The sequence below is a fragment of the Heterocephalus glaber genome, unplaced genomic scaffold (assembly GCF_053883595.1).
Source record: "Heterocephalus glaber isolate CG9 unplaced genomic scaffold, H.glaber_assembly_v1.0 deba00001733, whole genome shotgun sequence".
Taxonomy (NCBI): domain Eukaryota; kingdom Metazoa; phylum Chordata; class Mammalia; order Rodentia; family Bathyergidae; genus Heterocephalus; species Heterocephalus glaber.
The window spans coordinates 1,034,846-1,179,024 of record NW_028258444.1 but is presented as its reverse complement, the minus strand read 5'-3'; the positions used below and the strand labels follow the sequence as shown (position 1 = coordinate 1,179,024).

The 144,179-nt window shown below is 39.3% G+C and overlaps 2 protein-coding genes and 4 pseudogenes across 4 annotated transcripts; 4 read left to right on the top strand and 2 right to left on the bottom strand.

Annotated features, from left to right (window-relative positions):
* Positions 1-54,820: 54,820 nt before the first annotated feature.
* Positions 54,821-122,915, bottom strand: Klhl42 (kelch like family member 42). 2 transcript variants are annotated; one of them, XM_004874679.4, is made up of 3 exons: positions 121,678-122,915; positions 75,855-76,048; positions 54,821-60,698 (listed from the first exon to the last, which is right to left on the bottom strand). In XM_004874679.4, the coding sequence occupies exons 1-3, from the start codon at positions 122,511-122,513 to the stop codon at positions 60,247-60,249; spliced, it is 1,482 nt and encodes a 493-aa protein (XP_004874736.1). In that variant the 5' UTR covers positions 122,514-122,915; the 3' UTR covers positions 54,821-60,246. The 2 variants fall into 2 exon arrangements, with proteins under 2 accessions (XP_004874736.1, XP_087056385.1); XM_087200259.1 differs by lacking the exon at positions 75,855-76,048 and having other exon boundaries at positions 121,678-122,627.
* LOC147821457 (signal recognition particle subunit SRP54 pseudogene) lies at positions 88,366-89,438 on the top strand (annotated as a pseudogene).
* On the bottom strand, positions 88,731-94,832 carry LOC147821456 (rRNA-processing protein FCF1 homolog pseudogene; annotated as a pseudogene). Its single transcript, XR_015446974.1, has one exon. The product of XR_015446974.1 is annotated as an rRNA-processing protein FCF1 homolog pseudogene (transcript).
* LOC147821455 (signal recognition particle subunit SRP54 pseudogene) lies at positions 94,620-96,229 on the top strand (annotated as a pseudogene).
* Positions 103,738-104,652, top strand: LOC106008629 (putative rRNA-processing protein EBP2 pseudogene; annotated as a pseudogene).
* Positions 122,916-136,679: 13,764 nt separating the features above from the next.
* On the top strand, positions 136,680-143,910 carry Mansc4 (MANSC domain containing 4). Its single transcript, XM_004874680.4, is given in 3 exon segments — positions 136,680-137,128; positions 140,499-140,633; positions 142,410-143,910. Coding segments are annotated over 3 exon segments (1,017 nt in total). The 5' UTR covers positions 136,680-136,899; the 3' UTR covers positions 143,063-143,910.
* The last annotated feature ends 269 nt before the right edge of the window (positions 143,911-144,179 follow it).

Below are 144,179 nucleotides of genomic sequence, written 5' to 3'. Positions count from 1 at the left end.
TATAGAAAAGCTTCTTTAAAGTGTTGCATTAACATGGTTAAAAATAACAAATGTCATATGTAGTGAAAAGCATATAGTCAGGTGCAGTTTAACAAGCAGGACACATTCTGAGAAATATGTTGCAGGAAGGTTCTGTCTTCATAGGAACATCACAAATTATACTTACAAAAACAAAGGTGGCTATGACATCACCAGCAGGTATAAATCCTATGGGACCACCATCACCACAATTTATTATTTATTACCTAAAGATGAATGTTACTAACAGTTATAAAGTATGATAATTAAGACCTGATTGCTACATATCACTTATATGGTGTATGTAAAGGACACCAATATACATACAATGTTTTCCAGACCAAGGTACCGTCCCTCTCTGTGTTTTAAAAATGAAATGTTCTCCAAAGACTCATGTGTTGAGGGCTTCATCCCCGATGCACCATCATTCAGAGGCATGACCTTGAGAAGAGATTGGGTCATGAGGGCTTTAACTTACTCCACAGATTAATCCACTGATGGAGTCGTAACTTGATGGCATTGTAGGGAAGCAACAGAAATGAGAGGTGGGGGCTAACGGAAGGGCCTGGATAATGGGGTCACATCTGTTCGCAGGCCCTCCCTATCTGTCTCTTTCCCTCTGTCTGCTTCCTGGCTGACATGAGATGAACATCTTTCACCCTTATTCCAAGCTGTTTCTGCCTTGGAGCCAGCAGACCATGGACTGCCACATCTGAAACCATGAGCCAAAATAAATCTTTTCTCCTGTAGGCTGTTTTTCTCAGATTTTGGTTGTAGTAATGAAAAGCCAACTCCTCCTTGGAGAAAGAAGCATTGTATCTGTAACCTACTAGTCTTTGAAGAAATAAAATTATTTTGCTGTATTTCCAAATAACATCTTATTGATATACTTTTATTGCTAGAACAGCTCTGTGATTGAGGGGGGGAAGGGGGTGTTTATTTAGTGTACTCCCCACCCAGGCACTAAGGTGAGGACTGAATTTTAATCCATTAAAAGAGCATAAAAAGACTTAGTAAATAAAAAACAGAAAATGGGCATTAAAGTTAACATAGCTCAAATACTGGATCCTCAACTTGGAGAAAGGTCTGGGAATATAGCTCAGTGGTAGTAAGCTTGCTTAGCAAGCACAACTCCCTGGATTCAACCCCCACTACCACAAAGAGAGGGGGGAATGGAAAGGGATTTTCAAATCCGGTATGACAGTCAGGGTGGAGCTTAGGAGAGAAGAGACAGGGGCTAGAAGAGGCTAAAAAGTTTCCATTATATTGAGGATAATGGAGGCATCTCCTTGGCATCTAACTGTGACAAAACAAGCTGGAAATGACTATCTAAATAAGGCAACAGGAAAGGGAGGACATTCTTGTCAGCAATCCTCAGTTTCAGTGGGATGTTTTGACTACAGAGTTGAGTAGCAGTCACCACTGAGAATCTACAAGAACTAGTCTTCATAGTCAAAACACACTTCTTTGGGTTCCTTTTTAATTTCAGAAAACTCCACCTCCTGCTTCATCTGACCACATTAGAACCTGGGATTGTGGGACCAAGTTTGTTTTTGACCCTGTCCCTGGAACAGATGAGATGTCTTTCTTTCTCATTACTCTTTCTCTCTTTCTTTTTCATGTGCATTTGGAGCCAGTGAGTGGAGCCAGATGGAAACTAAAGCCCTCTGTTTGTGACTGATCAGGTACACCACAAACAGCAGTGTAAATGTTCCACCCCACTGCCTCCCACACACCCAGACTGCCCCAGACCCCACCTGGAAGGACCAGCTTCTCTTGGGAGGGGTGAAGTCTCCATTGCTATGTTCATTGAGCCTGGTAATATTTGCTTAAGAACAACATTCGAATAGAGGCCCCTCAGAAAACTCACATTTCCATATTTACTGGGGGATTTCTGTTTATTATAAATGATGTTGAGAAACTATTCTGTATACTTGCTGAGTAAAAATAGGCAGGCTGCTAAAGAGAAGGGCAGTGATCATATTAATAATCATTTTTTAGCATCTGCTACACATCAGGACCAATATGGACAGGTATATGAGATGAGTACTAGAATCCCTATCTTTCAGATGAGAGAATGAGGGGCAAAGAGATGAAATAACCAAGCCTACTCAAGATGGCCACCTCTGGGGAGCAGGGCAGAGGTACAGTGGAAGGCATCTTGTGCTCTCTCCTACTGCTAGGAAATTCTTTTTGCCATATGCTTATATAATGAGATGTTTTGGACAAAATGAAGCAAGAAAATGATTTTTAAAGGCATTTTGTTAAAGTCACAGAGATAATGAATAACCTAGCCAACCCACAGAGCCCCATTTACTGGGCTGTCCTATATAGGATCCTCATCTGTCCACCTGGACCCTATTGTTGGAGAGAGGAAGCTACAGCCTTTGATCAACATGTGCATGGCAGCTACCTCTGCTGTGGAAGGGACACTGCAATATTAGAGTGACCATATAAGCTATAATCCAAACTGGGACACATTTGAGAATAAAATAGGTGTTAATTGTCCTCTGACTGTCCTAGGTATGCTAAAATGTATGTCTTAACTTTAAGTGGCTATTCTCATCATGCTAAACAGGCTGTCTTTTGTATCCACAGGTTCCATGGCCACTGATTAAACCAACCACATATCAAAAATATCTGGAAAAAAATTTCATGTGTACCAAACATGTACAGAATTTTTCTTGTCATTATTCCCTTAAAAGATAGCATGACAACTATTACCATAGCATTTATATTTTGTTAAGAATTAAAATTGGACTGGGAACTGAAAGTGTAAATAAGGACTAAAAGGTATAATAGATAATGTGAAATAGGAAGAAAAGGGGCAAAGGGGAAGGAAGTGGGAGGGGTGGGGGAAAGAAAAGAAGGGAATGGAATTAATATGAGAAAATGGAAAAAAGGAAACAAAGTCTTTGTAAATAGGGAGGGATGGAGGGGTTGAAGGGAGGGCAGGGGAAGGGGGAAAAATAAGAACGGAGCGAGTATGTAAAGGTGCAAATTTCCAATGATGAATGTCATATTGTACACCTAAAATGTACCAATAAAAAGATATACACAAAAAACTGGACTGGGGATTTGGCTCAGTGGTTCCACCACCTGCCTTGCAAAAAAGAAAAAAGAAAGAAAGAAAAAGAAATAAATTAACCTAGAGATGATTTAAAGTATGCAGGAGGGTACACACAGGCTATATGAAATTATTATGCCATTTGATATAAGGAACTTGGGCCCCTTCAGATTTCTGTGTTCATGGGGGGAGGTCATTGGAACCAATCTCCCTCAAGTACCAAGGGATGACTGCATGTATCAGATATTCCACCTTGAGTATGTAACACTTTAATAAGTCCATGGAGAGCATTGTGCATCAAAGAAAAGCATTTTTCTTAAAGAAAGAAGCTTTCAGTTTTAACTCATGGATCTGTATTCTTGTCATCCAAATCATAAATCAAATTTTACATAATTCAAATACTTTTCCACCACAATTATATATAACTGACAGCCATAAATGTGGCAATCATGATTAAAATGATTATCTTGAGTGAAAGTGTTTGGAAACCACTCCAGAGTTACTCCTGGCCAGTGGCAGAGGAGCAACCTTGGAGCCACAGCATTTGCTGAACAGGTGGCAAACCCAGGCATCACAGAATCCCTCCCCAAAGGGTCCCCTGCCACAAGTTGGCTTCTGCTCCACCTACTGCAATTGCCAGTGTTCCTTCAAGTGCAAAGACAGTTTCCAGTTCTCATCACTATGCATAACTTTCTCTGAAAAAATAAAAGCCAGCTTTGGAAGACAATTTGTGTTCCCTTGGCCATGTCGTGTACCAACACACAAACACCAAGCACATCTAGACAAGACTGTCGGTAAATACTAAAACTCAACGCAAAACAGAAAACGAACGCTTGTCAGGGGCAGCAGCCTCATCTGCACCAGTTCAGATGACTAAGGAGCCTCAGGAAGTGGGACCGTGAATCAGACGGGACCTCCTTTCCTCTGACTCAAGGCTGAGCTCATGTGCCAGGTGGCAGTGGAAAGGCCTGATTCTGGAGGTGATGAGTTCTTCACACACCCACAGAAACTAACAAAAAACTTAGCCCTTCATCTCTGCTCCACAAAGCTGGCTCTGTGACCAAGCCCTACTAATTGCTTTAAATGTTATTTAATCTCATAATAGTACATGTTCCAAAATATTAGCCCATTTTAAAGGTAAAGAAATTGAGGCACAGAGAGACTACTAAAGTCTCACAGCCAAGTGTGTGCATTACCAGTACTTCCTATGATGTTACACTCTCTCCCAGTAAGGAGCTTTAAACCAGAATTTAAATGGCATAAAATATACCATTAATTTTTTATTCTCTGGAATTTTTACCATAGACTTTTGTCACTGCATCTTAGATAATCTCTATCAGTAATAGAGCATTTAATTCCTGATTTTCTTTATTCTATTTACAAGCTTGAAGACATGTCTACTGCATGATTTGGAATACAGTGAGGATAATTAGAGTGCCCTCTCTTTTTCTGGCATATAAAGTCCCAAAAAGGGACTGAGCAGGGCACTTTTCAGGAGGTGTATTAACTCCAGCTTCCAAGGCAGGGCCTGCACAGCCCATGTTTCTTGGGGTCGGCTAAATCTCCACAGGAATAATAGAGCCAGGGGTTCCACAATGGCCCCTCGAGTTGCTAACTCCTCAAAAGCAGTTTGAAGCATTTTCTCCAAGTCTGTGAAGTATGCTGCTGGAATTTCAATTGGGATTGAGTTGAATCTATATAGAAGTTTTGAAACAAGAAGAGACCTAGAACAGCAAAAGCAAGACTAGATAATAAAGACAAAGTACGGGTTATGACAATCCTCAACTTGAAACTATACTACACAGCTACTGTGATAAAAACAGCAAGTTACTGGCAAAGAAACAGACCTGAGGATGAGTGGAACAAATTAGAAGATGCAGAAACAATGCCAGACACACTCAGCCACCTCATCTTTGACAAAGGAGCCAAACACCCTCACTGGAGGAAAGATAGCCTCTTTAATAAATGGTGCTGGAAAAATTGGGTTTCAACTTGCCAAAGACTAAAACTAGACCTCTATCTCTCACCATGCACTAAACTAAAATTGAAATGGATTAAAGATCTAAATATTAAAATAGAAAAGCTGAACCAGCTAGAACAGAGGTTAGGTAGAACTCTTGAAGACATTGGTGTAGGAAAAGATTTTATGAACAAAACCTCTGCTGCCCATGAACTAGCACAAACAATCAACAAGTGGGATCTCTTCTTATTAAAAGGCTTCTGCACGGCAAGAGAAACCACCAAGAGTGTGAAAAAATGTGGGAAAAAATCTTCACCTGCTGTCCCTCAGACAAAGATATACTATCTCGAATCTATAAAGAACTTTAAAAAATCAGACCTCCCAAATTTAAAGACCCAATCCAAAAATGGGCTCTGAAATGAACAGACATTTCTCAGACAAAGAAGTAGAAATAGCAAATAAACATATGAAAAAATGTTCAACATTTCAACTGGTCATTCAAGAGATGCAAATAAAAATAACACTGAGATTCTACCTCACCCCAGAGAGAATGGCTACTATCATGAAATCAACCAATAACAAATGCTGGCAGGGCTGTGGGAAAAGAGGAACCCTACTCCACTGCTGGTGGGAGTGTAGACTGGTGCAACCACTGTGGAAATCAGTATGGAGATACCTCAAAGAACTAGGATTGGAAGTCCCATTTGACCCAGCTATTCCCCTGCTGGGGATCTTCCCCAAAGAATTAAAAGAATCATACCACAGTGATATATGTGCACCTGTGTTCATGGCCGCACAATTCATGATAACTAAAACTTGGAAGCAACCCAATTGCCCATCAACTGGAGACTGGATAAAGAAAATGCGGTTTTTTTTTAAAATGGAGTATTACTCAGCCATAAAGAACAAGAAACTAGAGACATTTATAGCTAAATGGATGCACATTGAAGCCATACTCCTAAGTGAAATAACTAGGACACACATGTGTAAATACCAAATAGTTTCTCTAGTGTGAGAAACTGAAAGTGTAAATAAGGACTAAAAGGTATAATAGATAATGTGAAATAGAAATAAAAAAGGCAAAGGAGAAGGGGAAGTGGGAGGAATAGGGGAAAAGAAAGAAGGAAATGGAATTAATATGAGAAAAAGAAAAAATGGAAACAAGAGTCTTTGTAGATAGGGATGTGAGGAGGGGTTGAAGGTAGGGCAGGGAAATGGGGAAAAAATAAGAACCAAGATGGATTATGTAAAGGTGCAAGTTTCCAATGATGAATGTCATTATATTGTATACCTTAATAAAATTAATTTAAAAAAAAAAAAAAAAGCAGTTTGGAGCCTCTGGACTGAGGCACAATGCTTGCAATATGGATTTCTACCACTAGGTGGATGATGATGGTTTTGCTGAATAACTATTAAGTTTTCCCCAGCAACTGATCCACTTTTAAGTCTACAAAGTCTGCTGTACTAGGTTTAAAAACTCAGCTCCACTGAAAAAGAAGACTTAGTAATCTAAATGAGTTGAGAAAACAGTAAAAAATTGTGGAAAAAAATTAGTTTATGGTACAAAATTCCACTTAATTATTTTGCAAAAAATAATTTCTTTTTAAAAGAATTAACTATTCTGATTTTGGAAAAAAATAAACCTATTTCAAACTGCAATAATTTGATGCCTTTCTCACTAAGATTTGACTGTTGATAATTATTGCTGAATCTAATTTGGGTTTTACTTTTTAAATTCCTCCCACCCCCACAAGGGATTGAGCCCAGAGCCTTCACACTGACATACTGAGGTACACCCCCCACTCTGTTTTTATTTTTTTGTTTTGAGACAGGGCCTTGGTAAGTTTCCCAGGCTGGATTCAAACATGTGATCCTTCTGCGTCAGCCTCCCATAGTACTGGAATTACAGGCATGCATTCCTATACCCAGCTTACCTTTTTTATTTTTATGTGGGAAACTTTAACACCTTTTCTCCTCTACATTCCTATTTTTGCTTTCATTTGTCAGAAGTCTCTGGCTCCAAACATGCTACACTTAAGCCATATCCTCAAACTCTGGGAAAGATCAGACTTCCTAGGCCTTCCTGACTCTGGTACAGTTTCTTTGTGATAGACAACTTCTTCAAGGAGCAAATAGGTGGCTCTTTTTTTTTTTCCTTAAATTCTTTTGTTGGTACATTTTAGGTATGCAACACATTTACATTTCTCATTGGGAACTTGTACCTTTACATGATGCATCTTGGTTCTTATTTTTTCCCCATTCCTAGCCCTCCCTTCACACCCTCCACCCTTCCCTATCTACAAAGACTTTGTTTCCATTTTTTCCATTTCTCATCATTTTTCCTTTCTCTTCTTTCCTTTCCCCTGCCCCTCCCACTACCCCTACCCCTTTGGACCTTTACTTCCTATTTTGCATTATCGATTATTCATTCTAATCATTGGTACATTTTAGGTATACAATATAATGACTTTCATCATTGGAAATTTACACCTTTACATAGTCTCTCTTGGTTCTTATTTTTCACCCTTGCCCAGCCCTCCCTTCAACCCCTCTATTCCTCCCTATTTACAAAGATTTTGTTCCTATTTTTCCATTTTCTCATATTAATCCCATTCCCTTCTATCCTTTCCCTTAGCCCTCTCACTTCCTTCCCCTTTGCCCCTTTTCTTCCTATTTCACATTACCTATTATACATTTAGTCCTTATTTCACTTTCAGTTTCTCACATGAGAGAAACTATTCGGTATTTATACATGTGTGTCCTATTTATTTCACTTAAGAGTACCGCCTCAATGTGCATCCATTTAGCTATAAATGTCTCTAATTTCTCATTTTTTATGGTTGACTAGCGCTCCATTTTATTTTTTAAAAACCACATTTTCTTTATACAGTCTCCAACTGATGGGTATTTGGGCCATTTCCAAGATTTAGCTATCACAAACTGTGCTGCTGTGAAGATGGGTGTACATATATCTCGGTGGTATGATTCTTTTACTTCTTTGGGGAAGATCCCTAGCAGTGGAATAGCAGGGTCAAATGGGACTTTCAGTCCTAATTTTTTGAGGTATCTCCATACTGATTTCCACAGTGCTTGCACCAGTCTACACTCCCACCAGCAGTGGAGCAGGGTTCTTCTTTCCCCACAGCCCCGCCAGCATTTGTTATTGGTTGATTTCATGATAGCAGCCATTCTTTCTGGAGTGAGGTGGAATCTCAGCGTTGTTTTCATTTGCATCTCTCGAATGACCAGTAATGTTGAACATTTTTTCATGTATTTATTTGCTATTTCTACTTCCTTGTCTGAGAAATGTCTGTTCATTTCAGATGCCCATTTTTGGATTGGGTCTTTAAATTTGGAAGGTCTGATCTTTTGAAGTTCTTTATAGATTCGAGATAGTAGACCTTTGTCTGAGGAAGAGCAGGTGAAGATTTTTTCCCACATTGTGAGTTGTCTCTTCACACTGCTGGTGGTTTCTCTTGCTGTGCAGAAGCCTTTTAATAAGAAGAGATCCCACTTGTTGACTGTTTGTGCTAGTTCATGGGCAACGGAGGTTTTGTTCATAAAATCTTTTCCTACACCAATGTCTTCAAGAGTTCTACCTAACCTCTGTTCCACCTGGTTCAGCTTTTCTATTTTAATATTTAGATCTTTAATCCATTTCAATTTTAGTTTAGTGCATGGTGAGAGATATAGGTCAAGTTTTAAGCTTTGGCAAGTTGAAACCCAATTTTTCCAGCACCATTTATTAAAGAGGCTATCTTTCCTCCAGTGAGGGTGTTTGGCTCCTTTATCGAAGATGAGATGGCTGAGTGTGTCTGGCATTGTTTTTGCATCTTCTAATCTGTTCCGCTCATACTCAGGTCTGTTTCCTTGGCAATAACATGCTGTTATTATCACAGTAGCTTTGTAATGTAGTTCCAAGTTGGGGATTGTGATACCATCTGCATGTCTCTGTTACCCAGAATTGCTTTTGCTACTCTGGGTCTCTTCTTGTTCCAAATGAATTTTTGGATTGTTTTCTCAAGGTCCATGAAGTATGCTGCTGGGACTCAATTGGGACTGCATTGAATCTATATAGCAGTTTTGGAAGTATGGCCATTTTTACTATATTAATCCTTCCTACCCAGGAGCAGGAGATGTCTGTCCATTTTCTGATATCATCTTCAATCTCTCTTTACAGAGTGCCATAGTTTTCAGAGAAGAGGTCTTTGATTTCTTTTGTTAGGATGATTCCTAGGTATTTCAGTTTTTTGGATGGTATTGTGAAAGGAATTATTTGCCCTATTTCTCTCTCAGTGAGTCTGTTGTCCATGTAGAGGAAAGCTATTGATTTTTGTGTGTTGATCTTGTAACCAGCTACTTGACTGAATTTGGTTATTAAGTCTAGAAGACTTTTGGTGGAGTTCTTGGGGTCCTCTATATACAGTATCATGTCATCAGCAAATAATGCCAATTTGACTTCTTCATTACCTATCTTTATTCCTTTTATTTCTTTCTCTTGTCTAACTGCCGTGGCTAATGTTTCCAAAACTATATTGAACAAAAGCGGTGATAGTGGACATCCTTGTCTTGTTCCTCATTTTAGTGTGAAGGATTTCAGTATTTGACCATTTAGTATGATATTGGCTGTTGGTTTTTCATAGATGGCTTTTATCAGATTGAGGTAGAGACCATCTATTCCAATTTTTTGTAGGATTTTTATCATAAACACATGTTGGATGTGGTCAAATGCCTTTTCTGCATCTATGGAAATAACCATATGGTTTTTGTCCTTGGTTCTATTGATGTAGTGTGTTACATTGATTGTTTTGCTTATCTTGAGCCATCCCTGCATCCCTGGGATGAATCCCACTTGGTCAGGGTGTATGGTCCTCTTGATGATCTTCTGCATTCTATTTGCCATTATCTTATTAAGGATTTTTGCATCTATGTTCATTAGTGAGTTTGGCCTATAGTTCTCCTTTTCAGTTGGGTCTTTCTCTGCTTTGGGGATCAAGGTGATGCTTGCTTCCAGGAATGAATTTGGGAGTATTGCTTCCCTTTCAATTTCATTGAAGAGTTTAAACAGTAGTGGCAGCAGTTCCTCTCTAAATGTCTTGTAAAATTCAGCAGTGAAGCCATCAGGACCCATTCTTTTCTTAGTTGATAAGTTTTTAATTACATTTTCTATTTCATTGGTTGATATTGGGTTGTTCAGAGTTTGTAGGTCTTCTTCGTTCAACTTTGGTAATTCATATGTATCTAGGAATCTGTCCATTTCTTCTCTGTTGTCCATCTTATTGGTGTATAGGTTCTGGAAGTAGGTATTGATGATCCTCTGGATTTCTGCTGGGTCTGTTGTCATTTCACCCTTTTCATTCCTAATTGCATGGATTTGGGCCTTTTCTTTCCTTTTTCTGATAAGGTTGGCTAAAGGTTTGTCAATTTTCTTGATTCAAAGAACCAACTCTTGGCTTCATTGATTTTTTTGTATTGTTCTCTTAGTCTCCATTGCATTGATTTCTCCTCTGATCTGTATAATTTCCTCCATTGTATGAGATCTGGGTTTGTCCTGTTCTTCTTTTTCTAGAAGCTTGAGGTGCAGCATCAGGTTGTTTAATTGGGCTCCTTCTGTTTTCCTAATATGCGTATTCACTGCTATGAATTTCCCTCGTAAGACGGCTTTCATTGTGTCCCATAGATTCCCATATGTTGTATTGTCATTGTCATTTAATTGTAGGAACTGTCTGATTTCTTCTTCAATTTCGCCTGTGACCCATTGGTTATTCAGAAGTGTGTTGTTCAATTTCCATGTGTTTATGACATTTTTTGAGTTTCTTTTGCTATGGATCTCCAATTTCATCGCACTATGGTCTGATAATATACAGGGGATAACTTCAGTTCCTTTCCACTTACTTAAACATGTTCTATGAGCGAGTATGTGGTCTATTTTGGAGAATAACCCATGTGTAGCTGAGAAGAATGTGTATTCTGATTTTGTGGGGTGGAACACTCTGCAAACATCTGTTAAGTTCATTTGTTCAAGAGTCTGAATGAGTTCTAATATTTCATTGCTCATTTTTAGTCTAGTTGATCTATCTATTTGTGACAGTGGGGTGTTGAGGTCCCCCACTACAATTGTATTAGTGCATATATGACTTTTCATGTCCGTTAGTATTGGTTTTATATAGTTGGGTGCACTAGTGTTTGGTGCATAGATATTTATAATTGTCATCTCTTCCTCTTGGATTCTTCCCTTTACAAGGATGTAGTGTCCTTGTTCATCTCTCTTAATCAATGTTGGTTTGAAATCTACTTGATCTGCACAGAGGATAGCTACTCCTGCTTTTTTTCAGGTACCCATCACATGGAGTATTGTTTCCCACCCTTAAATTTTCAGTCTATGAGTTTCCTTTTGAATGAAGTGTGTTTCTTGTATGCAGCATATTGTTGGATTTTGCTTCTAGACCCATTCTGCCAGGCTAATTCTTTTGATTGGTGAATTGAGACCATTAACATTGATGGTTATTACTGAAACGTATTGACTTGTCATTGCTATGACTTTTTCTTTTTGTTGGATTCTCCCCCTTTACATTGAATTTCTTGTCATGCCAGATGGGTTCATTCTGCTTTGCTTCCTGGGGTTGTGATCCTCAATGTCTGTTCCTAGGATATTGTGTAAAATTCTTTGGAGTGCTGGTTTGGTATTCACGAAGTTCCTAAGGTGCTCTTTGTCATGAAAGTATCTTATTTCTCCATCCATTTTGAAAGATAGTTTTGCAGGGTACATCACTCTGGGTTGGAGGCTGTTTTCTTTTAGGGCTTGGAATATGTCACTCCAAGCTCTTGTTGCCTTGATGGTTTGTGTTGAGAAGTCTGCTGTGATTCTGATGGGCTTTCCTTTGTATGTGATTTGTTTCTTTTCTCTAACTGCTTGTAGAACTTTGTTCTTCTGTTGAGTTTCTGGAATCTTAACAATTATATGTCTATGTGTAGATTTTTTTTTAATCAAGGCTATTTGGAGTCTATAGGCCTCACTTATCTGTATGTCAAGTTCTTGTCCCCTGCTTGGGAAGTTTTCTTCCATTACTTCTATGAAGAGTTTTTTTATGCCATCTGCATTCTCTCCTGTTTCTTCTTTGACTCCAATCAGTCTTATGTTATTCTTCTTTGCATCATCTAGCAGCTGCTGGATTGATTTCTCATGTTCCCTTTTAATTTTGAAGCAAATTTTCTTTTCCTGGTCACTAATTGCAATCTTATCTTCTATATCTGAAATTGTGTCCTCACATTGGCTCATTCTGCTGTGTAGCCTTTCAATGGAGTTTTTCATGTCTTGGAAATCTATTTGCATCTGTTTTATAGATTCCATTTGTTTCCTATGTTGGGATTCCATCATGTTCCTGAGCTCCTCTCTAGATTTATTAATCATGTCTTGCACTAGGAGCACAATCTCTCCTGTTATCTGAGAAATTATTTCTGATTTGATTTTTTCCAGATCCCCCTTTGTTGCCAGTTCAGTGGGTCCAGGTGGTTGAGTATCAGAGTGTTGCATCTTATTTCCCTTTGGGGTTGCTGTAGGTGATCTGGACGTCTGGTTTTGAGACTTAGTTATGTGTCTACTCATTTCAACTGAGGGGGTGCAGGGGTGCTGTTGGTGCCCATGCGGCTCACCTCCTCTGAGCTGGGAGAGGTGGGACAGTGGCCAGGAGCAGCAGGAGGGATGGTGGCCAGGAAGCCCTTTCCTCTGGGCCGGGAGTGGCGGACTCAATGGTGGCCCAGAAGCCCCTTCCTCTGGACCAGGAGCAGTGGGATGGCACCCTGGAAGCCCCTTCCTCTGGGTTGGGAGTGGTGGGATGAATCAGGTGGCTCTTAGATTTGTGGCAACTTCCATAATAACTCCCTTTGCCAATCATGAATAATTTTTTCCCAGAGACTCTTTTCCATTCTAACTTCTAACTTTTGAAGCCCAAAACCAGGACAAAACTGTAATTATTCTAATAAATAAAAGTGCTAAAAATATACCAAGGACTACTAAACATTTTTCATATATTTGCTCCTTTTAAGATACAAAATATATATATGAAAGACTGTAAAATAACCCTGCTAGCTTCCTACCTTCTTTTTAAAGTGCTTTTGCAGAATATCTAATGATGTTTTCATTTCTCAAAGATTTAATCCTATGTACAAAATATTGCACAATAGCAATCTACCAGTTTTCAAAGCTGCCTTTTCAAAGTTTTTCAATTATCTCCCCCTTTCAGGTTAAGTGATAACTAAAAGAGGCAGGAAATGTTCCCAAATGGTCACATATCACAAATGGCATTAATTTCTGTGAATGTCTGACATTGGTTTCCAGCCTGGTGCTTTCATTTGGAAATGTGGGATGTGAGATGGGAGTCTCAGAGACTTACCTGAGCACCTGGCTCTCACCCACAAGCCAATTCAGCAAACTCCTCTAATACTGAGATGGCTAATTAAAACCAAGGAGTCTTGCAGTGCATTCTTTAGATGCCAAAAAGCAGTGAGTGTTTCAAGACTTAGTGGCCAAGGAGATGATTTGCAAGAGGTTACAGCTGCTGCCAACCTGAGTTCTGCTGCCTGTCTCCAAGTTGCTGCTGAGCTGGGGATGACAGTTTTAACTTTGGGGAAAGGGAGAGAATTCACTGGCAATAAGAAGGTGAGAGAGAAGGACTGAAGTGCCATTGTTTATAACTCTGGCACACTGTGTACAACATCTGACAGGTCTAGAATACATTTTTCAGATTCTCTGGAATCCCTGTGTGATGCACTATTTTAAAATTAAAAGACAAATATAAGGGCTGGGGATTTAACTCAGTGGTTTCGCCGCCTGCCGTGCAAGTGCAAGGACCCAAGTTCAATCCCCGATACCAAAAAAAAAGACAAATATAAGAAACTTAATGACAAGGGCTTTCGTGTCTCTTCACTGTAGGGTACATTTTTATTTTTATTTTTTTCTCCCTTTTGCCTACTTGTACTTGGCCCAAGCTTGCTCTGCAGGGCCTGTTTTTTCCTACCTTTAATAAATGTGAAACTTTGCCACAATTCTTTGTTCGGGACAGAAAGAACCTAGAAATCACCTCTAGAAGGAGACTCCAGCACTCCAGAGCCCAGTAATATATCTGGCTTAACTAGCCAGAAGAGGAGGTTCCAGACAAGCCATGGGAAACCTCACGAATCATGCCCCACAGATACCACGGCTTCTGCCACTAGACTATATCCTTGATCCATGGACAAGGTTTGACCCTGCCAGTTTAAAAAAGGAACAACTTATCTATTATTGCAATACAGTTTGAGTTCAGTATGAACTAAGAAATGGTAAGAGATGGGCATGTGAGAGAGTTTAAATTATACTATTTTTCAATTAAATCATTCCTACTTAAAACATAGATGGTAGAATGAAATCCTTCATGTTTGGGCTTTTGTGATCCATTTATCTCATGAAAAGCCCAGAAACTATGTTATTTAGAGTGGCCCCAAGGAAGAGGGAGATATCTTTAATGCTCTTGTCTTCGGATCCCCACCTGTATCTCAGGGAATATGGGTCTCTCTCATTTGTTTAATGAAGTGATCTCCTCCTTCTAATCCTCAGGCCAGTAAATCAGTTTCATCCCCTTCAAGTGACTCAAGAACCCCACTAGAGTCTAGTGCCCCAGAGGAAGCCAGCTTTCCTCAGCCCCTCATCATGCTCCTCAGACAGCCTTAAGTCCCACTGGATGCACACAAACCTTGAACCCCTTCAAGACATGCTTGTAGTGGTGCTTCTTGCTCCTCTAACTCATAAGTCATCCTGACTCTGAGAGACATCCCAGAAACAGGGGACTACTCAAGACCAGGGCCCTTTTTTGTTGCAGATATCCAGGAATACAAAGAATGGTGAGGCTGACTTTCAGAGGATCCTAGAAAGTTTACAGATGGGTTTCAAACTTTGATCCTTGCTTTTCACTTGTCATGGTGAGATATCTAATTCACTTTGGCACTTGCTATACCCTAAATGAAAGACAAAGAATCCTACAGGTGACTAAGAACTATGCAAATGAGCAATGTGGTTTAAGAGATAAGAAAAGTACCCTGGAGAGGTTATTCTCCCTTCAACAGAACCAGGCTGGGACTATAATACTCAGCATGGACTAAAAATGATGTCTGGGTAGGGATTTAGCTCAGTGGTTCTGCCACCTGCCTCGAAAGTGCAAGGTCCCAAGTTCAATCCCTGGTACCAAAAGAATAAAAATAAAAATGATGTCTAATATGGTATCTGTGCTTACCATGGGGATGAAAAGATGTATTAAGAAATCTGTTAATTATGATAAGGTGAGCAGGGTCATAAGGGGCAAAGAGGAAAATCCAGCTATCTTCAATAGCTGATTAGTAGAAGTCTTTTTAAATATATTAACATAGGTCCATCCTCCAGAGAGGGGAAGGCACTGGTAGGACATCATTTTATTTGTCAATCAGACCCACATATTTGGCATAAATTACAAAAACTTCAGATGAGTCACAGACATCTATGGCCCAATTGCTGGACACGGCTTTTCTGGTTTCAACAATCAGGATCCAGAGGAGAGATAAAAGAGAAAGGCTAAGATTATAGCTATTGGTAATGCTTTAAACTCACCCAAATTGCTAAAAGGATAATCAAGGATGTACATGGAAAGAGTTCCTGTTTTAAATGCAAAAAGCCTGGACACTGGGCACATGACTGCACCAAGCCACCACCTGGACCCTGCTCCAAGTGTGAGGTGGCCAATTTTCCTGGCACTGAGGGGTTGACTGTCCTCACTCCCAGACAGGGCCTAGGCCATGCAGAACTCTCATTTCCTGCTCTGATAAAGGAGGCCCAAGGGAACCTGCGATGCCCCATCCATGGATATGACCATTTCCTATGAGTAACTCTGGGTAATGATAGTCATCATGGGTGAGCCAATTTGATTACTTATTGATACAAGGGAGGCTCCTTCTAGTTTGATTTCCTTCTCTGGAAATCATTTCATATTCTTCTCTGAGTGCATAGCCACTGTTGAGGTCAAAGGACCCCTAGTCATAGAGTCTTTACTCCTGCTCTGACATGTCATTTTGAAGGCCAAATGTTTACACACAAGTTTCTAATTGTCCAATTGCTAAGAAGATATTTACTAGAAAAATTGGAAGAAATTCTCAAATTCTGGCAAAAGCCAAAATGGATTGTACCTGTTGGGACTACATCAGCTTTCTCTGACCTAATTAGCCAACAGGTGGATCCTGCTGCATGATATAATAGAATATCTGGTAGGGCAAACCCAGCTATGCCAGTAGTTATAAGACTAAAAGACCTCAGCCGATTTCCTAAACAAAAGCAGTATCTAATCAAAAAAGAGGCCCATAAAGGCCTCCAGACCCTCCTAGATAGATTTCTCAAATATAGCCCTCTATGACCTTGTCAGTCCCTTTGCAGTACTATTGGTCCCCCTGTACATCTAAAGCTGTCAGGAAAAATATAGGATGGTATAAGACTTCTGCCTCCATGAGGCTGTAATTCCAATCCACACTCTGGTGGTACATCCATATACAATTCTCTCCCAAATTGCAGAGGACATAAATTGGTTCTCAGTCTTAGATCTCAAAGACGCTTTGTTTGTATTTCCCTCCATCCAGATTTCCAGTTTCTGTTTGACTTTGAATGGGAAAATCCTATTTCAAGAGAAAAACAGCAATATACTTGGACAATTCTCCTATAGAACTTTAGAGATAGCCCTCATCTTTTTGCCCAAGCACTAGAAAAAAAAACTTAAGCAATCTAGAGTTTAAATAGGGAACCATCCTACAGTATGTAGATGATATTCTAATCTGCAGCCCAATCTGGGAGTTATCTAACCGTAACACTATACAAACCCTCAATTTTCTATCTAAGAAAAGATATAAAGTCTCAAAAGAAAAGGCCAACATATATGTCCAGAAAGTTCAATATCGGGAGTACATTCTGACACCTGGGGAATGACAGCTATCTAGGCACTGGATCCAGGCTATGATCTTGGTCCCCCTGCCACCAAACAAAAGCTTTATTCCTTCCTGGGAATAGCCAGTTTCTGCTGCATCTGGACACCTAATTTTGAACTAATGACAAACCTTTATATGAGGCTGTAAAAGGTACTGAGTTTGTGTCCCTAGAATGGACAAAAGTGACTGACAACACCTCTAGAGAAAAAAATGCCTTTACTCAGTCTCCAGCACTGAGAACTCCTGACCCAAGAGAAACCTTCTTCTTCTACATATCAGAAAAGACAGAAATTTCTTTAGGTGTCTTGACTCAAAGGATAGGACAAAAACTTCCTCAGTGGCATACTTTTTGAAAAAGTTAAAATGGCTGCTGGATGGCCACATTGCCTGAGGGCAGTAGCAGCTATAGTATGTTAACAGAGGAAGTTGCAAAATTAATTTTAGGATGGAGACTAGAAGCCATGATTCCCTGTTATGGCTTATATGTCAATGTCTCCCCAGAGCCTCCTGTGGTCATAGGTGGGGAGTTTTAAAGGTGGCTGGATAGGGGGTATGGCACTAAATTGGTCCACTAAATGGAATTAGCATAGTTCTGGATGTGGATAATGGAAGCCCCACCCTGGGTGTGGGTAGCACCAATCAATGGGCTTATAGCCTGGATGTAATATAAAGGGACAGAGATGGAAGGCAAGGTTGCTGCTTACTGCTTCATTGTCTCCTGCCTCCTTGCCATGGACTATATCTCCTCTGTGATGCCCCTCTGCCATCCCACCCTGCTTTGAAGCCAGCCAATTGTGGACTAGCTCTATTAACTATGAGCTGAAATAAACCTTTCCTCCTTTAACTTGTGGGTGTTCGGTATTTTGTTCCAGCAATGAGAAAAATAACTAAGACACTTCCCATCACATCAGAGCTTTGCCAAGTAACAGGTCATGCTCTCAGACACCCCTGAGGTTATTATGAAAACTTTCACTGCTCTTATTCCTGCCTCTCTGATGGCTTCAGACCCAGAAGTTAGCCACTCTTATGAACAAGTGATCTCCCAGACCTATGTAAGCAGCCAGGACATCAGTGAACAGCCCCTCCAAGACCCTGAGGAGGTGTGGTTCACTGATGGAAGTAGCTTTGTCCAAGAAGGACATCAAAAGGCAGGTAATGTGCTGCCTTCACAACAAGTTGACTTCCAGGAATATGGCACAGCAGCAAGCAGCAGTGGATCAGGCTTTATGAGACTCAGAATCCAGACGCTGGAATATAACAACTTGGGGAAAAAAGAAGGAGAGAGCTGGATCCCTGGGACCACCCCAGGATTTGAAGTGAGAATTGGAGCCCACAGGGAAAGTGAAAAGACAGACCTCCAAACAGAAAAGGGAAGTGGCAAGCTGCACTTTCTCTCTGACTCCTGGCTTATAGTGTGGGAGAGGAGACTCGAATCTACAGAGACACAGTGAAGACAGGGGACCCCAGATGCCTCCACAGAGAAATGTGCCAGTGGAGCCAAACAGTGGATGCTGTGAGTGACTCCAGTCTAAGCACCCCTTGGAGAGGGAGTTTGGCGAGATGCCATTTTAAGGAAGGGCCAAACTGAACCCAGGACTCAGCAGCTGTGGGTTGGTTCCCTCTCAGGTCTCCCAGTGACTGGGAGAGGCACAACCATGGGAGACACCCAGGGTCAGGGAGCTGAGTTCAGGCTGGCAAGAGATATCCAGACTGTTGTGGGCTGAACAAGTCAGACCCAAACAAAAACCAGTGAAATATGATGCTATTAACTGTTTCAGGAAAACACCTAGAAGGAGGACAGCAGGGTTGAGAGGAATTTCTAGGTTCAGGCTTTGGAAGAATCCCCATACTAATTTCAGTAGTGGTTGTACTAGTTTACACTCCAATCAAAAATGTGGAAGGGTTCCTTTTTCCCCACAGCCTCACCAGCATTTGTATTATTTGATTTCTTGATGATAGACAAGAATGAGAGCAAAATAAAATTCTCACTGAATTAGAGGGAATCTCAGTATTGTTTTCATTGCATTTCTCTAAAGCCCAAAGATGTTGAACAATTTCTCTTATATTTATTTGCCATACTTCTTTTGAGACATGTCTATCCATCTCAGTGGCCCCTTTTTTAATTGGATCTTTTATTTTGGGGGATCTAATATTTTTAGTTCTTTACATAGTCTATATATTAGTCTTTTGCCCAAGGAATGGCTGGCAAAATTATTTTCCCATTAAGTAGGTTTTCACTTTACTCTGCTGGTTATTTCCTTTTGAATTTGATATGATCCCATTTATTGATTCTTGATGTTATATCTTGTACAACTGAGGTTCTGTTCAGAATCTATGCCTATGACTTCAAGAATTTTATCTATATCATGGTTATTTCTGTTTTAACATCTAAGTCATTGATCCATTAAATCGAGGCCTAGTTTCAATCTTCTGCATGTGGATAGAAAGTGAAAAGAAATAGAAATGGCGAAAAGAGGACCTTTATTTCCATTTCTTTTCACTCTGTCAGGCAAAAGGTCATATACAGAGATACCTGAGGGTAGAACTTTCAGTTGGACAGCAAAGCAACCAAAATCCCTGCACCTTTCTAGACACACCTTCCCTGCTACCTCTTGCACAAGAGGATGGGGATGGGCAAGGTCCCTTCACCATAGGTGGTTCACTTCATAATAAAACACTTTGGCCAGGCATTGTGGTACATGCCTGGAATCCCAGCTACTTTGGCAGTGAGGCAGGAGGATTTTGAGTTCAAGGCTAGCTTGGGCAATTTAGCAAGACCCTATCTCAAAGTAAAATAAAATGAGTCAAGGTTTTAGTGCAGTGGTAGAGCACTTGCCCAGCACGTGTGGGGCCCTGGGTTCAATCTCCAGCACTGAAAACAAACACTTTTGACTAGTAGAAAGGCAGCCTATAGATCTACTGGCTATAGACCTCCAGGTGACAGGACAAGGAATTTTCTGAGTAGGAAAGGGAGAAGGAACTCAGGATAGGAGGTCTAGCCAGGGACAGTTCCTTAAAACCTGTGCATGACCACAGGTGCCTGGATGGGTTTCAGTTCACTGACTTATGTTTCCATCAGATTTGACATATTTCATGGGTTTGCTGCATTGATGAGTCAAGCAATGCAAACTGTATCATTCAATATGTCTTTCCTTCTTCCCTAACAATAGATGTAGTATCTGTTTTCATTTGTTTTTTTTTTCCATTAAGTTTATTGGTACATTTTAGGTATAAAATACAGTTACATTCATCATTGGGATCTTATACCTTTACATGATGTGTCTTGGTTCTTATTTTTTCCCCATTCCCCTGCCCTCCCTTCACCCTCTCCACCTTCCCCTATTTACAAAGACTTCATTTCCATATTTTTCCTTTTCTCATATTTTTTCTTTTCCCTTCTTTCCTTTCCCCTAACCCTCCCACTTCCCCTACTCCTTTAGACCTTTTCTTCCTATTTCACAGTATCAATTACGCATTTTGATCCTTATTTACATTTTTAGTTTTTCACACCAGAGAAACTATTCAGTATTTACACGTGTGTGTCCTATTTATTTCACTTAGGAGTATTGCCTCAATGTGCATCCACTTAGCTGTTTGCATTTGCTGTATAACAATTTACTGTAAATTTATTAACTGAAAATAACACATATGAACTCACAATTCTGTAGAAGAGTCTGGCATGGTATAGCCAGGGTTTCCTCCTCAGGCCTGAAACCAGTGTTGTGGCCAGCTTTAATTCTTGTCTGCAGACTAGAGAAAAATCTATTTCCAAGTTCAGCAATTTTGTTATTGGCAAAATTCAGTTCCTTGTGGTTGTAAAACTCAGATCCTCTTCCTTCCTGTCTGTCAATGAGGGGCCACTGACTTGTAGAATTAGATCAGATCTGCCTAGATCATTTGGCTATCATCAAATCAACTAATTTAGTATATAATATAATCACAGGAGTGATATCTCATTATAGTCACCCACACTCAAAGGTAAAAGATTAGACAAAGTGAAGCTCATGAGTGATATTTTAGAACTGTCTACTATCGAGCCACACTACATTAGAGAGAATTCAGCAATAAGCATGTAGAAGAGGGAGCCAAGTATGGTGGCACATGCCTGCAATCTTGGGAGAGTGAGGCAAGAGAAGCTCTACTTTGGGGCCAACCCAGGCAATTTGGCAAGACCTTGGCTCAAAGTAAAATTTTAAAGTACACTGGGGATCCAGCTTAGTGGTAATGAGCTTGTCCTGTCTACCATGCACAAAGCCCTGGGTTCAGCATCCAGTACACCAGCAGCAGCAGCAGCAGCAGCAGTAGTAGTAGTAGTAGTCATAGTAGTAATAGGGCATTTACAAAATTGGCTTACACAATCAGAGGCCATCTAGTCCTACAATGGCCTTCTGCAGCCTCAAAAGCCAGAGAAACCAGTAGCATCTCAGTTCAAGAAGCTGGAAGACTCAAAAAAAAAAAAAAAAAAAAAAGGAAGAACAAGAGACACCAATGACACAGCCCCAGTTCTAAGCAAAAGACCTGGGACCTGCTGAAGAGTCACTGGTATTATCGATTATTCATTCTAATCATTGGTACATTTTAGGTATACAATATAATGACATTCATCATTGGAAATTTGCACCTTTACATAGTCTCTCTTGGTTCTTATTTTTCACCCTTGCCCAGCCCTCCCTTAATGCAAAATAGGAAGAAAAGGTCCAAAGGGGTAGGGGTAGTGGGAGGGGCAGGGGAAAGGAAAGAAGGGAAAGGAAAAATGATGAGAAATGGGAAAAATGGAAATAAAGTCTTTGTAAATAGGGAAGGGTGGAGGGGATGAAGGGAGGGCTAGGAATGGGGAAAAAATAAGAACCAAGATGCATTATGTAAAGGTACAATTCCCAATGAGAAATATAATTGTGTTGTATACCTACAATGTACCAATAAAAGAATTAAAAAAAAAAAAAAGAGTCAGTGGTACAAGTCCACATTCCAAATCTGAAAAATAGATACTTGTGTCCTCAGGTGATGGCAACAACAAAACCCACACTGGTCAAGTACAGAGCTTCTGCATGGATGGAAGCTTCTCTCTTCTGGCTTTGTTCCATCTGGCCACCAACCTATTGAATTGTATTGTCCTCTCATGGTGGGTCTTTCTTCCTTGGTTTGCTAATCCAATTCCCAATCATCTCAGGAAACACCCTCACAGAGAACCCAGAAGTATCCTTTCTCAATTTTTTAGGCATCTCTCAATCCAGTAAATTTTCAAATGAAAATTAACCATTACATCTACCTTTTAGTTTGACACATAAATCCACAAATAAAAACTACACTTCACAGCTTTCCCCACAGTTAGGCACAGCCACACATCAAAGCATTTGCCAAAGAAAAGTTGTATAGCAAACCTTGAAATACTACTAGTATGCAATATTTGTCTTCTTATACTTTGCTTATTCCTTATCACCTGAAATGTGCAACTTACTGGCCGGACCTCTTGAGGTAACTTTACATTATGAAACAATAATAGGAGTAAGAGCCACAAACTAAAATAGTGGGGCAGTAAGATAAAGACCCTGGGTCCCTAATGTGTTACAGAGCTATACAGTGGCAGTGGCATGGTATTGAGTGGTAAACAACCACTGGAGGACAAAGCCCTGATTCATAGCAATTTGTCAACTCCATGATATAAATACTTCACTATGACCAATTTCAAGTTACCCATGTGACATTGCTGAACGAAGAATTGAGAAGAAGTGTAACAATCTGTCTCACAATTAGAACAAGGCATACCCAGCACACTACTGACACTGCCCACTCTGGACTGCTTGCTCTCAAGCTTCTTTCTTCAGAGAAAAAATTAACTTAGTTTTTTTTCTCTTTTCTTTCTTTCTTTTCTTTCTCTTTCTTTCTTTCTTTCTTTCTTTCTTTCTTTCTTTCTTTCTTTCTTTCTTTTTTCCTTAGCAGCCCTGGGGAAATGAACCCAGGGCCTTCACACTGAGCTACACCCCAGGCCTTTATTATTTTTAAGTTTGAGACAGGATCTTGCTAAAATTGCCCCTTCTGGGCCTGAACTTGAAATCCTCCTGCCTTGGTCTCTCAGACTGCTGGGATTACAAGCATATACCACCACACCAACTAATTTCTGTTTTATATAAGACAGTAATTGTAGCATTTCTGTAACATCCACACAAACCTAATCCCATGGTAATTTTGTCAAGTTTTTTCATTGAACATCGAAATTTTCTTCCCTTGGATTTTTCCACGTGCTGAATGTGTTTGGATCTAAGCAGGGTACTGGGTGTATGGGAAAGAGGTTTTACTTTCCACAGCATTCACAGCACTTGCCACTTCAGTCAGCCTTCTGCCAGTAAGTTTACCTACTCCTCACAGGAGATCTGAAATAATTCACACCTCAGAAGGAAAGAATAGGGAAACTGTTCCAGCAAAACAATAACCACCAGGCTTTACAGAGACCCCAGGGAAGGCACCACAACAGGAAATATTTTGAAGCAACACAACAAATCTGTGAGGATGAGACATTAAACCCCACTTTACAAGGACACTTCTGAGGACTGAAGTTCAAGGCCCTTAAAAGAGCATAAAATAGTTCAACACATATAAATATCAGCACTACTAGAAAACACCTATTCACTTCTTTGAAAACTGAGCTGGGAAAATACATAGGATGAGCATTTTTCTTTAGTGGCTCAGAATCTGTTGCATCCCAAAGGGGTTGGCCATATATCCATCTTCCTGAAGAGGAGAAGTGGGCAGAAAATGGTACCAGGGTTCCACGAAAAGGTTTGTACCACGAGCAATGGCTCTTCTGTTATAGGACAGTTTGATGTCCAGACCTCAACCCAAAGCCCAACAAGGGCACAGAAATCCTAGAGAACTTGAAACAGTATTGTGCTGCTTGCACTCTCTTCATTTCAGGATCCCTTCCAGAAAGTCCTCCTCGTGGACCAGGGATATAGCTCAGTGGTAGGATGCTCACCTAATATGAGTGAAGACTTGTATTCAGTGGTGGAGGAAGCAAATCATTTAATAATCAACGTGATTTTCTTTAGGGGCATGTTCTGCAAGAGTATTTCATTCATGATCTGGGAACAGTGATCAAAAGAAACAAATGAGTTTTGGTGCATGGAGTATCCAGTATATATGAGACCTAGTGGGAAGTGCTTACAGTTTCTTGGTAATCTTCATAGCAACTAATGAGGTAACCAGTTTTTATTTGTTTTTCCAATAATAGGAATTGAACCCCGAGCCTTTGTACTGAGATACATTCCCAGCTCTTTTAAAATTTGTTTTAAATTTTTAATTTTGGCAGTGCTAAGGATTGAACCAGGGGCTCATGTCTTCTAGGGCAAGCTAGCTACCACTAAGCTATATCCATGAGGTCTCATTAAACTGCCCAGGCTAGGCTCAAACTGGTGAGGCTCTTACCTCAACCTTTGAGAGCACTGAGATTACAGGTGTACACCTCCACACCTGGCAGTAGCCATTATTATTACCTGTACTCTACAAATGAAAAAACTGAGATCTGTGGAATGAAATTCAGGTCAGCAGCTAGTAAGAATGAAAGAGCTTCCAGGCTATCTGATGCTGGGCTTCTTAGAAGAGGTTTCTGGGAATAGTACTCTGGGATCTTCATAGAACAGTGCTGAGGCACAAAACAAGGTGTCTAAGACTGAGTGGGCTAGGGCTCTCAGCTATGCGGCAGAATAGCTCACAAAAATGTTTAAACTTCAATTTTTTCTTTTTATTAGTACACGTTTGCCCTACATAATGTTCACATTCCTTGCGTGCTATTGATGCACGTACATAGCACATCTTAATTCCTTTTTTAATCCCCTTCCCCACCCCTCACTCTCCCTTCTCCCCATCTCTTCATCCTTTTCCCACTTGAGAAAGATCTAAGTCCCTACTTCCTATCATCTATCTATCTTTTATTTTGCTCTTTATTTATACTTTTAAATCAGAACTTTAAAAAATTAGTTCTCCTAGCTGAAAGCAGTCTAGCAGCTCCGCACTCAGGTTTTGCCTGCCCCCCCAATTCCTGTAACTACTGACCTCCCCCGGTACTGATAAGGTAGAAAGATTCCTATAAATGATGTTTTGTAACCCCTGAGGAACGATAGGCTCTGTAAACAATTATGTTCTGTAAATAAAGTTTATGACACTCCATTGCCATATGATTCATAAGACACTGGCTTCTTACAAGGCTAAATTACTAAACTATCTGCCCTTGTTCTGTTCTGGTAAACTCACTTACTGCATCACTAGAAAGTCCACCCCCCTTCGACTAAATGTATAAAAACTGGAACTTTTCTTTCTTGAATTCTTCAGCCCTGGGACATGAGTCTGTTGAGCCAATATTCACCCTAATAAATCCTCCTGACTCTCATTTGATATCTCTTGTCTCTTGGAATTCTGCAACACTTTGGGTTTTTCATATAAGAAAAATAAAACAATATTAAGCTTCTGTGTCTGATTTATTTCACTTGATAGTAGAGTTTCAAGGTGCATCCATTTTCCTACAAATGATTCAAGTTTTTCTTTATGGTAGAATGATACTCCACTGTGTATAAATACCATGTTTTCTTTATCCATTCATTTGTTGATGGACATATAAGCTGCTTACAAGATTTAGCTAGTATGAACTGTGTTGCTATAAACATGAGTATGTATATATCCTTAGGAATGGGCTATGATAATATTAATAACTCCAAGGCAATCCACATATTAGCATCCCAAGAAAACCAATTAATAGCAACAGCTATGTCACCTTGGCTATAGTAATAATACAAACAACATCAATTATAGTGTCAAATACAACCTGAATATGGACAAACAAGAAGACCAATACTAAGTGGAACAATTTTATCTCTACTAACAATAGAACAGTATTTGACAGCAATAGTGTAAATTTAAGTAGCAATCTAGAAATTCATAGTGCTTAGTAGTTATACTAGTAAAGTAGAGAGGGCAGAGAACCAAACAATTAAGCAGATTTTGAAAAAATAATCAGTGAGATATGAAGAGGAGAGAAAAGGGAGATAAGAGGTCCTATTGAAGAGTAAAAGGAATAATATTAGAGAACAATCAAGAAAAAGAAGAAAGAAATAAAGTAAAATAGAGGAAATAAAAGTAAGATAAGTAAAAAGTTGAAAGGAGAAAAGAGAAAAAGGAAAAAGGAGAGAAAAAATTCAAACCTCCAGAAAACCCAATGGAGGAAATATGAAAATAATTTTAAAATATAATATCAAAAAAAGATTTCTCAAAGAAAAGAAAATTCCTGTGTTTTTAAATTAATGATTTTTTTTCTGAGATCTGCAGTCTTGGAATCCAGCCAGTCATGATTTTCTCCACCTATCCATAGGGCCTATGGATTTTTGAGTTGTCCTCCCTGAATCAGAGGCCTCTCTGTCCATGTACCTCAAACTGTGGTTACTGTCCAAGCCAAGTCATGTCCTTGCTCTACTGGTAGATGGGAAATGTGATCAGTCTCTGGTCTCTGCTGGATGCAGGCCATCAGTCAAGGATTCAAGTAGACCTTTGAACTTAATGTAGACAGTCACATGGTTAGGCTGCTAGCCTTTCTACCTAGGCATTGTCCTTGTCCAGAGTCAGGTCAGCTGGTTAGACATCACCTCTGCACCCCCATGCTATAGGGAAGCCCCCTTGAAGTTGGTGAATGGTCATGCCTTTGCATCTGCTGGGGGGTGGGTGTTGTGCATCTGGCACAGGCTTGACTGGTTGCACAGGGTGGAGCTGCTGTGTCATCCAGCACAGTCCTACTTGTTTGCATTGGTGAGTGTGACTGCAACATCTGGCATGGCCCGACTTGCTTGCATGGGGGTGGGGTGCTGTGTGTCCAGCTTGGGCCTGCTTGCTCCCACTAGGGATAGGGGTTACCATGCCATGTGGATCCTAATCTTTTTTAAAAATAAGAATAAATACTTGGTGTGGTGGCCGATAAATTAGAAGAAAATGTCTATAATAATGTATAATGATGTACAATGTATACTAATAAATGAACAATAATGAATAGTACTAAATGAATAAATACTCTGGATTGTATTGTCCTCATATTAATAGTCATAAAATAAAATTTTAGTTTTATTAATGGTCGAAGGAGCCATGAAGGAAAAAGTCCCAAGTGGCCATTAACATCATAATGTGCCTAGATCCATGGTAAAGCACTGCTATTGGCACAAATCAGATCCAAATCAAATTTCTCCATAAGGTCAACATAGATCCTAACCATTGAATTTGATTTGGTTCTCATCCAATTCGTTTTGCAACCAGAATAGTTAACTGTTTATGAACCAAGGTACTACTTACGTCTCAGAAGGATTTGGAGTTGTCAGAGTTGAGCTATATAATATAGGGAATATAAGAGTACATACTTAGTGAATACTGCCTTATCTGTTCTTTTTCTCTTTAATGGTTATTCAGACAAGAACTGCCTCTGTATGATATGTATTGTGCTATATTTTGAGGCCTGGCATTGGATCTTTAAATAGTTCCAAGGCAGGCCTTTGGTGATTTTCTTTTTCCCACAAGTGGTGTCTATTGGTGCTCAGCAAAGTAATATAAAAGTGGCACATGATGCCTAGGACAGGAACAGCACTGCCTTCACTCTCTAGGTTTTACTTTGGAGAATCAACTGCCATAGTGGGCACAGTCTTCGTGGGACATTCCATCAAAGAACCCTTCCTTGGCCTCAGGTGAGCATGAGACTCCAGCATGATGCCCACTTTTTAATTTCCTTTTTTTCTTTGGTACTGAAGAAGGAGCCCAGGGCCTTGCATATGTTAAGCAAATGGTCTACCACTGAGCTATATCTTCATTCCTTTTTAAATGTTTTGAGACATGGTCTCACTAAGTTGCCCTGGATGGCCTTGAACTTATCTTCTTGCCTCAGCTTCACAAGTTGCTTAGATAACAAGTACAAACAACTGCACCTCACCACTCCAATTTCTTTTTTGGGCTGATGGCACAAGGCCTACAGTTGATCAGAGTTCATTTCCCCTTTCAGTGGAGCTCTGAAGAGATTGGCTTTGAGTTCCCAATTGCCAGAGCAATTGCGGTACCTGCTTCTTTGATTTCTTTTTGAAATATTGAAGCCAGGCATGGTGGTGCACTCCTGTAGTCCCAGCACTCAGGACACTGAGGCAGGAGGACTACCTCAAGTTTGAGGCCAGCCTGAGCTACATAGTGAGTTCAAGGACAGCCTGAAATCTTTGAGACCCTGTCTCAAAAAAAATTGAGCTCATCATATTTTTTTAGTTTGTTCTATTTTTGCCATACTTGGAATTGAACGCTGGGTCTTTGCACCCCAGCCTTTTTACTTTTTATTTTGAGGCAGGGTCTTGGTAAGTCACTGGGTTGCCCAGCTTGGGCTTCAAATTGCAATCCTCCTACCTCAAGCCTCCTGTAGGGCTGGGACTACAGGGGTGCACCACCATGCCCAACTATAAATTGTCTCAACTCTTGATTGTTTCCTTTGTTGTGCAGAATTTTTTTCAGTCAGATGTAATCCCATTTGTCAATTATTGCTTTTTTCTGAGCTTTTGATCTGTCATCTTTGCCCACACTACATCCTAAAATCTTTCCACTGTATTTTCTTCTAGTCATTTCATATTTTCAGATTTAACACTTAAGTCTTTAATTCATTGGGTTGATTTTTTATAGTGAGAGACAGGGGTCTAATTTTATTCTTGTGCATATGGATATCCAGTTTTCTCAACACCATTTGTTGAAAAGCCTGGCATTTCTCCAAAGAAAGTTCTTGCTGTCTTTGTTGAAAATCAGCTGGAAATAAATATGTGAGTTTATTTCTGGATTCTCTGTTCTGTTAGATCAGTCTGTTTCTGTTTTTGTGCCAAACCATGCTATTTTGATTACCATATCTTTGCAATATGTTTTGAAATTTCAAAAAAGTATTGTGATATCTCTGATTTTGTTCATTTTCCTCTGAATTGTCTTTTGTGGTTCTATACAACTTTTAGGAGTAATTTTTTTCCATTTCTGTGAAGAATGAGTTTAGTGTTTTTATAGGAATTGTGCTGGATTGGTACATTTCTTTTTTTATTTTTGCATCTTAGTTTTTATTTTTTCTCCCATTACCTGTGCACCCTTCACCCCCCACCTCCTCCACCCTTCCCTATCTACACAGAGTTTCATTCCATTTTTTGTTTCTCATAATTTTTTTCTTTCCCTTCTTCCCTTTCCCCTTTCCCTTTCACCATCACCAAACCCTTGGACCTTTTCTTATTTAAAATTATCAATCATTCATTTTAATCATTTGCATCCTTATTTACACTTTCATTTGTCACACTAGAGAAACTATTCAGTATTTACACATATGTATCCTATTTATTTCACTTAAGAGTATGGCCTCAATATGCATCCATTTAGCTATAAATGTCTCTAGTTTCTCATTCTTTATGGCTGAGTAGTACTCCATTTTATTAAAAAACCACATCTTCTTTATCCAGTTTCCAGTCGATGGGCATTTGGGCTGTTTCCAAGCTTTAGCTATTACAAATTGTGCTGCTATAAACATAGGTGCACATATATCGCTGTGGTATGATTCTTTTAATTCTTTGGGGAAGATTCCCAGTAGGGTAATAGCTGAGTCAAATGGGACCTGTAGTCCCAGTTCTTTGAGTTATCACCATACTGATTTCCACAGTGGTTGCACCAATCTACATTCCCACCAACAATGGAGAAGGGTTCCTTTCTCTCCACAACCCTGCCAGCATTTGTTATTGGTTGATTTCTTGATAGCAGCTATTCTTTTTGGGGTGAGGTGGAGTCTCAGTGTTGTTTTCATCTGCATCTCTCAATTGACCAGTGATGTTGAACATTTTTTCATATATTTACTTGCTGTTTTTACTTCTTTGTCTGAGAAATGTCTGTTCATTTCGGATGCCAATTTTTGAATTGGGTCTTTGAATTTGAGAGGTCTGATTTTTTTCAGTTCTTTATATATTCTTGATAGTAGACCTTTGTCTGAGCTACAGCTGCTAAATATTTCTTCCCATATTGTAGGTTGTCTCTTAGCTCTGTTGGTAGTTTCTCTTGCAGTGTAGAAGCTTTTTAATATGATAAGATCCCAGTTGTTGATTCTTTGTGCTAGCTCCCGTGCTACTGAAGATTTGTTCATAAAGTCTTTTCCTATGCCAATGTCATCAAGAGTTCTACCTAACTTATCTTCCAGCAAGTTTAGTATTTCTGACTTAATATTTAGATCTTTAATCCACTTTGATCTTAGTTTAGTGCACAGTGATAAGTATGGGTCTAGTTTTAATTTCTGACTGGTTGAAATCCAGTTTTTCCAACAACATTTATTAAATAGGCTATCTTTCCTCCAATGAGGGTGGTTGGCTCCTTTGTCGAAGATGAGGTGGTTGAGCATGTCTAGAGTTGTTTCTGCATCTTCTAATCTATTCCACTGATCTTCTGGTCTGTTTCTTTGCCAGTACTATGCTGTTTTTATCACAGTAGCTTTGTAGTATAGTTTCAAGTTGGGGATGGTGATGCCCCCAGCCATGTCTCTGTTGCCTAGAATTGCTTTTGCTACTCTGGGTCTCTTCTTGTTCCAAATGAATTTTTGGATTGTTTTCTCTAGTTCTGTGACGTATATTGTTCAAATTTCAATTGGCATTGCATTGAATCTATGTAGTAGTTTTGGAAGTATGGACATTTTCACTATATTGGTTCTTCCTACCCAAGAACAAGGGATGTCTTTCTATTTTCTTATATCCTCTTCAACCACCTTCTTCAGAGAGCTGTAGTTTTCAGTGTAGAATTCTTTTGCTTCCTTTGTTAGGTTGATTCCTAGATATTTCATTTTTTTAGATGCTATTGTAAAAGGAATTATTTCCCGAATTTCTCTCTCAATGGGTCTGCTATTTGCATATAAAAAGGCTATTGTTTTTTTGAGTGTTAACTTTGCATACAGCTACTCTACTGAATCTGTCAATTAGGTCTAGAAGACTTTTGACTGAGTTTTTTGGTTCTTCTATGTAAAGTATCATATCATCAGCAAATAATGACAGTTTCACTTCTTCCTTTCCTATCTTTATTCCTTTTATTTCTTTCTGTTGTCTAATTGCTATGGCTAATGTTTCCAGAAGAATATTGAACAGGAGTGGTGATAGTGGGCATCCTTGTCTTGCTCCTGATTTTAGTGTGAAAGTTTTAAGTTTTTGACCATTTAGTATGATGTTGGCTGTTGGTTTTTCATAGATAGCCTTAATCAGGTGGAGATAAAGACCTTCTATTCCAATTTTCTGTAGCATTTTTATCATGAATGGGTGTTGGATTTTGTCAAATGCTTTTTCTGAATCTATTGAGATGATCCTGTGGTTTTTGTCCTTGACTCTGTTAATATAGTGTATTACATTTATTGATTTACAGATGTTGAACCATCCTTGCATCCCTGGGATAAATCAGACTTGGTCAGGGTGTATGATCTTCTTGATGACCCTCTGTATTATGTTTGCCAGTATCTTGTTGAGGATTTTTGCATCTATGTTCATTAGGGAGATTGGTCTGTAGTTCTCTTTTTGGGGTTGGCTCTTTCCCTGGGTTTGGAATCAAAGTAACACTTGCTTCCAGGAATGAATTTGGAAGCCTTGCTTCCCTTTCAATTTCCTTGATGAGTTTAAATAGTAATGGAGATAGTTCTTCTTTAAGTGTCTTGTAGAATTCAGCAGTGAAGCCATCAGGACCTGCGCTTTTTTTTGGTTGGTAAGTTTTTATTCCATTTTCAATTTCACTCATTGTATTTGGGGTGTTTAGAATTTCTATATCTTCTTCATTTAATTTTGGCAATTCATATGTATCTAGAAATCTGTCCATTTCTTCTGTGTTTTCCATTTTATTAGAGTACAGGTTCTCAAAGTAGGTATTGATGATTCTCTGAATTTCTGCTGGATTTGTTATGGCTTCACCTTTTTCATTCTTAATTGCATGTATTTGAGCCTTTTCTTTCTTGTTTTGATAAGGTTGGCTAAAGGTTTATCAATTTTATTTATTCTTTCAAAAAATCAACTCTTTGATTCATTGATTTTTTTGTATCATTCTCTTAGTCTCCATTGCATTGATTTCTGCTCGGATCTTTATTATTTCCTTTCTTGTATGAGCTTTGGGTTTGTTATTCTCTTCTTTTTCTAGGAGCTTGAGGTTCTGCATTAGGTTATTTAACTGAGTTCTCTCTGTTTTCCTAATATGGGCATTCACTGCTATGAATTTCCCTAGTAGAACTGTTTTCATCGTGTCCCACAGATTCCTGTATGTTGTACTGGCATTTTCATTTACTTGTCAAAACTGTCTAATTTCTTCTTTAATTTCCTCTGTGACCCATTGGTTGTTCAGGAGGGTGTTGTTCAATTTCCATGTGTTTGTGGGTGTTTTGTGGTTTCTTATGTTATTCATCTCCAATTGTATTGCACTATGGTCTGATAATATATAGGGGGCAACTTCAAATCTTTTACATTTACTTAGACATGTCCTATGAACTAGCATGTGGTCTATTTTGGAGAATGACTCCTGTGCAGCTGAAAGGAATGTGTATTCTGATTTTGTGGGGTGGAACACTCCATAAACATCTATTAAGTCCATTTGTTCAATAGCTTCGTTTACTTCTAGAATTTCATTGTTAATTTTTTTCCTAGTTGATCTGTCTATTTGTGATAGAGGGGTGATGAGGTCCCCCACTACAATTGTATTAGTGCTTATTTGGTTTTTCATGTCCATTAATATTTGTTTTGTGTAGTTGGGGGCATTTGTATTTAGGGCATATATATTTAGAATTGTCATCTCTTCCTCTTGGATTGTTCTTTTCATAAGGATGTAGTGACCATCTTTGTCTCTCTTAATTAGTTTTGGTTTGAAATCTACTTTGTCTGCAAATAAGATTGCTACCCCTGCTTTTTTCTGGGTTCCTGTTGCATGGAGAACTGTTTTCCATCCTTTTACTTTCAGTCTATGGATTTCCTTTTGAGTTAGGTGTGTTTCTTATATACAGCATATTGCTGGGTTTTGCTTCTTAATCCATCCTGCCAGTCTATTTCTTTTGATTGGTGAACTGAGGCCATTAACATTGATGGTTATAATTGACAGATATTGATTCATCCTTGTCATGATGTTTTACTGTTGTTGGCTCTTTTCTTATTTTCCCCCCTTTTGCTTTAGTGTCTTACCTTGCGTATTCCTTCTCTCTGCTGGGCCTCATAGAGTTGTGACCTTCATTGTCTTTTTCTAGGATATTGCTTAAAATTGTTTGGAGTGCTAATTTGGTGTTCATGAAATTTCTCAGGTGTTCTTTGTCATGGAAGTATGTAATTTTCCCATCGATTTTGAAAGATAATTTTGCCAGATACAACAGTCTAGGTTGGAAGTTTTTTTCTTTTAGGGCTTGAAATACTTCACTCCAGGCTCTCCTTGATTTGAGGGTTTGTGTTGAAAAATCTGCCATCATTCTGATGGGCTTTCCTTTGTAGGTGATTTGTTTCTTTTCTCTAACTGCCTGTAGAATTTTGTTCTTCTGTTGGGTTTCTGGGATCTTGACTATTATATGTTTAGGTGTAGATATTTTTTTGGTCATGGCTGGATGGAGTTCTATATGCCTCATTTATCTGTATGTACAACTCTCTACCTCTGTCTGGGAAGTTATTTACTATTATTTCTGTGAAGAGTTTTTTTTATGTCTGTTGTACTTTCTCTTGTTTTTTCATGGACTCCTATGAGTCTTATGTTATTCTTCTTTGCATCATCTAGCAGCTATTGGATTGATTTCTCATGGTCCCTTACTATCTTTAAGAAATCTCTGTTTTCATGGTCCTTAACTGCAATCCTGTCTTCTATATCTGATATTCTGTCTTCAGATTCTCTTAGTCCGCTCTGCATGCTTTCAATGGAGTTTTTTATCTCCTGAATATCTGTTTGAATCTGTTTCATGGATTCCATTTCTTTCTTATGTTGAGCGATCATGGTTTCCATTTCTTTCTTATGCTGGGGATTCATGGCTTCCAGCATGTTTCCGATCTCATCTATTTTCTTATCTGTTTCTGCTCTAGAGCTTCTAATCATGTCTTTCACTCTGCTCACCATGTCCATATTTATCTGGGAGATTATTTCTGTTTTGAAATTTTCTAGAGCCTCACGCATCTGCTTTCTTACTTCCTGTGCTATCAGTTCAGGGTGTCCAAGTGGTTGCTTATCAGAGTTTTCCACCTCATTTCCCCCAGAATTTCCTTTTTGTGGTGTGGAAGCCTGCATTTGTGCCTTGCTTAAGTGTCTTCTCATTTTTGTTTTTGGTACTGTCCTTGATTTAATTCCTGGGTTGATATTTCAAGACTGCTTAATGTAGGTATCTTTGTTGCTTGTGTTTAAAACCCTTGTGGAATGATTGCTTTTCAGGTGTCTTCTAGGTATGGCTTGTGTTTGGGTTTTGAGACTCTAATGACTCTGAAGCTATTATAGTTTTCTTATACCAGGAAGGAAAACTAATTAGATCAATCACAACATGTTAGCCCAAGTGATATAGTCAGCAATACCATAGCATCAAGCACAGCTTAGAAAATGACAATTTGTGATAGTTATTAATCTATCCCTTTTAACTATGTGAGTTAAATTACAACCAAGGACCAACCCAATGTAAGTTTATAATGAATAAACTCTTCAATATAGTATCTTTCCCCTTCGGGTTGGGGAGCTGAAAGGAGTTGGTGAGGGAGGGATAAGGTAGAAAGAACAGGTAAGATTAGCAGTGAGGCCAGAAGACACAGAAAGATCACACAAACTCTAAGAAGTTGTTAAAGGCAAGAGAAAATGGCAGAATGAAAGAACAAAGATGTGAATAGAACCATCTAACAGCAACAGGGTGGCTAAATACCAAATTTACTTTCCTTTAAACCTAATGATAATCAAGAGAAGGAAAAAGAGAAGAAAAGAATAAGGGAGAAATCTGAATTCAGTGCAGAAAGGAACAAATGGGGAGATGAGGGGCAGTGTGGGACAGTGAGAAAATGAGAGAGAGAGAGAGAAAGAAAAGATAAAAGAAAGAAAAGTAAACCTTTGAAGAGTAGGAAAAAAAATAAAAATTAAGAATTAAAAATAAGAAAAAATTTTTTTTCTTTTTTGCAAATAGCAATAGAAATTATGGGCCTCCTTCAGGGTATGTCTCTGTTGTCACAGTAGGCAACGTAGGAATCCCTGTGTATACACAAGTCAATGAGTCTCAGCAAGCCAGCAGTAGACCAAGTACAGTGGTCTGATGTGCCTTTATTGTAGAGATTCTCTTTACTTTTCTGCTGAACTTCAGTTTTCTTCCAGAAGCCTGAGAAGCCCTCTTTCTGTTACTAACTTCTGCTCTATCTTGTGGGGCTCAGGACAAGGGTCTTTATAGTCTCCTGTGCCTCTGTAGTGTGGGACCAGGTAGCAGAAAAGCCAGAAGGTAGGCGAGGCGGGGAGGGGGGCGGGGGACACGACTGAGCCTTGGAGGCGCCCACGTGGCTAAGCATACCTCACCGTGCCGTGGGCGTGGCCCGGGATGGCCGCAGGAACCCCAAGCTGCTTGCCTTGTCTCACGGGGCCGGTCGCTGGTGGCCACAGCTTTGAGAGTGTCTGGTGGGGGTCTGAATTGGTACATTTCTTTGGATAATATGGACAATTATCTTCCAATCCATGAATAGGGACTATCTTTCCATTTCTTTGAGTATGTCCTCTTCAGTTTCTTTCATTAGTGTTTTATATATTGAGATGATCATTTGCTTTCCATCCATCATTCTGTTAATGTGATGTATCATATTTATTCACTTGCATTTGGTGAATCATTCTTCCTCCTTTGGATAAATTCCACTTGATCATGGGATTTAATCTTAATATACTGCATGGATCAGTTTGCTAGTATCTCAATGAGAATTTTTGCATGTGTATTTATTGGGATGTTAGTCTGTAATTTTCTTGTTTTATTGTATTCTTGTCCAGTTTTGCTATCAGTGTAATGCTGGTCTCACAAAATGAATTTGAAAGAACTGGTCTGTTAGCTTTCCATTATTGTGGAAAAATACAATAAAACCTTGGATTGTGAATACAATAAAAATACAGTAAAACCTTGGATTGTTCTGTGAGTGTTCTGCAAGATGAGTAAACATTTCCAGTTAGTTTTAACTTGATAAATGAGCGATGTCTTGTAATATGAGTATTCTGACACCAAATGACATATGATTGCAACTGAGCCAATGGCTCGTTCTCTCTCAACAGCAAGAAGTGTGGAGATTTGTCTGTAGAGGAGAAAAAGGCAAAGGAATCTCTCATTTCAGATGAGATTAGGGAGATGTATAAAATGTGGGAAACAGTGCAAAAGTTTGTAGAAAAGTACCACCCAAATAAGGTTGTAGCAGTGCAAGTGATGAATCTGTTTAATGACAATGCAATGTCACATTTCCACAAAATCTTCAAAAGGAGGCAAAAGCAAATGTCATTCAATAGGTTCCTTGTTAAAACTGCACAAAAAGAATAAGATTCCATTGAGCTAATAGATAGCAATGATTCCACTAGTGATAGTGAAAGTCATCCTACACAATAACCTTCCTCTCTCTTGTCTCCCCCACACCAGCCGTGAAAGTTTCCAAAGGTAATTGCAGGTTAATTTGTTTTCCTTTATAATTTGTATATTATTGTTTTGTATTGTATTACTGTATTGTAATCATTTTTATATTAACATTTTTGGGCTTTGAAACTAATCATCAGAGTTTCCATTATTTCTTATGGAGAAATTCACTTTGATATACAAATGCTTTGGATTACAATCATGTTCCCAGAACAAATTATGCTCATGAACCAACGTTTTACTTTACCTGAGAAAATCAACTTAATGGAGAAAATTTTATTTTGGCTCATGGTGTCAGAAGTTTCAGTTTGTGGTTAGCTGGCTCCATTGTTTTGGGAAGAAATTAATGACAGAGGGAACATTTTGCAAACACAGCTATTCACATCATATTGGCTAGAAAGCAGAGAGAGAAAGGAACAAGTTAGGGATAAAAGGTACCCAACCCTTCAAAGGCACACCCCCAGTGAAGTACTTCTTCCAGCTAGGCCCCAGCTCCTGGTTTCCACCACTTCCCAACACCACCAGCCAAAGACCAAGCCTTCAGCTGAGGCTTGGGGGGTACTTTCCATATCTGAACTATAATACTCTTGAAATTATCAGGTCCTGGGTCTATCTATATTGGGAAACTTTTTAGTACTGACTCAATTTCATTGCTTGTTATTAGTCTGTTTAGGTTTTCTATTTCTTCATAGTTCAATCTTGGTATGTTATATGTGTCCAGTAATATATTCATTTCTTCTTACCTTTCTACTTTGTTGGCACATAGTTGTTCATAATAGTCCCTAACAATCTAATAGGACCAATAATCATGTGTTTCTGTGATCTCATTTGTAATGTTTCCTTTTTTGTCTCTGATTTTTATTTAGGTCTTTTATTTATTTATTTTTAATCTAGCTAAAGGTTCTATTTTGTTCATTCCAAAAATAAACTGTTTCATAATTCTTGAACGTTTTTAGTCTCAAATTCATTTTTTTCCTGCTCTTATCTCTATAACTTCTTTCCTTAAGCTAAACTTGGGTTTTGTTCTTGCTTCTCTAGTTCCTTGAGTTACTTTGTTATATTATTTGAAACCTTTCCATCTTTTTTTTATGTAAATATTCATACTGTAAACTTCCCTCTTAAAACTGCTTTTGATATATCTTGTAGGTTTTGGTATGTTGTGTTTCCATTTTCATTTATTTCAAGACTTCTTGTTTTGTTTTTATTTTCTGAGATAGGGTGTCACTATACAGTCTAAGCCTGCCTTCATTTTGCTCTGTAATGCAGGCTGGCCGAAAACTTGCTCTTCTCCTGTCTTAACCTCCTGGGTGCTGGGATTACAGTTGTACACCACCACATTCGGATTTATTTCAAGGCATATTGAAATTTTTTATTTAATTTCTTCATTGACCCACTCATTATCAAGGAATATATTGTTTAATTTCTAGGTATTTGTATGATTTCACAGTTCTTGTTAGTTTGTAGTTTTATTCTACTGTGAAAAATAACAGTTTTTAGTTAAAAGTTGAAATCCAAGAGTGACTAACAACATAATGTTTGTCCATATTTTTCCTGGAGACTTGTTTTAATTATTAAGAGATACTAGGGCCAGGGATTTAGCTCAGTGGCACCATGCCCACCTCGCAAGTGCAATGTCCTGAGTTTGATCCTGAGTAACCACCACCACCCCCAAAAAAGAGATACTATATTATGGAGAGATGGAGAGATGGCAAGTTATTCAAACCAAAGAAGATCCCATTTCATGCAATGCGTCCCTTCTCAATGAATGGCACACATAGGAAGTAGCAAATGTGATAGGGCTTTGAATAAGATTTAACATGTTATGTTTGAATTATATCACTCCCAGATAAATACATGTAGAAGACCTAACCACAAGTACCTCAAAATGTGACCCTATTTAGAAGTAATATTGTTATAGATTGTTGTGGCTTGTGTTTAGATGTCCCCTCAAAGCCTAATGCAGATGAGGTGGAGATTTCTTTTCAGAAGTGGCTGAATTTGGAGTGTGTGATGCTGGGATTAAGGGCATGTGATTATTAAACCACTACATGTGAATGATTGGTTTGGCACTGCCCTAATCCTGGTAGTATGAATGGGATAAAAGGGGCAGACCCTGTTAAGCTCTCTTATTGCTGTTGCTGCTTCTGCCAGCATGACTGTTGCCCCTCTGCCACTCTGCCTTGAAACCAGCCAATTATGGACTGAAACTTCTACAGACTGTGAGCTAAATAAACCCTTTCCCCCTTTAACTTGGGGTGTCAGGTATTTTGTCTCAGCAATGAGAGAAAAGTAACTAACAGAGATACAACTAGGAAAGTTAAAATGTTCTCCAAGTAGGATGGGCTCTAATCCATTACAAGTAGTGTGCAGGTTTTTTAAAATTTTATTTTGCTTTAAGCCACAAAATCAGTGGTATTTTGATACAGCAACCCTAGCAAACTAATACAGTATCCCCTTGGTTTTCAAAACAACATTGCTTCAATTGCAAAAATATTGGTAAAATTAAACCAGAAGGCAGACACATCATATATGTGTTGCACAAAAATCACCTCTAGCCACAAAACACTTGTATTTCAGTGCCTCTTTCTAAATCTCTTTCATCTGACTTCTTGTTCTCCCATCCAAAATCACCTAGAAATCAAGTAGGGCTGAAGGTGGTCTAAACAGAGTTATCTTTGTTATCCGGACTTCCTGCCACCTTAGCAAACTTTTCAGTGGTCCAAAGGAGATCAGACCACATGCTAGGAACTAGTGTTCTGTCACAGAGTCAATACACCTTCTGGAAACACCTTCATTCCTCTAGTTTTTCTACATTTCTTTTTGGCATTCAAATATGAGCAACTATGTCTGCGGTATTCATTAAGATTTTGGGGAAAAGATTTTTTATAATTGATAATAATATCACTCAAGCCCTAATATTGATTCCATTGAAGTCAATGACGAAGTGAGAGTGCCCAATTGCCACCTCCACCCCAGTGCTCCTAAGCTCCTAGACCTCGACCTCACTCCTGTGTGTGGCAAGTTTCCTTTCCAGCCACAGCCAGAAGCTGAAACTCTTCCCACTTGTTTCTTACATTATGGACACTAGTAGAAGAAAAGAGTATACTGTTTGCCTAATAAAAGTTGTCATTCAAGAAAACACTGTATCGTTTCCTATAAGAAAATTTTAAGAGCTGGAAAAACCAAATATCTTTATTTATTTTTTTTAAATGCAAAGAGGCTTCAAAACTGCAAAGTAAACAAATAAAAGAGGTGGTGTGCAGTGAGTGCTTAGCATATGCAAGGCCCTGAGTTCACCCCCAGCACCACAAACAAAAGACACCAATTTCAACAAATATATTAAGGATCTGTTGTGTACAAAGATCTAGTAAATGCCTTTACTTGAAGTTATAAAAAGATAAATAAAACATTTATCATTTATGATTTACTATAATCCAGGAAATTACAAGTATAAAACAAGAAACAGACACATAAGAAATGTTTTAAATGAGGTATGGTGGCTCATGCCTGTAATTCCAGCACTATGGAGGCTGAAGCAGGAGGAAGCTGAATGTGAGACCAGACTAAGTAACATAGCAAGACACTATCTCAAAAACAAAATCAATTCTAAACTAAAAAGCAAACAAAAAGAATTGCTATATAAGATAAATATATACGCCCTGAGATATACTGTAACCTAGGAACAAATATTTTCCTATCTTTCCAAATATTTCCTTGTCTTCCACAACACATAAGCCAACTCACTAGCTTACCTACCAAAACAACTGAGTTTTGAAGATCAGCTTTGAAATTCTCACTTCACTTTGCCCAGAAAGTCATATGCCCAAAGTCCTTATGTCAAAAACTGCCCAGTCTCAAGACCTGCTTTCAAATCACCCAGATCAGGCCCAAACCCATGGCTTCCCTTTCTGATGCTATTAACCCTTTCTCAAGTGATATCTTCCCTTCCTGCAATCAGCATAACTCAGTTTGGCTTGATCCTCAGGATGTTCAGCAGTTCATACTATTTGTTCTACTCAGTGAGAGCCTTATTATCTGAGACTACAGGAAAGCTGCTTCTCCTTCATTCCCTGGCCACAGTGGTTACAGGGGGATGCACATATAATCTGGGTTGGTCCAACTGAAGTCCAAAAGAGATGTGGTACTTGAGATGGGAAATTGCAAATATCCAAAGCCAATTATAGAACAAGCTAATCAAGGTGAACTGGGGGAGAGGTAGGATTATCCCTTCCCTGTCCTCATTTGCAAAGCAAAGCAACTGACTAACCTGCTGCATCTTAAGATTCAGACCACTCAGACCAGCTCTTGTAGAGAAGAAACATGCCAGTGTCTTGGGATTGTTGGTTACTGCTTAAAGGCTTTGCTAAGATATTTTCATATGTATCTAGGAATCTGTCCATTTTTCCTGTGTTTTCCATTTTATTAGAGGACAGATTCTCAAAGAAGGTATTAACGATCCTCTGGATTTCTGCTGGATCTGTTGTGACTTCACCTTTTTCACTCCTAATTGCATGGATTTGAGCCTTTTCTTTCCTTTTTTTGATAAGGTGGGCTAAGGGTTTATCAATTTTATTTATTCTTTTGAAAAACAAACTCTTCGATGCAATGATTTTTTGTATCATTCTCTTAAGTCTCCATTGCATTGATTTCTGCTCTGATCTTTATAATTTCCTCCCTTGTATGAGCTTTGGGTTTCTCTTGCTCTTCTTTTTCTAGGAGCTTGAGGTTCAGCATTAGGTTGTTTATTTGAGCTTGCTCTGTTTTCCTAGTATGGGCATTTACTCCTATGAATTTCCCTCATAGAACTGCTTTCCTTGTGTCCCATAGATTCCTGTATGTTGTATTGGCATTATCATTTAATTCTACAAACTGTACAATTTCTTCTTTAATTTCCTCTGTAACCCATTAGTTGTTCATGACAGTGTTATTCAATTTCCATGTGTTTGTGGAGTTCTTGTGGTTTCTTATGCTACTAATCTCCAGTTTAATTGCAGTATGGTCTGATAATATACAGGGGATAACTTGAATTCCTTTGCATTTACTTAAACATGTCCTATGAGCTAGCATGTGGTCTCTTTTGGAGAACATCCCATGTGCAGTTGAAAAGAATGTGTATTCTGATTTTGTGGAGTGGAATACTCTGTAGACATCTATTAAGTCCATTTGTTCAAAAGCTTGGTTCACCTCTAGTATTTTATTGTTGATTTTTTGTCTACATGATCTGACTATTTGTGATAGTGGGGGTATTGAAGTTGGTCACTACAATTGTATTAGTGCTTATTTGGCTTGTATAGTTGGGGGCATTAGTATTTGGTGCATATATATTTATGATTATCATCTCTTCCTCTTGGACTGTTCCCTTTACAAGGATGTAGTGACCTTCTTAGTCTCTCTTAATTAGTTTTGGTTTGAAATCTACTTTGTCTGCAAATAAGATGGCTACCCTACTTTTTTCCAGGTTCCTGTTGCATAGAGAACTGTTTTCCATCCTTTTACTTTCAGTCTATGAATTTCTTTTTGAACTAGGTACTTTTCTTGTATGCAGCATACTGTTGGATTTTGCTTCTTAATCCATTCTGCCAATCTATTTCTTTTGATTGGTGAATTGAGGCCATTAAAATTGATGGTTATAACCGATATGTACTGACATCCTTGTCATATTATTTTCCCGTTGTTGCCTCTTTTATTTTTTATTTTTCCCCCTCTTCCTTTAATTTTTTGCCTTACCTGATGGATTTGCACTGTTGGGCCCCATGGAGTTGTGATCTTCACTGTCTTTTCTTAGGATATTGTTTAGAACTGATTAGAGTACTGGCTTGGTATTCATGAAGTTTCTCAGGTGCTCTTTGTCATGGAATTATCTTATTTCCAAATCAATTTTGAAAGATAGTTTTGCAGGATACATCAGTCTAGGTTGGAGATTGTTGTCTTTTTTTTTTCCATTAAGTTTATTGGTACATTTCAGGTATAAAATACAGTTACATTCATCACTAGGATCTTGTATCTTTACATGATATATCTTGGTTCTAATTTTTCCCCATTCCCCTGCCGTACCTTCACCCCCTCCACCCTTCCCTATTTGCAAAGACTTTGTGTCCATTTTTTCCTTTTCTCATATTTTTTCTTTTTGCTTCTTTCTCCTACTCCTACTGCTTCACCTACTCCTTTAGACCTTTTCTTCCTATTACACAATATCAGTTACACATTTTTTGAAACTACAACATCAAGATTTAGAGGACATTACCACAGATTTTAAAGAATTTAAAAGGATATAGAAAGAATATTATAAAGATCTATTTGGAAATAAATTTGACAACTTCTATGCAGTACCTTGGAAGACAAATTAATGAAACTGACACTGGAAGAAATAAAACATTTGAAGAGCAACTATTAAAGAAAGTATATTCCTACCTTAAAAACCTACCTATATGACAACAACAGGCTCACATACATTTTAACTGATAAATTATATCAAACATTTAAAGCAGAAGAAAGAAGGAACACATCTCCCCTCATTTTAGGAAATCAACATTGTGCTAATACTAAAACTGGATAAAGATAATAGGAAAGAATGAATATAAATAAAAATTTGTTTAAAAAAACAAATTACTAGAAGTCAGAACTGGCAGTATGTAGAAAGTGGTTTTATTATAGGGATGGCAGTGCTGGTTCAGCATTGGAAGATCCACTCCCATAAGTCATCATTTAAACAGGGGAAAGGAAAAACACATATGATCCTGTCAATAGTTGTAGGAAAAGTATTGGACTAAATTCTATAGCTGTTCATGGTAAAAGCTATCAGGAGACTAGAAGTAGAAGAGAACCTTCTCAACAGATAAGCCATGTACTCCATACTTCCAGCAAAACACCTTATATGAATAGGAAAGATACAATGCTTTCTCCCTAAGGTGGGGGAAAAGGGTGATAAGTCTACTCTTCAACTGTCCGTTAAACTTTGAAACGTAGGCCCAAACCAAAATGGTCTGGCAATAAAATGACACAATTAGGGTAGGATAGGCAAGGTAGAAGCAAAATCTTTATATGTAGATGAAATGATTGTCTACAGAGAAAATACTAAGAAATCTCTAGGAGCCCCTAGAACTTGTATTTTAATTTAGCAGGATTAGAAAACACAAGATATAGATAAAAATTCAGGTCTATGTACACTTGCTATAAATGAAGAATGGGATATTGAAATTTAAAAGTTATGTAGGAGTACAAAGGACCTGGAAAAGTAAAAAGAAAAGAAAATAACAGAGTTGGAAGACATTTATTACCTACTTTTAAGACTTCTTCTAAAGCTACTGTAATCAAGACAATGTTGGTATAAGGAAAGACATATAGATCAATGGAATAAAACAGAGAATCTAGAAATAGAACCACACATATATGGTGCACTGAGTTTTGAAAGATTATTTAACATTAACATTTTATAGAACATAAACTCAACTCAAGAGCAGAGGAAAAGATAGTGTTTTCAACAAATGGTACTAGAACACTTGGTATCCATATGTAAAAGATTAACCTCAACTCTTTATTTCCATACATAAAAATAACTTGAAGGGATCTATGAACCTAAATATGAAAGACTGAAACTATAAAACTTTAAGAAGAAATTATAAGGGAAAATGTTTGTGAATTTAGGGTAGGGAAAAATTTCCTAGGATACAGAAAACATGATGTATTAAAGACAGAAATTGATAAATGAGATTCCATCAAAATTTAGAACTCTAAAAGACATCATTGAGAAAATGACAAGTAGTCTTTAACCAGAATATATTTATAATATATATAACCTATTACAAGAATATATAAAGAACTCTTACAGCTCATTAATAGACAGCCCAATTAAAAAATAGACACAAGAAGATGATAAATAGCCAATACAGCACAAGGAAAGGTGTGCAACACCAGAATCAGAAATATACTAATCAGTACAATAACAAGATCATATTATACACTCATTAGGGAGATGAAGTTAAAAGTTTTACAAGAACAAATGTCAGCTTAGGTATGAACGAGTTAGAACCTTCTAATACTGCTACTGTGAATGTAAAATGATAAAACCATTTTGGAAAACAATATAGAAATTTCTTGTATTACTGTTGAGAACCAACAGTTCTGTTCTTAAGTTTTTACTTAGAACTGAAAACACATGTTCACAATAGATTTGTACATACAAGTTGACTATTGCTTATTTGAAATTCTTGGGACCAGAAGTGTTTCAGATTTTAGTTTGAAATCCACTTGATCTGCAAAGAGGATAGCTACTCCTGGTTTTTTTTTGTTCCTGTCACATGGAGTATTTTATTCCATCCTTTAACTTTCAGTCTATGAGTTTCTTTTTAAATTAAGTGTGTTTCTTGTATGCAGTATATTGTTGGATCTTGCTTCTTGAGCCATTCTGCTAGTCTATTTCCTTTAATTGGTGAATTGACACAATTAACATTGATAGTTGCCCCTCAGTGAACATGAGGTGAGCCGCTCCCAGCACCCAGTAGGAGGGTTCTGGGCTGCCATACCAAAACCTCCACCAGCACACAGGAGGTGAGCCACTCTCAGTACCCAGAGGAGGCTTCTGGGCCACCCTACCACCCTTCTCAGTGCACAGGTGAGCCGTGCAGGTGCCAGCAACACCCCCCACTCAAAATGAGAAGGCATGTAAACACGTCTCAAAACCAGACTTCCAGATCACCTTAAGCAACCCCAAGGGAAATGAGATGGAAAATTGTGATACCCAACCACCTGGACTCCCTGAAGTGGCAACAAAAGAGGATCTAGAAAAAATGAAATCAGAAATAATTTCTCAGATAACAGGTAAAGATTGTGCCCATAGTGCAAGACATGATAAATAAATCTAGAGAAGACACAGATAAAAAAATAGAGGAACTGAGGAACATGATGGAATCCCAACATAGGAAACAAACGGAATCCATAAAACAGATGCAAACAGATTTCCAGGAGATTAAAAACTCCATTGAAAGCTTATGCAGCAGAATGAGCCAATGTGAGAACAGAATTTCTGACATAGAAGATAAGATTGCACTTAATGACCAGGAAAAGAAAAATTTCTTTAAAATTATAAGGGACCACAAGAAATCAATCCAGCAGCTGCTAGACAATGCAAACAAGAATAACATAAGACTGATTGCAGTCAATGAACAAACAAGAGAGGGTGCAGATGGCATAAAAAAAACTGTTCACAGAAGTGATGGCAGAAAACTTCCCAAGCAAGGGAAAAGAACTTGACATACAGATAAGTGAGGCATATAGGATTCCAACTAGCCATGATCAAAAAACATCTACACATAGGCATATAATAGTTAATATTTTAGAAACAGAACAGGAGAACAAAATTCTACAAGCAGTTAGAGAAAAGTAACAAATAACATACAAAGGAAAGCCCATCAGAATCACATAAGACTTCTCAATGCAAACCCTCAAGGCTAGAAGAGCTTGGAGTGATGTATTTAAAGCCCTAAAGGAAAACAGCCTCCAACCCAGATTGATGTACCCTCCAAAACTATCTTTCAAAATTGATGGAGAAATAAGATACTTTCATGACAAAGAGCACTTTAGGAACTTGATGAATACCAAACCAACCCTCCAAAAACTTTTAGACAATATCCTAGGAAACAACAATGAGGATCACAACCCCAGGAAGCCCAGCAGAATTAATCCATTAGGTGTGACAAGAAATTAAATGCAAAGGGGAAGAATCCAACAAAAAGAAAAATTCATGACGATAAGTCAGTACATATCTGTACTGGCTATTTATCATCTTCCTGCATCTACTTTTTAATTGGGCTGTCTATCAATGAGCTGTAAGAGTTCTTTATATATTCTGCTCTTAGGTTATATGCATTATAAATATAGTCTGTTTAAGGACTACTTTTCATTTTCTTAACGATGTCATTTTAAGTTCTAAATTTTGATGGAATCTCATGCATCAATTTCTTTCTTTCATACATCATGTTTTTTGTATCCTAGGAAATTCTTGCCTACCCTAAATTCATGAATATTTTCCCTTACAATTTCTTCTGAAAGTTTTATAGTTTTAGTCTTTCATATTTAGGTTCATAGATCCTTTCAAGTTATATTTATATATGGAAATAAAAGGTTGAGGTTAAATTTTTTCATATGGATACCAAGTATTCTAGTAACATTTGCTGAAAACACTATCTTTTCCTCTGCTCTTGAATTGAGTTTATGTTCTATAATATTGTAATGTTAAATAATTTTTGATTATTGTGTGATTCTATTTCTAGATTCTCTGTTTTATCCCATTGATCTATATGTCTTTCCTTACACCAACACTGCCTTGATGACTGTAGATTTAAAGGAAGTCTTAAAATTACATCATAAATGTCTTCAAACACTGTTTTCTGTTTTGTTTTGTTTTGTTTACTTTTCTAGGTCCTTTGTACTCCTACATAACTTTTAAATTTCAATATCTAATTCTTCAGAGACCTGAATTTTTATATATACCTTGTGTTTTCTAATCCTGATAAATTCAAATACAAGTTCTAGGGGTTCCAAGAGATTTCTTAGTATTTTCTCTGTAGATGATCATTTCATCTACATATTTCATTTCATATGCTAATTGTGTCTTTTTATTGACAGACTATTTTGGTTTGGGCCTATGTTTCAAAGTTTAATGGACAGATGAAGAGTAGGCATATCTGCCCTTGTTGCCCTCCATAGGGAGAAAGCATTGTATCTTTCCATGCATATAAGGCATTTTTGCTGGAAGTATGGAGTACATGGTTTATCTGTTGAGAAGGTCCTGTTATACTTCTAGTCTCCTGATAGCTTTTACCATGAACAGCTGTAGAATGTAGTCCAATACTTTTTCTCTAACTACTGACAGGATCATATGTCTTTTTCCTTTCCCCTGTCAAAATGATAACTTGTGGGGGTGTATCATCCAATGCTGGACCAACACTGCCATCCCTATAATAAAACCACTTTCTACATACTGCCAGATCTGACTTCTAAGAGTTTGTTTTGTTAAACAAATTTCTATCTATGTTCATACTTTTTTCTTCTATTCTTTATCCAGTTTTAGGATTAGCACAATGTTGATTTTCTAAAATGAAGGGAGATGTGTTCCTTCTTTCTTCTGCTTTAAATGTTTGATATAATTTATCAGTTAAAATGTATATGAGCTTGTTGTCATATAGGTAGTTTTTAAAGCTAGGAATATACTTTCTTTAATAAGTACTATTCAAATTTCATATTTCCTCCAGAGTCAGTTTCATTAATTTGTCTTCCAAGGTACTTCTTAGAAGTTGTCAAATTTAGTTCCCAAAAGATTTTTGTAATATGCTTTCTGTATCCTTTTAAATTCTGTAAAATCTGTGGTAATTCCTGTAAATTTTAATACTGTAATTTTACAATGTACAATTGATATTCTGTAATAGGAAGAAAAGGTCTAAAGGAGTAGGGAAAGTGGGAGAGGTAGAGAAAAGGAAAAAAAAGAAAAGAAAAAATATGAGAAAACAAAAATAAATGGGCTTTGCAAAATAAAGTCTTTGCAAATAGGGAAGGGTGGAGCAGGTGAAAGGATGGCAGGGGAAGGGGAAAAAAATAACCAAGATACATCATGTAAAGGTACAAGATCCCAGTGATGAATGTAACTGTATTTTATACCTGAAATGTACCAATAAACTTAATGGAAAAAAACATTGATAGTTATAACTGATACATATTGATTTATCATTGTCATGAATTTTTCTTTTTGTTGGATTCTCCCCCTTTGCACTTAATTTCTTGTCATGCCTGATGGATTCATTCTGCTGGGATTCCTGGAGTTGTGATCCTCACTGTCTCTTCCTAGGATATTGTCTAAAAGTTTTTGGAGTGCTGGTTTGGTATTCATCAAGTTCCTAAGATGCTCTTTGTCATGAAAGTATCTTATTTCTCCATCAATCTTGAAAGATAGTTTTGGAGGATACATCACTCTGGGTTGGAGGCTGTTTTCCTTTAGGGCTTGAAATACATCACTCCAAGCTCTTCTTGCCTTAAGGGTTTGAGTTGAGAAGTCTGCTGTGATTCTGATGGGCTTTTCTTTGTATGTGATTTGTTTCTTTTCTCTAACTGCTTGCAGAATTTTGTTCTTCTGTTGGCTTTCTGGAATCTTAACTATTATATGCCTATATGTAGATCTTTTTTTGGGGGGGTCAAGGCTAGTTGGAATCCTATATGCCTCACTTATCTGTATGTCAAGTTCTTTTCCCTTGCTTGGGAAGTTTTCTGCCATCACTTCTGTGAACAGTTTTTTATGTCATCTGCACTCTCTCCTGTTTCTTCATTGCATCTGATCAGTCTTATGTTATTCTTCTTTGCATCGTCTAGCAGCTGCTGGATTGATTTCTCATGATCCCTCACTATTTAAAAACTTTTTTCTTTTCCTGCTCACTAATTGCAATCTTATCTTCTGTATCAGAAATTCTGTTCTCACATTGGCTCATTCTGCTGCATAAGCTTTCAATGGAGTTTTTAATCTCCTGGAAATCTGTTTGCATCTGTTTTATGGATTCCATTTGTTTCCTATGTTGGGATTCCATCATGTTCCTCAGCTCCTCTATTTTTTTTTTATCTGTTTCCACTCTAGATTTATTAATCATGTCTTGCACTATGGACACAATCTCTACTGTTATCTGAGAAATTATTTCTGATTTCATTTTTTCCAGATCTTCTTTTGTTGCCAGTTAAGGGAGTCTTGGTGGTTGAGTATCAGATTGTTCCACCTCATTTCTTTTGGGGTTGTCTGGGGTGATTTGGAAGTCTGGTTTTGAGACTTGTTTACATGTCTCCTCATTTCAACAGATGCAGCCTGCTGTGCCTCTGTTGAGGCAACTTTTTGCTCACTCAGTGGTCTTCAATTCTCAGCAATCCACAGAGCTGTCTTTTCTCTGCTGTTCACCAGTACACTAATTTCTGGGTTCAGAAAGGTGGCCTTTTGGATCCCTGAGCTGATCTGTTGTCTGGGTGGGCTTCTGTCTCGTGCCTGTGCACACTTGTGATGATATGTAGGTGTGCCACTGCCTAGGGCCCCTATGTAGCTGTTGTCTGGGAGGGCCTTTGGCTGGGAGCTGTACACCCCAATTCCTGTTGTGAGCAAGCTTCTGGCTAGGGTCTCATGCATTTACTGATGGCATTGGGGCAAACCTCTGGATGTTGCTTGTGTCCCTGTGTAGCTCTTTTCCAGGCGGACTCTTGGCTTGGGCCAGTGTGCCCCAGTCTCTTGGGTCAGGGCAGAGCCCTGGCTGGGATCTGCTTGCAGCTGCACTGCCCTGGTCTACACTGCTGCTCCCCCAACTAAGGTGGTCTGGTGTGCCTTTATTGCAGAGATTTTCTTCACTTTTCTGCTGGGCTTTAATTTTCATCAAAGGGCCTCAGAGAGGTTATTCACTTCTACTCTATCTTCTCAAGCTCAGAACAATGTCCTTTATGACCCCTGCAACTCTGCGGTGTGAATACAGATAAGGGCTCGGCACAGCCGGGGGGGAAGTCATGGCGCCCACACGGCTCACCTCCTCAGTGCGATGGGGTGATGGTATGGTGGCCTAAGAGGCTCCTGGAGGTTATTTTCTTTTAGGGCTTGAAATACCTCACTCCAGGCTCTCCTGGACTTGAGGGTTTGTGTTGAAAAGTCTGCTGTGATTCTGATGTGCTTTCCTTTGTATATGATTTGTTAATTTTCTCTAATTGCTTGTAGTATTTTGTTCTTCTGTTGGGTTTTTGGGATCTTGATTATTATATGTCTAGATGTCATTTGTTTTTTGGTTTTTTTTCATCATAGCTAGTTGTAGTCCTACATGCCTCACTTATCTGTATGTCAAATTCTTTTGCTCTGTTTGGGAAGTTTTCTGTCATTAATTCTGTGAACAGTTTTTTATGTCATTTGTAGTTTCTCCTGCTTTTTCGTGGACTCCTATCAGTCGTATATTATTCTTCTTTGCATCATCTAGGAGCTGTTGGATCAATTTTTCATGGTCCCATACTATTTTTAAGAGATCTCTCTTTTCATGGTCACTGACTGCCATCCTGTCTTCTATATCTGATATTCTGTCTTCACTTTGGCTCATTCTGCTGAGAATACTTTCAAGTTTCTAATCTCCTGGATATCTGTTTGAATCTGTTTCATGGATTCCACTTCTTTCCTACATTGGGCATTCATGCCTTCCATCATGGTCCTGAGCTCATCTATTTTTTTTTTTATCTGTTTCTGTTCTAGAGTCTCTAATCATGTCTTTCATTCCTCTCACCATCTCTGTAGATATCTGGGAAATTATTTCTGTTTTGAATTTTTCTAGAGCCTCATTCATCAATTTTGTTACTTTCTGTGTTATCAGTTCAGGGTGTCCAGGTGTTTCATTATCAGACTTTCCCACCTTGTTTCCCCCAGAACTTGCCTTTGGTGAACTGGAAGTCTGGGTTTGCACCTTGCTTAGGTGTCTTCTCATTTTTATTTTTGTTGTTGGTATTGTTTTTGGTTTAATTCCTGGGTTGATACTTCAATACTGCTTATTTTAAGTATCTTTGTTGTTTGTATTTAGAACCCTTATGGAATGATTGCTTCTCAGTGGTGTCTTCCAGACATAGGTGGTCTTTAGGTTTTGAGTCTCTAATGACTCTGAGGCAATCTCATTTTCAGGCAATCTCTTCAGGGCAACTGATTAGATCAATCACAGCACCTTAGCCCAACTGATATAATCAGCAACAACAATAAAATCAAGCACAGCTTAGAAAATGATAATTTGTGGTAGTTATTAATCTATCACCTTTAACTGTGCAAATTAAATCAAAATTGAGAACCAGCCCAAAATAGTTTATAGTAAATAAACTCTTCAATATAGTAACTTTACCCTTTGGGTTGGGGACTTAGAAGGAGTAGGGGAGAGAGGGATAGATAGGTAGAAGGATAGAGAAAGGTTAGAAGTGAGTCCAGAGGACACAGTAAGATCACACAAACTCTAGGAAACTGTTGAAGACAAGAAGAAAAGACAGAATGAAAGAACAAAGACAAGAACAGAACAACCTAACAGCAATGGGGAAGCTAGAAACTGTATTCACTTTCCTTTACAACTGATGACAACTGAGAGAAGGAAAAAGAGTGGAAAAAAAAAGAAATCCAAATTAGGACAGGAACAGGAAAAGGGAGAGAGATGAAGAACAAGGTGGGAGAGAGAGAGTGAGAGTGAAAGAAAAGAAAAAAAGAAAAAGAAGAAAAAAGAAAATAAAAAATTGAAAAGAAGAAAAAATTAAAATTAAAAATAGAAAAGAATAACTTTGAAAATAAAAAATTAAAATGAAAGGCCTCTTTCAGGGTATGACTGTGCTGTCACAATAAACAACATGGGCAACAGTGTGCAGATCTAAGTCAATTAGTCTCAGCAAGCTGCAGGAGTCCCTTGAGATTCAGGCTACTTTCTGGATGCAAGGCCCAAGTTGAGCTCCCTGAACTCTTGCAGGGTTGAACTCTGCAAGGTTCTACTGCAGGGTCCAGCTGCCCTTTCCCTGAAGATGGTCCAGGTTCTGATGGAAGGTGGTGATCCCTCCAACTTACCAACTACAATGGTCTGGTGTGTCTTTATTGCAGAGATTTTCTTCACTTTTCCAGTGGGCTTCAATTTTCACCAATGAGCCTCAGAGTGGCCCTCTTTCTGTTGTTCACTTCTGCTCTATCTTCTGAAGTTCAGGATCATGGCCTTTATGACTCCCTTTATCTTTGGGGTGTGGATCTAGGTACTGGGGTGGCCAAGAAGCCAGAGGCAGGAGGGGGGGGGGTGCTGCTGGCACCCACAGGGCTCAGCTCCTCGGCTCCTCCTTCACACCCTGGGGGCCAGTACTACAGGCCTTCACTAAGATATTTTAAGAATGGGAAAGACTTCCAGCCAAGCTGCCCCATTGGAAAGCATAAAGGAACAGCCAACAGTTTTTAACAGCTTGCATTCAGCGTGTGCTGACCACATGCCAGACACCTTCCTGAGCACTCTACACAGATTTGTTCAGACAGTTCTTGTTATGATTCCATAAGGTGAATACTATCATTTTCCTACTTTACAGATAAACTGAAGCCCAGGGAGAATGAGTAGCATGATCAATGCTGGACAGCCACAAAATGGTAAAACTGGGACGTTCCCTCAGTCAGCCTAAATGTCATGCCTTTAAATAAAGCCTTCTACCTGCAACAGGCAGTCAGTAGAGGCAGAGGCTCTGCTCCTTCAGAACTATGGGACCAGATTCTCTGCTTCAGTCAAAACTTCATTAGCAGTCAGAATAATGGAGTAGGACTGGACCTTTGGCAGAGGCAAAGAAAGAGTGGGAATTTCATTCCCCAAGCCCTTCCTGCCACATGGACATTATCATTTTTATTAAGCAGCATTTCCTCCTTCCAGATGTAGTCTGGCAAGGGCAGGCTCTACTGTTTCAAGTTTTTCCAAAGCTGAGGGAGAGATTGGTACCCTCAGGGTAGGGAGCCCATGGATAAGAAAAATCAAAAAGGTAGGCTCTAATTTCAAGAAACAGGCTCCACTGAATCTGGGCCTTTATCCCACAGTGTTATAAGATAAACCTAACAGTATCTCTTTTATTTTGTTTTGTGGTACTGAGGAATGATCCCAGGGCTTTCCCTAGCCCCCCTCCTTTTTTGAGACAGTTTTGCCAAATTGCTTAAGCAGGTCTGGAACTTGTGATCCTCCTGCCTTAGCCTCTCAGAGTGCTGAGATTACAGGTGTACACCACCACGCCTGGGTCTAACTGGCCTTTTAAGGGGGTTTTATTGACAAGGAAATGTTAATGGGAAAAAAGGGCCTTGGGCTCCCTTAGCCTTCACAGGTTTTCAGGCTTCCCCCCATGTACCTCCTGCAGCCATGCCAACAAGAGGACTTCAGCATGGCCACATACCACTCAGGGACAGCCAAGAAACATTCTGCTGAAAGCAGAATCAGACTAGTTGACCCAGAAACCCACCGGGAAGGGAACCTTGCTATTTGCCACCAACAGGCAAGTGTATACTTTGAACCAGTGACTAATGTATGTAATTCTCTCCCTTTTGCCATTTCCCAAGTGGCAATTTTCAACCCGTCATGTCTCAGTGTCTTCAGCTGTAAAGTGGGGAACACATTTGTATTTACCACATGGGATCAATGCGAGGATTGGGTGACTTAAATACAAGAAGCCGAAAAGAGTTCCTGGCACAGAGTGAGTCATTAGTGTGGGGTGTTTTTCTGCTGTATTAGCCAACCTCCTTCTCCCCCATCACTATGCTCTGGAATTCATTTATTCACAGGCTGTCAAAACTCAGTGATCAGCTGTGCACTCAGGAGCGATGGACACTCCTAACAACCCTAGACTTGGGAATCAATGAACCATAGATCACCACTGGATGCAGTTGCTTGGGAAGGAGGGAGGTTATGTCTTTGGGTTTTTTTATAAGACAGCAGTAGAATTTTAAGTGGGCTAGTTTTAAAAACTGTATGAGAAGGGTATGTGCATATGTACCTATGTGTTCCAATGCACTGGGCAAAGGCTAGAAGGAAATTAACAACTATGTAACAGTTTCTAGTCACTGGACCCTATTTTGTAGCACTGTCCTCCACACCCCTTTCCCAGCCTCAAAGCCAGAGTCATAACTACATAAAGGACAAGAGTTGTGTGTTTTAGCTTTTCTGGATTGAAGAGGGGGTTTTTTGTTTTTTGAGAACAAGGGCTCACTGGGTAGCCCAGGCTGGCCTGAACTCACAGCAACCTTCTTGCCTCAGCCTCCCAAATGCTGGGATTACAGATGTGTGCCATCATGCTGAGCCCTTGAAGAGTTATTAAAAGTTAAGTGAGAAAAATTTCAAAATAAAAGTATCTGCTGAGCAATGGGATTTGGATTTTCCCTTTTACTCCAAAGTCTAAGGACTCGAGCTCACATTGGGGCTAACTGAAGAAGAGTCCATGGATACACAGGACTCAGAGCAGTCTTGAGCACCTCTCTCCCCTACACCTTGGCTGTTTTCACCCCAGCATAGCTTTTCTCCCCAGTAGGAAGGGGGAAGAGGCACGTCCCTTCCAGGCTCCCAAGTGTTGACCTGGCATCCCTAAGATTCAGGAGTTCTTCCTACCACTCCCCTCTTTCCTCCCCATTCTGGTGTAGCCCTGATACATAGCTGGTATATAGAACCTAATACAACAAAAACAGATTTAGAACTATTTTATTTGAAGAAATTTTCTTCCATAGCTCTAGTTATAGAGTGAATGTTGTTGTAGTGAGTGCTTCATAGGCATCATTACATTTCAGTGAATCATGGCACAATGCTCACATTTTTTAAGCCACACTTGAAATTGAGGCCTTAATAGGACCCTTTTAACAAAGACTCCAACAAAATACAACTATACATTCTACAACCCTCAAATGACTACTACATAGAACATTGTAGGGCCAGCTATAAAGTGCCCCTACTCTGAAGATTTTAAGTGACACAATAATCCAAATCACACATTACTTTTATCAATAATAAACTATGCCAATCAACTGATAAGGCACTAGCCAACCCTACAAAAGCTATTTCAGCACCCTTTTGCTCTTCAAATTGGCCATCTATTATGCATAGTCTGGATCCTGTAGGAATGGATAATGATGGTTATGTCAAATACAGTCATTAGCGTGTGTGTGTGTATGTGTGTGTGTTTCAGAGGATGTTCCTAAGTTAACACAGGAAAGGGAAAAACACTCTTTTGTGAATAAAACATACAGATGGAAAACTACCATTTGGTAATTATCAAAAAAGCAAAATCAACTCATTTTAGTGGGGACTGGCGTCTGAGTGAACAATTCTTACTAATACTTTTCATGAAAGTGTTTACACTTGATCTTAGCCAAAAGGCCGAGAAGCGATCATGAAAGTGTTTAAAAGCATAGGTTTAAACACACATGCACTCAGTTTGCCTCAGTCCAAATTCTTACTTCCTGCTGTCACTCCTTTCACAAGATCAGGATGCTGACCCCTCAGCAGTAAAGCCTGCAGTGCTCAGTGAATATGTGTAAATAAAGCAGATCACATAATTTTAGTGTTTCACAAAAATGAAGTATGGAGATCAAAAATGTAATTTAAAAAAGTACACAGTAAAAAAACTAAAACATATGGTATATTCAAATTTAAAGAAAAACTGTTTTGTGATTACTATGAAATCATGGAGCAAAGGACAGGTTCAGTGAAACCTGAGGGGCTGCCAGACCAGAGTTCAATGTGCCTGATGAGAATGGGCAACTCTGGAAAGGAAGCCTGCTTGAGACAATTCAAGTGGACATTGCTTCAAGGCTGTAAACTCAAGGTCGGAAGCTGCACCTTATTTATGCCTGTGTTCCCAGTTCTTAACACTGTCCTCTACTGACAGACATTCCAAATACGTATTTCTCATAGCCAGGAAATTGGGCTGAATCAGCTCACTACTTTTAAAGCCATTTTGAGAGAGATCTACTCACTTAATTCCTTCACCCTTACATCTAAGATATGGATGGAAAATAGGCTTCATTCCGCTCTGAGAGACTAGTAAAGGGTGTCTGGAAGCATTGATTTGACATAGATTCTGAGATCCAACCCTGGCACAAAGTGCAAGCACTTCATAATGCACTTAAATCCTATATTCCTGTCCCTGGTCTAGGAAGAAGGCATCTGACACTCACCCATCTTCCCTTGATCACTGCTTCTTAAGTGAACTGTATCATCAAGCACTGCTCATTAAGTGCTGGTTGATAAAAAAGACCAAGGCCCTGCCTGGCAAGCACAAGGTCCTGAGTTTGATACCCGGTACCAAAATAAATAAATAAATAAATAAAAGGACCAAGGCCTTTCTTCTCCAGTTACCTCTAAGGTAGGGTCCTACCTTCTCTGGAAATCTGAAAACAATGCATACTCTGTGCTCCATAAACAACTTCACTGAAAGAAAACATTTACTTCATTCTCTGTAGAGAATGCTTTAGAGAAAAAGCACTATACTATATACTTCAGTATAGCTTTGATAGCTAAGGCACTTGGAATTACTTGGAACCTTGGTTTTTTTAAAATGTCAGTTTAATTTTCTTTGGTTTTCATGCTTTATTTTAATCCTTTTGTTTGCCTCATACTAGTATCCATCACCTTCTAAATACTTTATTATAACTTAACCAACATTGTTGAAGTAATCCGCTCTTACACATTCATAATAAAACCTTTTAAAGGATGCTAAGGGGAGAGGCCTCTAAGGGTGCTGAAAGGAAAGGCAGAAAGAGTGACAGACAAACGAAACCATCATCTCCTTGTCCAACCACTTGGGACTCACTCTCCATCACCCAGACTGTCCTCTGTAGGGCAAGCTGCTCCCAGCCAGGAAGCCCCACCAGGGATCATCCCAGCCATCTCCCAGCAACAGTGGGAAGTCGGTGCCCTTCAGAACCATCTCAAAAAGAAAAACTGTGGAAAAGCAATGAATGGGGAAAAAAGAAGTATTCTCAAAGAATAAAGGATAGTCCTAGAGGATGAGGGCAGATTTTCAAAGAAACAATGCCTTCATTCTAAGTACTCCTTAACAAAACAGTGGCACCAATAAGCACAGAGCTGTTAAAACTCCCCTCAAGGTGTTAACACAGCTGATGTGCACACTGGAAAAGTGATGTCATAAAATCCACAGATCTGCTATTACACATTCTACCTTCCCAAGCACTGCTGGCAGCCAAGAATAACAAAGTCTTAGTTGGTAGGAGTCCATCTCTTAAAGAGGCGACAGTATACAAGCAAACATAACATTCACGTGCACATATACATACACATAAAACCTGGTGTGTTAGAGAGCTCTGTGGATGAGTATACTTCACTTGGTCTAAGAGTTTAATCATCAGTATTATTTGAGCCTGTTGGCTCAAATAATGTAATCAGAAAGAGAACTAATTGGTTGCCAGCATACTTTATATGATCTGGTTATTTATAAACTAATCTCCAATTGTTTGTCCAGTACTAATTCAGTTGGCTACAGTATTCTGAATATATCAGTTTAAGCCTTGAAAAAATCAAGCTCTATAAAAACAAAAACAAATTCAAATTTTTTCTTTCAGTATCAGGATGGAACTCAGGACCTTGTGCTTGCGAGGCAGGAACACTGTCAATGAGCCAAATCCCTAGCCTTGACAAATTCAATTTTTAAATGTGTATAATAAAACTACAGCGCACTGGAAATCCAATTCTACAATGAATATTAAAAAATCTATTATTTACCATTCCCAGGAATATTTCAACTCAAATTTTTTTCTTAAAAGAAAAATGCTCAGCTGGGGATTTAGCTCAGTGGTCCCGCTGCCTGCCTCACAAGCACAAGGTCTCGAGTTAGATCCCCGGTACCAAAAGAAGGAAAAATGCTTAGAATTTGAGAATGAATGGGTATGATTTAGAAGCCCTTAAATGGAGATAGATGTGGTGCTGCATACCTGTAATCCCAGCACTCAAGAGGCTGAAACAGGAGGATTAAGAGTGTGAGGCCAGACTGAATTACAATAGTCCTTAAGAGAGAGACAGAAAGACACAGAGACAAAAAGAGATTGACTTTAAAACACCATTATAAATAGACTGATAGAATTATTTTGGTAATGCCAGGCATGGTGGCACACGTCTATAATCCAAGCACTTGAGGCAGAAGGGTTACTATGAGTTCAAGGCCAGCCTGGACTACACAGCAAGACGCTGTCTCCAAAACAAAACAAAAAGCATTTCCACACACACAAGAATTATTTGGTAACAAGATACAAAGACCCCTCTCCATGTCCAAAATATAGGCTTACTCACATTAACCTAATAGAAGTGCTCCTGAAAAGTCATGCAAAAATGTTTTTATAATTAGTTTCTTCTTTTAAATATACTAGAGGCCATGGTTGTTAAAAAAAAAAAAAATCCTGTAGTGACTTCGTAAATGAAAAACTCTGTTTTTAGCTCCTATGCATCACATCTGCATACTACACAGCATAACTGTGGAATATGTGAATTTACTATGACCATTTTTTTCTACAGAGCTTTCTTAAAGCAAGGCATGCTTTAACTAAAATTACAGCCTGCTCTAATACAGTTCTGGCTGCTATTTGTGCAGAGCAATGGCCTTTGGCTAGCAAGTCAATAGATTCTCTATTACAAATTACCAGATAATCTCAGAAAGTATTTAAGCAAAATAAAATTTTTCTAATTTGTTTTGTTTTTTGGTCCTGGGGATTGAACCCAGGCCCTCCTGTATGCATGTGTTCTACCACAGAGCTACACCCCAGCCTAGGTGCATGTTTCTGAAAAACACCATTCTATGATTGGCAGATGTTTTACCCACTGTTAACTGGCTTAGTGGAATTCCTGGAGCTATTTCACTAATAGCGCTGTGTGAACTACATTCCCACCCAAGGCAACTCAGCACTTTACCTAACTTTAGGAAGACCAACAGAGAAAAGTCCACTTCTAGAAGAACTTCTTCTCCTCTCTTTCCAGCACAAATGCTTTAAAGCCATCCTCATCTTAGTCCACAAAAGCAAAACATGAATTACAAAGCTAAGATTAAATTAGAAAGCATACCAATTTAAATATGATAAAGTTTTGTTTCAATCTTTAAACAAAAGTCAAATACATTCAATAAAGGAACTCTTAAAGGCAAATTATTTTTCTTATATGGTATATCCTTTCCTTTTCAAGTTTAAAAAAACATGTACCTATCCATCCTTTTACACCTTTAAAATATACAATGTCTGGGAATGCAATGTTTTGTGAACCATATAATTTCCAATTTGCCACATATGAAGTAAGAGGTTTTATCAGTCTGTTTATTCAGCATCCATAATTGGAAAAATAGCTGGGAATAATTTTATGCTAGTTGTGGTGGGAATGAATGCATTCAGGGATCCATTCTAACATTTCATTATTGTAGGTTTCCTGCAAAGTAGTGCATGAATAAATATTTGAACACAGAACCCTTCTATAAACATGTTGGAAATATCTGTGGATAGGACGAGGGGAGAGAGAATGGCAACATTAGTATTAATATGTTTGTCATTAACATTAATATGTTTGTCAAGTAAACAATAAACAGAAAAGAGAACCTCTCACTTAAAATATTAATCCTGGGCCAGGGATTTAGCTCAGTGGTTTCGCTGCCTGCTGCACAAGTGCAAGGACCCGAGTTCAATCCCTGGTACCAAAAAAACAAACCAAAATATTAATCCTATTTCAAGTAACCTAAATCTAAATTAATCTAGATCTAAATTAAGTTAGGTTTAAAAACCATTTTTGCCATTCACATCAATTAGTCCTTTACTAAGCTAGTTTTTAATGATTCATTTCAGTTACTGGACCTAGTATCGTGTTTTGATGAAAACATACCAAGGATTTGCTCCTGTAATTTAAAAATCAGTAATTTAAAACATAATACACTTCTAGTCTCTTTTTTTCACAACTTTTCAAGTAATTAGTTTGAGTAAGCTTATTACAGCTGCCACTGGTATATATGTGACTACTTTAACATACATTTTCCCTTTAAAATTCAGTCTCCCTTGTGTATGTGTGTGATGTGTATGTGTGTGTACATCTTGAACCAGGTTTTCTGAAAAAAACTAGATCAATATAGTCATGTTTCTGTTTTATTAGGCAGATAAAGAGAAGAAACCAGCAAGTTATGTCCAAAGGCTGGGAAACGCCGAAATGCTTCCCAGCTGTCTGAAAAAATATTGTACTTAAGGAAAACACGATGCTCCAAGCTGGTCGAGAGAGTGACATCTCTGCTCATGATGTAGATGCCATCATTATGGAGTGCGCAGGTCAGGTTGAGACCTGACTTGGATGTGTTCTCCTTGAGGTAGAGCCACTGCCGCGTGACCGTGTTGTAGGACTGCACAGTGAGCATGTCCTCACTCTGGCTGCTTCTTCGGTTGGACCCAAGTTCGTGCAGACACCCACCCACAATGTAGATGGTCTCTTCCACAGACACCATCTGCTGCTTCCGAATATGGACATCACAGGTTTCAAACAGCATCCAGATGTCAGACGTGGGGCAGTACTGCAAAATGTTCATGTTACGGTCTGAAATAGAAAAAAGCCAAATGGTGATTCAGCCACCAGGAGCACCATGGCCTACACAGGCTATGTATAAGCATTTCATCACAGAAAGTAAAACTGTTTTATCAAAATGGATAGGGCTGGGGATTTAGCTCAGTGGATCCACTGTCTGCCTCACAAGTGGAAGGTTCCGAGTTTGATCGCCGGTACCAAAAAAAAAAAAAAACAACAACAAAAAAAATGGATAAAGGAGAAACAGTTTTCCAAATGACTAGGGAAAGATGCATTTGGGTTCAGAACTGCCTGCCCCCTTTCAGGCATGTCCCTCCTTGCACAGTCGCAGAGTCAAACCCAGAGGAATGCGCAGCTGTGAGGGGAACACAGTTTCTCCACCTGCTACTCTCACCCTTTGAGCTACCTGATCAGAGTCAAAAGAATCAGAGCCCAGAGCCTCATCAACAGCTACAGAATGACTGACTGGGTAATACAAGAGGCAGGATGGGTCAAGATGGTAGCTCAGAGGCACTGCACCTGCCTGGCAAACACAAGGTCCTGTTCGATCCCTGGTACAGAGTGGGGTGTGGTTTGGGCTGAGCTCCCCAGGTCTAGTCTTTTAAAATTTTTCCTCCCAGTACTGGGAATTGAATTCAAGACTTTCACACTGAACTACATCCCGGGCCATTTTTATTTTTTGTTTTGAGACAGGGTCTTGTTAAGTTGCTCGATCTGAGCTGAAACTTGCAGTCCTCCTGCCTCAGCCTCCCAAAGTGCTGGGACTACAAGTATGCACCATCACACCCAGTTTAGGGGTCTATTCTTTACATCTGATTTTAAGAAACATGACAAATAGCAAGGTAATGTATCCAGGTACCACCCAGAGAAAAAGACACAAAATCATAAGTAGGGGAAATTTAAGTCTCACCTCCTGCCTTTTAATAAGGCATAGACTCATTTGGCAAGCCTGATTTCCAATTTTAACACCAGAGACACACTAGCAAAGACTTTTCACAGGACACTAGTAAAGGAAGAAAGGAAGGAAGGAAGGCAGGTAGGAAGGAACAAGGAAGGTCAGATGGACTGCATGAAAGGCTGCTTTGATATTTTTAATAAATGCCATTATTAATTTTCTTAATTATTTTTAATTAATACCTAAGCTATCTTCTTTTTTTGTTTTGTTTTGTTTTTTGTACTGGGGATCAAACTCGGGACCTTGCACTTTCAAGGCAGGTGCGGTGCCACTGAGCTAAATCCCCGGCCCACCTAAGCCAACTTTAGGGAAAATCACTGCATCCTTTCTTTTCTTTTTTGGTACCGGAGATGGAACTACGGACCTTACACTTGAGAGGCAGGCAGAGGAACCACTGAGCTAAATCCTCGGCCCTATATCCTTTCTTTTTGAAAAATACTTGTGAAATTTAAACTAGGGTTTTTTGTGTGTGTTTTTCTTTTCTACAGGAAAAAATAAATGGAGTAGCCTCCACAAAGAAAAAAAGTGTTCTCAGTTACCAATACCTTTGCAGTATAATTTCAGGTCAGGGATTGTGATGCCCCCACCTTGTCTTTGTTGCCTAGAACTGCCTTTGCTATTCTAGATATTTGCTGGTTCCAAATGAATTTAGGATTGTTTTCTCTAATTCTGAAAGATATACTGTTGGAATTTTGATTGGAATTGCACTAAATCTGTATAACAGTTTTGGAAGTATGGCCATTTTCACTATATTGGTTCTTCCTACCCAAGAACAAGAGATATCTTTCCATTTTCTGATATCCTCTTCCATCTCTTTTATCAGAGTACTATAGTTTTCAATGTAGAGGTCTTGAGAGCTGGGGATGTAGCTCAGTGGCACCGCGCCTGCCTGGCAAGCGCAAGGTCCTGAGTTCAATCCCTAGTACTAGAAAAACAAAAAACAAAAAAACAATGTAGAGGTCTTTTACTTCTTTTGTTAGATTGATTCGTAACTATTTCACTTTTCGGACACTATGTAAAAGGTGTTATTTCCCTAATTTCTCTGTTCGTGACTTATTATTCATGTACAGGAAGGACTGATTTTTGAGTACTGACTTTGTATCAAGCTATGCTACAGAATTTGGTTATTAAGTCTAGAAGTCTTTTGGTGGAGTTGAGTCTTCTATGTAGAGTATGATGTCATCTACAAATAATGATAATGTAAGTTCTTGCTTTCCTATCTTTATTCTTTCTCTTTCTCTTGTCTAATTGCTGTGGTTTATGTTTCCAGAACTATATTGAACAAGAGTAGTGATTTTGGACATCCCTGTCTGATTCCTGATTTTAGAGTGAAAGCTTTTAGTTTTCAGTATGATGTTGGTACTGATCTGTTGTAGATGGCTTTTATCATAATGAGATAAAGACCAATTTTATCACGAGATAAAATTCCAATTTTCTGTAGGATTTTTACCATGAATGGACATTGGACTTCATCAAATGCTTTTTCTGTGTCTACTGAGATTATACGGTTTTGTCCTTGGCTCTGCTAATACAGTGTATTATATTTATTGATTTGCATATGTTGAACCATCCCTGCATCCCTGGGATGATTCCTACTTGGTCAGGGTGTATGATCTTCTTGATGATTTGTTGCATTCTGTTTGTCAGTATCTTACTCAGTATCTTACTGAGGATTTCTGCATCTTTGTTCATTAGAGAGATTGATCTATCTAACTCTCTTTTTTGGTTGGATCCTTCTCTGGTTTTAGAATCAAGATAATACTTGCTTCCAGGTATGAATTTGAGAGGATTTCTTCTCTTTCTATTTCATTAAAGAGTTTGAGAAGTACTGGCATTAGGTCTTCTCTAAATTTCTTGTAGAATTCAGCATGAATACGTGACAGCCTGGGCTTTTCTTTGTTGGTAGGTTTTTTATTACATCTTAATTTCATTGACCGATATTGGTTTATTTAGAATTTTTGTATTTTCTTATTCAGTTTTGGTAATTCATATGCATCTAGGAATCTGTCAATTTCTTCAGTGTTTTCCATCTTATTAGAATACAGGTTCTTGAAGTGGGTACTGATGATCTTTTGGATTTCTACAGGATCTGTTGTGATTTCACTCTTTTCATTTCTACTTGCATCAATCTGAGTCTTTTCTTTCCTTTTTTTTCGGTACCAGGGATCAAACTCGGGTCCTTTAATTTCCATTTGCTTGTGAAGTTCTTGTGGTTTGCCATTGATTTCCACTTTCACTGCACTATGAAAAGATAATATGCATGGAATAATTTCAATTCCTTTGCATTTACTTAAGCATGTTCTATGAGCTAGTATGTGGTCTATTTTGCAGAATGTCCAGTGTGCAGCTAAGAATGTGTATTCTGATGTTGTGGGGTGGAACACTCTGTAGACATCTAGTAAGTCCATTTGCTCTTTTTCTGGGTTCCTGATACACAACATATTGTTTTCTTTCTTTTTTCGGGGGGGGGGGGGGTACTGGGGATCGAACTCGGGTCCTTGCACTTGAACAGCAGGTGGCGAAACCACTAAGCTAAATCCCCAGCCCCACAACGTATTGTTTTCCATCCTCTGACTTTCCGTCTATGAATTTCTTTTCGAATTAAATGTGTTTCTTATATGCAGCATATTGTTGACTCTGCCAGTCCATTTCTTTTGATTGGTGAATTGAGACCATTAATATGTGATAAAAACAGCATGGTACTGGCAAAAAGAAAACAAACTAAAGGATCAATGGAACAGATTAGAAGATACAGAAACAATTCCAAGCACACTCAGCCACCTTATCTTTGACAAAGGGGCTAAAATCCTTTACTGGAAGAAAGATAGTTTCCTTAGTAAATGGTGCTAGAAAAACTGGGTTTCCACTTGCCAAAGATTATAACTAGACCCATATCTTTCACCATGCACTAAACTAAAAAATGGATCAAAGATCTAAATATTAAAACAGAAACACTAAATCTGCTAGAAGATAGATTAGGTAGAACTCTTGAAGACATTGGTATAGGCAAAGACTTTATGAACAAAGCCCCAACTGCACAAGAAATATCACAAAGAATCAACAGCTGGGATCTCACCTTACTAAAAAGCTTTTTCACAGCAAGAGAAACTATCAAGAGAGTGAAGAGACAACCCATAGCTTGGGAAAAATTTTTGCCAGCTGTTCCTCAGACAAAGGCCTAATATCTACAATTTATAAAGCACTTTAAAAAATCAGATTCCCCCCAAATTTAAAGACCCAATCCAAAAATGTGAAATGAATAGACATTTCTCAGATGCAGAGTACAAACACCAAATAAATATATTAAAAAATATTCAATATCACTGATCATTCAAGAGCTGCAAATTAAAAGGAGATTCCATCTCACTACAGAATGAATAGCTGTAATCAAGAAATCTACCAATAACAAATGCTGGCAGGGCTGTGGGGAAAAAGGAACCTTTCTCCACTGCTGGTGGGAGTGCAGACTGGTGCAACCACTATGGAAATCAGTGTGGAGATTCCTCAAAGAACTAAAACTGGAGGTTCCATTTGACCCAGCTATTCCCCTTCTTGATAACTTCCAGAGAGAATTATAAGCATCATACCACAGTGATATATGCACATCCATGTTTACAGTGGCACAGATTTAAATAGCTAAATCTTGGAAATAGCCCAAATGCCCATCAACCAATGAATGGATAAAGAAGACGTATTTTTTCATACAATGGAATACTACTTTAAAGAAAGATAAACTTGAGACATTCTAGGTAAATGGATTCACCTTGCAATTATACTCTGAAGTGAAATAAATTGGACTGGACACACATGTGTAAATGTCACGTTGTTTCTCTGGTGTGAGAAACTGAAAGTGTAAATGAGGACCAAAATGTATAATAGATATTGAGAAATAGGAATGTTCAAATGGGTAGGGGAACTAGGGAGCAGCCAAGGGATAGAAAGGAAGGGAAAGGAAAAAAATGAGAAAAGAAGGTAAAGGTGGAAACAAAGCTTTTTCAAATAAGAAGGGAGACAGGAGTTGAAGGGAGGGTAGGGAAATGAGACAAAAATAAGAATCAAGATATACCATGTACAGGTACAAATTCCCTATAATGAATGTGATCATTATGTATACCTAAAATGTACCAATAAACTTAATTCATTAAAAAATAAACTTTCTTTTTGTTATTGCTAAACACATTGGAAGGGACAGCTTGGCCTGAGAACTGCATACAACTTAAGCCTACAGCGTTTCTATTACTGCAGAAGCTAGTAGAAAGACAGCCAGGTATTGGGGCAGATACCTGTCATCGAAGCTGCTTGGGTGGAGGGATCAGAAGTTCAAGACCAGCCTGGGCAACTGAGTAAGACCTTGTCTCAAAACAAAAAGAGCTGGGGATCTAAGTGTTAGAGCGCTTGTCTTGCATGCAGAGCCTTGGGTTCAACCCCCAGTACTGAGACAGACAGACAGACAGATATGAGAGGGGCAGAGACAGAGATGCAGTGACAGGCACAGACAGAGACAGAGAGACATAGACCATTCATTTTCTCCTGGGTTTGCAACCTCCTCCTTCAGCCCCTGCTCTTGAGACATAAGAACTCACCTACATTTGGCAACGCTTAGAGATCTCCACAGCCTGTCATATAGGTGGTACATGCCTGCAATCCCAGAATTCTAGTAGGCTCAGGCAGGAGGATTACAATTTCAAGCCCTGCCTGGACAACTTAATGACTTAGCAAGACTCTGTCTCAGTATTAAGAAACAAAAACAGAAGAAAAAAAAAACATTTCAAAGAGCCAGGATTGCAGCTCAGCGTGAAGGCACTACCATAAAAAGAAAAGAGCTCTACAGCCGTATTTGGTACCAAATACTTCCAGAGAGGGCACAGAGAGACCAACATGTACACATGTCCCTGCACCTACGGAAACTTCAGAACTGTCACAGCTGTAGGAAGCGGTGGATTTGCATCCACATTCAGACCTTAGCATACTCTTTACTGCAGCTCCTGGATGAAGCTCATGTAGGAGATGGCCCAAAGGAGTTTGGGTACTTGTCACCAGGAAGTGTTCCTGATCAGTAACTACCCAGTGAATGAACAAAGTACTCATTCTAGGGATGCTCAGGCGCATTTCTCAGTTCCAGCCCTGAAGGTCTTCCAAAGGTCTTCCAAAGGTCTTTTGCAAATGTTTTCTCCCCTCACCCAACTCAGCTTAGGCTACTGAGGCTGTCTGAGTTACTGAGACAATTTAGTTTTTACATCTAAAATTGATTCTGAAGCTTCAAAACTCACTTTTCTTCCCTTTATAGTTATCGTGACTTTCTATTGAATTTCTCATTTTTTCAGTTTGACAAAATATTAAGATAATCAAATAGGTATTAAAAATCATAAACTATTATTTATTAAATCTTTAAAGTCTCTTTTGACAAAGTCCAACACCTGTACATGATAAAAAGACCACAGGAAACTGAATAGAAGGTCTTTGTCTCAATCTGATAAAAGCCATCTATGACAAACCAACAGCCAATATCATACTAAATGGACAAGAAAAAATCAGAAATAAGACAAGGATGTCCACTACTACCACTCCTGTAGTTCTGGAGACACTAGCCAGACCAATGAGACAAGACAAAGAAAAGAAATAAAAATAGGAAAGAAAAAAGTGAAATTATCATTATTTGCAGATGACATGATGCTCTATATAGAAGACCTCAAAAACTCCACCAAAGACTCCTAAACTTAGTAACCAAATTTGGCAGCATACCAGGATACAAAGTCAACACTCAAAAATCAATAGCATTCCTGTAGACAAATACCAAACTCACTGAGAGAGAAATCAGAGAAACTACACTTTTTACAATAGCATCCAAAAAAATGAAATACTGAGGAATCAATCTAATGAAGGAAGTAAAAGACCTTTACATTAAAAACTGCAGTGCTCTGAAAAAGGAGATCAAAGAGGATATGAGAAAATGGAAAGATATCCCCTTGTTCTTGGATAGGCAGAACCAATATAGTGGAAATGGCCATACTTGAAGATTTAACGCAAACCTAATCAAAATACCAATACCTCACAGAACTAGAGAAAAAAATCCTAAAATTCATATGGAATTAGAAGAGACCTAGAATAGCAAAGACAATTCCAGGCAATAAAGGCAAGGCAGGGGGCATCAAAATCCCCAGTTTGAAGTTACTACACAGCTACCATATAAAAACAGCATGGTACTGAGAAATAAATAAATAAATAAACAAACAAACAAACAGACCCGAGGATCAATGGAACAGAATAGAAGATGCAGAAACAACTTCAAGCATACTCAGACACATTATCTTTGACAAAGGGGACAAATACCTTCACTGGAAGAAAGACAGCCACTTTAATAAACGGTGTTGGGAAAACTGGCTTTCCACATGCCAAAGATCAAACCTACACCCATATTTCTCACCATGCACTAAACTAAAATCAAAATGGATCAAAGATCCAAATATTAAAACAGAAACACAATCTGGTGGAAGATCTATTGGTAGAACTTTTGAAGACATACATGTAGGCAAAGACTTTACAAACAAAACTGATTGCATAGGAAATATCACAAAGAATCAACAACTAAGATTATATCATAATTTAAAACTTTTGTGTAGAAAACGAAATCACCAACTGCCAAGCCTGTAATCAAAGCACTCAGAAGGCTGAGGCAGGATTGCCCCAAGTTGAAGGCCAGCCTGGACTACATAGTGAGTTCAAGGCCAGCCTGAACTACATAGTGAGACCCTCTATCAAAAAACTGAAAGAAAAAAAAGAAATCACCAATAGAGTAAAGAGACAACCCACAGTATGAAAAAAGATTTTTACCAGCTACTCCTTAGACAAAGGACTAATATCTAGAGTATATAAAGAACTCAAAAAAAAAAAAAATCAAGACCTCCCAAATTTAAAACCCAATCCAAAAATGGGCATCAGAAATGGATACTTCTCAGATGAAGAAGTACAAAGAGCAAATAAATATATTTTTAAAATGTTCAAACTGGTCATTCAAGAAATGTAAAGTAGAACAACACTGAGATTCCATCTCACTCCAGAAAATATGATTACCATCAAGGCAGTGGGGAAAAAGGAACACTTCTACATTGTTGGTGGGACTGTAAATTGGTACAACCACTGTGGAAATCAGTGTAGAGAGTCCTCAAACAACTAAAATTAGAGTTTCCATTTGACCCAGTGATTCCCCTTCTAGGTATCTTACCAAAAGAGTTGAAAGCATCACACCACAATGATATAGGCACACATGTTTATAGCAACACATTTTTTTGTTCTTCTTTTGAGGTGGGATCTTGCTATGTAGTTCAGGCTGGCCTTGAACTCACTATATAGCCCAGGCTGGCTTCAAACTCATGGCTATTCTCCTGCCTTAGCTTTCTGAGTGCTGGTATACCAGCACAATTTGTAATGGTTAAATCATAGGAACAGCTCAGATGCTCAACAATGAATAAATGGCTTTAAAAAATGTAGTTCCCAAGTTCAATCCCCAGTACCAAAAAAAAAAAAAAAAAAAAAAAAAAATACACACATACAATGGAGTACTATAGTCATAAAGAAGGATAAACTTAAGTACATTTTTAGGTAAATGGATGCACTTGAGAACATAATTTTAAGTGAAATACATCAGACACACGTGTTTAAATATCACACTGTTTCTCTTCTGTGAGAAGCCCAAAGGCTAAATAAAGACAAAATGGATGACAGATATTGGGAAGTAGGAAGAAAACGTTCAAATGGGAATGGGAACAAGGGAGGAGGGACAGGGAAGGGACTAGGGTTTAAAAAAAAGAACGGAAACAAAACAACAGAAACAGTTTTGTAAGGAAACAGGGAGAAGGATTGAAGAGAAGGGAGGGGAATGGAGAAAAAACAAATCAAGATATACTATGTACAGATACAAATTCTTTTTGATGAATGTGATCATTACGTATGTCAAAAATGTTCCAATGAAATTAATTTTAAAAAATAAATCTTTGAAGTCTCACTTAAGAAATCCAGAGTAAAAATCCAACTGAGTCCTGGTTTTCTTTTTCTTTAATAACAAGACGTCTTGTCTGAAACACAGGGAACTATTAGGAAGCATTGAGGAAAGCCAAGCGGGAGGAGCAAGAGGACTTGAGAGGACAAGCAGCTGCCCTGCCCTCTGAACTAGAAAATGAGTTTTCAACCCTTACACAAACACCCATCCATCCACATCACCCAACCATCCCAAAATGGTCTTTGGCAAAGGGAATCCAAGACAAAAATCACAGTGGGTGGCCCTGGGGAGAAGGCATACCAGTGGTGGCTTGTGAAGCTACAAATACACATGAAGGGTTTTCCAGGTCAGATCAAAGGAATATTTGCTCAGCCAGGTCATGGAAAAATAGGAAATCTACCAGCACTGCTGCCTGTTGATGCTCATAGCTCCTGTTAGAAGAGCAGTTGCAGGACATGTGTTGTTAGGTCAGGCCACAGGATGCATGCTGTGGTACTAGGGAGGACTGAAATCCCAGAAATACTCATAGATCTGTAACATGGCTACTCACTCTTCTAAGAGAAAAGAGACAAACACAGGAGTTTGGGGGTGGCGGGAGGCTATGATATCTAAGCACATAAAGTCGATCGCAGTAACCTAAACACCAAAGCTGAAGGTAAAAGAAGTATTTGGTAAGTCTCAGACTCTTCCCCATTACTTATGAAGAAAAAGCTGGCAATTATATTCAGTATAGGACATTAGAGGAGGGTACTGAAAACAGCTTTCAAAACAGCTTTGGAGTAGAGAAAAAAATTTTAAAACCCTCACTGCTTGCAATGCACTGAGCCCTCTGCCACTGCCTCTCCTGAAACGCACAAAGAAATGCACCACCACCTGCAGTTGCTTGGACAGTGGCCCCTGGAAAGATTGCCCACCTCCTAATACTCAGAATTCGTAAACGGGACTTTACGTGGAAAAGGTTCTCTGTGGATCCCAGACTCCTAGGGCAGAGAAGCTCAGCCGGTCCCAGCACCCGGAAGGAAGTTCCCAGGCTCCTAGGGCAGAGAAGCTCAGCCGGTCCCAGAACCTGGAAGGAAGCTCCCCCGCTGCCACCCCAAGCTCCTAGGGCAGAGAAGGTGAGCTGCACAGGTGCCAGAAGCACCCCCTCCTGTGGAAATGAGAAGACACATAAACTGTCTCAAAAACAGACTTCTGGATCACCTACAGCAACCCCAAAGGGAAATGAGATGGAACAATCTGATACTCAACCACCTGGACTCTCTCAACTGGAAACAAAAGAGGATCTGGGAAAAATGAAATCAGAAATAATTACTCAGATAACAGCAAAGATTTTGCTCATGGTGTAAGACATGATTAATAAATCTAGAGAGGACACAGATAAAAAATAGAGGATCTGAGGAACATGATGGAATCCCAACATAGGAAACAAATGGAATCCATAAAACAGATACAAACAGATTTCCAAGAGATTAAAAACTCCATCAAAAGTCTGCACAGCAGAATGAACCAATGTGAGGATAGAATTTCACATATAGAAGATAAAACTGCATTTAGTGAGGAGGAAAAGAAAAATTGCTTTAAAATTGTAAGGGAACACGAGAAATCAATCCAGCAGCTGCTAGATGATGCAAAGAAGAATAACATAAGACTGATTGGAGTCAATGAAGAAAGAGGAGAGAGTGCAGATGATATAAAAAAACGCTTCACAGAAGTGATGGTAGAAAACTTCCCAAAGAGGGGAAAAGAACATGACATACAGATAAGTGAGGCATATAGGACTCCAGCTAGCTTAATCAAAAAAAATCTACACATATGCATATAATAGTTAGGATTCCAGAAATCCAACAGAAGAACAAAGTTCTACAAGCAGTTAGAGAAAAGAAACAAATCACATACAAAGGAAAGCCCATCAGAATCACAGTAGACTTCTCAATGCAAACCCTCAAGGCAAGAAGAGCTTGGAGTGACATATTCCAAGCCCTAAAAGAAAACAGCCTCGAACCCAGACTGATGCACCCTGCAAAACTATCTTTCAAAATTGATGGAGAAATAAGATACTTTCATGACAAAGAGCACCTCAGGAACTTCATGAATACCAAACCAGCACTCCAAAAAATTTTAGACAATACCCTAGGAAAAGACAATGAGGATCACAACCCCAGGAAACCCAGCAGAATGAATCCATTGGGCGTGACAAATTAAATGTAAAGGGGGAGAATCCAACAAAAAGAAAAAGTCATGACAAGGCTTTTAAAACTTTTGATTTCATCTCCCTAATGAGTGTATAATTCAGTCTTATTATTGTACTGATTAGTATTTTTCGGATTCTAGAGTTGCACACCATTCCTTGTGCTATACTGGCTATTTATCATCTTCTTATGTCTACATTTTAATTGGTTGTCTATTAATGAGCTCTAAGAATTCTTTACATATTCTGCTCATAGGTTATATGCATTGTAAATATGGTCTGTTTAAGGACTACTTTTCATTTTAGTGATGTCATTTAAAGTTCTAAATTCTGATGGAATCCCATTTATCAATTTTTTTCTTTTATACATCATGTCTTTTGTATCCTAGGTAGTTCTTGACTACCCTGAATTCATATATATTTTCCCTTATAATTTCTTCTTAAAGTTTTATACTTTTAGGCTTTCTTATTTAAGTTCATAGATCCCTTCAAGTTATTTTCATGTATGGAAAAAAAGGGTTGAGGTTAATTTTTTATATACCAATACCAGGTGTTCTAGTGCCGTTTGCTGAAGACACTATCTCTTCCTCGGCTCTTGAACTGAGTTTATGTTCTATAAAATGCTAATGTTAAATAATCTTTCAAAACTCAGTGGACCATATATGTATGGTTCTATTTCTAGATTCTCTGTTTTATTCCAATGATCTATATGTCTTTCCTTACACCAAAACTGCCTTGATTACTGTAGCTTTAGAAGAAGTCTTAAAATTAGGTACTAAACATCTTACAACACTGTTTTTTTGTTTTTAACTTTTCTAGGTCCTTTGTACTCCTACATAACTTTTAAATTTCAATAACCAATTCTTCATTTATAGCAAGTATACACAGACCTGAATTTTTATATATACCTTGTGTTTTCTAATCCTGCTAAATTCAAGTACAAGTTCTAGAGGCTCCTAGAGATTTCTTAGTATTTTCTCTGTAGATGATCATTTCATCTACATATAAAGATTTTGCTTCTGCCGTGCCAAACCTATCCTAGTTGTGTCATTTTATTGCCGGACTATTTTGGTGGGGACTAGGTTTCAAAGTTTAATGGACAGATAAAGAGTAAGCATATCTGCCCTTGTTCCCCACCTGAAGGAGAAAGCATTGTATCTTCTCTATTCATATAAGGCATTCTCACTGGAAGTATGGAGTACATGTCTTTAACCTGTTGAGAAGTTTCTGTTCTACTTCTAGTCTCCTGATAGCTTTTACCATGAACAGCTGTAGAATTTAGTCCAATACTTTTTCTCCAACTAGTGACAGGATCATATGGCTTTTTCCTTTCCTCTGTTTAAATGATGACTTTTGGGGGTGGATCTTCCAATGCTGAACCAACACTGCCATCCCTATAACAAAACCACTTTCTACATCCTGCCAGATCTGACTTCCAATAGTTTGTTTTCTTAAACAAATTTCTATCTATGTTCATACTTTTTTCTTCTATTATCTTTATCCAGTTTTAGGATTAGCGCAATGTTGAGTTCCTAAAATGTGGGGAGAAGTGTTCCTTCTTTTTTCTGCTTTAATTGTTTGATATAATTTATCAGTTAAAATGTATATGAGCCTGCTGTTGTCATATAGGTAGGTTTTCAAGCTAGGAATGTACTTTCTTTAATAGGTGTTACTCAAATTTTGTATTTCCTCCAGAGTTAGTTTCATTAATTTGTCTTCCAAGGTACTTCTTAGAAGTTGTCAAATTTATTTCAAAAAAGATTTTTGTAATATGCTTTCTATATCCTTTTAAATTCTGTAAAATCTGTGGTAATGTCTCCTAGATCTTGATATTGTAATTTAAAAAATGTATAACTGATATTGTGTAACAGGAAGAAAAGGTCTAAAAGACCAGGGGAATTGGGAGGGGTAGGGGAAGGGAAAAAAGGGAAAGGAAAAAATATGAAAAGAGGAAAAAAATGGAAACAAGGTCTTTGCAAATAGGGAAAGGTGGAGGGGGCGGAGGGGGTGAAGGGAGGGCAAGGGAAGGGGAAAAAAATAAGAACTAAGGTACTCATGTAAAGGTACAAGATCCCAATGATGAATGTAACTGTATTTTATATCAAAAATGTACCAATAAACTTAATGCGAAAAAAAGAAAGGAAAAGGTTCTCTGTGCATATAATTAAGGACATTATGATAAGACCATTCTAGAGTCCCCAGGTTGGCCCCGAATCCACTGAAAAGTGCCCTGATGAGAGACCGAAAAGACCACACAGACAAGAAGACCGTGTGAGGTTGGGGCAGAGACTGGGCAGGGAATACTAGAAACCAGGAGAGGTGAGAGAATCCTCCCCTAAGGCCTACAAGAGGAACAGGACCCTGAGGTTCCCTGATTTCTGCCTTCTGGTCTCCAGTCTGCTGTTTTAAGATACCGAGTTTATAAAAAAAAAAGATATCAAGTTTATGCTGATTTGCTATGGAAGCCACAGGAAAGTGATACACTACCCACCATCCTCCCCACTGAGTCAACAGTTTACAGGTTGCTAAGTGAGGAGAAGGTTGGGAGAGAGAGAAGGAGGAAAAAAACCCTGCTAAATGCTCATAAAATATTTACATTTAATTTATTTCCCTAACATAAAGCTCCAGTAAATCTCCAAAAGATAACACATTTTTTTGGATATGGAGAAAAAAAATCTGTCATCTACTTGAATATAGTATTAGTATGTGTATCTCTGCCCTTTACAAAGTGGCATGTGGTAGCCTAACAGGGTCAGCAAAACACCTGTCATCAGCTGGGGCTGGAAAGTTCTGTCCTGCCCATACTGCACCTACATCAGTGCTGGGTTATTTCACTGTACCACATGCAATGGTCCCTCTACCACATGAGTGTGGCTAGATGTCCTGAGTCCAGCTACACCTTTCCTGTAAGTTCTGGGCTCTATAAAATCAGACTGACCAAATGCAGAAATACATTTCCTTGGCCAACAGAGACTGGGAGACAAGTGCTTCAAGGGAGAACAGGGTGGAAAAGGAAAGGCACATGTTTTCCTAGCTACGCTTCTGCTCCTTTCACCACAACCAAGCTGCTTACTACCACCATCACCTGACAGATTCCCCACCAAGTGCAACAGCTGGAGAATTCTTTTATTTCTAAGTTACTAACCATAAAATGCTCACCAAAACAAGTGAAAAATAAGGCTGAGAGTGTAGCACAGTGACAGAACAAGTGCAAGTCCCTGGATTTAATCATCAATGCCAAACAAAAGCGGGGAAAGGAAAAGACAAGGGGAAAAAACCCAATACTGAACAGTTTCGATGCCATGGGGATCACCCACTGAGTTGGGCACAGTGGCTCAGGCCTGTAGTCCCTACTTCTCAGGAGGCTGAAACAGGAGGATCACTTGACCCCAAGAGTTCAAGACCAGCCTAGACAACAATGAGATCCCATCTCAAAAAAAAAAAAAGGTGAAAAACACTCATGTACAATTTAATAGATAGCACAATCACTCTTGCCAATTAAAAGAAAAAATATTCTCTTGTATTACTGCAGTTCCAGTGATATGTGAACAATGCCCTAGAGCTGGGTCTCTGGAATCCACACCTGATGTATTTGTTCATGAAGGGAGAAAATGAAAGCAAAGACCTGTAAGGAACGCTCAGTACCACAGTGCTGGCCGGGACAGACTGCATATCTCCAAGAAGGACACTGAGATAACACACCCCTTGAAAGCCCTGCCCAAGTCAGAGAGCCAGTAGATCTGAGCAGCCACCATAGTGCAGGCCCAGCCAGGGTACAGCAGACCTCGAAGTTGGCTTCACAGAAGCAAAAAAGAAACCCATATTAGCTCCCCTACCTGTTCAATTTTTATGTTCACATAAGGTCTTCCAAGTCCCTGCTGTCCAAACCACACCCACGTACAGGACTCTTCTTTCCAGATGTATAAAAATATAGCATTTAATACAGAAAACAACACTCAGGATACCAGTTTCCTTCCCCAGGCTGCTGAGAACACATAAGCAGAACTTTTAGCCCATCCCTTCACTTACCTCGGGTAGTATATCCTCCAATGACATAAATCTTCCCCTTACACTCACACGCAGAGAATTCAGCAAGAGGATTTGGTAATGGTGCCACAAAATTCCATGAATCCTGCTCAGGATTGTAACACTCAACATTAGAAACAGCCTGCCCACCAATGGCGTAGAGTTTTGATTTAACAGCCACGAGTTTGAAGTTAGACCTGAAAGAGAGACAAAAGGGCCCACAAAGTGAGTTCTGATCCCAATAAGCATAACAATGGCATGAACAACTAAAGCAGAGAATGGACTCTACTGACAGCTAAAGAAAATCAGCTGTCCACGATGGTAGTCATGCTGCCCAAGGACAGAGGCATGACACGATGACTTCTCCAGTACAGGACAGCTCTTGTCCTAGAGGTTCCACAGGAAGGCTGCATTCTCCACACATTAGCAGTTGAAGATAAGCAGTTCAATATAACAAGAACTAATCTCACTTAGTTTTAGGCCAGGCACCAAAGATACAGTATGAACACTGAATTCAAACAGTGGGCCTCTGGATCCACAATTTTGCACTCATGGATTAAAAATATGGGGGTGGGAACTTGACCTATACTAAATATGCAGACTTTTCCCTTTCTTTACTCTCTTTAAAATACAGTATAACTATTTACATTACATTTACCTTATATTATAAAAACTAGAGATTATTTAAAGTACACAGGAGAATGTGCATAAATTATACACAAATACTGTGCTCTTTTATGAAAGGGACCCGAAAATCCATGGGTTTTTGTTTGTTGTTTCTCTGCTTGTTTTGAAACAAGATCTCTCTGTGTAGTTCAGGGTGGCCTCAAATACAGAATTTTCCTGCCTCAGCACTTGAATGCTGGGATTAGAGGCATATACTGCCACAGTAGCAATCGATTCATGAATTCCAATATCCAGCAAGAGTTCCGGAACAACTCCCCATACGTATTTTCTTTCCAGGGAGGAGCAAGTGTAGGAGAGAAAAGCATCAGTCTCACTCCCTGGTTTTCTCCCCTTCCCATGTTGACCTCATTCCTTTCACTGAGTGGGGAGACCCAACCAAGGTGCACACCCACACTGCCTGCACAGTCAGGCAGAAGCAAAAGGTGCTGCCACTAAAAGGCCTCTGCGAGCCATCAGCCCTCCTTCCACCAGAGTGATTATAAATTGCTTCATAAAATATAACTTGGGGGACATAAGCATGGAACTAATTAAAAATACTTGGTACAGTATTTTAAGGTATTTATAAATAGTAAGAAATTATTTCTATCAAAAAATTCATACTTATCACAATGTTAAATAAACAAGAAGAAAAACATACTGGTTTCAAGCCCCATATTCAGTAAAGAAGTAAATGCTGCTCATCAGCTTCAGATACAAGGTAAGTCCCATTACTTTTGTTGTTGCTGTTTAGGCGGTGGGGTGCACTGGGGATCAAACTCAGGATCTTGCACTTAGGAGGCAGGTGCGGTGCCACTGAGCTAAGTCCCCAGCCCAGTCCCATTACTTTTGAACTGAAAAGTAAGACAAAGTTAGATTAAGAAGCACCAGTGAACAGTAGCCTAAGCCTGGTCTCCTAATAGGTGTTGAATAAACACTGATGCATTATAGGATAGATAATACAGAGTCCACCATAAAAATGTATACACACTTTAGCAGTTCGCTGTACTAAATATCCAAACTAAATGTCTGAAAGCTAATGACCACCACATTGTGTGGGAGACCACCCCACTGATTATGCCCAAAGCAGGCTGTGAGCAGTACATACTAAAGAATTAACCCCATAACTGGCTTGTTTTGAGAAGTGAGCCTGGCCGAAGGCTACATACCGAGGTGAGAGTTACATGCACCCAAATTCCATTCCCAAAATTAAAACCTTCTTTACTAAAAAGACAAAGTTAATTATTAACCATAACCTATATTTTGTCTGTTCTGTTCCTCATTCAAGAATGCTCTGTCTCAAGAAGTAAAAGCTGCAAATAAACATATGAAAAACTTTTCAACATCACCAGTCATTCAAGAGATGCAAATGAAAACAACACTGAGATTCCACCTCAGTCCAGAAAGAATGGCTGCTGTCAAGAAATCAACCAATAACAAATGCTGGCAGGGTTGTGGGGAAAAAAGAACCCTTTTCCACTGCTGGTAGGAGTGCAGACTGGGGCAACCACTGTGGAAATCAACATGGAAACACCTCAAAAAACTAGGATTAGAGGTCCCATTTGACCCAGCTATTCTCCTGCTGGGTATCTTCCCAAAAGAATTTAAAAAATCGTATCACAGCGATATATTTGCACCATGTTTATAGCAGCACAGTTTGTAATAGCTAACACTTGGAAACAGCCCCAATTGTCCCTTTAATTAGAGACTGGATAAAAAAATGTGGTTTTTTAATAAAATGGAGTACTACTCAGCTGTGAAGAGTGAGAAACTAGAGACATTTATAGCTAAATGGATGCATATTGAGGCCATACTCTTAAGTGAAATAAATAGGACACACATGTGTAAATACTGAATAGTTTCTCTGGTGTGAGAAACTAAAAGTGTAAATGAGGATCAAAATGTAAATAGATAATGTGAAATAGGAAGAAAAGGTCTAGGGGAAGGCGTAGGGGAAAGGAAAGAAGAGAAAGGAAAAAATATGAAAAAAGGAAAAAATGGAAACAAAGTCTCTATTAATAGGGAGGGGTGGAGGGGTTGAAGGGAGGACAGGGGAATGGGGAAAGAATAAGAACTAAGATATATCATGTAAAGGTACAAATTCCCAATGATGAATGTCATCATATTGCATACCAAAAATGTACCAATAAACTTAATAATAAAAAAAAGAATGCTTTGTCTCTTCCTTTACAAGCCTTGCCTGTATCAGCAGCATGTCCATAGCAACTCCATGCAGTCCCTTCACATAGCCCTCTTTACCTCAATCCAACTATGATGTTACCAATAAATATTAATAGCTCTGAGTCTTCAGGGTCTTTGCTTGTTCAAACCTCTGACTGCTCAAGCACTGGTCATCCTGGTTCCCTGTATCTCTACTCTGTCTCTTTAATTCTGTCTTTGAGATTTTCTTCTTGCCTTGCGCCATAGCACCGAGCAGATCAGGATCTGCTGCAGGGGTCTCCAATAACTGAGCACCTCTTGTAACTTCAGAGGCCAAGATGTATCAATAATTCAGTATTATAATATTTATACAAGTTTTTCTTTTCCTAATGTGCACTTTTTTTGGTGGACTCTGTATATTAGAGCTGGGTGTGGCAGTACATGCCTATAATCCCAGATACTCAAGAGGCAGAGGCAGGAGGATGGCAAGTTTGAGGTCAGCATGAGCAACTTAGCTAGACCTTGTCTCAAAATAAAAACATTATTTTAAAGTGCTAGGGATAAAGCTCCATGGTAGAGACTTGCCAAGCACACACAAGGCCCTGGGTTCAACGCCTATTGCCACAAAAAAAGATAAGGAAAATGTATTAGTAATAATCACCTACTAAAAAGTTAAGTTTTTTAAAGATGCCTATGATGTTTGTATTTAAATGTTTTTAGTTGAATTTTGCTCTTTAAATCAGAAACTGAACAGAGTGCTCTTCACCAAGAGCCTCACACTACCCATTAAACCCAGCGAGGCGTTGTGTTTTTCATGCCAACAACCTTCCACCCGGGTGGCAGTTACTGGGGGATCCCTGATTCATGCTGCTTGCCTTCACTGCTGCCAATGGTCCTTAAAACCCACATGGTGCCCTCTATGTCTACAAATTTGGGGAACCGAAGGAAATAAAGCCTATAAATAGACTCCACACTCTGTGAACCCTCAATTTATTTCTGCTCCCCAAAAGTACACAGATAGTAAATTTTGTAAGATCAAAGATTTTACTGTTCATCCAGCATAATCATTGTCCTGACCAAACAGGTAACGGGCTTCTTTTCAAGGCTAAATAGGCACTTAAGAGTAAACAATCCCACCTCTCCAGACTCTAACATGCTCAAATTCACTTGAAAAGAAGAAAAGGCATTTATTAATGTTGCATTTGTTTTAAGATAAAATTGCCATCTAAAAACAGACCACTCACTACAGAGACACACTGTTCAGATTCTAACTGAAGGCTTGCACAGAAAAATCTCAGCTCAGCTCTTACACAGCTATGTGGCTTTAGACAAATGACTGAATGTCTGTGTATCTGTGCCTCAGTTTCCCCATCTGTAAAGTGGGAATAACAAAAGCACTGTTTTGGGCATTCAGGATGATACTTGCAGAAAGAAAGCCATTCCCACTGGGCCACAGGGAATGCTTTTCTATTCTCCCTAAGTCTAAGTTTCTTAACTTTGGGAAAGGTCAGTTTCTCATGTATCAGCTGCAGCAGTCTATGATGTATTCTGGAATTCTATACAAAGTGCTCTCTCATCTACAAATTCTCACCACTCTACACCTCACTGCCAACTTTCTGAAAATAACTCTTCCCCTCTTTGCTTCCTCAGTGATTAAAGGTATGCACTGGAGCTATCTATCACTTTTAGAAATTAGAGTTCTACAGTGTATGATCCCAGATATACTATGTTCTGGAGGTGAAAAGAAGGACTTTAAAACCATTTAATTCATCACAGCTATACAATCAATTCATTTGCAATAAACAGAAGTACAAGTGATAAAAAAATACTATGACAGCACTTTAATTTCCACTTCACTTATAAGAAATAAAGAGCTCAATCAGGAAAAAGAAAGAAAAAAAAGGGGTGTGAACAGAAAGAAAGAAGTCAAACTATCCTTACTGGCAGATGACATGATCCTTTACATAGAAGATCCAAATAACCTTCCACTGGAAGACTCTTAGAACTAATAAATCCAGCAGTGGTGGGATATAAAATCAACACACAAAAATCAATAGTATTTCTGTACACCAACAATGAGCACACCAAGAAAGAAATCAAGAAAATAATCCCATTCATAATAAATTCAAAAAAATCTTAATACCTAAGAATGAATCTAACTAATGAAGTGAAATACCTCCATAATGAAACTACAATACTTTGAAAAAACAGTGACATGGACACCAGAAATGGAAAGATGTCCCCTGTTCACAGATATGCAGAATGAATATTGCCAAATAGTCCTATGACCAAAAATGATACATAGATTTAATGCAATTCTAATCAAAATACCAACAACATTCTTCTAAGAACTAGAAAAAAAATCCTAAAATTTATAGGGGAACAGAGTAGACACAGCAATCCTGAACAAAAAGAGAAAACCTGGAGGTATCATAATCCCAGATTTCAAGTTATACAACAAAACCATAATAATAACAAACAGCTTGGTACTGGTGCAAAAAAAACATATATTAACCAACAGAATTGTGGGTGGAGAAACAATGCCTGGCATCTTCAGCCATCCTTTTCTGTTTTATTTTTTGGTAAAGGCGAGAAAAACATGCTGGAAAAAAAATAGCCTGTTTTTGGGGGGCTAGTGGGGATCAAACTTAGGACCTTGCGTTTGCAAGTCAGGCGGCGGAACCACTGAACCTTGGAACCCTGGCTTGGAACCCAGCCCAAAGACAGACTTTTTAACAAATGCTTTTAAAACTGGCTATCCACAATCAGAAGACCGAATCTAGATCCTTATCTTTCAGCTTGCACTAAAATCAAATCAAAATAGATCAAAACCTAGATATAAAAACAGAAAACACTTAATATGCAAGAAGATAAAACTCTTGAAGACATAGGCATAGGCATAGGCAAGGGCCTTCTGAACAGAACTTCAAGTGCACAAGAAGTAATACCAAGAATCAACAAATAGGAGTAGGGCCTCACAAAGGACTCCCCAGCCCTTTAGGGCCACAGGCTTAGCAGTGTCTTTTGGATTTCTCATAAACATATCATAAATCCTTCAAGATGGTTCTAGCAGAGCTAGGAAGAAAAGTAACATCACCATTATGCTCACTGAGCAATGCCACTATTATCAATGAAGAGGTATTAAAGGCTATGCTACCCCGGGACCAAAAAGAAAAATGGTAGGGTAAATACTCTTGGGCCGGGGATTTAGCTCAGTGGTTTCGCCACCTGCTTTGCAAGCGCAAGGGCCCGAGTTTGATCCCCAGTACCAAAAAAAAAAAAAAAAGGCTATGCTAAAACAAGAATGTACAGCATTATTGGAAGGGGATGTTAATATTAAACTAGTGAAGCAACTAAGAAAATGTTAAATATGCTATTTTGAAAAGATGCCATCTGATCTGAACAAAAGAAAAATGATTCAGCATGCTGTATTTAAAGAACTTGTGAAGCTCCTAGATCCTGGAGTTAAAGCATGCACACCAGGCCCCCAGAGGTGAGAAGGAGCCTTCCAAACCACCATACTACCACACACAGCACCGAGGAGCAAAGCTATACCAGTGCCAAGGTGAGCCACATGGACGCCAGCAGCACACGCTTCCCCTCCGTTGAAATGAGAAGACAGGTAAACAAGTCTCAAAACCAGACATCCAGATAATATAAAGCAACCACAAAGTGAAACGACATGGAAATATCTGATACTCAACGACCTGGAACCCCTGAACTGGCAACAAAAGAGGATCTGGACAAAATGAAATCAGAAATACTTTCTCAGATAACAGCAGAGATTGTGCCCACAGTGCAAGATATGATTAATAAATCTAGAGAGGACACAGAAAAAAAATTAGAGGACCTAAGGAACATGATGGAATCCCAACATAGGAAACAAATGGAATCCATTAAACAAATGCAAGCATATTTCCAAGAGATTAAAAACTCCACTGAAAGATTACGCAGCAGAATGAGCCAATGTGAGTACAGAATTTCAGATGTAGAAGATAAGATTGCAATTACTGACCGGGAAAAGAAAAATTTCTTTAAAACAGTAAGGGACCATGAGACATCAATCCAGCAGCTGCTACACAATATAAAGAAGAATAACATAAGATTGATCCGAGTCAATGAAGAAACAGTAGAGAGTGCAGACAACATAAAAAAAACTGTTCACAGAAGTGATGGCAGAAAACTTCCCAAGCAAGGGAAAAGAACTTGACATACAGGTAAGTGAGGCACATAGGACTCCAACTAGCCTACACATAGGCATACAATAGCCTACTCCAACTAGATCTTCACATAGGCATACAATAGTTAAAATTCCAGAAAGCCAACAGAAGAATAAAATTCTACAAGCAGTTAAGAAAAAAGAAACAAATCACATACAAAGGAAAGCCCATCAGAATCACAGAAGACTTCTCAATGCAAACCCTCAAGATAAGAAGAGCTTGGAGTGATGTATTTCAAGCCCTAAAGGAAAACAACCTCCAACCCAGATTGATGTATCCTCCAAAACTATCTTTCAAGATTGATGGAGAAATAAGATACTTTCATGACAAAGAGCACCTTACGAACTTCATGAATACCAAACCAGCAATGCAAAAAAGTTTAGACAATATCCTAGGAAAACAACAACGATGATCACAACGCCAGGAAGCCCAGCAGAATGAATCTATCAGGCGAGACGAGGAATTAAATGCAAAGGGGGAGAATCCAACAAAAAGAAAAAGTCATGACAATGATGTCAATATGTATCAGTTATAACCATCAATGTTAATGGTCTCAATTTACCAATCAAAAGAAACAGACTGGCAGAATGGGTCAAGAAGCAAGATCCAACAATATACTGTGTAAAAGAAACACACTTAATTCAAAAAGAAACTCATAGACTGAAAGTTAAAGGGTGAAAAACAATACTCCATGCGACAGGAACCTGAAAAAAAGCAGGAGCACCTATCCTCTTTGCAGATAAAGCAGAGGTCAAACCAACACTGATTAAGAGAGACAAAGAAGGTCACTACATCCTTGTGAAGGGAACGATCCAAGCAGAAGAGATGACAATCATAAATATATACGTAACAAACACTAGTGCACTCAACTATATAAAACAAATATTATTGGACATGAAAAATCACATAAGGTCTAAAACAACAGCAGTGGGTGACCTCAATACCACACTGTCACAAACAGACCAATTAGACAAAAAATAAACAACAAAATACTGGAACTCAATCAAACTCTTGAACAAATGAACTTAACGGATGTTTACAGAGTGCCCCACCCCACAAAATCAGAATACACGTTCTTTTCAGCTGCACAGGGGTCGTTAATCAAAATTGACCACATACATACTCACAGAATATAAGTACAAAGGAATCGAAGCTATTCCCTGTATATTATCAGACCAAAGTGTGATGAAACTGGAGATCACTAGCAAAAGAAACCACAAGAATTTCATAAACACATGGAAATTAAACAACACACTTCTGAATAACCAATGGGTCACAGATGAAACTGAAGAAGAAATCAGACAGTTTCTACAATTAAATGAAAATGACAATACAACATATCAGAATCTATGGGACACAATGAAAGTAGTCTTATGAGGGAAATTCATAGCAGTGAATACTCATATTAGGAAAACAGAGAGAGCCCAAATAAACAACCTGATGCTGAACCTGAAGCATCTAGAAAAAGAGCAGGAAAAACCCAAAGCTCATAAAAGGGAGGTAATTATAAAGATTAGAGCAGAAATCAATGCAATGGAGACTAAGAGAACAATACAAAAAAAATCAATGAAGCCAAGAGTTGGTTCCTCGAAAGAATAAACAAAATTGACAAACCCTTAGTCAACCTTACAAGAAAAAGAAAAGAAAAGGCTGAAATCCATGCAATTAGGAATGAAAAGGTTGAAATTACGATGGACCCAGGAGAAATCCAGAGGATCAATACCTACTTTGAGAACCTATACACCAATAAGATGGAAAACACAGAATGGGCAGATTCCTAGATAGGTATGAATTACAAAAGTTGAACGAAGAACACCTAAAAATTCTAAATGACACAATATCCATCAATGAAATTGAAAACATAATTAAAAACTTACCAACTAAGAGAAATCCAAGTCCTGATGGCTTCACTGCTGAATTCTACAAGACATTTAGAGAGGAACTATTGCCACTGTTTAAACGCTTCAATGAAATTGAAAGGGAAGCAATACTCCCAAATTCACTCCTAGAAGCAAGCATCACCTTGATCTCAAAAGCACAGAAAGACACAACCACAAAAGAGAACTATATGCCAATCTCAGTAATAAACATAGATACAAAAATCCTGTGTTTTTTTATTGTTTTTGGTACCCAGGATCGCACTCAGGACCTTGCACTTATCCGGCAGGTGCCAGAACCACTGAGCTAAATCCCCGGCCCAAAAATCCTTAATAAGACATTGGCAAATAGAATGCAGAAATCATCAAGATCATACACTCTGACCAAGTGGGATTCATCCCAGGGATGCAGGGATGGTTCAACATACACAAATCAATAAATAAATGAAATACACTATATCGATAGAGCGAAGGACAAAAACCATGTGATCATCTCAATAGATGCAGAAGAGACATTTGACAAAACCCAAGATGTATTTATGATAAAAACCCTACAAAAAAATTGGAATAGATGGTCTCTACCTCAAACTGATAGAAGCCATCTATGAAAAACCAACAGCCAATATCATACTAAGTGGTCAAAAACTGAAATCCTTCACACTAAAATCAGGAACAAGACAAAGATGTCCACTATAACTACTCTTGTTCAATATAGTTTTGGAAACATTAGCCACAGCAATTAGACAAGAGAAAGAAATAAAAGAAATAAAGAAGTCAAATTCTCATTATTTGCACATGATATGACACTCTATATAGGAGACCCCAAGAACTCCACCAAAAGTCTTCTAGACTTAATAACCAAATTCAGTAAAGTAGCTGGATACAAGGTCAACACACAAAATCAATAGCTTTCTTCTACACCAAAAACAGACTCATTGAGAAATAGAGAAACAATTCCTTTCACAATAACATCCAAAAAACTGAAATACCTAGGAACCAACCTAACGAAAGAAATCAAAGACCTCTTAAAACTATAGCACTCTGAAAAGAGACTGAAGATGATATCAGAAAATGGAAAGAGTCCGGGGATTTAGCTCAGTGGTTTCACCGCCTGCTGTGCAAGCGTAAGGACCCAAGTTCGATCCCTAGTACCAAAAAAGAAAAGAAAATGGAAAGACATCCCTTGTTCCTGGGTAGGACGAAACAATAATGAAAATGGCCATACTTCCAAAACTGCTGTATAGATTCAATGCAATCCCAATTGAAATTCCACCAGCATACTTCATGGACTTTGAGAAAGCAATCCAAAAATTCATTTGGAACAAGCAGCAACATTGGATAGAAAAGCAATTCTAGGTATGAGAGACATGGCAGGGGGTATCATAACCCCCAACTTGAAACTATACTACAAAGCTACTGTGACAGCAACAGCATGGTACTGGCAAAGAAACAGACCTGAGGCCCAGTGGAACAGATCAAAAGATGTAGAAACAACTCCAGACACGCTCAGCCACCTCATCTTCAACAAAGGAACCAAACACCCTCACTGGAAGAAAGCCTCTTTAATAAATGGTGCTGGAAAAATTAGGTTTCAACTTGTCAAAGATTAAAACTAGACCTATATCACTCACCATGCACTAAATTAAAATCAAAATGAATTAAAGTTCTAAATATTAAAACAGAAATGCTGAACTAGCTGGAACAGAGGCTAGGTAGAACTCTTGAAGACATTAGTGTAGGAAAAGATTTTATGAACAAAACCTCAGTTGCCCATGAACTAGCACAAACAATCAACAAGTGGGATTTCTTCTTATTAAAAGGCTTCTGCACAGCAAGAGAAACCACCAGCAGTGTGAAGAGACAACCCACAATGTGGGAAAAAATCTTCACCTGCTCTTCCTCAGACAAAGGTCTACTATCTCGAATCTATAAAGAACTTTAAAAACTCAGACCTCCCAAATTTAAAGACCCAATCCGAAAATGGGCATCTGAAATGAACAGACATTTCTCAGACAAAGAAGTAGAAATAGCAAATAAATACATGAAAAAATGTTTAACATCACTGGTCATTCGAGAGATGCAAATGAAAACAACGCTGAGATTCCACTTCACTCAAGAAAGAATGGCTGCTATCATGAAATCAACCAATAACAAATGCTGGTGGGGCTGTGGGGAAAGAGGAACACTGGGGAAGGAAGTGGGAGGGCTAGAGGAAAGGACAGAAGGGAATGGGATTAATATGAGAAAATGGAAAAATAGGAACAAAATCTTTGTAAATAGGGAGGGCTGGGCAAGACTGAAAAACAAGAACCAAGAGAGACTATGTAAAGGTGCAAATTTCCAATGATGAATGTCATTATATTGTATACCTAAAATGTACCAATGATTAGAATGAATAATCGATAATGTAAAATAGGAATAAAAGGTCCAAAGGGGTAGGGGTAGTGGGAGGCACAGGGGAAAGGAAAGAAGGGAAAGGAAAAAATGATGAGAAATGGAAATAAAGTCTTTGTAAATAGGGAAGGGTGGAGGGCATGAAGGGAGGGCTAGGAATGGGGAAAAAAATAAGAACCAAGATGCATTATATAAAGGTACAATTTGCAATGAGAAATGTAATTGTGTTGTATACCTACAATGTACTAATAAAAGAATTTAATACAAAAAAGCCCACAAAAAAACCTCAGACCTCCCAAATTTAAAGACCCAATCCAAAAATGGGGATCTAAAATGAACAAACATTTCTCAAAGAAGTAGAAATAGCAAATAAACATATGAAGAAATCTTCAACATCACTGGTCATTCCAGAGATGCAAATGAAAACAATGCTGAGATTCCACCTCACCCCACAAAGAATGACTGCTATCTAGAAATCAACCAATAACAAATGTTGGTGGCACTGTGGGGAAAGAGGAACACTGCTCCACTGCTGGTGGGAGTGTAGACTGGTGCAACCACTGTGGAAATCAGTATGGGGATACCTCAAAGAACTAGGACTAGAAGTCCCATTTGACTGAGCTATTCCCCTCCTGGGTATCTTCCCCAAAGAATTAAAAGAATCATACCACAGTGATATATGTGCACTCATGTTCATAGCAGCACAATTTGTAATAGTTAAAATGTGGAAGCAGCCCAATTGTCCATCAACTGGAGACTGGATAAAGATATGGTTTTTTAAAATAAAATGTAGTACTACTCAGCCATAAAGAATGAGAAACTAGAGACATTTATAGCTAAATAATTGTACACTGTGGTGACATTAAGTGAAATAAATAGGACACACATGTGTAAATGCCGAATAGTTTCTCTACTTTGAGAAACTGAAAGTATAAATACAGAGCAAAGTGTATAATAGGTAACATGAAATAGGAAGGAAAGGGGTAAAGGGGAAGGGGAAATGGGAGGGGTGGGGGAAAGTAAAGAAGGGAATGGAATTAATATGAGAAAATGAAAAAATGGAAACAAAGTCTCTATAAATAGGGAGGGATGGAGGGACTGAAGGGAAGGCAGGGGAATGTGGACAAAATAAGAACCAAGTGAGTTTATGTAAAGGTGCAAATTTACAATGATGAATGTCATTATATTGTATAACTAAAATGTACCAATAAAATTAAAAAAAAAAAAGCCTGGACAACCACTAAAGGAAAACAAAATGTGGTGTTTGTGGCACTGCAGGGGAGTAGGAAAGCGACATGTTCAAAGTTACCATATTATTACCATAGGAAAGGTTGGAAGAACTGTTTGATATGTGCAGACACATTCAGAGCATGGGCTTTTGACCAACTAAAATAGAATGCTACCAAAGTAAGTATTCTATTCTGTGGAAGCTATACAGAAATTGATTCCATTATCACTGCTTCTGAAGAAGTGGAGAAATTCAAAAGTGATAATTTTGAAATTATTAATGTTGATACAAGTGGCTGCCACAAACAAGAAGACTCTTTGTTTGAAGAAATCCTTCAAGTTTCTAATACTATATAACCTGATAACATTGTTTATGTGATGGATGCCTCCACTGGGCCAGCCTGTGAAACCCAAGCTAAGGCTTTTAAAGATAAAGTAGATGCAGCCCCCGAAATAGTGACAAAACTTGATCGTCATGCAAAAGGAGGTGGTGCACTAAGTGCACTTGCTGCCACAAAAAGTCCTATTATTTTCTTTTTTTTAATCATTCTTTTATTGGTACATTTTAAGTATACAATGTTTGCATTTATCATTGGGTGCTTGTACGTGTACATGACGTATCTTAGTTCTTATTTTTGTCCCCATTACCTGTGCGCCCTTCACCCCCCCTTCCCTAATTACATCTATTTCATTTCCATTTTTTTTTCTCATAATTTTTCCTTTCCCTTCTTTCCCTTTCCCCTTTCAGTTTTTGACCATTTAGTATGATGTTGGCTGTTGGGTTTTCATAGATAGCCTTAATCAAGTAGAGATAAAGACCTTCTATGCCAATTTTATGTAGGGTTTTTATCATGAATGGGTGTTGGATTTTGTCAAATGCCTTTTCTGCATCTATTGAGATAATCATATGGTTTTTGTCCTTGACTCTATTAATATAGTGTATTACATTTATTGATTTTTGAATGTTGAACCATCCTTGCATCCCTGGGATAAATCTGACTTGGTCAGGGTGTATGATCTTTTTTTTTTTTTCAGAGTATCAGTAACTTTTAATTTAATGGGTCCTGTCAAACAGCAGTCTAAAATTGTTATGCCTGCTTGTACTTGTTATCAACATGAGTACCTACAGAGAATGGAAGGAAAAAAATGGAAACAAAGCTTGTGTAAATGGGGAGGGGAAGAAGGATTGAAGGGAGGGGAGGGGAATGAGAAAAGAATTAAGATATATTATGTACAGGAACAAATTCCCTACAATGAATGTGATCAATATGTATGACAAATAGGTATTAATGAAAAAATAAAGTTAAGTAAAAAACAAAAACATGAGTTAACCATTTCCCCATACCCCTGAATGCTGGAAACACCTTCTGATTAGTTGCTTCTCATTTAAAGGAGCAAAGTGACTTGCACAGAAATCTATAATTTTAATACATTCAAACTTATCAACCTTTTTTTTTTGGTACCGGGGATCGAACTTGGGTCCTTGCGCTTGCGCAGCAGGCAGTGAAACCACTGAGCTAAATCCCCGGCCTTCAACCTTTTTATAGTATTTAGATTCTGCCTGTTATTTTAGAATTCTCAGGATCAAGTCCAAATCCTTTGAAATGCCATGGGGCCTCTCTCAGATGAGGGTATATGGCATATCTCCCCATGAGTTTTCCTATGTTTTACTCATAAAAATGTCCTGGCAGCCACCTGAACAGGTCAAATACAGTCACACCATGTGATCATATGTCTCTAGGCAAACAAAAACCCTGGAATACTCACGCCCCACTTTTCTGCAGTAAGAGACCAGCCATGTTTCTAGCTGGGTCCTTGGACTGTAGACTCTTTCCCAACCTCTCTTGCAGCTAGGCCTTATAGCCAATGGGGTAAGAGTGAAAACGATTCACACTTCCTTCTGGGTTTTTCCTATAAAGGGGAAGCCACATTCTCTGTTTTCATTTTGTTTTTTTGAAACAGAGTCTCACTATGTAATCCAGGCTGTCCTTGAACTCACTCTGTAGCCCAGTCTGGCCTACATCTTGTGGTGATCCTCCCAAATGCTAGCATTACTGGGGCGCATCACCACACCAGGCTTATTTTATGGTATTTATTCATTTATATGTTTTTCTCTTCTATATATAAGTGTCTTGAGGACAGGAACTTACCTTAATAAGTACCTAGCATAAACAATAAATTTTTGTTGAGTAAATCAAATCATGTGAACAACCATTGGAGCACCTGATTTATAAAAAGATGTAACAAATTTTAAAGTACACAAATTACCATTTTCAAAAAGTGAATTATTTAACCATACTTGGCTGATAACAGAGCAAATAGGTGAATAATAATTCATGCTATAGCATGTTCGATGAACTGAAAACAAGACGCTGGTCCGAGGAAGGGTAAGAATTAGAACCGCAGGGCTCCATAATCATCTGGCATCCGCTCGATGTATCTGTGGTTAGAAATGTACATGACAGGAACTCCAGGGATCTTCCGGATTCTCCACCTAAGGTCCAGGTCAACTGTGGCCACAATGTAACACTTGTGCTGAGTTACTCTCTGCACTAAGCAGTCATCTGTATAGGTCCCTTTATGTGTGCAAGGTAATCGTTCAAATCGTGGATCCTTGGCGATCCTTAGAGCCACTCAGTACTTCTGTCCCAATTTCTCAATTTCAGCCACTACACAATCAGTTATACAAGGGATACACTTGGCATACAGACAGTCCGTCATCGATTGTACTAAGTCCAATTTGGCCTTGATGGAAAAGTTGATAAAGTTAGTATCAACCAGAATATGATATGGTGAGCCCAGCTGTGTATTATATTGGAAGAATAAGCAGGAAGGATGTTGGGGAACTTCTCTTTCCTTTAGAACACTGGGATCTTTCTTTTCTTTCTTTTCAGGTTTTAATCTATCCTTCTCTTTGAGTCTCTCATCTCTAAGACTAAGCATCTGCTTCAATGGTCGCATACTGCCTTGCTTTCTTTTGTTTCCCCGTGTTCATGCCAAATTCCAGTTTCTTCCGGAATCCTGTATGATCTTCTTGATGACACTCTATATGCTGTTTGCCATTATCTTATTGAGGGTTTTTGCATCTATCTTCATTTCGGAAACTGGCCTGTAGTTCTTTTTGGTTTGGGTCTTTCCCGGGTTTTGGAATCAAAGTAACAATTGCTTCCAGGAATGAAGTTGAAAGCCTTGCTTCCCTTTCAATTCCCTTGATGAGTTTAAAGAGTAATGGAGATAGTTCTTCTTTTAAATGTCTTGTAGAATTCAGCAGTGAAGCCATGGGGACCTGGGCTTTTCTTTGTTGGTAAATTTTTTATTACGTTTTTAACTTCACTCATTGTAACTGGGGTTTTTAGAATTTCTACATCTTCATTTAACTTTGGCAACTCGTATGTATCTAGGAATCTGTCCATTTCTTCTGTGTTTTCCATTTTATTAGAGTACAGGTTCTCAAAGTAGGTGCTGATGATTCTCTGGATTTCTGCTGGGTCTGTTGTGACTTCACCTTTTTTGTTATTAATTGCATGTATTTGAGCCTTTTCTTTCCTTTTTTTGATAAGGTTGGCTAAGGGTTTATTGATTTTATTTATTCTTTCAAAAAACCAACTCTTTGATTCACTGATATTTTGTGTCATTCACTTAGTCTCCATTGTATTGATTACTGCTCTGATCTTTATAATTTCCTTTCTTGTACAAGCTTTGGGTTTGTTATGCTCTTCTTTTTCTAGGAGCTTGAGGTTCTGCATTAGGTTATTTAACTGAGTTCTCTCTGTTGTCCTAATATGAGCATTCACTGCTATGAATTTCCCTTCTAGAACTGCTTTCTCTATGTCCCACAGATTCCTGTATGTTGTACTGACATTATCATTTACTGGTAGCAACTATCTAATTTCTTCTTTAATTTCCTCTGTGACTCACTGGTTGTTCAGGAGGGTGTTATTCAATTTCCATGTGTCTGTGGGAGTTTTGCAGTTTATGTTATTGACCTCCAATTTTATTGCACTGTGGTCTGATAATATACAGGGGATAACTTCAATTCTTTTACATTTACTTAGACATGTCCTATGAGCTGGCATGTGGTCTACTTTGTAGAATGACCCGTATGCAGCTGAAAAGAATGTGTATTCTGATTTTGTGGGTTGGAAAACTCTGTAAATATCTATTAAGTCCATTTGTTCAATAGCTTGGTTCAGTTCTAGAATTTCATTGTTAATCTTTTGTCTAGGTGATCTATTTGTGACAGTGGGGTACTGAGGTCACCACTACAATTGTTATTAGTGCTTATTTGGTTTTTCATATCCATTAATATGTTTTGTATAGCTGGGGACATTCGAATTTGGTGCATATTTAGGATTGCCATCTCTTCCTCTTGGATTGTTCCCTTCACAAGGGTGTAATGACCATCTTTGTCTCTCTTATTAGTTTTGGTTTGAAATCTACTTTGTCTGCAAATAAGATTGCTAACCCTGCTTTTTTCTGGGTTCCTGTGGCATGGAGAACTGTTTTCCATCCTTTTGCTTTCAGTCTATGAATTTCTTTTTTTAGTTAGGTGTGTTTCTTGTATACAGCATATTGCTGGATTTTAGTTCTTAATCCATTCCATCAGTCTGTTTCTTTTGATTGGTGAATTAAGGCCACTAATATCAATAGTTATAATTGATATTAACTCATCCTTGTCATGACTGTTTTACTGTTGTTGGCTCTTTTATTTATTTTCCTCCCTTTCCCTTTAGTGTTTTACCTTGCCTGGTGGTTTCCCTCTGTTGGGCCTCATGGAGTTGTGACCTTCATTGTCTTTTTCTAGGATATTGCTTAAAATTGTTTGGAGTGCTGGTTTGGTGTTCATGAAATTTCTCAGGTGTTCTTTATCGTGGAAGTATCTAATGTCCCCATCAATTTTGAAAGATAATTTTGCAGGATACAACAACCTAGGTTGGAAGTTATTTTCTTTTAGGGCTTGAAATTCTTCAATCCAGGCTCTGCTTGATTTGAGGGTTTGTGTTGAGAAATCTGCCTTGATTCTGATGGGCTTTCCTTTGTAGGTGATTTGTTTCTTTTCTCTAACTGCCTGTAGAATTTTGTTCTTCTGTTGGGTTTCTGGGATCTTGACTATTATATGTCCATTTATAGAATTTTTTGATCATGGCTAGCTGGAGTTCTATATGCCTCACTTATCTGTATGTCCAATTCTCTACCTCTGTCTGGGAAGTTTTCTACTATTACTTTTGTGAACTGTTTTTTTTATGTCAATTGCACTTTCTCCTGCTTTTTTGTGGACTCCTATCAGTCTTATGTTATTCTTCTTTGCATCATCTAGCAGCTGCTGGATTGATTTCTCATGATCCCTTACTATTTTTAAGAAATCTCTGTTTTCATGGTCCACTGCAATCCTGTCTTCTGTATCTGATATTCTATCTTCAGATTCCCTAAATCTGCTCTGCATGCTTTCACTGGACTTTTAATCTCCTGAATATCTGTTTGAATCTGTTTCATGGATTCCATTTCTTTGTTATGTTGGGTGATCATGGTTTCCATTTCTTTCTTATCCTGGGCATTCATAGCTTCCAGCACATTTCTGAGCTCATCTATTTTTATCTGCTTCTGTTCTAGAGCCTCTAATCATGTCTTTCATTCTGCTCACCATCTCTGTAGTTATCTGGGAGATTACTTCTGTTTTGAATTTTTCTATAGCCTCATTCATCTGTTTTGTTACTTCCTGTACTATCAGTTCAGGGTGTCCAAGTGATTTATTATCGGACTTTTCCACCTCATTTCTCCCAGAATTTGCCTTTTGTGGGGTGGAAGTCGCCATACTTAAATGCCTTCTCATTTTTGTTTTTGGTACTGTCCTTGGTTTAGTTCCTGGGTTGATATTTTGAAGCTGTTTATTTTAAGTATCTTTGTTGATGTATTTAGAACCCTTATGGAATGACTGCTTCTCAGAGGTGTCTTCCAGATATAGCTAGTCTTTAGGTTTTGAGTCTCTGATGGCTCTGAGGCTGTCCCATTTTCATTGTACCAGGAATGACAACTGATTAGATCAATCACAATACCTTAGCCCAAGTTGTACAATTAGCAACACAATAGCATCGAGTACTTCTTAGAAAATGACAATTTGTGGTAGTTATTAATCTATCTAACTGTGTGAATTAAATCAAAATCAAGGACCCACCCAACATATGTTTACAGTGAATAAACTCTTCAATATAGCAACTTTACCCTTCGGAATGGGGAGTAAGAAGGAGTTGGGGAGGGAGGGATAGGTAGGGAGAAGGAATGGGGAAGGTTAGCAGTGAGGCCAGAGGGCACAGGTGAGAGAAGGAAAGAGAAGAAAAGAAAAACAAAGAAGAAATATGAATTAGGGCGAGAACAGGAACACAAAGGGAGATGAAGAATAATGTGGGACAGCAAGGGAGAGGGGGAGAGAGAGGGGGGAGGGGGGGAAGAAAAAAGAAAAAAGAAAAAAAATAAAAAATTTTAAAAGGGCAGAAAAAGGAAAAAAATTTAAAATAAGAGCAAAAAAAATAGTGGTAATTTTGAAAATAACAAATAAAAGATAAAAATGAAGATACTCTTTCAGGCTGTATCTCTTCTGTCACAATAGGCAACGTGGACAGAAGTGTGCAGTTATAAGTCAATGTGTCTCAGTAAGCCAGTCACAGACCCATGAGATTCAGGCAGATTTCTGGCTGCAAGTCCCAAGTTGAGCTCCCTGTCCTCCTGCAGGGTTGAGCTGTGTGAGGTTCTATTGCAGGTTCCAGCTGCTTTTCCCCTGGAGATGGTCCAGGTTTTGATGGGAGGTGATGATCCCTCTAACTAAACAAGCACGGTGGTCTGCTGTGCCTTTACTGCAGATTCTCTTCACTTTTCTAGTGGGCTTCAGTTATCATCAGGGAGCCTGAGAGAGGCCCTCTCTCTCTTGTTCACTTCTGCAGTTCAGGACAATGGCTTTTATGTTCCCCATGCCTCTGTAGTGTGGAACCAGGTAGCTGCACAGCCAAGAGGCCGGGGGGCAGGAGGGGCTGGCATTGTTGTTGTAGGCGCCTGCACAGCTCCACCCACACGGCTCCACGGGTAGCTGGTGGGCATGCCTAGGGGGTCCTTACCAGCTCTTGGTCACAAGTAGGCATAATCAGACAGACAGAGCTGGGCTCAATCAGTCCTGGGAGCTCTGCTCCCTGCTCGACTCCACCTGCGTGGCTCCACGGGCGGTTCAGTCCTATTATTTTCACTGGTATAGGAGAACATATAGATGACTTTGAATCTTTCAAAACACAGCCTTTCATCAGCAAACTTCTTGGTATGGGTGACACTGAAGGACTGATCAATATAGTCAACAAGCTGAAGCTGGATGACAATGAAGCTGTCATAAAAAAGCTGAAACATAGTTTACGTTGAAAGACACGTATGAACAATTTCAAAATATCATGAAAATGGGCCCCTTCAGTAAGATCTTGAGGATGATCCCTGGCTTTGGAACAGGTTTTATGAACAAAGGAAATGAACAGGAGTCAATGGCACACTAAAGAAATTAATGACAATAATGGATAGTATGAATGAACAAGAGCCGGACAGTACAGATGGTGCCGAGGTTTTAAGTAAGCAACTAGAAAGAATCCAAAAAGTAGCCCAGGATCAAGTGTGTCAATGAGAGATGTTCAAGATGTTCAAGATTTTGACACAATATACCAAGTCTGGACAGATGGTAAAAAAGATGGGAGGAATAAAAGGACTTTTCAAAGGTGGTGACATGTCTAAGAATGTGAGCCAGAGTTGCACGGAACACACCGAATCAGACCGCGCGCCGGCAACAATCCACTGGACACCCCCGCCCTGATTCTCTGTACAGCCACCTGGTTCCACATTACAAAGACGCAGAGGACACCAGACCACCAGACCACGGTACTGAGTCCAGCCGCTCCTGGCCCAGAGGGCAGAGAAGCTCAGCCGGTCCCAGAACCTGGAAGGAAGGAAGGTCCCCGCCTCCATCCCAGGCTCCTAGGGCAGAGAAGCTCAGCCAGTCCCAGCACCCAGAAGGAAGCTCCCCTGCTGCCAACCCAGGCTCCTAGGACAGAGAAGGTGAGCTGGTCCCAGCACCTGGAAGGAAGCTCCCTAGGGAAGGTGAGCCGCGTGGGCGCCACAAGCACCAGCCCCCTCATGGAAATGAGAAAACACATAAGCAAGCCTCAAAAACAGAGCTGTAGATTACCTACAGCAACCCCAAAGGGAAATGAGATGGAACAATCTGATACTCAACCACCTGGACTCTCTCAACTGGAAACAAAAGAGGATCTGGGAAAAATGAAATCAGAAATAATTACTCAGATAACAGCAAAGATTTTGCTCATGGTGTAAGACATGATTAATAAATCTAGAGAGGACACAGATAAAAAAATAGAGGATCTGAGGAACATGATGGAATCCCAACATAGGAAACAAATGGAATCCATAAAACAGATACAAACAGATTTCCAAGAGATTAAAAACTTCATCAAAAGTCTGCGCAGCAGAATGAACCAATGTGAGGATAGAATTTCACATATAGAAGATAAGATTGCAATTAATGAGGAGGAAAAGAAAAATTGCTTTAAAATTGTAAGGGAACACGAGAAATCAATCCAGCAGCTGCTAGATGATGCAAAGAAGAATAACATAAGACTGATTGGAGTCAATGAAGAAAGAGGAGAGAGTACAGATGACATAAAAAAACGCTTCACAGAAGTGATGGTAGAAAACTTCCCAAGGAGGGGAAAAGAACATGACATACAGATAAGTGAGGTGTATAGGACTCCAGCTAGCCTTAATCAAAAAAAAATCTACACATAGGCATATAATAGGATTCCAGAAAGCCAACAGAAGAATAAAATTCTACAAGCAGTGAGAGAAAAGAAACAAATCACATACAAAGGAAAGCCCATCAGAATCACAGTAGACTTCTCAACGCAAACCCTCAAGGCAAGAAGAGCTTGGAGTGATGTATTTCAAGCCCTAAAGGAAAACAGCCTCCAACCCAGATTGATGTACCCTGCAAAACTATCTTTCAAAATTGATGGAGAAATAAGATACTTTCATGACAAAGAGCACCTCAGGAACTTCATGAATACCAAACCAGCACTCCAAAAAATTTTAGACAATACCCTAGGAAAAGACAATGAGGATCACAACAACCCCAGGAAGCCCAGCAGAATGAATCCATTGGGCGTGACAAATTAAATGTAAAGGGGGAGAATCCAACAAAAAGAAAAAGTCATGACAAGGCTTTTAAAACTTTTGACTTCATTGCCCTAATGAGTGTATAATTCAATCTTATTATTGTACTGATTAGTATTTTTCTGATTCTAGAGTTGCACACCATTCCTTGTGCTATACTGGCTATTTAATCATCTTCCTCTGTCTACATTTTAATTGGGTTGTCTATTAATGAGCTCTAAGAATTCTTTATATATTCTACTCATAGGTTATATGCATTGTAAATATGGTCTGTTTAAGGACTACTTTTCATTTTAATGATTCATTAAAGTTCTAAATTTTGATGGAATCTCATTTATCAATTTTTTTCTTTTATACATCGTGTCTTTTGTATCCTAGGTAGTTCTTGACTACCCTGAATTCATATATATTTTCCCTTATAATTTCTTCTTAAAGTTTTATACTTTTAGGCTTTCTTATTTAGGTTCATAGATCCCTTCAAGTTATTTTCATGTATGGAAAAAAAGGGTTGAGGTTCATTTTTTATATAAGGATACCAGGTGTTCTAGTGCCATTTGCTGAAAACACTGTCTCTTCCTCGGCTCTTGAATCGAGTTTATATTCTATAAAATGCTAATGTTAAATAATCTTTCAAAACTCAGTGGACCATATATGTGTGGTTCTATTTCTAGATTCTCTGTTTTATTCCAATGATCTATATGTCTTTCCTTACACCAACACTGCCTTGATTACTGTAGCTTCAGAAAAAGTCTTAAAATTGGGTACTAAACGTCTTACAACATTGTTCTTGTTTTTAACTTTTCTAGGTCCTTTGTACTCCTACATAACTTTTAAATTTCAATATCCTATTCTTCATTTATAGCAAGTATACACAGACCTGAATTTTTATACATACCTTGTGTTTTCTAATCCTGCTAAATTCAAGTACAAGTTCTAGGGGCTCCTAGAGATTTCTTAGTATTTTCTCTGTAGATGATCATTTCATCTACATATAAAGATTTTGCTTCTGCTGTGCCAAACCTATCCTAGTTGTATCATTTTACTGCCAGACTATTTTGGTGGGGACTAGGTTTCAAAGTTTAATGGACAGATAAAGAGTAAGCATATCTGCCCTTGTTCCCCACCTGAAGGAGAAAGCATTGTATCTTCTCCATTCATATAAGGCATTCTCATTGGAAATATGGTATACATGTCTTTAATCTGTTGAGAAGTTTCTGTTCTACTTCTAGTCTCCTGATAGCTCTTACCATGAACAGCTGTAGAATTTAGTCCAATACTTTTTCTCCAACTAGTGACAGGATCATATGGCTTTTTCCTTTCCTCTGTTTAAATGATGACTTTTGGGGGTGGATCTTCCAATGTTGAACCAACACTGTCATCCCTATAACAAAACCACTTTCTACATCCTGCCAGATCTGACTTCTAAGAGTTTGTTTTGTTAAACAAATTTCTATCTATGTTCATACTGTTTTCTTCTATTATCTTTATCCAGTTTAGGATTAACACAATGTTGATTTTCTAAAATGAGGGGAGAAGTGTTCCTTCTTTTTTCTGCTTTAATTGTTTGATATAATTTATCAGTTAAAATGTATATGAGCCTCCTGTTGTCATACAGGTAGGTTTTCAAGCTAGGAATATACTTTAATAGGTGCTACTCAAATTTTGTATTTCCTCCAGAGTTAGTTTCATTAATTTGTCTTCCAAGGTACTTCTTAGAAGTTGTCAAATTTATTTCAAAAAAGATTTTTGTAATATGCTTTCTATATCCTTTTAAATTCTGTAAAATCTGTGGTAATGTCTCCTAGATCTTAATGTTGTAATTTTAAAAATGTATAACTGATATTGTGTAACAGGAAGAAAAGGTCTAAAAGACCAGGGGAATTGGGAGGGGTAAGGGAAGGGAAAAAAGGGAAAGGAAAAAATATGAAAAGAGGAAAAAAATGGAAACAAGGTCTTTGCAAATAGGGAAGGGTGCAGGGGGTGAAGGGAGGGCAAGGGAAGGGGAAAAAAAATAAGAACCAAGAGACTCATGTAATGCTACAAGATCCCAATGATGAATATAACTGTATTGTATATGAAAAATGTACCAATAAACTTAATGGGGAAAAAAAAAGAATGTGAGCCAGTTAAAGATGGCAAAATTGAACCAAGATGGCCAAAATGATGGATCCAAGAGTTCTTCATCACATGGGCGGTATGGCAGGACTTCAGTCAATGATGAGGCAGTTTCAACAGGGTGCTGCTGGCAATATGAAGGGCATGATGGGATTCAATAATATGTAAAGATGATGCCTTAATATAAACTGACTTGATTACATTATTTGCTGCAACCTCAGAGTTTCCTTTTTGCAAATGAGGAAAAAAGGTTTTTTTCTTGCCTGTCTTGCCCTCTTTTTCCCCTTTCCCTTTTTCCTTTCTTCCTTTTCTTTCTCTTGATAAAAAGAAGGATAATAGGTTTTTGTGGAAATTATTCTACTTTTGGTTTAAATTTTCCTCTATTAGTTTTCACCACTGAAACACTTCTTGAGTTAAACAATTCATGATGTAAAATTTTAGTACTTAAAGGTATTTTCAATTGTCTCAAAGGCCAAGCATTATATTTGTAAACAGTCCTGGTCAGTAAGTTACATGATGTCTCAATACAAGTGCTGTAAAATAAACTTCAAAGTGGTTGTAAGTTAAAAAAAAAAAAGTAGAAGTTCAACTGATGCTACAATAGTTCCTCAGCTTCCCACAGGACAACTGTGTAGTGTGTGGATCATCCTCTTCGTTCCCCTTCCTCTGCCTGCCTCTTGCTATGTAACTAGGGTCTAGGAAGGGGAGAAGCAAGAAGTCAAAAACAGAAGTAGTCATTGTTGCTATGTAACACCACCTCCAAGAAACTCAAAAAGCAAAACCACAAAAAGCAATTCATGCTGTTGCCCAAAATTAAATTAAAGGAGGGTTAAACAAATATAGTTTTCTTTCCTTTGTACTATTCCAGGGATCCACCATAGAGGACAAAATGTCCAAAGGCTTCACAAGTCCAGAGATGCTCATTTAAACTTTGGCTGGGCAACCCATTCAGGACCCTTCCTGTCTCTCAGGAGCTATTCCTTTCCCTAATAAATTTTCCTGCTATTAACTTCCATTGTTCCTTAGAATTCACTCTTTGACTTTGGGGAACACAAACTTGGTCTGTCTGGTATCTAGCAGATACATACTTTTCCCTTATATCATTTTGGAGGTCCCACCAAGACAATTAGGAGGTAATCCATACTTTTGTTTCATGAATTCCGGATTGTGACTCATTTAGGTGATCAGAACTGTCATTCTTGTTTGCCAGTTGCTTATACAAAGCAGTTTTTTGTCAAATGATGTTGATTTGAGAACACTGAAGATTATGATGTTTCTTTGGTGGGACATTTTATTTTTACAGGCAGAGTCCTGTATTCCTGTTTTGTGTATGGACTTAGGAGTTGCTGAAGTTACCTGTATTCGTTGCTTGACTTGTTTGATGATTACAAATGGATTGTTGTCATTTTTAGACAGTAGCGCTGGGGAACAATAACACTGGTGCTCCCCTAGTAGACTTTGATACTAACCAAAAATGTGATTTTGTAAAATGGATATTAGGAAATATACATATTCACAAACTTTATCTGTCCCTTATAGAACCCTAATAAACAGTGGTTATTCTGCCAGCTAATTAACCACCTACAGCAGCTGCCGTTCTCAAAGCAGATGACAGGTTTCCTCAGAACCTTCTGGTTAATCCCCCCACTGATCCAAGTACGAATGTTGGCCAGAAAGGCAGCTGGATTCTTTTCTAGAAACATATCTCTAGTTGTGTGGAACCAGTGAAAGCTGAGACAGCAACTGAAGGGCCATAGCTAGGGCAACTCCCTGGTGAGCATCCAAAGGCTCCTCAGTGGAAGCAGGATCCCTACAGCCCAAGTGAGTAACCAGCAGAGAAATCTCCATTTATCTACCGTCCCCACCTGCACTCCTCAGTGAGGTTCAAGGTAAAACTCTCTCAGTGATCTCCTGGTAACCTCTGTCCCAAAGTGACTTGAGATTACACAGTCAGAATGCCCTCTTAAGCCTCCATTAAGAGTTAAGCTACAGGTTTGGACTTTTCTCTCTCTGCTAGTAAGACAGACCCCCTTTTCAGATATTTTGATACATTTATAGGGCCAGAAACAGATGAAAACAATAACTGTCTAGATCCTGAGAAAGTTCTGCCAGGATGGTGTAGGATATCACTTTTGATTAGACAGAAAGCCCAGAGGACATAAGTGTACCTGAGGACACTTAAGGACACAACTCTGCCCTCAGGAACATGTGCATAACAGACCATAGTTATCTAAGAATGACTTAACATACTCAACCACGGATACCCAGCATGGCAAAGGATGTACAACAGATGTTTATCTCACCATACCTCAGTAAACAGATAAGACACTCTAACTGCTATACACTAAAAAATACTATAACTTTTTTTTTGAGACAGGGTCTCACTATGTAGTTTGGGCTGATCTTGAACTTACTATGTAGCCAAGGCTGGCCTCAAACTTTCATGAACCCTCTGCCTCAGCCTCCTGAATGATGGGATTACAGGCGTGCACCACCACGCCTGGCCAAAAAAAGAAAACAAAACAAAACAAAAAAACCACTATAACCTCTTAGTAGCTGTTTTTGCTGAAGAACTAAAGTCACACAGCTCTTGAGCTCTGGAACTTCAGCTCAGCTCTGCTGATGCTGCCCTGATGCTGTACTGATGATTTTCTCTACATCTTGTTCTTACTGGAAAATTAATTAAGTTACTCATGACAGACTAATATACAAAGCTCTATTCAGGTGCCTCCTGGGGAGGCTTAACTTTGATTAACGGAAGGTCTAAGCTAAGAGAGAATCCCCCAGGTTTATTCCTTTCACTCCAACTCACTGGGAGTTAGCTGTGGAACTCCTTGGCTGCTAGACCACCTTCTAAACAAAAAAGGACCTCACTCCAGGAGGTTGGGCTGAGGCAACTAACAAAAACTGCCTTTAATACAGGAGAACACCTATCAGAGGAGTGATTTACACTTGTGCCTGACATATGCCAACTAAGAGTGAAAAAAAAGTTTTCAGCCTTTCTCTTCTATCATGTACATGTGAGAGAGGAAAAACTGATAAATGTGCCTTTACTAATGCAATTTGTGATGGCTAGACAATACAGACTTTAGTCTGTAACTTTCTTAAGTGTATTACAGATACCTGGAGATACATATTTTCAAAGAGGGTTTAAGTAGGCTAGGTGACAAGGTAAGAGAACCCAAAATGCCCCAGAGACCTCTTCATCCTAGGGCCCAGGGCTGAGATTTCTTCTGGACTATTACCTGCCTCTATCTGTCCCTGGAAGTGACAGATCTCTTTTGCAGGCTGAGCCAGGCCTTCTTCCCCCACTGTTTGGAATATATACTTATCTCCAAAGAGTGTCACCTAGTCTCTTCTACACCGAAACTTGGCCTGAGCATCCCCCCAAAAATTGTTAAAATTATCTTTAACAGTCTGTCCCTTTAGAGGGAACAGTTACATGTGGCTATCAAAGCAGCAGTTTTGGCTATCAGCTGTGGCTATCAAACAACCATGGCTATCAAAACAACAACAAAAGCCTGTATAGCTGGTATTCCAGTAAGATAATCCACCAGCCTAGGAGCCATCTTAAAAACTGTCTTTGCTTTCACAGGTTTTTATTCCTTCTGATTCTCATTACAAGCAATCTGTCAATTGATCTATAAAAAGTTCTGACTAGTCTATTTATAGTTACAAACCTAAAAACTGTAGTAGGGTTATTGTAATTCAACTTGGCCAAATACATCTGAGTGCACTCTGGTCTATTAACAATGGTCTTATGTGTACCTGTCTGTCAGTTCAATTTGTAACCAGTTGCAAAATCTATAGCTGTTTTGTTTGAGCTTAATAATTTTTTTTCTTTTTGCTTTACTGGATTTTTAAAATATTTACAGTGACTAGTTAGTTCAAGTGTGTGGGACCGTGGCGTGTGAGTAGGAGCTGAAGGCAGAAGCCTGGGTGAGAGCCAATCTGTGCCAGCCTCGTGGGTCTTGGGCTGACCGGCTCCTTCCAATAGGCCTGGGGCTGGCAGGCTACAAGATGGATACTCCTCACCCCTCCGATTCTGATGATTATCTTGTCACGGACAGAGAGTTGCAGGATGTGTTCTCCCTCAGACTCCTGAAGCCAGGCCTCAATGTCATGCTCCAGGGGCTGAAAAAGGCCATGAACAACATGAATATCCTGATGCAGTGTTTGGCCAAATTCAGTCAGGGCCTAGAATGGGTTCAAAGGCTCAATGTGACCTGGATCCTGTGCCAGATGTCAGTGGACCTGAACCAACACCTCAGAACAAGGACCAGAAAGCCGTTAATCCAGAAGATGACTTCTAGTGGGAAATGAGTTTCTACTGCCAGGCTCAGGCAACAGTGCTTGCAGTATTATCCCACCTCCACCAGCTCAAAGTCCCTACCAAGTAGCCCACTGATTATTTTGCAGAAATGGCCAAGTCAGATCAGCAGATGCAAAAGATTCAACAGAAGCTACAGACTACACAAGTTGCCATGGAGAAGTCTGAAAAGGCTAAGCAACTGCGAGCACTTAGACAATATGGAAAGAAGGTGCAAACAGAAGTTCTTCAGAAAAGGCAGTGGGACAAATCACATATGATGACTGTCACTGAGAAGTATCAGAAAGGCTTCTCTGATAAAGTGGATTTCCTTGAGGGAGGTCAGAAACCTGTTGCCCGGGACACAAAGCCAAGAGCTACAGGCCAACAGATTAAGGACCAGTGCCAAAAGACAGTATAAAAACCAGAAGTTTGGCTTTTGGGGGAAGAAGAAAGGCTCCAACTGGAACACCTGTGAGAGCCATGATGATGCATCCAGCTTTCAGGCCAAGATGGCACATGGGAAAGGCCTCAAGAGGCCTAGAAAGAAAGGATCAAATAAGAGACCTGGAAAACGAATGAGAGAAGATGAAGAACAGAACCTGTTAAATAACATCTTTACATGAAGAACAGGAAAAAGTGATGAAGATTTGGAATTTCACAGTACAATTGGACCTCATCTCTTATTCTTTTTCTTTAATTGGAAAAAATTCTTTCAATAAATTTTTTAAAATTGTTAATGAAAAAACTATTTATAGTGGACCCTCAAGTTACAACTGGCCTGACATATGAACTTGGGTTACAACTGGAATTTTAGTTTTAACTTACAAGCAAAGTCTTGAGTTACAACCCAAATGCCAGCCACTTGTGCTTCCAGATAGTCTCAGAAACAGATTTAACCCTTAATGGAAGAAATATTACAACATCCTTTCCTGTGGGGGATTAACTGAGAAATCCTGGGCCAATGTCTCTCTAAAGACGAGATCTGCCTATAAACAGGAGAGACTTTGAAGGCTGTGTAAAGGAGCCTGAGCCTGAATCTTCAACTGACCAATATGAGTTACAACCAGCCCTTGAGAAGAAACTGAGTTCATAAGTCAAAGGTAGATTGGAATGAAGCCAAGAGTTGGTTCTTTGAAAGAATCAAGAAAATCAACAAACCCTTAGCCAACCTTGTCAGAAAAAGGAAAGAACAGGCCCAAATCCGTGCAATTAGGAATGAAAAGGGTGAAATTACAACACATCCAGCAGAAATCCAGAGGATCATCAATACCTACTTCCAGAACCTATACGCCAATAAGATGGACAACACAGAAGAAATGGACAGATTCCTAGATACCTATGAATTACCAAGTTGAATGAAGAAGACCTAAAAATTCTGAACAACCCAATATCAACCAATGAAATTGAAAATGTAATTAAAAACTTATCAACTAAGAAAAGCCCAGGCCCTGATGGCTTCACTGCTGAATTCTACAAGACATTTAGAGAGGAACTGCTGCCACTACTGTTTAAACTCTTCAATGAAATTGAAAGGGAAGCAATACTCCCACATTCATTCCTGGAAGCAAGCATCACCTTGATCCCCAAAGCAGAGAAAGACCCAACTGAAAAAGAGAACTATAGGCCAATCTCACTAATGAACACAGATGCAAAAATCCTTAATAAGATAATGGCAAATAGAATGCAGAAGATCATCAAGAAGATCATACACCCTGATCAAGTGGGATTCATTCCAGGGATGCAGGGATGGTTCAATATATGCAAATCAATCAATCTAATGCACTATATCAATAGAGCCAAGGACAAAAACCATATGAGTATCTACATAGTCACAGAAAAAGCATTTGACAAAATCCAACATGCATTTATGATAAAAACCCTACAAAAAATTGGAATAGATGGTCTCTACCTCAAACTGATAGAAGCCATCTATGAAAAACCAACAGCCAATATCATACTAAATGATCAAAAACTGCAATCTTTCACACTAAAATCAGGAACAAGACAAGGATGTCCACTATCACCACTCTTGTTCAGTACAGTTCTGGAAACATTAGCCATGGCAACTAGACAAGAGAAAGAAATAAAAGGAATAAAGATAGGTAATGAAGAAGTCAAATTGTCATTATTTGCAGATGACATGATACTGTAAATAGAAGACCCCAAGAACTCCACCAAAAGTTTTCTAGACTTAATAACCAAATTCAGTCAAGTAGCTGGTTACAAGGTCAACACACAAAAATCAATAGCTTTCCTCTACACAAATGACAGACTCACTGAGAGAGAAATAGGGCAAATAATTCCTTTCACAATACCATCCAAAACACTGAAATACCTAGGAATCAACCTAACAAAAGAAATCAAAGACCTCTTCTCTGAAAGCTATGGCACTCTGAAAAGAGAGATTGAAGATGATATCAGAAAATGGACAGACATCCCCTGCTCCTGGGTAGGAAGGATTCATATAGTGAAAATGGCCATACTTCCAAAACTGCTATATAGATTTAATGCAATTCCAATTGAGATCCCAGCAGCATACTTCATGGACCTTGAGAAAACAATCCAAAAATTCATTTGGAACAAGAAGAGACCCAAAATAGCAAAAGCAATTCTAGGTAACAGAGACATGGCAGGGGGTATCACAATCCCCAACCTGCAACTCTACTACAAAGCTACTGTGATAAAAACAGCATGGTACTGGCAAAGAAACAGACTTGAGGACCAGTGGAACAGATTAGAAGATGCAGAAACAACACCAGACACACTCAGCCATCTCATCTTTGATAAAGGAGCCAAACACCCTCACTGGAGGAAAGATAGCCTCTTTAATAAATGGTGCTAGAAAAACTGGGTTTCAACTTGCCAAAGATTAAAACTAGAACTGTATCTCTCACCATGCACTAAACTAAAATCAAAATGAATTAAAGATCTAAATATTAAAATAGAAACTCTGAACCAGTTGGAACAGAGGTCAGGTAGAACCCTTGAAGACATTGGTGTAGGAAAAGATTTTATGAACAAAACCTCCGTTGTCCATGAACCAGCACAATCAACAAGTGGGATTTCTTCTTATTAAAAGGCTTCTGCACAGCAAGAGGAACCACCAGCAGTGCGAAAAGACAACCCACAATGTGCGAATAAATCTTCACCTGCTCTTCCTCAAAGGTCTACTATCTCAAATCTATAAAGAACTTAAAAAACTCAGACCTCCCAAATTTAAAGACCCAATCCAAAAATGGGCATCTGAAATGAACAGACATTTCTCAGACAAAGAAGTAGAAATAGCAAATAAATACATGAAAAAATGTTCAACATCACTGGTCATTTGAGAGATGCAAATGAAAACAATGCTGAGATTCCACTTTACTCCAGAAAGAATGGCTGCTATCATGAAATCAACCAGTAACAAATGCTGGTGGGGCTGTGGAGAAAGAGGAACCCTGCTCCACTGCTGGTGGGAGTGTAGACTGGTGCAAGCACTGTGGAAATCAGTATGGAGATACCTCAAAGAACTAGGACTGGAAATCCCATTTGACCCCACTATTCTACTGCTGGGGCTCTTCCCCAAAGAATTAAAAGAATCATACCACAGTGATATATGTGCGTCCATGTTCATAGCAGCACAGTTTATAATAGCTAAATCTTGGAAACAGCCCAAATGCCCATCAACTGGAGACTGGATAAAGAAAATGTGTTTTTTTTATAAAATGGAGTACTACTCAGCCATAAAAAATGAGAAATTAGAGACATTTAGAGCTAAGTGGATGCACATTGAGGCAATACTCTTGTGAAATAAACAGGACACACATGTATAAATACTGAATAGTTTCTCTGGTGTGAGAAACTGAAAGTGTAAATAAGGACTAAATGCATAATAGGTAATGTGAAATAGGAAGAAAAGGGGCAAAGGGGAAGGACGTGGGAGGGCTAGGGGAAAGGATAGAAGGGAATGGGATTAATATGAGAAAATGGAAAAATAGGAACAAAATCTTTGTAAATAGGGAGGACTGGAGGGGTTGAAGGGAGGGCTGGGCAAGGGTGAAAAATGAGAACCAAGAGAGACTATGTAAAGGTGCAAATTTCCAATGATGAATGTCATTATATTGTATACCTAAAATGTACCAATGATTAGAAGGAATAATTGATAATGTAAAATAGGAAGAAAAGGTCCAAAGAGGTAGGGGTAGTGGGAGGGGCAGGGGAAAGGAAAGAAAGGAAAGGAAAAATGATGAGAAATGGAAAAAATGGAAATAAAGTCTTTGTAAATAGGGAAGGGTGGAGGGCGTGAAGGGAGGGCTAGGAATGGGGAAAAAATAAGAACCAAGATGCATTATGTAAAGGTACAATTCCCAATGAGAAATGTAACTGTGTTGTATACCTACAATAAAAGAATTTAATTAAAAAAAAAAAAAAAAGGTCCATTGGGCCGGGGATTTAGCTCAATGGTTTTGCCACCTGTTGCGCAGGCGCAAGGACCCACATTTGATCCCCGGTATCAAAAAATAATGTGTGTGTGTGTGTGTGTGTATACATATGTGTATATATATGTGTGTGTATATATATATATATATGTATGTGTGTGTGTTTATATATACATACATATATATATATATATATATATATATATATATATATATATATATATCTCACTTTGAGGGCCGGGGATTTAGCTCAGTCGTGCCACAGCCTGCCTCACAAGCTCAAGGTCCTGAGTTCGATCTCCAGTACCAAAAAAACCAAATAAATAAAAATCATTTTGCCGGGGATTTATCTCAGTGGTTTTGCTGCCTGCTGCGCAAGTGCAAGGACCCAAGTTCAATTCCCAGTACCAAAAAAAAAACCAAAAAAACGGTCCATTGTATGTCTACAACTTAAGTTGGCTTATAAATAAGTGCCATTAGAGTTAATGATATGCTTCCCCCCAGGTTGTCAGCTGATCAAAATAATGTCAAAACTGGTTTCACAAATGCAATGCATACTGTTGTCGGTGTACAATAACTTGGCATCCTCACTGGTCAAGAATTGTTATGTTAATTGTTATAAAATTTGTTAAGATAATTAAATGGGACCCCCCTTAGGCTTGGAGAAACTGCTGGACAAAACTCCCCTTGGTGTAAAGAAGCAGCTGCTTGGAAACATTTATTCCAGTCTTTATTCACTAAATGGGATCCCAATAACTTCCTAATAACGAGACACTCCAATAAACATTGCTAAACATATTGTTGTAATATGTTTACATTGGTTTTCTGTGGGTAAAAAATAAGTGTCCTTATTAAAAGATGCTCTTGGTACAAAACTAAATTAAGAGACAAAGGTTTCCATATAGCTGTGACAATGACTTTTGCTAATTTCATGCAGTACTAAATGTATTCTTGCCTTCTGGGTATACAGGTCTTCTAAGAAGTAAAACAGGTTATTTACGGTGATCACTTCTTCTTTTAGACCTAGATATTTGCCTTTCTATTGTGCTCCAACTACTTGTGATGAGGTATATCTCAAGCCAGCATGAGACAGCCAGCTAAATGATGCAGACACATTCTCAGGTTTGTGACTGTCATTGTTATGTAATTGTGTTGTGACAGTTAAAGGTCCCTAAATACTATACAGTCCAGACAGTGTCAGTCTGATAAGAGATTAGTAATTAATAATCTTTAAAGTATATTTATAAACAAGTACATTCTGCTTAAATATCACTCTGGTAACAAAAATGGTTGAAAGATGACAAATCAGGCATAGTTTCTTTATGTCATTTAATATCTTATAATTAGATAAAGATAACTGACTCAGGGCTGGAGATGCAGCTCAGTGGTGCCATGCCTGCCTAGTAAGCACAAGGTCCTGAGTTTGATCCCCAGTACTGGAAAAAACTTTTTTTTTTTTTTTTTAGTACCGGGTATCAAACTTGGGTCCTTGCACTTGTGGGGCAGGGGGTGAACCATTGAGCTAAATCCCCAGCCCTGAAAAAACATTTTTTTAAAAAAGATAACTAACTAAAGAGCTATTCTATACTAGGACATTTAAATGTGTTTCAGACATACTGTCATCATGATTGTCATACTAAAATGTTATGTGGCCCTTGATCTATAAAACTTTGTGACTGTTATCTGTTAACATTTTGTAGGGATTCAACTTCTAAGACAACCATGATTGGTAAAGAAATAACAGCTCATCAGTCACACTATATATTTCAAGGTGCTTTATATCTAGGTAAGATTATAATATTAAACCTATTGCTCCCACTATAATACTGATGTCACCAATCTTCTCTTCTGGGTGTTCAACCACTGAGGTTTGAAGACTAAAACTAGAAAGATAACCGGGGTGAAGAGAGCCAATATTTTGGCTGTGGCCCTCTCAGATCTACAAGGACCCAAGACATGAGACCTTTCTACAGGATCCTACAACTCTGGTGAGTCACGCAACCTCCAAAACAAGGAGATTGTTAGACCCCAGACCACAGGAATCAACCAGTGTACATCATGCTAAAAGGAGGGTCACTAAAAGGGAAAATATCCCTATGCTTTCAAGGAACACCATGTTGTCTAGCACAGATCATGAACCATCTTGGCAGATGACACATCTGACAGAGAACAAACTGAAAGAGCTAAGAGGCTCTGACCATAGCCCTAGAAGTGATGCCTGAGGAGACTTAAATGACCTTGATATATAGCGAGAGGTTAATTTTGATTAACCTAGGTCTCACTTAACTTGGTCTTAAACACTCAGCGAGAAAGTATAACCAAAAGATGCATAAAAGTAGGGCCGGGGATTTAGCTCAGTGGTTCCGCCGCCTGCCTTGCAAGCGCAAGGACCCAAGCTCGATCCCCGGTACCAAAAAAAAAAAAAAAAAGATGTATAAGAGTAATACCATAGTAATAAAAGCCAGATATGGAAAGGGGCTCCAATCAATGACCCCTGCTGTCAGTTTCCAGCTGCACCTATAGCTGACCACTGTTATAGTTCAATGCGGCTAGAAAGCTACAGTGCAAGCTATAAAAGCTGAGCAAGTCTTTAAATTCCTTAGCTAAAATTGTCCTTCAACACCACCAAACTCTCTATCTTCTTACAGCTAAAACTAGAGGGACTTATGACAAGAAATATCATATCAGACTTATAGGAAACCTCAATCACTAGAGAAGTCTAAGAGTCACCTGGTTATAATTGCTATTGCAATCCCTTAAGAGCAGTGTCCGGATATTGCTTTCTCCAACCTGCTTTTCCTTTCTAGTGTTCACACTTTGATTATACATCCTTTAATTTCTTGGAAATTTTGTTCTTGCCTACAAGCTGCCAAACTCCAAATGGTCATGTGGATGGAACCAACAAATACAACAAATGTGGCAGACTTCTTTTACCAGGATCCACTACATCGACCTTATAAAGGGAGTTCATAACTGCTAAACTGCAACATGATTTCTATCCAAGGCCCACTAGGTTAGCTCTTTGGAGAAAGCCCCTGACTGTGATCTCCCTTATACTGACTCTTCTCAGCTCAAAGCAACTAGACAGAAACTACCCCCCTTCTCCCGCACAGTTAGAAATACCTCTTCAGAGAGGGGAATATCATACACAGCTAAGTTAGGTAGAAATATTACAGGTAGTCAGACAGGGCTAGTCCTTTGAGGGAGTCAGTGCAGAAGATGAAAACACATCAAAACTGGCTGGAGGTATAACTGAAGATTAAAGTCACAATGGCCAGATTTACATACTTTACTAGGGGATAAACGGAAGCCTGAGATTATTGGTACCACCCTTTTGATATTTCCCATATAAATAAATCATTAACTCATTAGGGGTAGCCCACTAAGACTAAGACTAATAAGACTAAGACTAGGACTATTTTAGGTTTCTAAAACTAGATAAGACTAAGACTATAGATTATCAACCAAGGTTAATGATGTCACCCATATGCCCTTGCTACTAATGGATCAATATTATCCAAGAGGCTATACTTGTAATCTTATTGGTTGATTATAGTTTTGACCCACATTGAACTCACCTTGTGATTTTGCTGTATAAAACTTTCTCAGAGAAGTGGGCTCATTGACAACCCATTCAGGATCCCTCTTGTCTTTCAGGAGCTATTCCTGTTCCCAAATAAATTTTCCTACTCTTAATAAATAAAACAAAAAAAACTTTGGCTTTGAGGATAAGGGACAGCTCAACCAACTCCAAGGCCAACCACCATCATTTCACCTTGTCAGGAGACAGCCATGGATAAAGTCTCTCCCAGCTTGCTATATGCACACACCAAACACAAGGCCTCCCAGCTCCTTTTAGAGCACAGGGCAGAGTAATAGGAGAGATCACAGACAACTTTGGAAATGCAGAACACCAATGAATCCAGAGTTGCAACAGTGGCCAGTGCCTCTGCTCATTAAAGAGAGGAGGAAGTGCAATTTGAGGTCACACAAACATCTACCTGTGAAATTATGTACTGCTGACTCCTATGACCAAATCTCTGTTCAGACAGTAAGGCTGGTCTGCATACAATTCAAATGCTTACAACTATTTGATGGATACTTACATTTTTTGGTTACTGTACATATTACGCACCCTTAAGCAATTCACTTTTCTACTCTGCTTGCTTCCTCTAAATGGAACCTGCCTAACACAGACCCTGAAACAAAATAAATTATTCCTTCTTTAAATTGTGTATGTCAGGTATTGTCCCAGTAATGACTAACACAAGCAGAACATAAAATTATACATTCACTTCTATTACAATATAACAGAAAAAAGATAGCCTGTAATTTAAAAAAAAAAATGTACTTTTAGGCACTGCACACCATGATCACAGGACATAATACAACAAACATAAGCACTGAGTCAGTCCCCAACCAAAAGAGAAAGAGACACACAATATACAGAGTTTCACTTCCAGATGGAGCCGTGAAACACTACTGAAGCACAGGGTTGGATCATGCAGCCCAACTGAGGATTCAGTTAAGAACCTTCCAGGGCCGGGGATTTAGCTCAGTGGTTCCACCACCTGCCTCACAAGTGTAAGGTCCTGAGTTCGATCCCCAGTACCCCCCCCCAAAAAAAAATTAGGTAATAAATGTCTTCCAACACTCTCGGGGCCGGGGATTTAGCTCAGTGGTTTCACTGCCTGTTGCACAAGCGCAAGAACCTGGGGAAAAGAACCTTTCAATACAGATGATGTCGGATCTGATTGAAAACATAAAAGTATCATAGCATCACACATGTTCAGCACACATGCACACAATGATACAGATAAAAACTTACAGGACCCATAACAAATTCAATCTTCAAAATATTAAAATTTCTTCATACAAAGACACCATAGCCAACACATGCCTGTAAACTGAGCTACTCAAAGACTGAGGCAGCAATGAACATCTGAAGCCAATCTAGGCAACTCAGGAGAACCTGACATATAAAAAGGGTTGGCTGGAGTACTACTCAGCCATAAAGAACGAAAAACTAGACTCGTTTATAGCTAAACGGATGCATATTGAGGCCATACTCTTAAGTGAAATAAATAGGACACACATGTGTAAATACCGAATAGTTTCTCTAGTGTGAGATACTGATAGTGTAAACAAGGGTTAAAATGATTAAAATGAATAATTGATAATTTGAAATAAGAAAAAAAGGCCCAAAGACAAAGTGCTGAAGGGAGGGGAAGGGGAAAGGAAAGGAGGGAAAGAAAAAACTATGAGAAAAGAAAAAAAATAAAAATGGAAATGATGTGTGTGTAAATAGGGAAAGGAGGAGGGGGTGAAGGGCTCACAGGTAATGGGATAAAATAAGAACCAAGATACATCATGTACAGGTACAAGCACCCAATGATAAATGTAAACGAACTGCATACCTAAAATGTACCAATAAAAGAACTTAGAAAAAACAAAAAGGGTTGGGATGTAGCTCACTGGTAGAGTGCCCCAGTTCTACCCCAGTTCAATCCCCAGTACCAGGAAGGAAAAAAAAAATTGACAAACCAGAAGGTTTTTTGTTGCGTTGCCTGCTTTTATATTTTTAATTGAAAAACTTTCTTTGAAACTGCCTTTATTACTAACTTAAAATCTGGAGAATCCCTTTTTCCTGCCCAAAGAGTTCATAAATATGGAAAATATACAAATTTTACCTTTGAAAAGGGCATGTTGAAAATGGTAAAAGATGATCTCCACAGGTATTTGTCCACCTCCTAAGAGAGAATGAAATCCTCAAGCCGCCCAAACACAAGGATCAGTAAGATCATTTCATGGTCTAGAATTTATAGTTTAATTCTTATGCTTACCAGGAAACAATAAGACCTCTTGAGGCCAAAATTTTAAAAATAAAAATGGCTGGGGATGTAGCTCAGCACTAAAGCACTTGCCTAGTATGTACTAGGACCTGGGTTCAACCCTGAGTACTGCAAAACCAAAAAAAAAAAAATACACTAACAAAAGCTCCCACCCACACTTCCACTCACTGACATTACCTAGGACCTCATATCTGATCCAAAAAGGAAAAAAAGGGATGAAAAACACTTGCAGTATCCCCTAATAGACAAGAGATCTATCTGTATGTGTTATGTGTGTGTATATAAACCTAAAATGAATATGAAAAAGCCAATTTTTAAAACTGGCAAAGACCATCTATTTACATAACCAAAAAACATGTAAAAAGAATAATCTTTCTTCTAATTAGGGAAAATCACGTCAGTGTTTTTTTTTGTCCATTAGCCTGGAGGAGAAAAAGATAATACTGTATCTCATCTTGACAAGAGTCTAGGGAACTGGCAAGCTCAAGCACTAGAGAAGGAAGTGGAAATTAGTTTGATAAACAATTTGTCAGGAGCTACTAAAACTTTGTATGTGCATACACTTTGCCCCACCTACCCAGGTGTTCTAAGATTTTGACTTATGGGACTAATTCACATGTACCTACTAAGATAACACATACACATATACCAGGATATTCTGCACAGCATTATTTATAGACATAAATAAACTTCCATGAATAAAGGACAGACTAAGTGAATCATGATACACCCACAGGCTGGGATGCCCTAAAGACATTATTAACAAGGCAGGGAGAGTTACATTTGTCAACTGTAAAAAAGCAGATACAGCACACTGTTGAGTGGATATACCAAGTCCCATAATAATTAGCATAACCTAATAATTTTACAGTGAAAATAAATACATATATGATACATATCCCACAAACACAATATTCAAATACTATGTACTTTCCCACTATCAACACACTTCAATTTATATACAGTAACTACATAATTTATACATTTTTACCTTTATGCTTACATCTACAGATGCATTTACTTTTTTCACTTTTTTCAAGTGATTTGCTGTTTTTCTAAGCACACAAATACATATTACTTGACTACTTTAAAAAAAAAAAAAAAGGAGGAAGTCCGGCATAGCGGCACACACCTGTAATCCGAGCACTCAGGAGGCTGGGGCAGAGGACTGCCTTGAGTTCGAGGCCAGCCTGAACCACACAGCAAGATCCTGTTTCAAAAAAATCCCAGGGCCGGGGGTTTAGCTCAGTGCTTCCAGTGCCTGCCTCAGAAGTGCAAGGTCCTGAGTTTGATCCCCAGTACCAAAAAAAAAAAAAAAATCCCAAAAGAACAACAACAAAAAAAAAGAAAGAAGGAGAGGGAGGGAGGGAATCCCTAGGGGTGAGGGTACTGGGATAGCAAGCTGTTGTGTCAACTTGAGTAAGAAATATCCAACTGGCTTGGCTCAGCACAGTTCTGGGTATGGCTGAATGGATTTACTGAAGTCAGATGACCCACTTTGGGTATGTGTGGAAACAACCAATAGGCTTGTACCCTGAATGGAATAAAGACGGAAATGAAGAAGGAAGGCTCTCTTCTGCTTCTTCAGAGGAGCTCATCTTCACTTTTGCCTTGGACGCTGTCTCCTGGCTTCCAGAGCAGACTCTTCCGCTTTCTACCACAAATCCTTTGGCTGCCTGATAGAGACTCAGATGGGACTCTTCGGTGAGCTCCAGGCCTTCAACTTCTGACTGGATCCTTCAGATCTCCAGCGTGCAGACAGCCCTTTTGCACTCTTCCACAACTGACTCTGCAGGCAGCCACTGTAAGCTACTTTGTAAATATATACATATATATCTCATATTGAATCTACTTCTCTAGCACTGACTGATACAAGTACCAAGGACTTGGGAAGAAAAACTCAACTCAGATCCAGTAAGGGCTGTGGAGCTAAGGATGGTATGCTGCATCCAAATGGACAGAGCAGGAGTCACAGGTGAGAAAAGGGCAGCACTGACTTTGAGTACCACTCACAACCACTGAATGTTCCTATGTTGCTTCATTTAAAACTCTTTTGTTTAAAAACAACAATTCTGATACCAAGCTCTAAACATGGTATCTCAATGATGCAAATAATGCATTAAAAAGATGGGTGTAGTGGCCTGTAAACCTAGAATTCAGGAGGCTGAGGCAGGAGAATCAAGAGTGCAAATCCTGGAGTGGCTGGACCTGGTGATGCACACCTGTAATCCCAGCACTTGGAAGGCTGAAGCAGGAAGATTGTCACAAGTCTGAGGCCAACCTGAGCTACACAGTGAGTTCAAGCCTACTCTGGACTACAAAGAGAGACCCTGTCTCAAAAAAAAAAAAAAGCCTGGAGAAAAAATGGCAGAATTGCAATCAGGAGCAAAATACAGCCTCTTCTAGGACTTGGAATCCAGACACCTAGAAAACTTAGTAAAGAGAATTTAAAAAGTAGATCTCCAGGAATGGGAAGGAGCTCACAGAAAAAGCTGGACACATGGCACACAACACAAGAGAAAAGAACAAAGTGATCCAGAAAGTTCACCCTAGTTCCCAGGGAGCTGGAAGCCCTGGGGAGAAAACAGACCAGGTCAACAGGTATGGCCACAAGAAAACCTCATAGTCACTGTAAACTGCAAAATCAGCATGAGCTTTTACCCAAAAAGTTAATTCCTTCCACATGGCAGACAAGAGTTGGAGAACAATTCCAGTGCAGCACCCACCATATTTGAGAGGGCTTAGACAGGAGCCATTTTGAGAAGAGACTAATTAAGCCTGAGCCACAGCTGTCCATGGCGGGGCACACCTGTAATCCCAGCACTCAGGAAACTGAAGCACTCAGCAAGAAGATTACTGTGAGTTCAAGGCCAGTGTGGGCCACAAAGCAAGACCCTGACAAAAAACAACAACAACAACAAAACTGAGCCTCAGACCAACTACAGAACAACTTCACTTCAGGGTTTTCAGTGTTACTACAGTGACTGGGTGGGAGATGGCCACAAGAGACTCAGAGAGGGTGCAGGCTAGACATAGATCCACTCTTTAAACTTAGGCTGGGAAGGACATAGGGCCCTGCCCTCTGTGATGAGAAGCCAGGTCCAGCATGCATCATTATCAAAGGCAGTTGGGTAGAGGACTGGCATTAACACATTCACGATAGGGCCATAATTTGTATGACTCACTGCCAGTCAGCTCTGATTTGAATTCCATCATCTTACGTTAAATAGCTAACCACCAGTGGTTCGAGCTGCCAGATGAGAGAGTCACACATGTACTACCAGTGCTTCAAGCCGGCAAAGTCTAGCGGTCAGCTAAACCCCTCCCCACTGCTTACATGCAGCAGAAACCAGTGATCTGTCTGCCTTCCCTGTCTATCAACATGATCAAGGACATGCACTGGCTTGGACAGTTGAAACAGTCTAGGGTGCATGGACAGAAGGGCCTCTGGAGCAGGAAGACCATCTCACAAACACAAGGGTGTGAATCTAGGCTGAGAAAACCATGCTAGCCAAACTCCCAGATGGCAGTCTGGGGGGGAAAAAAAAAAAATCATTCAAAAAATACAGAAAAAAATTTTTTAATCACTTCTCTCTTTTTTTTCCTTTTTTTTTTCCATGTCTGGAGTTTGAGGGTTTTTTCCTATTCTTTATAGTCTTACTTTTATTTAATTTTTTCTTTTTCTAATTTTTTCTTTTTTTGTTTGTTCTTTTCTGCTATTTTTATTTAATTCTATTAATTCACTTTTATTAATAGGAACTTTACCTCACTTTTCTCTCCTCCTCCTCATCTTCCATTGCTTAATTTTTCAAACTTTTACTTCTTTCATTCTCCCGTTCCCAACTCCCTCTATTTTTAGTAGTATACACAGTAAACTTTACTGGGCCGGGGATTTAGCTCAGTGGTTCCGCCACCTGCCTTGCAAGTACAAGGACCCAAGTTTGATCCCCGGTACCAAAAAAAAAAAAAAAAAAAGAATCACAATAAACTTTATTAATCTTTAGATAGTTAACCCTATTCCATTACTGAGTTTCTTTCTATTGTTAATGGAGGTACAGTTGTTGTATCTAATAGACACTTACCATACGTCCATACTTGGTTTGTGTGTTTATGCTATGATTATAGATCTCTTTTCTGTGGTTAAGAGAGATACATTATTGATTCTTCTGATATATCAATATCCAACTTGTGTTTGACACTACTATTACTGCTAATTTTGTTGCTACTGCCAGGGTGGAATAGTTATTGCTATTTATTTTCTCTGTATGCCAATATCTGGGTTAACTTTGTCTCATTAATAATACTATGGTCCATTCATGCAAAACTGAGTGCTGGGCCAATTACACTGCATCCTTCCCTCACAAATTAAGGGAGGCAGTTGGATCTTGGTACAGAGTCAAAGGCCTAGGCCTACAGTGAGCCACCCTCAGAGTGCAGCACTGAAAAGCAGACACTTACTAAAAAGGTCTCCATATTAGCAACAAAGTCTTCCACTATAATCAACCTGGAAATCTCAGTGCTCTCTCTCACACACACACTAATAATAATAATAATAATAATAATAATAATAGTAACATGACAAGGCAACAAAACTTCTCCAAAAACTCCAAACTCTACCAGAACTGATCCATGGGAAATTGATGGAGAAGAAATAAATAAACCACACCATGGAATTATATGAAATCATAAAAGAGTAGAGAAAAAAATGAATAAGGTGCTCAAAGATATAATCAGACAATGGACAAAACTAGAAGCAAGTTTACAGGAGATACTAACAGAAAGCTAGCTGAGGTAAACAGCATGACACAAAACATGAATGACCAGTTAAAAAAGAATTAAGAGTCCGAACAGAAAAAGTCCCAAACAGAAATCAAAGCGATTACAAATTCTAATGAAAGAATGAGCAGCAGAAGCGACCAATGTGAGAACCGAATATCAGAATTAGAACACAGGGATGTTCTCCAAGACCAATTAATTACTCAGAGGTAGCTTAAAAACAAGAGAATATGAAAAATTGCTAGGTGATGCAAAGGCTAAGATTAAATGGAATTTAGTGAAAAATCCGAAGATGGCAGAAATAGCATAGAAACAAGGTTTACAGAATAGCAGAAAACTTTTCAAATATGGGGGAAGAATTTAACATATAGATATATGGAGGCATATAGACCATCAAATAGCCACGATCAGAAAAGAACTTCTCCACAACACATCACAGCCAAAATCCCAGAAGTCCAACACAAGGTAAGAATCTTAAAAGCTGTTAGAAAAAAGCAACAAATCACTTATAATGGCAAACCCATAAGAACCACAACAGACTTCTCATCACAAACCTTAAAGGCCAGGAGAGCCTGAAATGAAATGTTCCAAGCCTTAGAAGAAAACAACTTCCAAAGAAGATTGATTGATCCCGGGCTGGGGATTTAGCTCAGTGGTGCCGTGCCTGCCTTACAAGAGTAAGGTCCTGAGTTTGATCTCTGGTATCAAAACAAACACACAAAAGACTGATTGATCCTGCAAAACTATCTTTCAAAAGTGATAGAGGAAATAAAGTTTTCCCATGACAAAGAACAACTTAAAAAATACACGACATAAAATGTTCTATGTTCCAGTAGAAATAAAGCCAGCAATCCCCACTAAGCCCAATGTAGGGAGACCTAAATGGGTATAACAGACCCTCTAGCACTGCTAAGACTTTGTTTGCCCAGCTGTGAGGCCCTAACTCTTGTTTCACATTTCAGGGCAGGGACCACAGTGGGGCTTAAGACAGCAGTGGACTGGAAGACACCTTTCGCACTTCACACTGATTCTTCTCCATTTCTGAATGGTGGCTCTGAGGTTCTACCACCTCGTCCTACCACATCTTCCTTCCTGCTCTGCTGTTGTTTTTCCTCTTTTTTTTATTTATTTGTTTTATTTTTGGTGTTTTGAGACAGATCTCACTCTGCAGCTCAGGCTGGTTTTGAACTCACTATGTGGCCCAAGCTGGCCTCGAGCTTGAAGCAATCCTGCCTCAGCCCCTCTGAGAGCTGGGCTTCCAGGCATGCACCACTGCATTCAGCCCCTGCTGTTTTCATAGTGGTTTCCTGGCTCCTTGCCCAACTTACCTTCCTACCACCACCCTCAAGTTTCTCTTTTTCCTTTATTCACGTCACTCATGTTGGGGAAATGGGAGGCTGCAGGACGAGCAGGGAGATGGTGCAGGCAGAAATACACTCAGCCCTCCATAGGTGAAGGCTCTGCATCGATGGACTCAACTAACCAGGGATTGAAGATAACAGGGGAAAAAATTCTTTTGTACTAAACTTGTAGACATTTTCTTGTCCTTATTCCCTGAACAGTACAGTGTAACAACTATTTATATGGCATTTACATGGCATTATGTATCACATTATCTAGAGATGAAAGTAAAAAGGAGATGGACAGATTATATGCAAATACTACATTTTATAAAAGGAACTTCCTATCCAAGGATTTTGATATTTGAGAGGCTCCTCAAACCAATTCCCCACAGATACGTGATACCAAGCAATGGCTGCAATTAACCACATTCAAGTTTTGGACCAATGATGACAAATCTTTGGAAAGGAAAAAGTAAAAGAGAGGGGAAAAAAGAGCCAGGTATGGTGGCACATGCCTCTAATCCCAGCTGTTTGGTGGGAGTCTGAGGCAAGAAGGTCCCAAGTTTAAGGCCAGCCTGAGAACTTAGTGAGAATGATTCAAAATAAAAAATAAATAAATAAATGCTGGGGATGTAAGTCACTACAAAGGCCTGAGTTCAATCCTTGGCATCACAAAAAGAAAAGCAGCAGCCAATCCTATATAGCCTATCAATAACTTTCTCATGTTTATCTGCTGATCATGCATTAGTGCCACAGGGATAGGACCTCAAAGGTACTGAAAACAAAAAGCCCTCAAACGTCAGTGTCCAGTGTGTCATTATGATCAGGATCAGATCCTAAAACACAGTGGGGGGGGGGGGGGGGGAACCAAACAAAAAAGGAAAATAAAAAAATAAGGAGCAGATGGGCCAGGGATTTAACTCAGTGGTTCTGGCGCCTGCCTCGCAAGCACAAGGTTCCAAGTTCGATCCCCGGTACCCAAAAAAAAAAAACCCTAAAAAATAAGGAGCAGTTTTCTAGATAAGGATGGCAGTTTTACATGAAGGCATAATACCTGAAAGAAACCACTCAGCTAAGTGACCAAGCTTGGCCTCTTCCTTGCAGGCTCACAGTTCTCCTCGTTCACTAGCTTTGCTGGCTGGAGGCCAGCAGCTCTCCCGCAAATGTCACCCCACCCAGCACACCCTTCCGTGGCTGCAGGAACGAATGCAGGAACCAGTGAATGAATGGGATGTAGACTCTGCTCGATCCCTTACCTCTTCTGGTTCATGGAGGCCACCTGCAGCCACTCATTGGTGCTGGGGTTGTAGGAGTGCGCAGCAGCGATCTCCTGGCTGCTGATCCTGTATCCGCCCACGATGAAGAGGTAATTGTCCAGGACGGCGGCCCCGTAGCCCCTGACGTTCACCAGGTCGGGGGGAAGGTTGCTGGCCAGGGGGAACCAGCGCTCCGTCGTCTCGTTGTATCTGAGCATGGACGGGGGCTCCCCTTGGTAGGGATGCGGCGCCAGCGGCCCCCCCAGGAAATCCCCCAGGGCCACTAGGACCGGTGTACCCGTCATGCGGGCCTCCCTCAGCCTCTGCTGCAGGCCGGGGTCCCCCGACGCCAGGAGGGGGAAGTGGGGCTGGTGCAGCACCTGGTGGAAGTGGGCGCCCATGAAGCGCAGACAGGCCTCCTGCAGGTCGGGCAGCCCGTGCACCTGCGCCAGGCGGTGCAGCTCCAGGCAGTTGCCGAGCCGCACCTGGTACAGCAGCAGCCGCAGCAGCGCCGTGACTTGCAGGAAGGAGGCGGCCTCCACCAGCCCAGACAACACGCCCGCCTCGTCCGCATCCTCCTCGCCCGGCACCGCACCCAGCAGCCCGTCCTCACGCGCACCGCCAGCGTCGATGAAGTCCAGCACCAGGCGCAAGCCGGGCGCGCTCAGGCCGCGTAGCTGCTGCACCTCGGGGCCGCCGGCCTCCGCGCCCCGCGCCTCGCGCATGCCGGAGCGGTACAGCGCGCGGAAGTAGTCGCTCTGCTCCAGCAGCTTCCTCTTGCTCACCGGGTAGCAGCGTCCCTCCAGGCGGATCTGTACCACCTCCTCTGCCTCCATGACCGAGCAAACGCGAGGGGGCGGGGAGCGGAAATCCCCGCTAGCCCTAAGCGGTAGACCAAGGCGCCGTGAAGCGACTCTTCCGGCTCCCTCCGCCGGACCGGGCGCAGCCGCACTTCCGGCCGCGACGCCGCCTCACTTCCGCTCCGGCCTGCAGACGCGCTGTGGCGAGGGAGACGAGTTAACGTGCTTTTTCCTTCCATGTGGCTTCACAAAAGTAAAGGATAAAGAAACCAGCATAGGGGGCCGGGGATTTAGCTCAGTGGTTTAGCCACCTGCTGCGCAAGAACAAGGACCCGAGTTCGATCCCCAGTACTAAAAAGAAAAAGAAACCAGCATAGGAGGAAACAGTTGTAGGGAAACTCTGGTCCAAGGAGGCAAAGGAACCGCAGACTGCAGGGTCTGCGAGCTCAGCGCGCAGGCGCCTAGCGCTCCAGGCGGGCGGGACGAGGCGCAGAGTCCCTGACTTCTCTGTGCTTTAAAAGGAAATCAGGGGATCTACTCAACTCGATAAAGTTAGAGCATGGGTTTTCAGATTTGAAACCACGTTTTCTAGTAGACATCGTTCCCTGTTTCAGCCGTCCAGTAATGCCATCTCTGGGGAGAGGTCTGGCCCTTTTGCTTACAGTCCCAGGGGTGGCACCTTCCTCCAGCCCCTGGCTCTGATCCACGCCCGGCGTCTAAAGAGTCCAAGGACCCACTGATTTCTTCCCATCTTTGCCTCCCTGAAAGCCAGAATTAGAAGACTTTTCTGCAGCAAATAAAAGTGGGAAGGACCTTGTGTTTCTCGTAAAATGTGAATTTACCCTGGAAGGGGGTGAAGAATATTTTTTATTACCTCTGAGTGTTATTAAATATAAATCACAGGAGGCCATTATTTGGATTCATGCCCTAGGCCCCAACATACTAGGCAAAAAGTCACAGTGGAGTCACTCGAGGTAAAGCTCCATGTCACCAAGCTGAAACTGAAGTGCTTATCTGACCTAAAAATCAGGATTAGAATAACAGCCAAATTTCCTGAACTGTTCAGTTTCTTCTTGTTTTGTTTGTTTTGGGTTTTTGAGACAGAGTCTTACTGTGGAGTTCAGTCTGGCCTTGAAAACTCAATCCTCCTGCTCAGCCTCCTGAGTGTTGAGATTACAGGTGTGGGGTACCACATCTATCTCCTTTCTGCTTTGTTGCAGCCCTCCTGTCTCTAAAATCACCTTCCATCCCTGATTATGGGAACACTTGCTCTATTTTATGGAATAAACTGTTGCCTCATTCTAGAATAGAAAATCAAACCAATTAAGCTATGTCATCTGTGTGTGTGTGTGTGTGTGTGTGTGTGTGTGTGTGTGTGTGTGTACATGTGGGACTGGAGACTGAACCCAGGACCTTCACACTGACCTGCATCCCTAGTTATTTTTTTATTTTTTTATTTTGAGACAGGGTCTTCCTCAGTGGCTAAATTGCCCAGTCTAGGCTTGGTCTTCCTGCCAGAACTCCCAGAGCTCTGGAATTATTGGTGTGTGCCACCATACCTGGTTCCAGGCAGGTTCATGACATAGTTGCAGAAAAACATTTCAGGACACATCAGTGATAAAGCATAGGCTGATTTATTAGGCAGAGTTTAAAAGTAGCAGCAGGGTTATGGTGAAACAGGCCTGTAATCCCAGCATTCTGTGGGGCTGAGGCAAGTTCAAGTCCCATCTAGGCAATTTAGCAAAAACTTGTCTTAAAAAAAACAGTGACTGGGATTGGGGTTGTAGTTCAGTGGAAAGGCCCTGGGTTGGGTTCAATCATCTGTACCACACAGAGAGAGAGGGAGAGAGAGAGAGAGAGCGCTTCAAATTGAGCTGAAAGGGGCACAGCTTTGAAGATCAGCCTGGCCCATTAACAAAGGAAGGGGCCTGGTTTATCATTATCTCAGTTCTAGTTTTGCAAGGTGACTCCAGAGAAGTCTTTATCTCTCTTTTTTTTTCTATTAAATTCTTTTATTGGTACATTGTAGGTATACAACACAATTACATTTCTCATTGGGAATTGTACCTTTGTGGGACTGCAAAACCTTGTAATCTTAGAATTCTTGTAGCCTCGACTGCAATTAAATGTGAAGTAATGATTAAGAAGCTTGTTAGTTCTGGGAAGCTAGATAAAATTTGTAACAGACATAGAGTTTTAAAGGTAAGTTACTCAACTCCTTGTTTGCCCGGAGAACAGACGTTCCCGGACCCACTAACTGTAGGACAATCCATCAATGTGTCTCTCGACCATCAGTACGTGACAGTCGTGACCATTAGTTTGTGTGTGTGTCTGCCGACCATCAGTACGTGACAGTCGACCACTAACCCTTGTTTCTTTTCTCATACATCTACATGTTAATCTCCCCCTCAACCCCCTATTAAAACAGCCCCGGATTCTGAGCCAGTTGCCTCTCTAAGCTACTTTGCTTTGGGAGTGCCGTCTGGCCAGACTAATAAAGGTCTGTTTTACTTTCCAAATTGTCCGGTGTGCTCCCTCCCGGGTGTTCTTCGCTACAGTCAGCTTCTCCTCGGAGCGTTTGGTAAGGCCCATGGTCTTACATTTTGGAGGCACCGCTGGGATCCCTGGGTGTACTTCACTGAAGTGAGCTCCTCGGAGTGTTTGATAAGGCCGACAGTCTTACACCTTTGGATAATGCATCTTGGTTCTTATTTTTTCCCCATTCCTAGCCCTCCCTTCACACCCTCCAATCTTCCCTATTTACAAAGACTTTATTTCCACTTTTTCCATTTCTCATCATTTTTCCTTTCCCTTCTTTCCTTTGGAGTGCCCCTCCCACTACCCCTAAACCTTTGGACCTTTTCTTCCTATTTTGCCTTATCGATTATTAATTCTAATCATTGGTACATTTTAGGTATACAATATAGTGACATTCATCTTTGGAAATTTGCACCATTACATAGTCTCTCTTGGTTATTTTTCACCCTTGCCCAGCCCTCCCTTCAACCCCTCTATTCCTCCCTATTTACAAAGATTTTGTTCCTATTTTTCCATTTTCTCATATTAAGCCCATTCCCTTCTATCCTTTCCTCTAGCCCTCCCACTTCCTTCCCGTTTACCCCTTTTCTTCCTATTTCACATTACCTATTATACATTTAGTCCTTATTTACACTTTCAGTTTCTCACACCAGAGAAACTATTCGGAATTTGTTCATGTGTGTCCTGTTTATTTCACTTAAGAGTATTGCCTCAATATGCATCCACTTAGCTCTAAATTTCTCTAAATTCTCATTTTTTATGGCAGAGTAGTACTCCATTTTATAAAAAAAACAACACATTTTCTTTATCCAGTCTCCAGTTGATGGGAATTTGGGCTGTTTCCAAGTTTTAGCTATTACAAACTGTGCTGCTATGAACATGGACGCACATATATCACTGTGGTATGATTCTTTTAATTCTTTGGGGAAGATCCCCAGCAGTGGAATAGCGGGGTCAAATGGGACTTCCAGTCCTAGTTCTTTGAGGTATCTCCATACTGATTTCCACAGTGGTTGCACCAGGCTACACTCCCACCAGCAGTGGAGCAGGGTTCCTCTTTCCCCCACAGCCCCACCAGCATTTGTTGTTGGCTGATTTCATGATAGCAGCCACTCTTTCTGGAGTGAAGTGGAATCTCAGCATTGTTTTCATTTGCATCTCTCAAATGACCGGTGATGTTGAACATTTCTTCATGTATTTATTTGCTATTTCTATTTCTTTGTCTGAGAAATGTCTGTTCATTTCAGATGCCCATTTTCGGATTAGGTCTTTAAATTTGGGAGGTCTGATCTTTTTAAATTCTTTATAGATTCGAGATAGTAGACCTTTGTCTGAGGAAGAGCAGGTGAAGATTTTTTCCCACATTGTGAGTTGTCTCTTCACACTGCTGGTGGCTTCTCTTGCTGTGCAGAAGCCTTTTAATAAGAAGAGATCCCACTTGTTGATTGTTTGTGCTAGTTCACGGAGGTTTTGTTCATAAAATCTTTTCCTACACCGATGTCTTCAAGGGTTCTACCTAACCTCTGTTCCAACTAGTTCAGAGTTTCTATTTTAATATTTAGATCTTTAATTCATTTTGATTTTAGTTTAGTGCATGGTGAGAGATATAGGTCTAGTTTTAATCCTTGGCAAGTTGAAGCCCAATTTTTCCAGCACCATTTATTAAAGAGGCTATCTTTCCTCCAGTGAGGGTGTTTGGCTGCTTTATCAAAGATGAGATGGCTGAGTGTGTCTGGTGTTGTTTCTGCATCTTCTAATCTGTTCCACTGGTCCTCAAGTCTGTTTCTTTGCCAGTACCATGCTGTTTTTATCACAGTAGCTTTGTAGTAGAGTTGCAGGTTGGGGATTATGATACCCCCTGTTACCTAGAATTGCTTTTGCTACTCTGGGTCTCTTCTTGCTCCAAATGAATTTTTGGATTGTTTTTTCAAGGTCCATGAAGTATGCTGCTGGGATCTCAATTGGAATTGCATTAATCTATATAGCAGTTTTGGAAATATGGCCATTTTCACTATATGAATCCTTCCTACCCAGGAGCAGGGAATGTCTGTCCATTTTCTGATATCATCTTCAATCTCTCTTTTCAGAGTGCCATAGTTTTCAGAGAAGAGGTCTTTGATTTCTTTCGTTAGGTTGATTCCGAGGTATTTCAGATTTTTGGGTGCTACTGTGAAAGGAATTATTTGCCCTATTTCTCTCTCAGTGAGTCTGTCATTCGTGTAGAGGAAAGCTATTGACTTATGTGTGTTGACCTTGTAACCACCTACTTGACTGAATTTGGTTATTAAGTCTAGAAGACTTTTGGTGGAGTTCTTGGGGTCTTCTATATAGGGTATCATGTCATCTGTAAATAATGACAATTTGACTTCATTACCTATCTTTATTCCTTTTATTTCTTTCTCTTGTCTAGTTGCCGTGGCTAATGTTTCCAGAACTATATTGAACAAGAGTGGTGATAGTGGACATCCTTGTCTTGTTCCTGATTTTAGTGTGAGGATTTCAGTTTTTGACCATTTAGTATGATATTGGCTGTTGGTTTTTCATAGATGGCTTCTATCAGTTTGAGGTAGAGACCATCTATTCCAATTTTTTGTAGGGTTTTTATCATAAATGCATGTTGGATTTTGTCAAATGCTTTTTCTGTGACTATGTAGATACTCATATGGTTTTTGTCCTTGGCTCTATTGATATAGTGTATTAGATTGATTAATTTGCATATGTTGAGCCATCCCTGCATCCCTGGGAAGAATCCCACTTGATCAGGGTGTATGATCTTCTTGATGATCTTCTGCATTCTGTTTGCCAGTCCATTATTAAGGATTTTTGCATCTATGTTCATTAGTGAGATTGGCCTTTCGGTTGGGTCTTTCTCTGCTTTGGGGATCAAGGTGATGCTTGCTTTCAAGAATGAATTTGGGAATATTGCTTCCCTTTCAATTTCATTGAAGAGTTTAAACAATAGTGGCAGCAGTTCCTCTCTAAATGTCTTGTAGAATTCAGCAGTGAAGCCATCAGGGCCCGGGCTTTTCTTAGTTGATAAGTTTTTAATTACATTTTCAATTTCATTGGTTGATATTGGGTTGTTCAGAGTTTGTAGGTCTTCTTCGTTCAACTTTGGTAATTCATATGTATCTAGGAATCTGTCCATTTCTTCTGTGTTGTCCATCTTATTGGCATATAGGTTCTGGAAGTAGGTATTGATGATCCTCTGGATTTCTGCTGGGTCTGTTGTAATTTCACCCATTTCATTCCTAATTGCATGGATTTGGGCCTTTTTTTTCCTTTTTCTGACAAGGTTGCCTAAGGGTTTATCAATTTTGTTTCTTTCGAAGAACCAACTCTTGGCTTCATTGATTTTTTTGTATCATTCTCTTAGTCTCCATTGCATTGATTTCTCCTCTGATCTTTATAATTTCCTCCCTTGCTCCCTTGTATGAGGTCTGAGGTTGTCCTGTTCTTCTTTTTCTAGAAGCTTGAGGTGCAGCATCAGCTTGTTTAATTGGGCTCATTATGTTTTCCTAAAATGCATATTCACTGCTATGAATTTCCCTCGTAAGACTGCTTTCATTGTGTCCCATAGATTCTGATATGTTGTATTGTCATTGTCATTTAATTGAAGGAACTGTCTGATTTCTTCTTTAATTTCCTCTGTGACCCATTGGTTATTCAGAAGTGTGTTGTTCAATTTCCACGTGTTTATGACATTTTTTGAGTTTCTTTTGCTATGGATCTCCAATTTCATTGCACTATGGTCTGATAATATACAGGGGATAACTTCAATTCCTTTGCACTTACTTAAACATGTTCTATGTGTGAGTATGTGGTCTATTTTGGAGAATGACCCATGTGCAGCTGAGAAGAATGTGTATTCTGATTTTGTGGGGTGGAAGACTCTGTAAACATCTGTTAAGTTCATTTGTTCAAGAGTTCGATTGAGTTCTAGTATTTCATTACTTATTTTTAGTCTAGTTGATCTATCTATTTGTGACAGTGGGGTGTTGAGATCACCCACTACAATTGTATTAGTGCATATATGACTTTTCATGTCTGTTAGTATTGGTTTTATATAGTTGGGTGCACTAGTGTTTGGTGCATAGATATTTATGATTGTCATCTCTTCCTCGTGGATTCTTCCCTTTACAAGGATGTAGTGTCCTTCTTCGTCTCTCTTAATCAGTGTTGGTTTGAAATCTACTTGATCTGCACAGAGGATAGCTACTTCTGCTTTTTTGGGGGTTCCTGTCACATGGAGTATTGTTTTCCACCCTTTAATTTTCAATCTATGAGTTTCCTTTTGAATGAAGTGTGTTTCTTGTATGCAGCATATTGTTGGATTTTGCTTCTTGACCCATTCTGCCAGGCTAATTCTTTTGATTGGTGAATTGAGACCATTAACATTGGTGGTTATTACTGAAACGTATTGACTTGTCATTGCCATGACTTTTTCTTTTTGTTGGATTCTCCCCCTTTACATTTAATTTCTTGCCATGCCAGATGGGTTCATTCTGCTTTGCTTCCTGGGGTTGTGATCCTCAATGTCTGTCCCTAGGATATTGTGTAAAATTCTTTGGAGTGCTGGTATGGTATTCACAAAGTTCCTAAGGTGCTCTTTGTCATGAAAGTATCTTATTTCTCCATCCATTTTGAAAGATAGTTTTGCAGGGTACATCAATCTGGGTTGGAGGCTGTTTACTTTTAGGGCTTGGAATATGTCACTCCAAGCTCTTGTTGCCTTGATGGTTTGTGTTGAGAAGTCTGCTGTGATTCGGATGGGCTTTCCTTTGTATGTGATTTGTTTCTTTTCTCTAACTGCTTGGAGAACTTTGTTCTTCTGTTGAGTTTCTGGAATTTTAACAATTATATGCCTATGTGTAGATTTTTTTTGATCAAGGAGTCCTATATTTGGAATCCTACATGCCTCACTTATCTGTATGTCAAGCTCTTTCCCCCTGCTTGGGAAGTTTTCTGCCATTATTTCTGTGAAGAGATTTTTTTATGTCATCTGCACTCTCTCCTGTTTCTTCATTGACTCCAATCAGTCTTATGTTATTCTTCTTTGCATCATCTAGCAGCTGCTGGATTGATTTCTCATGTTCCCTTCTAATTTTTAAGCAATTTTTCTTTTCCTGGTCATTAATTGCAATCTTATCTTCTATATCTGAAATTCTGTCCTCACATTGGCTCATTCTGCTGTGTAGACTTTCAGTGGAGTTTTTCATGTCCTGGAAATCTATTTGCATCTGTTTTATGGATTCCATTTGTTTCCTATGTTGGTATTCCATCATGTTCCTGAGCTCCTCGCTAGACTTATTAATCATGTCTTGCACTAGGGGCACAATTTCTCCTGTTATCTGAGAAATTATTTCTGATTTCATTTTTTCCAGATCCCCTTTTGTTGCCAGTTCAGTGGGTCCAGGTGGTTGAGTATCAGAGTGTTCCATCTCATTTCCCTTTGGGATTGCTGTAGGTGATCTGGAAGTCTGATTTTGAGACTTATTTACGTGTTTTCTCATTTCGACTGGGGCGGGGTGCTGTTAGCGCCTGCACGGATTACCTCCTCTGAGCTGGGAGAGGTGGGACATGGGCCGGGAGCAGTGGTAGGGATGGTGGGCCTAAAGCCCTTTCCTGTGGGCTTGGAGCAGCTGAAGGGATGGTGGCCAGGAAGCCCCTTCCTCTGGACCAGGAGCAGTGGGATGGCAGCTCAGAAGCCCCTACCTCTGGGCCGGAAGTGGTGGGAGGGATTGTGACCCAGGAGCCCCTTCCTCTGGGCCAGGAGTGGAGGGACAGAAGGAGGCCCAAAAGCCCTTTCCTCTGGGCTAGGAGCAGGGGGAGGGATGGTGGTTGGGAAGCCCCTTTGTCTGGGCCAGGAGCAGTGGGACAGCAGCTCAGAAGCCCCTAACTTTGGGCCAGGAGCAGCAGGACTCAGTACCATGGTCTGGTGGTCTGGTGTCCTCTGCGTCTTTGTAGTGTGGTACCAGGTGGCTGTACAGAGGAGTGGGGGGGCTGTCCAGTGGACTGTTGCCAGGGAGCGGGCTGATTCGGCATGTTCCACACAACTCGAGACCTCAGTAGGGCATGTGCAGACCTGCCTGTCTGCAGCAGGCTGATTCGGCATGTTCCACGTGACTCAGGACCTCGGTAGGGTGTCCACAGACCTGCCTGTCTGCAACGGACTGATTTGCTGTGTTCCGCACAACTTGAGACCTGTGGTCATGGGTTTCTTCAGATTTTCTTTGTCATGGAAGTATCTTATTTCTCCATCAATTTTTAAAGTTAGTTTTGTGAGGTACATCAATCTGGGATGGAGGTTGTTTTCTTTTAGGGCTTGAAATACTTCACTCCAAGTTCTCCTTGACTTGAGGGTTTTTGTTCAGAACTCTGCTGTGATTCTGATGGGCTTTCATTTTATGTGAGCTGTTTCTTTTCTCTAATAGCTTTTGACCTTCTGTTCTTGTGTTGAATTTCTGGACTCTTGATTATTATATGCCTTGGTATAATTTTTTATCATGGTTGGTTGGAATTCCATATGCCTCACTTATGTGTATGTCAAATTCTTTTTCCCTGCTTGGGAAGTTTTCCACCATTACTTCTGTAAACAGGATTTTTATGTCATTTGTGCTAACTCCTTTTTCATTGACTCCAATAAATCTTTTTTTTTTTTTTGGTACTGGGGATCGAACTCAGATCCTTGTGCTTGCACAGCAGGCAGCAAAACCACTGAGCTAATAAATCCCTGCCCCTCCAATCAATCTTATGTTATTCTTTGCATCACCTAGCTGGTGTTGGATTGATTTTTCCTTGATAGTCTTTGTTATTTTCAAGAGATTTTTCTTTTCATGATCACTAAGGGCAATCCTATCTTCTATATCTGATACTGTCCTTACGTTGGCTCATTCTGCTGCATTATATTTTCAATGATATTTTTAACCTCTTGAATATCTGTTTGAATCTGTTTCATGGATTCCATTTCTTTCCTATATAGTTTCCATTATTTTCCTAAGGTCTTCTATTTTTTAAATCTGTATCTGCTCTAGAGTCATGTATTATGTCTTTCATTATGGTTATCATCTTTGTAGTTATCTGAGAAACTATTTCTGGTTTGATTATTTTTCTAAAGCCTCATTCATCTGCTTTGTTACTTCTACTGTTACCACTTCAGAGTCCAGTCTTTCAAATTGTTCCACCTCATTACTCCCTGGGTTTGCCTTTCATGAGCTGGAAGTTTGGGGTTGCGTCTTGTTTTAGTGTCTTCTCATTTTCCTTTTTTTTTTTAATTCCTTGTTTAATGCTTGTAAATTGTATATGGAAAGTAGCTTTATTGCTAGTACATAGAACCCTTAGGAAATGACTACTTCCCAGAGATGTCTTGTAGGTGTAGCTGGCTTTTGAGTTTTGAGTCTTTTGCAAGATCCTACTTCTTCAATTTATTGGGGATGAGAAGTTGCTGCCTATTTGGCCTCACCCCTGGTTCTTTGGTCCTGGCCTATGACCCTTAGGCAATCTCCATCTTGGAATACCAAGAAAAGCAACTGATTATAACAATTATGTCACCTTGGGGAAAGTAGTACAATCAAAAATAACAATCACATCAAACATAGCCTAGAAAATGACAAATTGTGGGAACTATTGTCTTGCCTCATTAAACTGTATGAACTTTTTTTTTAATGCCAGGGATCAAATTCAGGACCTTGTGCTTGTGAGGCAAACATGGTTCCACTGAGTTAAATCCACAGCCCTAAATTGTATGAACTATATTTGTCATTATATAACAAAATCTAAAACTAACCAGAAAGGTGTATACAGTAAATATGCCCACAGAATGGTGATTTTACCCTTGTGAAGAAAATTTAAATGGGATTAGTGGGGGAAATAGGGAAATAGAAGAGGAAGAGATTAGAAGCAAGGCTGGAGGGCAAAGAAAGATTACACCAACTTTGGGGAACTGAAGAAGACAATAGGGAAAGAGAGAAGGATGAAAGAAAAATAGGAACAGAACAGAACATAAACAACAGAAAAAACAAAACAATCAAGAAAAAACAAAACAAAACAAAAACAAGAAAAGGAAAAAAGGTGTCCACTTCAAGGAATGTCTTTGCTGCTGCTGGTTGACAAATTGAGCACACATAGCCTAGATTTGTGTGGATTAATCCCAACAAGCCAGCTATAGATTTATGGTGGCGTAGTGCATAATCCCACCAAGCGTATACCTTTTGTTCTGAAGCTCTGGCTGGCTTCTGGCTATGAGGCTGGAACCCTTTTTGTTCAGCATGCAACACTCCATGTGTCTCCTGCTGGCTTGAACTTGGCTCCTTGACCTTCTGCTGACTTGAACTCGGTTCCACCTCACCCTGATGGAGCCAGCCTGAAGCTGCTCTGAGTTGCAAGCTCAATTGGCCCTTCTCCAAGATGGCTACCAGCCAATTGCCTTCTCCTGGGGTACATCTGACCCTGAATAACTCACCAGCCACAGAGTCTGCTGTGTCCACTGCTCTATTCCACTAGTGCATTTCTCCATGGAGCCTTCTAGAGTTGCCAGGAGTCACTACATGTCTGCAGATTCAAGCAGACCCTTCCCATGCAATGAGTCAGGGTTCAAGGAGAAAGTGCTGCTTGCTACCTCCTTCTCCTTCTTTGAAGTCTCTCTCCTCACTCTCCCCATGAGCTTCAACTCTTGCTTCAGATCCTTGATGAGTCCCAGGAAACCAATTCCTTCCTTCTTCTCTTCCTCACATTGTTATATTCCAGTGTCTGGATGCTAAATCTTGGAGAGGCTGTTTCTCTGCTATTCACCACTCCACCATCTTCCCAGAAGTCCTTGAGTCATTTTAAGTCTCGATTTTGCCTCAGCTCTCAGATGTTTAAAAGTATCTAAAAATAGCAGCTCCTTTGCTGAGTCCACCACTGTATTTGCCATGGGCAGGGGATGGGGTAGACTTCTGGGGAAGCACTCCAGCGTCAAAGATAGTGGGTCAGGAGAGGGAGAACAGCGTGCATTTCCAGTGACTGCAGAGCTAACACCCCAAGCCTCAGTGTATCCTGTCCTGTCTAGCAGCCAGGACTTGCTGGCCCCACCTCCCCAGTTCTTTGTTCAGGACACCAGAAACCTGGAAAGAATCATCCAGGACACTCCATCTAGTACCAATCTCACCTGGACAAGTTCTGCCCATGTATTTAGTTGTAGATCCCTCCCTCAGCCTCTGCACCTCAATTTCTACCCTTCCTTTGGAAAATATGTGGACCCAAGAAGCTACTTATTTCTACACTTGATGTTTACATGATTAGCACCAACAAATGTTTTCTTATTTTTGTTCTCAGTACTGGGGATTGAACCCAGGGCCTTCTCATTGAGCTACATTCCCAGCCCTTAGTTTAGTTTTTATTTTGAAATGGAGGCCTCTCACTATGTCACTAAATTGTCTAGGCTAATCTGGAACTTGCAGTCCTCCTACCTCAGTCTCCCATTGTGCTGAGATTACAGATTGCACCACCATACCCAGCTTGTGTTTTTAGAAAGTTAAAACTTCTTTTACATTTGAAGTTGTAGATTCTTTAATATGAAATTTTGATCTTCATTTGACTATCATTTTCCAGCACAGGGGGCTAAACAATTGTGGATTGGTTCTCTGATCCCCACAGGGAACACGAGAATTTCAATGAATGAAGTATCACACAAAAGAAACTACATTTACTGTGACTGAAAGACTTGCAGGTTACTAGGTTAGAAGGGGACTTTCCTGTTGATGTCCTGAAGGCATTTCCTAATGGAAATAGCCATGGAATCTCACAAAAAACAGGAAGTAAACTCTCTCTCCTCCGCACAGATGGAATATCTGACTGCAGATAAGCAACTAAAACTTTCTTTGTATATAAGAAGTTATTAGAATAAGATTATTGACATTTTAGTGTACATTATGTGGCTTGTGCAAGGTTAGGTGTTAGTGCATGAAATAGTTTTTGCTTGGAAGAAAGTAAGTGGTTTTTAAAGTTAGTCTTATGTATTTTTATATTTTATAAAATATATTTTATTCAGTCTTAAATATTATTATATGTTTCTAAAAATTAAATGATATATATGTAGGGCTGGGGATTTAGCTCAGTGGTCTCGCCGCCTGCTGCGCAAGCACAAGGACCCGAGTTCAATCCCCGGTACCAAAAAAAACAAAACAAAAATGATATATATGTAACAAGTAGGATGCTTATAATTAGGAAACTGCTGGAGATGAAAATGCACAGAATATTAACATTTGGGGCCAAATACATAAATGAATCTTTATGCAAAAAGGTATGAGATAAACACAGGTCAAAGGTTCAGAAAATTTTCATTTTTGTTTTTAAAGAACCAGTGCAGGACTTTATGCCCAAAGTTCACTGTCATGCTTCATATAAAAAGAGATACAAAACAGCAAACAATTTTATTCTTTAAACTAATTTGTTAGCTGGACATGGTGATGCATGCCTATAATCCCAGCACTCAAGAAGCTGGGGCAGGAGGATTTCCCCATGTTTGAGCCAGCCTGAGCTACATAGTAAGTTCAAGGACAGCCTGAACTATGTGCTGAAACTCTGTCTCAAAAAACAAAACAAGAACAAAAAAATAATAATAAAATAAATAAATACATAAACTAATTTGTTATCTTGGATATCATGAAATAAGGGACTCACAATGGCCATAAAATCAAGGGACTATTTTCACTGCCCTTTCAAATATTTTGCACTGCAGCTGAACTTACTATTATTTTATTTTATTTTATTTTTCGGGGTACCGGGGATCGAACTGGGGTCCTTGCACTTGCAAGACAGGCTGCAGAACCACTGAGCTAAATCCCTGGCTGAAGTTACTATTATAATTACTATTTAGAAATGTAAAACCATTTCACCATTTCCCTAGGACACTTTCCACAGCAACTCCTCATGTTTCACAGACATTGTGACTTTCTGTATGCACTTTCATAAATATGACTTCTGGATAATTTGGAGATGTGAACATCAGAAAACAGGCAATCCCTTTCTTAAACCTCTTCACAGTGTTCACTGTAAACTATACTTATTCTTGGCTAAGTAATATACACTTTAGTGAGTACTGTATTCCATTTACATTGTACACATTTTTTTCCAAATCTTTAATCTACTTTTAAACAGAAAGTTGTGACTGAACTTTACAAAAATACTGGACCTCAAAAAGTGATCAGAATCAATATCTAATGGTTTGCAGTTATTACCTAATTAAATTCAAATTTTTAAATTTATTTTCATTTTTATTGGCTTTCAAAGATTTTTTAAAGACAAATTTAAAGAATTTAAACCAGTGCATGGACCAATGTTCTAGTGAACCTGAACATCAGGACTTAAGTTCAAAGAATTAAAGAACTGACTGAAAAAAAAAAATCTGCAGTCACAAGTTCCCTGAAAACCACAGAGAAGTCCTCACAAAGCAAAGTCTTGTTCCCACTGAAATGGATTCTTCTTTTATCTACTGTCGAGGGACTGAATTACTGTTCTGCTCAGGACTCTTGACTCAGATTTCAGCTTGTCCTTATGTTCCCTTAGTGAAAGGTGTCTGCAACTCTACACCTTTGGAGCAAGAAGAAAAACAGAGGACAGAATCTACTCTTCAAGAGGCCCAAGGGCCATAGTGAAATACCCTGGCAAGCTAGAAAGAATTGTGGCAAGTCCAGGGCTCACTGGTGACTCTGTCAGAAAGAAACAAAAGAGAAATCAGCATGCAGCCAAAGACTGGCCTCAATTTTCTACCAGGGACTCTCTAGAAAAGCCCCAAGGAAGCTTTTCCTTAGCAACAGCCCTTGGATCTCCAGACTGCCCTAAACCCTGAACTCTGGTGGTCAGCTTCAGCTTCTGTCTCCCAGTTTGCCTTCACACCAGTGCAATGCAGGTGGCAGCTGTTGCAGCAGATGTGATCCTGCTTCTCAGCATGGGCTGGACATCTGACTCTCTCTGCTCACCCACCATATTTTACAGAGACTGCTGGATCCGACGTTTCCCAGGTCTCCTTGTTGAACTGGAGGAGTCTCAGAAGTTGGGAGCCCAGTTCTTGAAATACTATTCTGAGAGCACTGGCCAGAAGTGTAGTAGGAGCTGCTGCCTCAGGAAGGACGGTAAGAACTAATGACACCATGGAGCAAAAGTCAGGGGATAGCAAAGACCCAGTGAGGAGCCCTGGGCAGATGCCAGTGAGAGGCCTGGGGATGAGGGAGGAAGAGAGGACCACTGAGGCAGCCGCAGGGTGGACCAGAGCAGGCTCTATTTACAAGTCTGGTAATTTTCGGGATGCTACAGAACCTTCAGGAAACAGAATCTTCTTTTCTCCCAAACAGTGGTAAATGAAAACATTTTCTCCAGAGGTAACTCATAGTATTTTTGTAGCCCAAAATGCTATGTGTATGATTTCAAAAGTGTAGGAAGTATTGAACAGGAAGTTAGAATGTGAATCATATTTTGAAAGATATAGAGAGTTACATGTAAAGTAACAAATTTTTATTATTCACATTTTTTGAGCTTTGCTAATAGATTATTTTCTGTAATTAGGAATCTAGGTGTAAACACCATCCATATAATATAATCAAGGCCTTCAACTAGGAAAGCTTTTCATTGCTGCAGAATTTCAAGTTATAATTGCTTAAAGACATTTTTTCATTTTTCCCATGATATTTTAAACAACTTGGAAAGACAAAAACAACATAGCACTTTAAAGTAATTCTCTTGCTTGGTTCTCACCTTTTTATTATGATTTGATGCCAACTTGTTAATCTCCAATGCCTCTTACCCAATTACACGTCTGTAATTTCTGAGATGAAACTTTGAGCTACTTGGAGAGAGAACCAAATTGTCAAGGGACCACACTGTGAGGAGCTGTCACAGCCCAAGTGCTCAAGAGTTAGGCACAAAGACAAAGACAATTTAACGACAGAGAATCTTTTTGAAAAGATAGTGGATCCAGATTTCCACTTTCCAGATGTCTCTAATTTCAGCAAGCCTTCACCAAGGCAAGTGTGGAAAGGGCAGTACTTTTTCTGACTTTCCCTGACTCTCCACACCAGAGAGGCCAAGGTCTCTGGCTTTTCAGGGCTGCTATAAACATCTTTAAAAGTTTGTGATCTCTGAGTCTGTATGGCTCACTTGTGGCTTTCTTCCTTCACAATAGGAAAGAGCAAGAGGGATATCCTAGTTTTTATCTGGCTGCCCGAATTTTATTTTTTCAATTAATTAATTAATTAATTAATTAATTAATTTTTTGGTACCAGGGATTGAACTCGGGACCTTGCACTTGTGAGGCAGGCAACAGAACCACTAAGCTAAATCTCCGGCTGGCTGCCCAAATTTTAAAATGCACAATGTTGCTCAGAGTTGGAACTCTGATAGGTACACAGGAGTTTAAAACATCTTTTAAAATTGTTCTCTATATGCCTGTGTGGTGGTGGGTTCCTGTAATCCTGGCACTAAGGAGACCAAACAGGAAGACCATGAGTTCAAGACCAGTCTGGACTACATGGTGAGACCCTGTCTCAAAATAAAACAAATTGTTCTTTACAGTATCAACTACTTTCTTAACATAAATTCAAATATCTTAAATTTATTTTAATTTTTTACCTTAAAATTTTATAGCATAGTCCTCAGAAACTATATTTGTAACCTATAATATATTAGCGATGTTTTTGTTGTTGTGTTGTGTATTTAAGATTGAACCTCTGAGCTACATCCCAGCCAGTTTTGTTATGTTTTGTTTTGTTAAGTTGCCCAGCCAGGCCAGCCTCAAATTTGCAATTGTCCTACCTCAAGTAACTGGTATTACAGGTGAGGGCCACTACACTTGACAGCACCGTACCATTAATCAACTTTTGTCCTATTCTTTCTCCTTCTGGAAAAATTAATTTTTTTGGAGACAGGGTCTCACTATGTTATTCAGGCTGGTCTTGAACTCACAGTGATCCTCCTGCCTCAGCCTCGAAAGGGCTGGGATTACAGACATATGCCACCATGCCAGGCACTCCTTCTGGAAAAATTAAGAATGCAGAAATCTGGGGTTGCCCCAGAATGAATGGCAGCCATGCAGCTCCCCACAGTCACCTTGATGCCAGCACAGGACAGGTTATGCAGTCCCAGTTCCACAGCCACTGGCCCATGCTTGTAGGTCTGCTAATCACTCGATCCCTCTCTAATCCTACTTCAGTAAATGACCTGATACCTTTGGCCTATGGATACATTGCATGGTTCTAACTGCAAGCAGCAAGGAGTATGGTTGTGTTGCTTTTTAGAGAAGATAGTTTCAACATTTCCAACAACAAATTTGACCTCAGATACTCCAGAAATAACAATATGCTTTAAGGAGCAAATCTGCCTAGAAAAGGGGAGACAGCATGAGCCAGTACTGTGCACTCCCCATACTAGAATTCCAAAGCAACATCCTTTACCTGTCACTGTCCACCTCCTTCAGTGACCCTGGGCTGGCTTTCTATGAGATGTGGTTTTGCACACAGGGCCAGTATATGTTGTGTGGCAGCACTAGGCTTCTCCTGGTAATACTGTCACCACACTTTTTGCCCTTCCCATTATTCCTTTTTATTTCATTACAACATCTGCTCCCTATTTTCCTATTTCATCTGCGGATGGCCTCCAGAACCCCAGCATTATGAGAGGGCATTGCACAAGAAATCTGAGGTATAAATCTCAATAGGTTTCTTTAGTCAATTAATTTTTTCATGAATGTAAAATACTGGGAGTAGAAAATGATTCCATGTATGCTTTGTGGAAATGGATGTATGAAAGATTATTCAGAGAAAATCAGTAACTGCTTTCTTTTCCTTTCCTTTTTTCTCTCCTTTCCAATACTGGGAATTAAACCCAGAGAACACTGAGCTACATCCCCAGGCCTTTTAAAACTTTGAGATAGGGTCTTATTAAATTCCTTAGGCTGGCCTCAAATTTACGATCCTCCTGGATCAGCCTCTTGAGTGCTGGGATTATGGCATGGGACAGCTCCCAGCAGAGGCTTTTTATTTAAAAAGGTGATGTTTGGCTATTGTGCAAGAGTTTGCACGGGGGTAGCCTGCAATGTATTCCTAAAACTTTGTGTGTACTTTCACTTTTGCTTTTACCCTCTTTTCTCTTTGACTCGTTTGCCCTGCAGAGCTGGTTTCTCCCATACTCATTTACCCTGCACTTTTCAAATAAACTTTTGGCGCTATTAAATAAATAAATGTGATTTTAAAAATATTGTTATTATAATGCTTTATAAAATGTCTACATATATTCTTGCAAGATAGTGTAAATCCAGTGTTCCTGAAAGAAATGTTGGTTGGGCTGGGGGTTTAGCTCAGTGGCATTACCACCTGCCTCGCAAGCACAAGGTCCTGAGTTCGATCCCAGGTACCACACATACACAAAAAAGAAATGTAGGTTGCTCAGTGCTTGTCAGACTGGTGGAACTCAAGATCACCTGCAAGTGTTCTTTGCCTCTTTCCTTTCCAGTGTCTTGTAACTTGGCTGTCTTTTTTCATGACCCTATTCACAACAATGTCAACTGCCTCCACATCCACTGCCCAACACTAGAGAGCTGCATACTGGAGCCTGGAACCAGTGCCATTTTATACAACATAACAGACGGTAAGATGATGTATTCCAGGGCTTCCAAGGAGTTTTGACAGTACTCTAGTAGAGGAATATAGCCTAGAAACTGTCTGGCAATAGTTCTGTGTGTCCCTCAGAGCTCCTTCAGTGACCTCTGTCGGGAAATGGTTTGGTCATCCAGGGCAGAAAAGTGAAAGGAAATTCCCTTTAGTGTGGCACATTCAGCAGTGATGAGTTCATTCCAGATGACAGGAATTAGATGCAACTGAATAAGAGTTTAAGCACTGAATTCTACGTATTTCATGAGCACTCAGCAAAAGCCAACATAGGCATTTCTACTTCAGTGGCCCAGGTTATCACCACAAAATTTAAAAAAATGTTAAGTGGTAATTTTGAGATCTGTGCACTTGGCATACACAGGTTCTTCAAAGATGGAAATTAAAGACCAGCAAACTTACTCTGGAGATAGATAGATATAGATATAGATATAGATATATAGATATATAGATGTATAGATGTATAGATGTATAGCTATATAGATATATATCAGCATCTTACTGGTCCCAAGATAACCAGTGTATTTTATTCTAGAAAAAAAAACATGTTTAAGTGGTTTTTGCTCATGTACATAATCTCAGAATGCACATTTGTGACAATAAAAAATAGACTTGTCCATCGAGCCTGCCTGGCAAGGATGAGGTCTTGAGTTTGATCCCTGGTACTTCAAAAAAAGAAAGACTTGCCATCAAATATAAAGGAGATAAATTTCTTTACTGATTTATATTCACTGAATACTGAATGTTCCAGGCTGGACTCAACACTGTGGAAGATTGCAGCCACATCTCTGCCCTTATGTTCCTTATAATCTCATTGATGTGACAAGTCTTATAATTAGTGTAAAACATATAAATACAAAAATGTGTGATAATGTCTCAGTGCAAAAGCAAGTACAAGATTACAGAGGCAAACAAAGATAGGAAGGAAATGGATGTTGGCATGCTTTCCCAGAGAGAGAAAGACTGACTGACATTTTGCTAGCAGGGGTCACTGGAAAGCTATTCAGAGCTTTTCTTCCCTCAGGACAAACTAGTTCTGTGGCTTGTCTGAAGTCTGAGGAAAATGCTTAGCATACAAGAAGATAGAAAATACCAAACTTGAGAGCTGAGCCAGACGGATTTTGAGTTGGAGGCCAATCAGTGAGACTTTGTCTCAAAACAAAATGAGATGAAAAAGTGATAAAAATACTAAAACAAAGCAGGACCCACAGGGATTGGAAAAGGATGAGTTTTAAGGCTTTGCTAAAGACAGAAATAGTTTCCCTTTTCAGGCTCACTTACTCAACTTTGTTTTAAAGTTGTATTGTATCTCACATGGTGACTGCTCGTACAGCTTTCACTCTGACATTCAAGACGATTGTGCAGAAGCCCTGGTATACTCACAGTCTTCTCCTTGGAAGGAGTCACATTTGTTTACAGCAGAAAGCATCCTAGGAGGCTAAGATAAATTCAGATGTAGCCAATCTTTCTCTTTCTTTCTTTTCTTTCTTTCTCTTTCTTTCTTTCTCTCTTTCTTTCTCTTTCCTCTTTCTTTCTTCTTCTTTCTTTCTTTTTTCTTTCTTTTTCTTTCATTCTCTTTCTTCTTCCTTTCTTTAGTTTCCAGTACGTTTCTAAGACTTTCAGAAGTTTGCAGTGGTAGAACTTGAATTTAGTTCAATAACTCATAGTGGCAAAACTCAATATTTCTCCAAACTGTGCCTCAGGTTTTCCTTTTGAAATTAAAAATAAAATGAATGCTATCTTATTTGTCTTTCAGGTATAGATCCAGATTTGCTGGTTTTGGGGCAATCACCTCCTACATAGCTAAATACCCATTCTGATAAGTGGGACAAACTAAAGATTCTAAAAGCTATGAATGTATATGATATACAACAAGCTACCAAAATAAACCACGTGCTGCCCTCAACAGAGGCTCTGTTATCAACTACACCTGAAGATTCAGTTGTAAACACAAACAATACCAGTTATCTCAAGGAATTAAACACAGATTTGGGGGCAAGATTCATTTCCCTGAATGACTCCATTATCACCAAGGCAAATATGGTGTCACCAAGTGCTAACTTCATCAACAGTCCATATAACAAGACTATTTCTCCTTTCTTTGTGCCCATAGACACAAAAGTTCCTCACATGTGGGTTCCACTCCAATTTAACAGTAGCAAACAATTACTGAACAAAACCAAGGGGAACAACAGCAGAAACCACACATCTGAAAATGATGATGAGGCAGCTGTGACTTCCAAGACCTTGCTGGCATCTGTGGCCTTGTGTACCTCTGTCATATTTCTTTGCTGTTGTGTTCTTTGCTGTCCAAAGCAACAGGGCCAGTATAAATTAGGATAGAGAAAACCAGGACCCAGGCAGAATAAAATATGTAATATGCTGAAGGAGAGCTCTTTAAAGTTGTAGTAAGATTACAAGTTTTCGAGGGTTTCATTTCCAGTTTTCTGTAAGACAAGGGCAGTTTCAGTTACACAGGATACCCGCTCCTACCACTCTTACAGAGGCCAATGCTTGATTAACATAACTGCTTTCTTAGTTATTTCTATTGTTTGGGGGGGGGGTTGGTACCGGGGATTGAACTCAGGACCTTGTGCTTACAAGGCAGGGGCCAGAACCACTGAGCTAAATCCTCAGCCCTCTATTGTTTTTGATTAGTGTTTCCTTTGCCCAGCTTCCAAAAGTCAGAGCCTGTAGCAGTTATTTAGCACCATGTAAATCACAATTCAGCTGTATTAACTGAGTCCTTGTAGCTCTGTGGGTTAGGTGTACTACTACTATTGCATAATATCAAACTATTATATTCTTACTCCTGCCTTTTACAGATAATAAAACTGGGGTGAAGAGAGTGTAAGCATGTTGGGTGAAATCACACAGGCAGTAGTAAAGCCAGGACCTTGATGTAGACAATCTTTCAAAAGCCCATGTTCAAAATCACTGATAGATTAAGAGCCTCTGTTTTTCCAATAAACATGAAAAAAGATGCCAGGAAGACAATATCATACCATCATCAGGTATGTTTCTCAGTCAAGGTCAAACTACTGTCACATAGGGTAATAAAATCATTTAGTGGTTGGAGCAAAAAAGTACTATTACAATTACTAAATCCATAAGCAAATGCTTTCTGCTTTTCATGTTCAATTGATTAAACTTTCCCAATCCCATTCCTCTTATTTTCTGTGGCAGAGAGGCATTTCAATCAATTATGTATGTAATTTTTGAGACTTCTGTTGAATAAAACTTGAGAGATTTTGTTTGCTTCCTTCACTTGTACACTGTGTTTTCTCAGATGTAAATACTATCTCTAGGCATTTCAGTTCTGTCCCAGTCTTATGCCAGACTTATCCTCTAAATCTTATGCTTCAGCCTCTTAAATATAGAATATCACATTTCAAGGCTGTAATGATCTCAGATTTTAGGCCCTTGCCCTCATTTCTGAAAAACAGACAGTAAGCATAAAGAATACACTTGGGAAAATAGTATGGCTTCCTCAGATGAAACAAACTGTCCAGTGGCTTAAAAGATG

Coding starts and splice junctions, on each gene's coding strand:
- Klhl42 (XM_004874679.4), bottom strand. CDS start 122,513: ATGGAGGCAGAGGAGGTGGTACAGATCCGCCTGGAGGGACGCTGCTAC. Junction 76,049..121,677: donor GCCTCCATGAACCAGAAGAG/GTAAGGGATCGA, acceptor TCTCTCTTTCAG/GTCTAACTTCAAACTCGTGG. Junction 60,699..75,854: donor TGGAGGATATACTACCCGAG/GTAAGTGAAGGG, acceptor TTTCTATTTCAG/ACCGTAACATGAACATTTTG.